Source organism: Perognathus longimembris, chromosome 28 (genome assembly GCF_023159225.1).
Source record: "Perognathus longimembris pacificus isolate PPM17 chromosome 28, ASM2315922v1, whole genome shotgun sequence".
Lineage (NCBI taxonomy): Eukaryota > Metazoa > Chordata > Mammalia > Rodentia > Heteromyidae > Perognathus > Perognathus longimembris.
The window spans coordinates 102755031-102899209 of record NC_063188.1 but is presented as its reverse complement, the minus strand read 5'-3'; the positions used below and the strand labels follow the sequence as shown (position 1 = coordinate 102899209).

The window sequence follows — 144179 nt, the reverse complement described above, 5'->3', positions numbered from 1 at the left end:
ACTGGCCAATTTTGGAATTATAAAACTAGAGAAGATTACACTATTATCTATCCATCACAAAAAGTAGGATAGTTGGTTCAAATGCTTGAGTTGGTTTGGCTTTCACTCCTCTGTAGAAGGGTGGGATACATCAGCCTTTACTTTAGGGTCCTTCAGCTCATGTCTAAAAGCTCGGGTGCTGCTGCATATGGCTGCTAGGCACACTTTCCAGTCATCGCTATCTTCCATTAGATCCCAGGAAGGGAAGCTTTCCTGGAGAAACTCTGGTGGTAAAACAGAACAGTTATTTAGAAATCACTTCAGAAAAATGAATTTACTTACTCTCAATTTTACTGCTACTTTTTTCAAAACTGGAGACCAAACCCAGGACAATATATATGCTCTACCATTTAGCTACATATCCAGCCCAGGGTATTTAAAATTAAGTGAGATGGAGGATTGTGAGGATCATGGTTCAAGGCCAATGTGAGCAACAAAGTAGCATAGCTTTATGTCAACAAGCAAGTCAGGTTTGGCAGAGCACCTCTCATCTGAGCTGTGAGAGAGGCATAGATAGGAGGATTGTGGTTTAATGGTCCAAGCAAAAATATCCTAAGACCTCATCTAAAAAGTAACTAAAGCAAAATAGACTGGAGGTATGGCTCAAGTGGCAATACATCTGCCTAACAAGCAGAAGACCCTGACTTTAAATGCTAGTACCACAAAAAAACCCTAATTGAAACATGCTTTCTCCTGGTGTCAGTGGCTCATGCCTATAATCCTACTTAAGAGGCTGAGATCTGAGGATGGAGATCCAAGGGCAGAAAAGTTGGTGAGACTCTTATCTCCAGTTAACCACAAAAAAGCCAGAAGTGGAGTTTATGGGTCAAGTGGAAAAGACTAACCTTGAGCAAAACAGCTCAGAGACAGTGCCCAGGCCTAGGAATAGCAAAAAGAAAAATTTCCCATGAACATTATTTTAAAAGCTGAGCAAATCTATTAATGTAAAAGAATAAGATGAAATAGCACCATTCTTAAAACACAATTAAACAGTAATTTCCCTGAGCTTGCAGTAGGACAGAAACTCTTAAGAACCCATGGTCAACATTCCTTATTTGTAAGTTTATCAACCATGTATCTAGGAGTATGCTAATAAGCCTTTGTAATTCACAAGAAGCAGCAGTGTCTTCATATTTGGAGATATAAGAAGCTATCATTGCTATTTTTTGAACCACTGAATTTATCTGTAACAAAAGTAAATGACTATGTAGATCTTACAGTTAGAGGAAGATGTGCATAAAGGAAGGTGACAGTGAAATAATCCAATGAGCACTCTTGGGGGGGGGGGGAATGGACAAAGGATAAGGGGTTGTGGTTGTTACAAGAGCACAGGTGCCTTTAATTTCCATATTTTTCTAATTATCTCTACATCTCTGAGCCCTTAGAAAAGAACATGGTGACTGCTACAGGTCAGCACTGACTGGTGACATTAGTAACATTTATTTTTCAATATGGTAACAGGTGACAAATCGACACGTCATTAGCACAGTGTATCTCCAGACTTTTTTAAGCAAGATATATGTCAAAGGCTGCATATTCACAGCACCAACAGATTATCAGCAGTAGTCACAGGAGCTTCTGTGGCAGGCCATGGGATTCAGTATGGGGCTCCACTATAATGAACATTTTTATTAGAATAAAAAAGATGTGAATTAAAGAAAGCTTGTGCCATGTGGCCCTGACAGCAAAACTGGGAGGATAAAGACCACATTAGGTGATAAATCTAGCACCTGAAAATCATACAACAGACAGTAAAGGGCCAAAAATTGGTTGGTATGTTCTCTTCAACACTATTCCTAAAAAGTTGATGTGTTTTCTCCATCACTAATCCTAAAAAGTTTCTGGGGAAAAGGGTGACTGTGCAAATGGGAAAAGCAATACTCTGGAGTTAGTGCCAACCTGGGGATTTACACTCCACATAAGCACTTTAAGTGCTCTGAAAATATTCAACAGCAGAAAGCTAACAACAGTAACTTGCACTAATTTAAAGGCAATAGGGGAGGCTAAGCTGGTGGGATGCAGAAATGAGAGGAGGCTGAGCACAAAGCAACAGGACTGAAAGGACATAGTGAAGCCAATGGATTTAAAGGCATTCAAAACATGTTTTAAAACTGAGAGATCACTGAAGTCCTTTTGTCTTAAGATCTCTTGTGATCATTTGTCTAAAAAGTATGTTATTCATGAAACACCTATTAATATCCAGCAATCTGTAAAAAAAAGATTGGATCTGGGTGCTAGTGGCTCCTGCCTATAATCCTAGCTACTCAGAAGGCTGAGATCTGAGGATTGGGGTTCGAAGCTAGCCCAGGTAAGCAAGTCCATAAGACTATTATCTCCAATTAACCACCACAGAAAACAGGAAGTGGATTTGTGGCTCAAAGTGGTAGAGTGCTAGCCTTGAGCAAAAGAGCTCAAGGACAGAATTCAGGTCCTGAGTTCAAGCCCCATGACCAAAAAGCAAAAAAAAAAAAAAAAAAAAAAAGTTTGTGGAATGCTGATCCTACACTAACAGGATAATATGTAGCAGAAGTAACTATGAAATCCTACACTAACCATTTAGAAATACCAATAGAAAGGACAAGAGCCTAATAACAGTATAAGATAAATGTTAGTACTCAGATGGGAAAAAAACAAGATGAGGGTTTTAGTTAACCATAACTTTAAAATTAAAAATAGTAAATGTCTTTTCTTGCCAGTCCTGGGGCTTGAACTCAGGGCCTGAGCACTGTACCTCACTTGCTCAAGGCTAGCCTCTACCACTTGAGCCACAACTCTTCTCTGTTTATGTGGTGCTGAGGAATCGAAGCCAAGGCTTCATGCATGCTAGGCAAGCACTCTACTGCTAAGCCACATCCCCAACCCAATAAATGTCTTTTTAAACTGCACTAACAACCTAGTGGGTAATAATGCTACTATATTCAGAGCTGATTTGGGCAAACATGTAACAAACCTTGGATAGCAGCAATTGTATTGTTGTCAAGGTTATATACATCACATCTCATGTTGTCAAAGATGGTAGTTTTAGACAACTCCTCTGTGACCAGGTACTGACTGAGGTATCTGGCTGACAGCTCTGGAGAACGCTTGGTTTTCGCTATAGTCATTACTGAACGCGGTACCTGTACATGTCTACTCGAATGTCCCAAATGACCTGGCAAAAGAAACAGATGCTAATTTTAGATAATAGGTTGCATTTTTTTTCAAGACTTAAGTAGAAAGGCTGATTTTTCTAAAATTGTAGGCCTAAGAATTTGAAACATTGAAGGAATTAAATCTTAAATTTTTAAATGTTAAATATTAAAGATTTGGTTGTTAGGAGACAGCATGATGGGACAGAATTTACTTGCTAATGTGATTGTACATGCTCCCATTGTTCAAGGTGAGGCCTAGTGGCATGTTACTTTTTAAGATGCAATAATTATATGAAAATTACTTTTGGTGCTACTTGGAATGATTATACACAGTTCAAGGTCAGTTGGGCAAAAAAAGGTAGAGAACTCATCTCAAAAAATAAACCAGTTGAGCAAGAGTTAGAGAGACCTTATCTCAAAAAATAACCAGTCCACATAGTTTTATTTGTATGGACTAATGAGGCCTGTGGAAGTTGTTTTAAAGGGGAAATAGGATAGGGACAGTAATAGAGGAGTAAAATTGATCAGGATACATTGTTTGCATGAGTGGAAAAGTCTTGAAAATAAAACTCCCCTTACACAACTAATGTATGCTAATGATTTTTTAATAAAAAAAAGGGATGGTGTGTATGCCTGCAATCCCAGATATGTGGAAGGCAGAAGTAGGGGAATGGTAGTCAAGGACAGATATAGAAGAAAAAAACTAAATAAAAAAAGAGTTGCAGAGCACTTGCCTACCAAGCCTAAGGTCTTAGTTCAAATACAAAGAAATTTTAAAATGAGAAATAAAGAAAGTGAGGTTTAGTAATAAATTCTAAGTAGTTTTAATGACAAAAAATAAGCACTATGATTCTTACTGCATTATTTTCATTTCTAAAATGTATGGGGGTTATTTAGTATTAAACTCATCACTTAAACATCAATAAACTTCTGATTGATTATTCTTAGATATATTTAGATACCATATTTGAGCTCAAAAATATATGTTAAAGTTTTCATTTCTCAACAGCATAGCTTAATTATTGTCATCTTTCTATAGTCCATAGTGATTCAAATGACCATATTTGAAAATTGTATTTTACATACAATAAAAATTATTTCTTAAGGAAGACTTATTTATTATTTCTTAGAGAAATAGAACAAATACCATTACAAGTAAATAAATGTTTATTTTCTCTTAGAACATCCATCATTTAATAAATAGTAATATAAATTGTTAAGTCACCCAGATTTAACATCAGATTAACTTACTTAAAAATGGGTATAAAGGCTTAACTCTGGGATATTAATCAAGTAATATTTATCAAAGATCATAAATAAGACTAATACTCTAGTCATTAATTCAATTTCTGAGAACCTAAGAAAGTTATCCAAAATATGGAGAAGCTATCCAAAGGAAGATACTTCTTTACAGTGTAACTGATAATCTTCTAAAGAACCCTCAAGCAAATAACTAAGTAAATAAACAAGGAGATAGCTAAATAAATTAGGATAAATTATACACTGTTATATATCTACCAAGAACAATAACAATAGAGTGTAGGTTCTTCAGAAAACATATACATATTATCTGAGAGAGGGAGAGTAGTTATATGGAGATATGTTTGATATGCTCCCAAGAAAAAAGAAACTGAGGAAAAAAATGAAAATGCTTTCAACATTTTAAGTGTATTGATGCTGAATACTTTTCCCCTTTTAAATATTTTTTGAAGTTTTAAAATAAACGAGCATTATAACTACCCACAAACTGTCAGCTTCCTTGCTCACAATGCACTTAATAGTCCTGCCTCCTGCTATAGTTAAATCGCAATTAGAGACCTGGGACTCAGTCTCCCCAGGAAGATTATTTTCCTTTCACAGGGTCTTGGGACTCCCACTGGCTCCTGCTTGATTGAGGCTCAGATTATTCAGCAATTCTTTTATGTAGCATGTTTATAGTTGTTTAATCTAGTAAGTCCAACTCTGCAGTTGCTTGACAAACATAGCTTTTAAATTATTTCTATAATGGTAATAAACAATTTATCACTTCACAATTCTGTTTGAGCAGGACCCTAGACAATACACTAAAGGGAAGGGCAGAAACAAGAAATTTTGCCACCTTGGAAAGCACTCACTGGTGATGTTAAATACCACCATCCTGGGAAGGATGACTTGGGGAATGTAAACAACTACTGGCACCTTTACCTAAGGAAGGAACTGCCCTCTGATGCAAATAAAAGCAGAGCCTTTGGTAGACAACTGGCAGTGAGATCACCACGTTCTGAAGAAAGGGATTCATTAAATTCATGCCAAAACCCCTTTGAACACCAGCAATCCACCAAGCTTGGAGACCAAAAACTTCAGGTTCACCCTAGCTTGGGCTGAGGATACTGACTTATCTGAGCTAATGAGCCAGCACGGGGCTGGGGGCGGGGGAGGGAGAGGCATACAGGTCTAAATTTTAAATAATCAACCTCAGAACTCAGCACCTTTATTTTCTCATTAATATAAGAAGTTTAAATTGCTCTGATTTCTTGCAAAATGTTTCCAACGTACATAAAAGTTAAGCATAGTACAATGGTGCCTACAAATGGATCACCAGAATCTAACATTTATCAGCAAAGTAAGTGATTTTTCAAAACTCACCCAGTTGTTCAACATAACAAGTGACTGGCTTCCCATTTCTTGTTCCGCAGAGTACTCTCCTTCCGTAGAGTACCTTCCCACAAGGCTGATTACTTGCCTCTCCACCATCATTCCTTCCCGAACATAAAAGAGCAACTTCATGCTGAAACAAAAAAAAAGGCATATCTTAAAACCAAGCCCCATGGTGAAAAAATATGTCCATGTTGCAAGCATTTCTAAAGAGATGGGCTGACACCGTAAGTACTGTGTGCCTCATAACTATGGGAAAAAAGCAGAAGTGTAGATTCTCCTTCAGGCTGCCATGACTCACTGCTCTCTGTGAGTGGTCTTGATAGCTCTAATGGACTGAATGATAATTGCTAGCACAAAAAAAAGTACATGGTAAAACATTCTAGGAACAAACAAGTGGATGAGTTTCTTGGGAGTAATAATTTTTTGCTTGTTTTTTAATGCTTTGTTTTTTGTTTCCTAAGTGGGTTTTCCGAGTCCAGCTGTATATTTGAATTACTTTAGGAATCCCCCCCTTTTCTTGTTTTTAAACACAAAAATTGTTTTGTCCTGCCCTGGAAAATTCAGCCAGAATCTCTGGAGGTAAAAGGAATGAAATGCAATAGAAGAAGGTTTTTCAGTAGTATTTCATATGGTGAGGCATAAGAGCACATCCCTGTAAGTCCCTGCCAACTCAGGAGGTTGAATGAGGAAGGATGATCATTTGAGCCCACAAGTTTGAGACCAGACTGAGCAACACAACGAGAGCCCATCTCAAACAAAAAGTTTCTCAGCCAGATGCCAGTGGTTCATACCTGTAATCCTAGATACTTGGTAGGCTGAGTAGAACTGTGGTTTGAGGCTAGCTAGCTAGCCTGGGCAAAAACGGTTGGTAAGACCACTTCTTGATCAATAGCTGGATATGATGAGATGTACCATTATTGTAGTCTTGTGGGAACCATAAATAATCAGACTGCAGATAATGTACATCAGGCAGAAACTGAGGCTTTATCTTAAAAATAACCAATGCAAGCTTGGTGTCAGTGGCTCACATCTGCTAATCCTTGCTACTCAGAAGGCTGAGATCTCAGGATATTGATTCAAGCCAACCCTGGTAGAAATGTCCTTGATTCTCTCCTGCAGTTAACCTGCAAAAAGCTAGACTGGAAGTGACTCAAATGGTAAAGTGATATAGCCTTGAGAAAATAAGACAAATGAAAGCACAAGGCCCTGAGTTCAAGCCCCTGTACCAACAATACATACATACATATATACATACATACATACATACATACATACATACATAAACAAAGTCCCCAATGGCTTAGAGATATAACTCAGCAATAGAGTGCCCACCTAGCAAGTATGTGGCTCAGTTGAAATCTCAGTACTGACGTGTCTCAGGTGATTCTTACCATGTACCCAGCCAGATGACAGCCACTACTCTAGGTTGGAGCCTTTCAAACAGTAGGGTGTTCACAAATCACCTGTGTAGAGGCAGTAGACTGCTAAAATGTAAATTCTGTCAGTGAATCTGATGTAGAATCCAAGATTACATTTCTCACAAACTTTTACTGCTGCTGTTACTGGACTGAGGACCCACTTTGAGTAACAAAATTTACCCAGTTTCATGTCAAGCATACACCATGCACCTGGCAAATGCTGCTTCTTCTGCTGCCTAAGCAAATAGGCAAAGTGAAGTTTTCCAGGCAGATTCTTGATTGTATGTGCAATTGTTTAGGGTGCCATTTTTGAAGGATATAAAAAGGAATGTTAAAAATGACTAGATTTGGATTCAGATAGGTGGTGCTTGAGCCATCACTCCAAATGTCTACCTGGAAAACATTGGCTCAGCTGTAAGTATTCTTGGCAAGTAGTTTGTATAAACAATCTAGAGAGGTAGGAATGACTACACATGACAAGAATAAAGTGTAGAGAGATTGGTGAAAATGAGGAATTGCCATCATCAGCCAAAGAGAATTGACATAATCCTCATCTCGAAGGATCCATTTAAGGTTAAAAGCCATGTAAATTGAAGATTACAACGCATAGAAAAGAAACCAGATACCTACTAACATGCAAATATACTGAATGTAAAATACCTGTAACAGCTTAACCCCAAAGCATGCATTATTTTCACCAGATCCAAACAACACAGGAAATGGACAAGTATTGAGTGCCTGCACTTTTCTCCTACGCTGTCCTCACACTCTGCTGCCACCACCACCACGACAGCCAAGCCAAGGGGCACACACAGATTCCTTCTTTTGGTGTTACTTAATGAGATACTGAAAACATTTGCTAAACTGCTTTGTAGCTGAAACTTGATTTGATATAGAGTTTGGCTTCAAATAAATTAACTCTAACATATTTTATTTACCTTTAGGTTATGTTATGTTTTAAAGAGTCTAAACTAAATACAAAATAATAATAATGTGCTTTTGATTGCATACTAACCCCCTAACTTAAGCAAACAGCACACAGCCTTAAGATCCTGTGCAGGATGATTATCTGTTCTGGAATTATATACAGTATGGACCTGCACAACAGTTACTTACATTTAAATAAAAAATAACTTACTAAATGTGTTTGAACTTCAATGCACAAATTTTCGACCAAACGTCTGATACTGGATATACAAATGCTCCAGTCATTTCCATTTTCTGTCAAATCATATTGAAGGAAAATACCTGCCAAATGTTCTGAAAAAGTGAAGGTATTCATGAAAATTGGAAAAGAAATCAACAAAGAAACAAATTAAAATTACTTAAATGGATTCAGCCTGGTGCCAGTAGATCCTGCCTGTAATACTTATCAGGAAGCTGAGATCTGAGAACCACAGTTTGAAGCCAGCCCAGAGAGCCTCAGACACTTAATTTCCAATTAACCACCAAAAAAGGTAGAAGTAGAACTGTAGCTCAAGTGGTAAATTACTATCCTTGAGCACAAAAGCTCAGGATGATACCCAGGCCCTGAGTTCAAGCTCCAGTATTGGCACAATAAACAGCCCTTTCTCTTCTAACTGCCATTCTTTTCTCTGTCTCTTTCTGAGAGTTTAGACATTCTATCCAATGAGGATTCTTTGTTGAATTATCTCCTCCTCTTGTAGATTTCCTAAAAAACACTGGCCTAGAAAGGTCTTCTTGCTTTAAGAAATATTTTTAAAACAATCCATTAACCAAAAGCCAGCTCATTCAGAATCCTGAGATAATTTAATATCCCAATGGATAAGTCAGAACTAAAAAAGGTAAACTGCAAATAGAAAATAGTGTCATTGCAAATATCATGACACAGTGCTTTGTTACTTCTGTAACAATGTCTATTTTCCTATAAACTCTTCCTTCTTCCTTAACTGTCTCTCTTATGTCCTTCATGTATCAAGAGTCTTTTGGAATCTGGTTCCAATGTTTGTCCTTAGCAAAGCATCCTGGAACTTCTTCAAAGTTGTTGCTCTGCTCTCTGAGCCCCTACAATACCACACCAAACAGGAATTTATCTATTGCCATCAATGTGTCATTTCTAGACTTTAGCTTGTTTGAAGGAAAAAAATCCTTCTTCTTGTGATATCCTCAGTGCCTAATAATTATAGGGCCTTACTACATGTTCCTGAAAGGCAGAAGACTAAGGTATATTCATCATGAGACCTTGTTTCTGTGTTATAAGTTGCTAACACTAAAACACTCTTATTCCTTTCTCCATACTCTATTTATTTGACTTTTCTTAGGAAGCTTCAGTGTGCTAAAAAATTGAGTACTTAAGTTCACCATAAGCAATTACATTTAATAAGGCTAGTCTTAGTCTACCAGTCTATTGACCGGTTTTATTTTTAAAAGTTGGTAGCCATTATTCATCATTAAATTGTAAAATCAGGACCACTCAGCTGAAAATAAAGAGCTCTAAGATTTACATATTTATCATTCTTTCCTTTAATTAATAATAACACTTGTTACATGACTATGTAATGACTTTTAAAATACATAATTACATAATAAATGTACATACCTCTGATTGCAGCCATTCTGTTTGGATCCAGATCTGGGCAACCTAAACCACTGATACTTGCTGAACTGTTAATCAGGGTTTCCTCAGAGAACAGCACATAAACCAAGTAGCAGGCTGCAAGGCTGGGCTTGGTCATCTTTTCTGTAGTCACCAAATGAATATTATGTATCTTGATATTTCTTCTTGGATCTCCAAGATATGCTTTAAAAATCCAAGAAAAAAATACTTGTTTTCAGACAATAATTTCATGAAAGTGCTTGAGGTAATTAGCTGATTTTAACACAAATTATTTTCCTCTATTTTTGCATGACATCACTCTTATGTGAAACAGTAAATGGTATAAAAGGTCTCCTTGTGTACCATTTTTTATGTACTGACATATTTCTTACTGGCATATGATTCTGAAGTATCTCAAAGTGAAATGCTTATTTTTTAAGGTGTAACTAAAAATTGTATTAAAAGTATGCTACTTGTACTATGATTCATTTCAAACATACCAAAACCTGTGATTAAGGGAATGTTATCCTGGCCTTCACGATTTTCCATGGCAACTGGGCAATTCACTCTCACAGGTATCGATTCTTGGTCATCTGTCAGAGTTGAAAGACAAAAACTCACCATTTGTTTTTTGTTATTGAAGATTTTATTGTTTGACAGTACTAGAGATTAAACTTGGACAGGTACTTTCAAGGCAGGTGCTCTACCACTTGAGTCAAGTCACCAATACCTCTTTGTGATGATTACTTTCAAGGGAAGGTCTTGCTTCATGCTCAGAGCCACTCTGAGCTGTGATACTCCTACTTGTGTTTCCCATCTTACTGGGGATGACAGACATATGCCATTATACCCAGCTAATATGTTTCCCCTGTAGATGGGATCATAGAGGCACACCACCATGCCTCATCGTTTGAGGTGGAGTCTCAAGGACTTTTCTGTGCAGGATAACCTCTAGTCACAATGCTCTGGATCTCTGTCTCCAAGTGGCTAGGATTACAAGCTTGAACTACTACGCTGTCACCAAACTGTCAACAATAAAGGAAAAATATAAGCACTCTCTAAGAAAAACTTAAAAGTTGTCACTTACCCAAAAAGAAGGGGTAAACAGATAAACCATAGTGCATCTAGACCATGGAATACACTTCACCAATAAAAGGAAGAATGGTTGATACATTCAACAATGTGATCAGGGAATTGCACTAGGGGAAAAAAGCCAACCTCTAAGTTATATACCAAATGATTCCATTTATATAATGCTGAAGTAACAAATCACAGATCAAAACAACAGATTAGTGGATTCCAGCAGTTACAAACAGGGCAGAACTTTGGAAAGGGATGTTAAAACTGGAAAGGGGCAAGTGTGGTTATAAAAAAATAAATGAATAAATGAGAGATCATGGTGGTAACAGAATTATTTGGGGGCTTGCCTGTAGTAGAGGATGTATGGACCTAAAATGTGAGAAAACTGAACTAAAACATGCACATATACATGCACCCAAATTAATAAAAGTAAAGCTGAGAATCTCTATTGAGATAAAGATTAATGATAATGATAAATAATTATCTCTGTGAGATAATGTCTATTAATGGTATCACATCAGTATCCTGGTTGTAAAATTTTTCTATTGCTTTGCATAATGTTACCATTTGGAAGTACTGGACAATGGAAACACAGAATCTCTGCATTATCACAACTGTATATTCAGCCAAATTTTTCCTAAAAACAAAGTTTAACTAGAAAAAGCCACCACTATCTTATACTAAGGACATTGATGAATTTAGATACAACAGTGCTCTACATAATAAGTATCATTTCAAACTCACCCAAAGTGTGACTTGAATGATGTGAAAATACTTTGGCTACTATCATCCTCAAATAAAAGTAAGGAATTTGTCACAGAGTTCCTTCCAGGATGGATTGTGCTTGTATCAAGGTTTCCATAAATAAAATATTTTAAAACATTGAAAGAAACCTCAATTGTGAAGCAAAATTAGCATTCAAAAATGAACATCTAGATTATCTAGTGCTGCTAGCACTATCACTTCAAACTCACCAAAATAGAGAGGAATAGAAAAAAATGGAGATTCATTATCTTCTTCTTCATCATCACTGTCACTATCATTTCCAAGTTCAAATGGGTTTTCCATTATCTCAGAGTCGTTTAGATCCATGGTTTCAGGATCAAATGGTATCTCATCAAGTATAACTTCTTCATATCCTGGAAGAAAATATTTCTTGATCAAGAATCATATACTCGATGAAATTATCAAGTTACCCTTCAAATAAAGGGGAAATAATGACATTCTCACAAAAAGCAAAATTAAAAGAATTCATTCTGCCAGGCACTGGAGGCTCACACCTGTAATCCTAGCTATACTCAGGAGATTTGAGGATCATGGGTCAAAAGCCAGTGTCTGCAATTAACTGCAAAAAATTGAAAATGGATCTGTGGCTGAAAGTGGTAGAGCACTAGCCTTGAGCACAAAATCTCAGGGACAGCACAATAGACCCTGAATTCAAGCCCCAGGACTGGCATCAAAACGAAAAGAATTTGTTTCTTGCAGTTCCAGACCAATATTGGCAAAAAGTTCCCAAGACCCTGTCTTAACCATAGCTGCATGCAGTGGCATGTTTTAGAACTCCAAAATATTCCAGAGACTGAGACGGGAAAGATCCCATTTATATATCAACCAATCCTGGAAGGAAAGTCCATGAGGCTCCTATCTCCAATTAACTACCAAAAAAGCTGAAAGTTAAGTGGTGGTTCAAGTAGGAGAACACTAATCTTAAGCACAAAAGCTCAAGGAAAGCACACCTAGGCCTGAGTTTAAGCCCCAGTATCTGCACACACACACACACACACACACACACACACACACACACACACACAAAAGTAACGTATATTATATATAGATATATAAACAAGTATATGCACAAATATATATACATATATATTACAAAAAAGAAATATTAGTGCATCAAGAACAGAGACAAAACAGTAAGTTCAGAACTATAAACATGGTTGTAAGAAATTGGAAAGCCTTTCTGGAAAACTCTTTGGAAGATAAATATACTATAAGAATAAGACATAACAGTTACATTCTTGGCACTCATGACAGAGAAATAAGTTATTGAAAAAATGGGAAAAAGGAGTAATTTTCAAAACCTGTCCATGGCTATATTATGGAAAGTTATTTCTCTATATAACAGGAGGAACTATTGAGAAATTAAAATAATAATTATGTTAAAATGGCTAGGCATCTTCATAAAGCTTTATTCCTGGTAGCAAAATTTCAAAAAAAGGCATTGAAATAGGGTTAAAAAGCAAGGAGTATTTTCAAACCATAGATTAATCAGTAATATGACAAATAATTATCAGTACACACAACAGGGATGACACTCTGGAAGAAAATAAACAGTGAAAATCAAAGCCAGTTTGGTGCAGCAATTCAAAGACTTACAAAGCTCTAGAGCCACATGTTAAGAGATAGGTCATGGGCCAGGGGTAGCCAGAGTTGACTGTGGTTTACCAAAGGACAAGAGGAGGAAAGCTTATGAAGAAGGAAGTGGAGTCTCCACTGAATGTGTTGATGGACACAAATCTACTCATGTCATAAAATTTCATACACTTAGATACATATATGCATACATATGTGGATACAAGAAAAACTGGGGGCATCCCAATAAGATCTGTGGTCAACAGGGAGAGGGAACAAACAGTGCTCCAAATCAGAAAACAGCCACCAACCCACCTACCAGGAACAGGCACCCAACTCAGCTGCTAGTGCTGAGTGCAGGGTCAGCCTTTACCCAAACTTCTCACAAACAGGGACAGGGCCTAAAAGGCTCCAATTTCAGAGTTCTGCCCCTGACCTAAGCCCCTAGAGCTAAGTTAAGCACAGACTATTAAGACCTCAGCCCTGAGTCAGTCACACACATACAGGAACAAGGGACAAAGGGCAGTGCCCAAATTCAAAGACCTGTCCAGGTCACAGCAGAGAACCAGAAACCTACTCCTAGCTAGGTGTCATGCAAGCAGGGCAAACCGTGAGTGTCTTCCTGCTACCTGGTGGGTGACTGACCCTCTCCCAACACTAATTAATAGGAGAACTCCAATCCTATAAACATATAGCAAGAGTAGATGAATAGAGGCTGGGAATGTGTCCTAGTAGTATATTGCTTGCCTAGCATACATGAAGCCCTGAGTTTGATTGCTCAGCTCCACATATAAAGAAAAAGCCAGAAGTGGCACTATGGCTCAAGTGTAGAGTGCTAGCCTTGGGCAAAAAGCAGCCAGGGACAGTGCTCAGGCCCTGAGTTTAAGCCCCAGGACTGGCAAAATAGTGGAGGAATAGAAAAAGTGAATAACTTTGCCCTACTAAATGTTAGATTTCAACATTCTAGACTGGGATAAGACACAAAATCTGAGCCACCCCATACCAGTAGAGACACACACCTCATCAAGACATCAACTACCTAGTGAACTGGTAACATATATACTGATAACATGTACAGGAACTAGGGAAGGGAAGAGAACATCAAAATGGAGAGACAAAGAATAAAAGACGAACCAATGCAACAGCAATTTTTACAAAACTGTATGGTGTAAACCAACTGTACAACTCATGGGAAGGGGGAAGGGAAATGGTGAGGGAGGAAAGTGGGAGAAAAATGAGAGAGGAGGTAACAAGTTGGATAAGAAATGTACTCACTGCTTTACGTATGAAACTGTAACTCCTCTGTACATCACTTTCACAATAAATTTTTTAAATGCTGAACTTTGAAAAAAATGTCAACACCAAAAAGGTCTTCAAGTGAGTAAAGCACCTCACAGAATATGAGAAATAAAGGTAGATATTACATAGAGAGAGGAGGTAATCATATTTTTTAAATCAACCAACAGGAAAGGAGTTTGCAAACACTTCAGGACTCAATCAGAAGACCTAATTTGTAACTGATAAGTATTGATGAATGAAAAGAGCCAAACTTAAGGGTATAGAAGTATATGTAATAGGATTATAGAAGGAAAAAAAGTTCTCAAACATTCAAAAGAAAAATCCCATTCAGGTACAAGAGGCCTTTAGAATATCCAACAGACCAGACCAGGAAAAAACCTCCCACTGCCACATTGTGATCCAAACTGGCTCAGTAGAAAAAACAAGAGGATACTTAAAGCTGTCAGAGAGAAAAGACTGAGTATCTACAAAGGAAAATTGGTCAGAATAACTAGATTCTTCAGCTGAAACCTTAAAAGCCAGGAAGGCTTGGCATGATGAATGAAAGCATTGAACATGAACAACTACCAACTGAAAATACTGTATCCAGCCCATTTTCAAGTTAAGGGTAAATAAAACTTTCTATGATAAGCAAAACTGAAACAACTTATTACCACCAAACCCGCACTACAATACTCAGAGATGTCCCTACCTACAAAACACAACATAAATATGAAGTACACAGAGAAAACACCCTATCAGATTAACAGATAGATATAGTAAGAACAGAAGAAACACAAATCCTATAACGAAGTTGGGAACATGACAGGAGCTATCACGTACTTCTCAGTTCTAACACTAATAATACCAAAGGGCTTGATTCTCCGGTCAAAAGATAACACACATCCATCCCTACTCAAGGTGAAAGGTTGAAACAAACTCTTTCAAGCAAATGGCCTTCATAAAACTAGTTGGAATGGCAATACTAATATCAGATTAGAAAGATTTCAAATTAAAATGAGTAAGATGAGACAAAGAAGGACATTACATAAAATGAACCATCAGGAGGACCAATAATTCTTAACATCTATGTGCCGAATGCTTGAACTCCAAGCTTCATCAAACATACTAATTGACCTAGAAATACAAACAGATCCAAACCCATTAATCACTGCTTACTTCAACATACCACTGTCATCTTTGGAATGATCATCAACACAAAATTTAACAAAGAAACCTCAGAGCTAAATAACTGCCTTGACGAGTTAGACTTAACAGATATCTTCAGAATATTCTACCCAGCAGCATTACAAAATACATTTTTGGCAGCCCATGAAACATTCTTAAGAATAAATTATATTTTAGGTCCCAAACAAAACCTCTGCAAATTCAAGAAAAATGAAATTACTCCCTGTATCCTGTCAGACCATAATGGAATAAAATTAGGGCTCAAAAGCAAAGCCATCACAGAAAATAATCAACCTCATGGGAAATGAACGATTAGTGGGTCATCAAAGAGATAAGAAAGGGCATTCAAACATTTCTGAAATTCAATATAAATGAGAACACAATGAGGACACGCAAAAAGCAGTAAAGTTTATAGCTATGAATGCCTACACACCAACAAATTAAAGAAATCTTGAATCAATACTCTAATAATGAACCCCAAAGCTCCTAGAAACCGAAACAAGCCAAACCCAAAACCAATAGAAAGAAATAATAGAAATTAGATCAGAAATAAATGAACTAGAGAGGGCTGGGGATATGGCCTAGTGGCAAGAGTGCTTGCCTTGTATACATTAAGCCCTGGGTTCAATTCCCCAGCACCACATATATAGAAAGCGGCCAGAAGGGGCACTGTGGCTCAAGTGGCAGAGTGCTAGCCTTGAGCAAAAAGAAGCCAGGGACAGTGCTCAGGCCCTGAGTCCAAGGCCCAGCCCAGGACTGGCCAACCCCCCCCCCAAACAAAAAAAACCCATAAATGAACTGGAGACTTAAGAAACCATTAAAAAATGAACAAAACAAAAGGGAGTTCTTTGAAAAGATTAGTAAAATTGACAGTCCTTTAGCAAACCTAAGAGAAATCCACCAAATAAAATCAGAGATTAAAAAGGAAATATCACTCACACACACACAAAAAAAAAACAAGCAAAATTCAGAATATTTTAAGAGAATACTTTGAGAACCTTTATGCCAATAAATTGGAGAATTGGCAGAAATGGATGCATTCCTAGTGGAATATATACACAATGTGTATATATGTGCACAATTCCTAGTGGTATATATAAAAATATACAATTTTAGTCATCTATTAGAAAGAATGATACTGTACCATATGTAAAGAAATGGAAAGACCTGGAGAAATTATGTTAAGTGAAGTCAGTGAGGCCCAGAGAGACAAAGGATATCTGTTTGCCCTTTTATGTGGAAGCTAGAATTAGCTTATAAATTTAAAAGTGAATATGTTGGGTAGTGTGTAAGTGTATATACACATATTAACTGAAATATAGTAGAACCAAAGAACACAAATAGTGTAATTCTTAGAAAGGTGAAGTCAAATTTCAACAAAATAAACACCAGAAAGTGGTTATCTGAAAGAGGTATGGTGGGGAAAAGGTGTAGACACATGAAGAGGAAAAGAGGAGAAAGAACATAGTAAAGAATTCAATGTACGTTCTGTACATCATCTTTATAATAATACAAAATTAGTTTAAAATGGTAAATACTAACAGAAAAGAATTCAATGTATGATGAGTATATTGAAAGGGGTGACACTGATCAAGATATATTGCATTCATAAACTGCTTGTTAAATGGTAAGTCCTTTGTACAGGTACCTAAAAAATTTACAAAGGAAGATTAAATGAAAAAAAGAACAATAAAAAACTACTAGTTCTATGTATCATTACCAACTCACCAACATATGAAGATCCAGACACAGATGCAGCTTCAGAATTTGAGGTAATGATCCGTCCTAACAAGCCTGGGTAAATGACAATCTGACCATTGACTTTTACTTTTTGTGGCATTTCTATCAGTATAACCTTTACAACATCTGAAAAAAAGTCCAGTCATGAATGCTATTGTTAAATGGAAGTATCCTTCTGGAAAATCTAAAATGAAAAGTTCTCTAACAGTTGAGCACTGCTGGCTCATAACAGTAATCCTAGCTACTCTTGAGGCTGAGCTCTGAGGATTGTAGTTCAAAGCCAGCCCAGGTAGTAAAGTCTAAGTGACTTTTATCTCTAATTAACCACCAAAGAGCCATCAGTGGAGCTGTAGCTCCAGTGGTAGGGTGCCAGCCTTGAGCAAAAAAGGTAAGTGACAATACCTAGGCCCTGAGTTCAAGTCCTAGTACCAATAATTAAACAGAAAAAGGAAAGATTTCAAATTCCAGGTCAGCCTTGGAGATAAGTCAGGGAAATACTATAAACTTGGGGGGGGGGTGGTACTGAGGTTTGAACTCAGGGTTTTGTACTCACTTGGTTTTCTTGCTTGGCTATCAGGCTAGCTGTTGAGCCACTATAAGATAGTGTCTCCCTAGCCTTGCTTTTTGCTGTTTCTTTTTCGTTCTTTTTTGGAATCTCATACTTTTCCTGACCATGCTTCCTTCAAACTACATTTTTGAAGAGCTCAATATATTGAGTAGACTGGATTATATTTGTGAGCAAATAGAGACTAGATAGGGAGACGCTATCTTGAAAATAAAGTAGGCAACCTGGCTCAAGTAATAAAACCCTTCTTAAGAGTGGAAGATCCTAGGTTCAATCCTCAGTATGCAAAACGATGCAAAACAGAACAAGCAAAATTTGTACAAGTCTTCTGAGAAATATAATGACTGACACAAATCCTCATAATTATAACCCCCATTATAAAACATTTTTGTATAGGTACTGGGACTTGAACTCAGAGCTTTAGCATTCATCTTTAGCTGTTTTGCCCCACCACTTGAGCCACAGTCCCACTTTCAGCTTTATGGTGGTTAATTGAACATAAAAGTCTCATGGTTTTTCCTAACAAGAATGGCTTCAAATCAAGATCCTGTGATCTCAGACTCCTGAATAGCTAGGATTACAAATATGAACCACCAGCACCTGGCACAAAACACTCAAGCTGGAAAAATTATAGAGAGCAATATTTCCAGATAGAAAGGAAGGAAAAGGTACAGTGATGTGAAATAGGGGTTATGATGAAAAAGGCAGGGTAAGGCAGCTGGTGATAGGGATTAGGCTCACTAGTCTGACTGGTGATGGAAATCAAAACTATTCACTTAATCTATCTGCATAGAAACAAAGATAAATACACACAAACTACTATAGGCTAAATTTGAGACTTCTCAATAATATCTGTATTTATGAAATGTCAATGTCCTGACTGTGTTATTTTATCTTAGTTTTCAAATATATTATTGTTGGAAGAAAAAGAGTAGAATCTATAATGGGGCTCATGTCAGATTATATCTTATACATCCACGTGAATCTAAAATTATTATTAGAATTGTTTCCGTTGTTAGAAATATGGAGTTCAATTCTTTAAATGAACTAGATCTAGCTTGCCACTGAACATCTGTGATGCTCAGAGATCATTTGCAATGTGTACCATCTAAAACTCACCAGAATCAGGTGGAAGATTGGCACGTGAAAACGAAGAGGATGAATGATCACTGTAATTTTCCACTGCAGGGTTGCTTTCCAGGTTGTCTTCTTCTATAATCAGTAGTGGAAATTCTGTAAAAAAATTTTTTTGAAAACTATTCCTCTACTAATTTATTCATAGCAAAATCATCCTGAAATAATGTAGAGGAAAAAAACTACTTCTCACTTGAGAAAAAATTTCATTCATAGACTTATGCTTAAAGAAAGGGCAATGGAAGATTTTTCACACCGAAGTTTTTTAGAAAGAATTCAATTTCAAGCAGCAGGGAGAAAGAAGGAACAATGAAAGAGTACACATGTAGAAGAATAGCGTCACTCACATATTACTAAGGAAACAATAATCACAACAGGGAAAAAGTTATCATACATAGACTACATGGAATTCAATCCAAAAGTCTAAAAGGGAAGAACCACATATATATAGTGTTCATATATATAGTGTTCAGCACACTATGGTAACAAAATGCAATCACTACAGATTACATATCTAAGACTTAACATTTTTGTTATTGCTGCTTCAGTTTTTCTTGTTATTTTGAGTCACAGTTTCACTATATAATGCAAGCTAACTTAAACTCGTCCTCACCCTCTCCAGTGCTGAGATTACAGGAATTTAGCACCATACTAAGATTCTCTTAAAATCCTTGAAATGACATAAAGACTAGTAATTTCTTTTTTTTTTTTTTGGGGGGGGGGCCAGTCCTGGGCCTTGGACTCAGGGCCTGAGCACTGTCCCTGGCTTCTTCCCGCTCAAGGCTAGCACCCCGCCACTTGAGCCACAGCGCCGCTTCTGGCCGTTTTCTGTATATGTGGTGCTGGGGAATCGAACCTAGGGCCTCATGTATCCGAGGCAGGCACTCTTGCCACTAGGCTATATCCCCAGCCCAGTAATTTCTAACTATCAGGATATGGGAGGATGGAAGGGAGGTGTGACACCAGACACCAGAGAAATGATGGTGGAAATTACCTGTATCTTGACTGTGATGGGAAACATCAAACCTATGTGTGTAGCCACTTGTGATGGCACTAGCCAATAGTATCAGCACTAAGGAGGCAGAGGCCAGACAATCACAAGTTTAATTGTGTAGCCTGCACTACATAGCAAGTTTCAAGCCAACTTCAGCTACTACATAATGAGGCTCTGTCTCAAAAAATCAAGGGCTAGAAATGTAACTCAGTGATAAAGCACTTGTCTAGCCTATCATACAAAAAGCCCCAAGTTACATCCTCAATTTTGAACATGTTTTTTTGCCAGTCCTGGGGCTTGAACTGAGGGCCTGAGCACTGTCCCTGGCTTCTTTTTGCTCAAGGCTAACACTCTACCACTTGAGCCACAGTGCCACTTCCAGCTTTTTCTACATATGTGGTGCTAAGGGATTGAACTCAGGGCTTCATGTATACAGGCGAGCACTTTTACCACTAGGCCATATTCCCAGCACCTACATCGTCAATTTTGAAAGAGGAAAGCTGTTCATGTCATAAAACTACACAGAACTAAACATAATCATCAATACAGGTAGAAGTAGTGGTATGTCAATAACATTTGATATTGAACTGGACACTTATAACTCATACTTGCAATCATAGATACATGGGCGATTAAGATTGGGAGGGTGATAGTTGTAGGCCAACCTGAGAAGAGGTCAAAAGATCCCCCCTTGCTCAATCTATGGCAAGGCATAGTTGATAATATGTCATTTTAGCCATGATGTGAAGCCTAAAAAATGTGCAGACCCATTAAGGCCTTTGTCTCAGCAGCAAGCCAAAGCAGAAGCAGAAGCACAAGCACAAGCAGAAGCACAAGCAGAAGAAGAAGAGGACAAAAAGGGTTGGAGGTGAGGCTCAGCATTGAAGCATCAGCCTAGAAAGAAAGAAACTGAGTTCAAACCCCAGTATATAAAAGTATGACTACAGAAAGTTTCAAACAGTAAATTTTATAGAACAGGAAATCTTGATGCTTCAATAAGAATAATAAAACAATTATGAATATAAATATAGCAACTCTGGAACATCACTATAATGCTATGGAAAACACAAAATGTTATATCCTCTCTGGGAAACTATTTAGAAGCTCCTTAAAAAGTTGAACATGCTAGTCTGTGCAGTGGAGAGTGGGGCACTCTGGCTCAGGCTTCTTCTGCTGGATTGGCTGCCAGAGAAGCTTTAGTCACATCATCTCAGATCTGAAAAGTGATCAACTCCGTGAAAGGCCTCAGGCCCGTTGGTCCCTACAGTCACATTGTGTTAGTCGACCAAACCATGCACATTTCAGGACAGGTAGGCATGGACCCTTCTAGTGGAAAGCTTGTATCAGGAGGAGTTGTGGAAGAAACTAAACAAGCTCTTACAAACATGGGTGAAATTCTGAAAGATGCAGGCTGTGACCTCACCAATGTGATAAATCAACTGTCTTGTTGGCTAAAGTAAATGACTTCGGGACTGTCAATGAAATCTACAATTTCTCAAGAGTGAAATCTCCAGCTCAAGCTGGTTACCAGGTTGCTGCCTCACCCGTAGGAGCCCATGTTGAAATTGAAGCTATAGCTGTCCAAGGGCCTCTCACTACAGCTTCGCTGTAAGGGGCTTCAGTGTGCTTTACTCAGGGGTTTTCATATCTTTAACATAGTAATTTTCACAAATGGATGTCAGGAAGTGTAATTAAAATATCTGGGGGCTGGGGATATAGCCTAGTGGCAAGAGTGCCTGCCTCGGATACACGAGGCCCTAGGTTCGATTCCCCAGCACCACATATACAGAAAACGGCCAGAAGCGGCGCTGTGGCTCAAGTGGCAGAGTGCTAGCCTTGAGCGGGAAGAAGCCAGGGACAGTGCTCAGGCCCTGAGTCCAAGGCCCAGGACTGGCCAAAAAAAAAAAAAAAATCTGGTTATTGTGGAAATGCCTTATCATAGGAAAGATTAGATGATGTGGATGTCAGGAAGTGTAACTAAAACATCTGGTTATTGTGGAAATGCCATGTCATAGGAAAGATTAGATGATGAAGTTACTGATGCTATAAATTACACTTTTGTGTGCTCGTATGGCTAATTACACATATACAGAGATACACTAATTGCATAGTTATTCAAATAACTAAAAATAAAGGAAAATATGTTATTCACTTAATAATAAGAAATATGCATGTTGGGGGCTGGGAATGTGGCCTAGTGGGAAGAGTGCTTGCCTCGTATGTATGAAGCGCTAGGTTCGATTCCTCAGCACCACATACATAGAAAGCGGCCAGAAGTAGCGCTGTGGCTCAAGTGGCAGAGTGCTAACCTTGAGCAAAAAGCCAGAGACAGTGCTCAGGCCCTGAGTCCAAGGCCCAGGACTGGCAAAAAAAAAATGCACGTTAGATATGTGGTGAGTAAAATTAAAGTACTCAAATCTGAATGGTACAGGTAAAGGAGAAGGAAGGGGACCAAAATTTTATATGAGTAATATTCTTCTAATGGAAAGAAATAAGCATGTCATCTCCAAAAAAAAATTTGAACATGCTATTATATATAGCTAGGCAATTGTATTCTTGGTACTTATGAAAGAAAACAACACACTTCTATTTACACAAAAGCCAGTGTGAATTCTTGTAACAGACTTAATTATAATACATGAAAAAGAAAAAGGAAAAAAATGAGTGAAATCGTTTTTAAAAATCTGCTTATATCTATACTGTAGAAAGATATTCTTCAATTGAAAAAGATGAACTACTGCAAAATTAAAGAACTATTTAGATAAAAATTGGTACAAGAATGTGCATAGCCTGGAATATCCTGGAAGCAAAATCTAGAAAAAATTAACGAAATGTCCTTCAATAAAGTGAAGACGCAAGTATATTCAAATGATGAGATAGTATTAACTACAATCTAAATGACTCTCCAGAAAATTAAAATGAGTGAAAATAATGCCAGACTATAATGTCAATCTACTTACATAATAGTCTTAAGAAACAAAACATAGGGGGAGGAGGCTGGGAATATGGCCTAGTGGCAAGAGTGCTTGCCTTGTATACATGAAGCCCTGGGTTCAATTCCTCAGCACCACATATATAGAAAATGACTGGAGAGTTGGCTATGGTTATCAAAGAACAATGAGAGAAGTGGCAGAAGTAATCTCACCCGACTGTGGTGGTAGACACATCAATCAACTCATCTCATAAAATTCCGTACTGTGAAATGTACATATAACTAAACAAAAGCAAAACTTGGAACATCCCAATAATATCTATGGACAGTCTTCATGTCAAATTTCTTTACTGTTTTTGAAAAATGATACTTTTGAGGGAAACAAGTTAAAGGATACTCAAGGGTTCTCTGTACCATTTCTTTTTTTTTTTTTTGCCAGTCCTGGGCCTTGGACTCAGGGCCTGAGCACTGTCCCTGGCTTCTTCCCGCTCAAGGCTAGCACTCTGCCACTTGAGCCACAGCGCCGCTTCTGGCCGTTTTCTGTATATGTGGTGCTGGGGAATCGAACCTAGGGCCTCGTGTATCCGAGGCAGGCACTCTTTGCCGCTAGGCTATATCCCCAGCCCCTCTGTACCATTTCTTACATCAGAATATGATTCCAAAATATCTCAAGATGAAAAGTTTAATTTTAAAAATATTGTCACTAACAACTAATATTAAGGCTGTTAGCCAGGCAGGATAGCTCAAAACTGTAATCCCAGCTACTTGATTGGTACAGATAGAATGATTATTATTTGATGTTTTTTTGTTTTGTTTTGTTTTGTTTGTTTGTTTGTTTTTTTGGCCAGTGCTGGGGCTTGGACTCAGGGCCTGAGCACTGTCCCTGGCTTCTTTTTGCTCAAGACTAGCACTCTGCCACTTGGGCCACAGCGCCACTTCTGGCCGTTTTCTGTATATGTGGTGCTGGGGAATTGAACCCAGGGTCTCATGTATACGAGGCAATCACTCTTGCCACTAGTAGGCCATATCCCCAGCCCCAATGATTATTATTTGAAGCCAGCCTAACCAACATAGTAATAAGAAGTAAGACCAACCTCAAAGAAGAATATGAGTATGGTGATGACATTTGAAATGCCAGCTAAGTAAGTCAAGTAGATGAGAAGCGTTGTTTCGAGGTCAACCTGAACAAAGACCATGAGACTCTATTTGAAAATTTACTAAAGCATAAACAGCAGAAAGTGGCTAAGGACTTGCCTAGCAAACATGAGGCCCTGAGTTAAAGCCTCATTATAACAACAACCAAACCAAACCAAACAAACAATGAGTGTTGAGGAATCTGTATTTTCAAAATCCTACTACTTGTACAACTCACCAACATTTGAAGAGGCAGATGCAGTTTTATGTCCTAATAAATCTCAGTAATAGACTGTTTGACCACTAACTTGTACTTCCCCTGGCATTCCTAACAATACAACTTCTTCAAAGCCTAAAAGGAAGTGAAGCTCTGTTATGATACAACTTTAAATTTTTAGGTATGTTTAATCAACCATATGAAGAGTTTATTCAAGCAGAAAAGATACAAAGAAAGGATATTTGAAGAATAAGACATACACAGCCTCAGTATCTCATGCATGAAATCCTAGCTACTCAATAGGTGAAAATCTGATGATTGCAGTTTAAGACAGTCTGATCTCCAATTACACACACACACACACACACACAGAGAGAGAGAGAGAGAGAGAGAGAGAGAGAAACAAAATCCAGAAGTGGAAATGTGGCTCAAGTAGTAGAGCACCAGCCTTGAGTGAAAAAGCCATGTGAGTGTGAGGCTCTGAGTTTAAGCCCCAGTACCAGCACAAAAAAATAAAAGCATAGACAAATGGTTGGAGGAAAAGTTTTAAACAATAGGGATATTACAAATGAACAATTCTTAGTGTGTCAAGAAGAGAAAAATACAGTAGAAATATAAAGGTGTAGAAACTAGATCATACCGACATTGCTACTGACAGTACTAAAAGTTACAACCTCTCTGAAAAAATGGTTTGGAAGGGGTTTTTTGCCAGTCCTGAGGCTTGGCTTCTTTTTGCTCAAGGCTAGCACTCTGCCACTTGAGCCACAGCGCCACTTCTGGCCATTTTCTATATATGTGGTGCTGAGGAATCAAACCCAGGGCTTCATGTATACAAGGCAAGCACTCTTGCCACTAGGCTAAATTCCCAGCCTCTGGAAGTTTCTTATAAAACAGAACATACTATTGTATAAGGCTCAGTAATTGCATTATTTGTACTTAGGACAGAGAAATGACTTTTACCTACACAGTAGCGAGTGTGTGAATATTCATAACAAACTTACCTATAATATACAAAAAATGGGAAGAAAAAAATGAATGAGTGCTTTTGTGTATTTGTGTGTATGAGTATGCATGCGCAGGTCCTGAGGCTTGAACTCACAGCCTGGGTGGATAAAGGGCCTGAGATTTTTGACTGTAGGCTGCAACTCTACCACTTGAGCCCATAGCTTCACTTCCATCTTTTGGTAATTAATTGGATATAAGACTCTCACAGACTTTCCTGCACAGGCTGGCCCCAAACTGCAATTCTCAAACTTCAACCTCCTGAGTAGTTAAGATTACAGGCATGAGCCACCAGCACCAGATGAGTGAATGGGGTTTTGTTTTAAACTAATTCATATGTACTGAATATACAACTATTCTTCAATAAAGGAGAAATGAAAACTGTATTTAGACAAATAAGGGTACATGAATATTTATCAGGGTCCTGGTAACAAAATCTAGAAGAGAAAAAGCTGTCCTTCAAAGGGTAACAGTTAAAAATATGAAATATATTCAAACCATGGGACAATATTCAGCAAGAACAAACCTAAGTATGCTGCTCAAGAGGTAAGAGACTTGCCTAGCAAGTATGACGCCCTGAATTTAAACCCCAATATCAACAAAACCAAAAACGAATGTTACTGAATCTTTGTTTAAAAACAGCTATTCATACTATATATCATTTCAAATTCAACAAAATTTGAAGATGCAAAGGAAGGTGAAGGTTCAGAATTTGGTGCACTGAAATGTCAAATAAATCTGGGTAATAAATTATATGACTTCTTTTTGTCCTGGTATTCCTAATGGTTTAAGATCTTTAAAGCCTAAAGACACGGATGTTCTGTTATGATGCATCTTTAAACTTCTGGCTGTATCTAATGAACCATGTAAAGAATATCTTCAAACAGAATATATAGCAAAAAGAAATCTAAAGCATCAAGAAGGAAGAAAAAAATGAAAAGACGAGAAATATGGATGTGAAAACTAGACGGTCCAGATATTGCCAATGGTAATATAAAATGCTACAATTTCTCTGGAAAATTGTTTCAGTTTCTTAGAAAAGTAGACTTATCACCATAGTACCAGCAACTGCACTATTGGCATTCACTATAATAAAAAATTAGTTTCAAAAATATAGTAAAAATTTGTAGTTACAGAAAAATCAGTATTATGAATATGATAATGCTTTACTTGTAATTTGTGGGAGTCTGAAATCTATATGTTAATCAACATATGAGTAGATAAAACAGCATCCAATCCAAGGATAATGATTCAGCAATGAAAAATAAACAATTGAGACTAGTAGAGCACACACCTGTAACCATAGCTACTTGGGAAGTTAAGACTGAGAGGAGAATGGCAATAGGCCAGCCCAGAAACTGAGAGTGACCTAAGAGTTGGCTATTGTAATCAAGGGACAATGGAAAGTAGAAGTGTGGTGCAAATGGTAGAGTGCTAGCTTTGAGCAACATAGACCAGGGACAGCACCCAGGCCCTGCAAACCCTAGTACCAGCACAAAAATAAGTAGCAGCAGTAAAAACAGTAGTAGTAATACTCAGCAAAGACAAAATAGTGAGCAAGACACAAACAAAAAAATACAAGCTGGGGCTGGGGATATAGCCTAGTGGCAAGAGTGCCTGCCTCGGATACACGAGGCCCTAGGTTCGATTCCCCAGCACCACATATACAGAAAACGGCCAGAAGCGGCGCTGTGGCTCAAGTGGCAGAGTGCTAGCCTTGAGCGGGAAGAAGCCAGGGACAGTGCTCAGGCCCTGAGTCCAAGGCCCAGGACTGGCCAAAAAAAAAAAAAAAAATACAAGCTGGGTATTTAATGACATGTACAATCCCAGTCCGATGGGAGAAGTAGGTAAGAAATGTAGTTTTTAGGTTAATTCAAGCAAAAATGCATGAGACCTTATCTGAAAAATAAAGTAAAAGGGCTGAAGGTGTAACGTAAGGTGCAAAGGACTTACTTACACAGAGGCCCTGTGTTGAAAAAAACCCACCCATTTAAACAAAAGTATTTTAATTTTAAAATCCAGATTTGAAAATGTATACTATAATACGTATCATTTCAAACTCACGCAAATTTGTAGATTCAGAGTCAGATACATTTTCAGAATCTGAGTCATGAAAATGACCAACAACACCTGGGTTATTCAATGCTTGGGAAATAATTTCTGCATCCTCTGATATTTCTATCACTATAGTATCTTCAGTATCTGAAAGGAAGCAATGATAAATTATGATGCATATTTAAACTTTTAAGTGTCTTTAATTAGCCATGAAAAGACTTATCCTCATATAAAACTACCCTATGATCCAGTCATACTACTCATAGGCATCTACCTAGAATATTACAAGTCAAGACACTATATAGACACTTTCACATCCATGTTCATTGCTGCACTATTCATAATAGCCAAGTTATGGAAATAGCGTAGATCCCTACAATAGATGAGTGGACGAAGAAAATGCAGTACATATACACAATGGAATTTCACTCACCCATCAGAAAGAATATTACATTTTCAGGGAAATGGATGAACCTAGAACAAATTATGGTGAGTTGAGCCAAGCTCAGAAAGACAAACAGCGCACGTTCCCTCTCACATGTGGAAGCTGGGTCTAAAATACAACTATTCCTGATAACTTATTCAGACTTCTATGTATTTACATAAAAATAAGCTGACTAAAGAAGAGTATACATAGGGGATGAAACCAAAGTTGTAACTTCTCCAATCATGTAAAGAACTATTTATTTTTTTAAAATTCTAAGAAATGGAAACATTGTTTTGTTTTTGTATTATTTTTCTTTTTGGAGCAGTAGGAACCAGGACAGGAATGAAGGAAAGAAAGGTAAACAAATTTATTCATTGTATTCAATAAACACCATGTAAAAAATGAACTATATAACTTGTGGTATCGTTATAGGAGACGGGAAATGGGGGAGAATGAAGGAAGGAGTAGCAATGACCAAAAATCATGGTACCCATAACATGTCTTACAAACCTGTAAAACCGTTGTATAACTCCTTAAAAATAAAAATAGGGCCGGGCACCACTGACTCATGCCTGTATTCCTAGCTACTCAGGAGGCTGAGCTCTGAGAATCATGGTTCAAAGCCAGCCCCAGTAGGAAACACCGTGAGACTATTATCTCCAATAAACTACTCAAAAAAGCTGGACGTGGCACTGTGGCTCAAGTGGTAGAGTGCTCACCCTGAGCAAAAGAAGCTCAGGGTCAGTGCCCAGGGCCCAGAGTTCAAGCCCCAGGTCTGGCAAAAAAAACCCCACAATAATAGTAATAATAACACTAACAATAGAGGTTGGGGATTTAGCTCAGTGGAAGAACACTTGCCTGGCAGCCTGAGTTTGGTCCTCAGCTCTGCCAAAACAAAACAAAACAAAAACAACAAATGAACTCAAAAAAGTATCTTTATTAACTAATGGTATGCATTCCAGCAACAAAAAAGTATATCTTCAAAGAGAAACAAAAAAGATATAGTGAAAAAAAAATGGAGAATTGTGAAGAAAATACAATAGAAATACCAGAAATACAGATGTGATAGATCTTCTATACATTGCTAATGACAATATAGAATGCCGCAGCCACCCTGTACAATGTTACAGATTTTTCAAAAGGTAACCATGCTATCACCATAAAACCCAGAAATTGAAATTGCACTATTTGAATTCAAGATAGAAAATTGGCAACTTATATTTACACAGTCAGTACATAAATGTGATAGAACTTTACTCCTAATTATATAACTATGGATAGGGATATCAAAATCTTTATGTTGAATCAGTTGATGAATGGAACAAAACAACTAATCAGCTTCCAAACCATGGGATAGGAAAAGCAAGCAGATGAGTTGTACAGCACACCTGGAATGTCAGCTACTCAGGAAGCAAGATCAGAAGGATTTTGAGTTTGAGGATAACCTAACCTAGGGACATGACACAAGTGATGGTATCCTTGCTAGAAGGAGACCCTGGACTCAATCCCCAATATTTTTTTTAAATCTGAAACTTTTATTGATACATTCAAAATCTGTACTAGTCTCTGGTAAATTATGGTGACAAACACAAACAAGCCCTATAACATATGACTTCCATTATAGAACACTCTTAACCTAGAAAAAATCATAAAGAACAGTATTTCTCAGGCATTAGTAAACTGGAGTAAGGAAAGAAAGGGTGAAGGGAAAGTGGTAAATATAGCTTAAAAAGACAAGACAGACAGTGGACAATGGTAGGGACTAGGATCTGTATCTTGGCTGGTAGTGGAAATCAAAACCATTCGTGTAATAAACCTACACAAAAACAAATATAAAACATACAAATTACAAAATACAACTAGGGGCTGGGAATGTGGCTTAGTGGTAGAGTGCTTGCCTAGCTTGTATGGGGAGCTGTGGGTTTGATTCCTCAGCACCACAAAAAACAAACAAACAAACAGAAAAGCTGGAAGTGGCACTATGGCTCAAGTGGTAAAGTTCTAGCCCTGAGCAACAAAGAAGCCAGGGACAGTACTCAGGACTGGAAAAAATGCTAGGCATAATAGTAATTATAACCCCAGGTGGTTGAGAAAAGTACATGAGGAATGTGGTTTTGAGGTTTGCCTAAACAAAAACTGCAAGACTTCATCTGAAAATAACTAAAATAAATTTGGTTAATTAAGGGTGTGTCCCAAGTGGTAAAGGGCTTGTCTAAAAGCTTGAGGCCCTGAGTTCAAGCCCCCATACTGCCAAAACAGAAGAAAAAAAAATGTATAGAATGTAGATTAAAACCTGCTAATGATACTATGCATCGTTTCAAACTCACCGGAATTTGAGGCTGCAAAAGCAGATGCCATTTCAGAATCTGGGTCATTGAAATATCCTAGTAAAGCTGGATAATAGAGTGTCTGGCCATTGACTCCAGTTTGTCCTGGCACTTCTATTAATATAACCTTTTCAAAACCTGAAAGAAAAGTATCTTCTGTTATGAATCTTACATGAGGAAAAATTATCCTTGTAGAAAAAGTAAAGCATTCTTTTATAAAGTAAAAATAATCTTCCTACTTAGCATAGTTATGCTCAATTTTCAACCAATTTACTAAATAAAAGTATACAGACAGAAAAGATGAGATTTTTTTAAATGGCTTCCAATATCATTTTATGTCTAGCCAATGGAAAAGTCTAATTTTTTGGGGGGGGTCAGTCATGGGGTTTGGGCACTGTCCCTGAGCTCTTCTAAGAGCTCAAGGCTACTGCTCTACCACTTGAGCTACAGCGCCACTTCCCAAGTTTAATTTTTGACATTTTAATTTTATGTAAAAGATATTCTGAGTTACCTGATTATTTTTAGTTATTCAAAGTGATACAAATATATCTTAGCCTAGAAACTTCTTTGGCTTTCCAAAATGAAAATTATAAGCTTTCAAATAATATTTTTCCATTATGACTTTAAAAATACACATATAGCTGGGCACTATTGGCTCATGACTAATCCTAGCTACTCAGGAGGCTAAACCCTGGAGGATTAGTTTAAAACTAACTTGGGCAGAAAAAAATATATACACATGTATTTTATGTTTACATGAAAACCCTAAAGAGTGAACAATTTCATAAAATTGAGTTTTATATTTTGTTAATTTATAGGACTTCCAAGACATATTTAAAAGCAAAAATCATGCTTTTATTAAACAGCTGCTTACAAGAAGTTTGCCTTTCTATAATTTTATGAATATAATTTAGATATGAATTTGGCTGTTTATATTTACCCATGGGATTACTTCAGAGATTTTTCATTTGTTTAGGAAAATTCTTATTCCTAATATCTTCTAATGTTTTTTTCCTTTCTTATTCTTGCTCTCCTCTCCTGAGATTCCAACTAACCAGAATGGACTCTCTATATTCCCTGTATTCTTGTATCCTCTGTGACTTTTATCTATCTACACTCCTAGTTTTTGCCTTCACATTGGCTAGAATGTGATGGATATCAAGGAAGATTCATTGTATTCCTGAAGGGAAACATCAGGTTGAAAACCACAGAATAACAAGATAGAAGGAATGTGGGTCCTCACTTTTTCCCCCTCACATGTTTTCTGCTTGATCAATTCTCTCTTCAGCTATTAGCCTAGTTATTGAATTCTATGTTTTTATTGTACTTTGTAGTTCTTGAGTTTCTATTTTGCTTTATTTCAGCTTCTCTAGGTCACTTCTAATAGCTCCATTTTTTACATCAATTTCAAGGTTTTCTTTATTGCCTTGAATATTAGCTCACAGTCTGTATTTGATTATTCCAGTATCTGGCAAAGTTATAGGTCTCTTTGTATTGTCTGTTATTTTGGCTGGTTCTTAACCATGGAGTCTCACATATTCTCTATTATATATTGAATACTATATTTGAAAATTTATTTATAGGAATAACTTGATAACAAAGATGATACCACTCATACCGAAAGAATGACCCTTATTGCATCTTAAGATACATAGTTAACAATCATACATAGATCATCTCTATCCAAATTCAGGAACTGAGATTATTTTAACAGTCAACAGATATAAAATACGTCTGAAGTTTCTTATTATTAGAATCCGACTAAAACCAAGAAGCAATTTTCCATGTTCCCACTTTTCACACCTTCCATTTGGTCCTGAAGTCTTTTTATCTCACAAAGGTCATTTCAGCTCTCACCTATAAATGACACCAGGGCAAAAACAGCTCCTGAAAAAGGCTATGTCTCTGGGTTATTATGATTATGGTTATTACCATGTTTATTATCATAATTTTTTCTATTATTTATATTGTTGATTTTTTATATTTTTATTAGTAGAATTTACTATTTTCACACTTGATTTCAATTGGATGTTTTGTTTAAATTTTTAAACTGACATTATCAAAGCAATAGTCATTGTGTACTGAAGGCTAATTAAAATAGATTTTATAGAAGAAAATATATTTCCTTGTATTAAAAAAAATTGTCTTCCTTTAGTATACTCATCTATTTAAATGCCTATTTTCAAAAGAAAAGATATGCCAAAAGGAAATTTGGGACTTCAGAAAGGAAGAAAGAACTATGGAAAGACCAGAAATATACTATACATTGCTACTGGGAATACAGAATTATACAGGCTCTCTAAAAATGTGTTTCTACATGTTTGGGAGGTGGGTAAGGGGGGCACAAAATGAAGGAAGGATGAAAAAATGTAATCATTGCATCCAATGTACATTATGTAAAATAATGAACTATATAAACTTGAGAATGGGGACAGAAGGAGGAAAATAGTTTTGAGAAATGAAGGGGTAACATCGGCTAAGAGGTGCTGTAGTTATAACGTGACTTATGGAACTGTAAACCCTTTGTACAACTACTTAACAATAATTTAAAAAGTGCTTCCACCTCCTTTATATTAAATATGCTTTCACTGTAACATTAATTAACATTAAACATTCTTTCACCGAGCAATTAATACTCCTGGTCTTCATAAGAATAAATTGAAATTTTGAGGTACACAAAATTTAGTACATGAATGTTGATGGTGCTTTATTTTTTCCCTTTAACAATTTTTTTTATAATACGATGGTGCTTTATTCTTAATTTCAACAGACTAGTGAATAGAAGTCCTTATAGCTGGGGCTGGGAATATGGCTTAGCGGTAGAGTGCTTGCCTAACACACATGAAGCCCTGGGTTTGATTACTTAGCACCACATAAACAGAAAAGGCCAGAAGTGGCGCTGTGGCTCAAGTGGTAGAGTGCTAGCTTTGAGCAGAACGAAGCCAGGGATAGTGCTCAGATCCTGAGTCCAAGCCCCAGGACTGGCAAAAAAAAAAAATCCTTATAGTCATAAACTGATGGATTAAAAAAAAACCTACTGTGTATTCCCACCATGGGAATGGGAGTGGCAGTAAACACCTGTTTCCCACCTTCTCAGGAAGCAATCAGGAGGTACTCCAGCTTTATAGCAGATAGAACTAAATGATAGAACCCTTCATATGTGTAGGAGACCCTAGCTTCAACCCTGAGTACTTCACAAAAAGAAAAAAGTCAAAATCACTATTAAGATATACAAAAATCTAAATAACTCTTCAGCAAATACGTAAATTATAACTATACCACTACACTATATGATTCCATTAGTGAGTACTAAACTCACAAATTTATTGGGACCAGTATTTGTTGGGTATTATAGAACTGACATTGGAGAAATAAAGGTTAGAGTGACCTAACAGAAAGTAATATGGTCAAAAAAGCAAGATGAAACAGCTGGTAGTGAGGGATTATGCTCTAAATCTTGGCTAGTGATCGAAATCTAACCTACTCACGTAATATATCTGCACAGAAATAAATATACATAAACTAAAATGAGTAAAAATTGAGATATCTCAATAACATCTGTATAAGTATCATATATGTATCAATATAAATATGCTGATTCTGTTATTTACCTTAATTCTGAACGATGTTAACAGAAAAAAATAAAATGTAAAACAAATCTTCTTTCTTTTTTTGGTGCCAGTCCTGGGACATGAACTCAGGGTCTGTTCATTGTTCCTGAGCTTTCTTTTATCCCCTCAAAGCTAGAGTTCTACCACAGATCTAAGCCGCCTGAGTAGCTAGAATTACAAATATGAGCTGCCATTGCCAAAGCTATGTTATTTCTTAAAAGTACATGTGAATCTAAAAAGAAACTGTTGGGGCTGGGAATATGGCCTAGTGGCAAGAGTGCTTGCCTCATATACATGAAGCCCTGGGTTCGATTCCCTGGCACCACATGTATAGAAAATGGCCAGAAGTGGCACTGTGGCTCAAGTGGCAGAGTGCTAGCCTTGAGCAAAAAGAAGCCAGGGACGGTGCTCGGGCCCTGAGTCTAAGGCCCAGGACTGGCAAAAAAAAAAAAAAAAGAAAGAAAGAAAAAGAAACTGTTAATAAAGTCCGGTATAGCATCAGTTGCTCATGTTTGTAATCCTAGCCACTTTGGAGGCTAAAGCTTCAAAGATAGAATTTCAATTCCAGCTTGTACATAAAAATCTGTGAGATTCTGTCTTAAGAAATAGTATATCAGCTCAGCAAGCAAGTCAAGCAATTGTCAATCTCCAAGCTCAAGTCCCAGTAACACCAAGATAGGCAGATACACAGGCAGATACATATGTACATGAGAGTTTGAATGAAAAAATAAACTACACATGGCTTGTATTAATGATATCATGTGGACAAATTCAAATTCCATACTTCTATGCTGTTGTTGATTTTGTGTGTTTGTGTACGCCTAATATTGGGACTTTTAACTTGGGCTCTAGGGGATGTTGCTTAGCTTTTTTGCTCAAGGCTAGCTCTATATCACTTGTGCCATACATTCTCCTTGAGCTTTTTGGTGGTTAATTGTAGATAATAATCTCAGGGACTATCATGCCCAGGCTGGCTTTGAACTGCTATACTCAGATCTCACCCTTCTGAGTAGCTAGGATTACAGGCATAAGTCACCAACACCTGGTTTCCATCAGACTCTATACAATATACCATCTGAAACTCACCAGAACCAGATGGGAGAGTATGAGCTGAAGAAGTGTTTGGGGCATTTTCATTTACAAGTGGGAAATCCATCCGTTCCATATTATTTTCCAGACTCTCTTCTGTTACTGCTGGCATACCTAGAAAAAAACAAAAAAGAGTTGGCTGTGGTTATCAAAGGACAATGGTAAGGAATCTTGTGAAAAGGAAGTGGTATCACTCCGAATGTGGTGGTAGACACACAAATCTATTCATGCAATAAAATTCCACACAATTAGATACAAGTGAATACATACCTGGATTCAAGAAAAATTAGGGACATCACAATAAAAATATGTGGATTATCTCCATGCCAAAAATCTTAATTGTGGGGGCTGGGAATATGGCCTAGTGGCAAGAGTGCTTGCCTCAAATACATGAAGCCCTTGGTTCGATTCCTCAGTACCACATATATAGAAAAGGCCAGAAGTGGCACTGTTGCTCAAGTGACAGAGTGCTAGCACTTGAGCAAAACAAAGCCAAGGACAGTGCTCAGGCCCTGAGTTTAAGCCCCAGGACTGGCAAGAAATAAAATTTAATAAAAAGAATTGAAGTGTGGTGAAAAAAATATTTTTAATCTTAATTGTGGGGCTGGGAATATGGCCTAGTGGCAAGAGTGCTTGCCTTGTATGTATGAAGCCCTAGTTTCGATTCCTCATCACCATATACATAGAAAAGGCCAGAAGTGGCGCTGTGGCTCAAGTGGCAGAGTGCTAGCCTTGAGCAAAACAAAGCCAGGGACAGGGCTCAGGCCCTGAGTTCAAGCCCCAGGACTAGCAAAAAAAAAAAAAAACCTTAATGGTGATAATTGTGTTTTTGAAAAATAGTATTTTTGAATTAGACTCATTAAAAGGTACTCAAGAACTGTCCACAGCCAGGCATTGGTGGCTCATGCCTGTAATACTAGGCACTCAGGAGAGTGTGGTACAAGGAATGAGGTTTGAAGCCAGTCCAGACAGGAAAATTTGTGAAACTCATGTCTCTAATTAACTAACAAAATCTGGAAGTGAAACAGCTCAAATGGGAGAGTGTTAGTGCCTTGAGCAAAAAAGCCCAGTCCCAGATTTCAAGCGCCCAAGACTTGCACATACACAAAAAAAGAGCTATCTACATCATTTCTCACAACTTCTAGTGGTTCTAATATACAATATCTCAAAATGAAAAGTTTAAATTTCAAAAGCTCTCACAAGGGGCTGGGAATGTGACTTAGTGGTAGGCTTGCCTAGCATGCATGAAGCCCTGAGTTCGATTCTGCAGTACCACATAAACATAAAAAGCCCTAAGTGGTGCTGTGGCTCAAGTGGTAGAGTGCTAGCGTTGAGCAAAAGAAGCTCAGGGACAGTGCCCAGGCTCTGAGTTCCATCCCCAGGACTGGCCAAAAAAAAAAAAGCTCTCACTAAGAGTCAATATTAAGAAAGTTGATCAGGCTCATATCAGTCATTGCAGCCATTTGAGAGGTGTAGCTAAAAAGACCAGTTTGATACCAGCCTAGACCAAAAATAAGTTGAGTTAGGACCCCAGTTAAAAGGACAGGCTAGGAAGAGCAAAGACACCTGCAATCCCAGATGGATTTGAAAAGAAGACAAGAAACATGGTTTTGTTTTGTTTTTAATGTTCTATCATTGTAAGGGTGATGTCACAGCGGTTACAGTTACATAGGAACATGGTTTTGAAATGTGCTCAGACAAAAAGCCTAAGACTTTACCTGGAAGAAAACTGAAGAAAAACTGGCAAAAGGGGGCTGGGGATATGGCCTAGTGGCAAGAGTGCCTGCCTCATATACATGAGGCCCTGGGTTCGATTCCCCAGCACCACATATACAGAAAGTGGCCAGAAGTGGCGCTGTGGCTCAAGTGGCAGAGTACTAGCCTTGAGCAAAAAGAAGCCAGGGACAGTGCTCAGGCCCTGAGTCCAAGCCCAGGACTGGCCAAAAAAAAAAAAAAAAACTGGCAAAAGGTATGGTCCAAGGGGTAAAGGGCCTATCTAGCAAGCCTGAGGCCTTGAGTTCAAGCCCCAATATTGCCAAAACAGAAAAATTCTTGTTAATAAATCTACATTAGGAACTATTAATGGTACCATGAGTCATTTCAAACTCACCAGAATGTGAGGCTTCAGAAGCAGGTGTCATTTCAGAATCTGGAAGGTTGAAATGTCCTAGTAAAGCTGGGTAATACAGTGTCTGACCATTGAGTTCAGTTTGTTCTGGCATTTCTATTAGTATAACCCTTTCAAACCCTGAAAAAAAAATCCTCTATCATGAATCCTACAAGAGTTAAAACTATTCTTGTGGGGAAAAGTAAAACAAAAGCATTCTCTAACAAAGGAAAAAATCAAAACAAAATATGCCCTTAGTATGCTCATCCATTTAAATGAATATTTTCAAATAGAAAAAACATGACTAAAGGAAATTTGGAGCATCAAAAAGGAAGAAAGAACTATGGAAAGACCAGAAATATACAGGTGGAGACATTGGATTCTTTACACACTGCTCCTGGGAATATAGAATTGTATGGCCTCTCTAAATAAGTGTTTCCAGCTTCTTTAAATTAAATGTGCTTTCACCATATGACCCAGCAATTACACTCTTGGCCTACACAAGAACAAAGTGAAAATTTGCATGTATATAAAAATCAGTACTGATAGTGCTTTACTCTTAATTTAAAAAAACAGGCAATCATATTGGGTGGCAGTAACTTAAACCTGTAATCTTAGCCACTCAGGAGGCTGAGATCTGAGGATTACAGTTTGAAGCTAGCCCTGGCAGCAATGTCCCTTAGACTTATCTCCAATTGACCATACACACAAAAAATTCTTGCTATAAGCTGGGTCCCTGTACTCAACCATAAGCATTTCAAAAAAGGAAGATATTAGACTCATCTTTTAATGATTAATGATACACAAACCTCTCTATGAGTTTTCAGAAAAATATACAAATTGAAACAATACCCCATACTATATGATCCCATTACAGAATACTCTAAAACTCTCAAAAGTATAAAGACCAGTCAGTGTTTGTTGGGTATTACAGAACCAGCATTGGGAAAAGACAGGATGAGGTGGCCTGAGATAAGTAATATGGTCAAAAAAGCTAAGTGAAACAACTGGTAGTGAAAGATTATGTGCTAAATTTTAACCAATGATAGAAATCTAATCTACTCATATAATATATCTAGAATGAAATAAATATAAATACATACAAACTACTACAAGCAAAAATTAGAACAAGGGCTGGGATTATGGCCTAGTGGTGGAATGTGCTTGCCTCATATGCATGAAGCCCTAGGTTCGATTCCCCAGCACCACATATATAGAAAAAGCTGGAGGCTGCACTGTGGCTCAAGTGGGAGAGTGCTAGCCTTGAGCAAAAAGAAGCCAGGGACAGTGCTCAGGCCCTGATTTCAAGCCCCAGGACTGGCAAAAAACAAACAACAAAAATTAAGATAAGCTGGGCACCAATGGCTCACTCCTGTAAGCCTAGCTACTCAGGAGTTTGAGAAGTGAGGATCACTGTTCAAAGCTAGCCTAGGCAGGAAAGCCCATAAGACTCTTCTCTCCAGTTAGCCACCAGAAAACTGGAAGTGGCACCGTGGCTCAAGTGGTAGAGTGCTAGCCTTGAGCTGAAGTGCTCAGGGACAGTGCCCAGAGCCAGAGTTCAAGCCCCACAATCGACAAAATAAGAAAAAAAAATTGGGACATCTCAATAAGATATGTACGTGTATCAATATCAATATACTGCTTGTGCTATTTACCTTAGCTTTGAAGGATGTTATTGTTGGCAGAAAAGAGTAAAATGTAAAGGGAATCATTTTACATTATTTCTTAAAAGTATATGTGAATTCAGGCACCCATGGCTCATACCTGTAATCCCAGTTGCTCAGGAGGCTGAGATCTGAGGATTGTGGATAAAAGCTAGCCCAGAGAATAAAGTCTGTGACACTCTATTCTCCAATTAACCACCAAAAAGCCAGAAGTGGAGCTGTGAGAAAGCTATCCTTGAGCAAACAAGTTCAGGGAACACTGCCTAGGCTGAGTTCAAGCCACAAGACTGGCACAAAGAAGTAGATATGACTCTAAAGTTATTAATATATTGTTTTTGTTAAAAATGGTTGAAGCTTTGAAGATCAAGGTTTGAATCCAGTTTGGGCAGAAAATTCTGGAAAATTTCTTCTCTCATTAATAGATAAATGTTGCTAAAGGAGTGGCTCCAACAGTAGAGCGCCAGACCAGCAATCAAGATAAGCAAGCATGATTCCCTGAGTTCAAGTCACAGTAAAAGCAGCCAAGCAAGCAAGCAACAAGATAGTTAAATAGATGATAAATAGGTAGATAGATAGAATTTTATTTCAAAAATAAAGTACACATTAAGGATGCTATAATATAGATAGATTTAAATTCCATAGTGCTCTTTGTACTACTGTTTATCATCTGAAACTCACCAGAATCAGGTGGGAGACAGTCAGCTGAAGAGTCGTGGTCATTGTCATTTCCCATCACAAGTGGGGAACTCACGGACTCAGAGTTATTTTCCAGTCTGGCTTCTGATACTCCTGGCAGATATAAAGAAATATTTTCTATTTTGGTTTGCAATCCCTTATTCAATATTTATATTGTTATCATATATTAGCTATACAAGGGAAAATTTCATTGTGACACTTCCACTCATGTACAGAGTACATTCCTATCAATCTCACCAACTTCTATCACTTACCCCTTTTCCCTTCCTAATGCAATTTCAATCAATGGAAAGAACAATTTACATCAGTCTCAACCTCTATGGATTTATACATAGCAAAATTTTTCTGAAATAATGTATAGGAAATAAGGACATGTTCACATGAGGGGAAAAGTAGAAATGCTTGTCTCTTAAAGAAGGTACAAATGAACACCTTCATAAAACTGCAAGTAAAAAGGAGAATCAAGTCAAAGTATACATTACCCAACTGGCATCACTCATATGTTACTACTGAGGAGATATAATTATATAACCCCCTGAAAAAAAATTTAGCCATTTCTCACAAAAGTAAAACACATAACAAACCTGAGCACAAATGGCTCAATGCTAGCTACTCAGGAGGCTGAGATTTGAGTACCACATAATAACTATATGTCCCAGAGTTTTATATAAGTTTACGTTTACATAAAAGCCAGTATTATTAGTGTTTCTAATCAAAAGCTGGAAACAACCCAGATGTTTTTAGTGGATGAATAGATAAAACATATGTATATCCGTTATAGAACAGTAATGGTATGAATCTCATGGTAATAGTGACCAAAGGCTACATGCTACATGTCATCTAATTCAATTTAAATAAGAATATTCAAGTGATAAAATTATAGAAAGTAAAAATGAGTTGTGGATTTTCAGAGTTTAGGAGAAGCAGAATGAGAGGAAAGAGAGTAGTGGCAAGTGGTTGTTAACACAGCAGGATAGTATGAAGGATCCTTATGGTGAAAGTAGAGTTCAAGATGCAATACAGGCAAAAAAAAGAATGTTAATGAATCTGTGGCTTGGCATATAGTTCAATGATAAGAGTGCTTGCCTAGCATGCTGTGCCCTGGGTTTGACTTCAAGAATAAAACAAGAAATTCAGCTAGTATATACTGTTTGTAATATGTATTGATTCAAACTCACCATCATCGTTTGTGAAGACATATGGAAGGTTAGTAGATTGTTCTCCATCATTTTCCAAATTTGGGACATTCAATATCACAGTGTCGTCTAGAATGCCGATTTCTTCATTTTCTGGCATTTCTATACATTAAAAAATTCAAGTGTTATTATATGAGAATCTCCAGTAATCCTACATACAACTCAGGAACTGAGATCTGAGGATCATAGTTCAAAGTCAGCCCAGGCAGGAAAACCCTTTATCTCCGATTAACTACCAAAAAAAGAAAAAGAAAAGAAAATAGAGCTGTGGTGGGTCAAGTGGTAGAATGCTGGCCTTGATCACAAAACCTCAGGGACAGCACCCAGGCTTTGAGTTCAAGCCCTAAGCAGGACCAGTACAAAAAAAAGTTCATTCATAAATTCTAAACCAGAAAAAAACTTACCTCCAAGTAAGGGAAAGAAATAAAGACATTCACTAAAAAAGGAAAATTAAAAGAATTGTCCCAAGCAGACTTACGTTTTAAAAGGTTGTGTGTGTGCGCATATGTATGTATGTATGTGTGTATGCACACCACTCATACCAGTAATGGGGCTTGAACTGAAAAGCCTCAAGCCAAACTCTCACATAGCTTTTTTGATGGCAGCTGATACTCTACCCCTTAAACAACACCTCCACTTCTGGCTTTTTGCTAGTTAATTGGAGTCTCCAACTGGCTTGGAACCTTGATTCTCAGATCTCATCTTTCTGAGTAGCTAGAATTATTGGCATGAGGTGGCCATGCCTTTTTTATTTCAATATTTTCTTGCTGGTGAGACAAATCTGAGAGACTCTTATCTCCAATTAACCAGCCAAAAGGCAGAAGTAGGGCTCAAGCCATAGAGATTATCACCTACTAGCAAAAAGGACAAGTAAGAACGTGAAGCTCTCAGTTCGACACAATACAAGCACACAAAAAAAGCACAAGAAGATATTCTCTAATTTTTAAATCTCAGTACTGACAGAGAAAAAAGGCTATAGGGCTGACTACATGCCAGCAATCTTAGCTACTGAGGAGGGAAAGGTAGGGGAATAGCAGTTTGAGGCCAGCCCCAAGCAAAAGTAAAACCATATCTGAAAAACAAACTAAAAACAAAAGAATGGAGGTGTGGTTCAGGAGACAAAGTACTTTGCCAGGGAATCCAAGGAACCAAATTTAATCCCCAGTCTTAGCCCCCAAAATAATGGATATAATGAAGAAGGAATCCTGCAGCACTAGGAAGAAAAAGCAGAAATAATCATGGAGAAAAACAGTGCAACTAGTATAAATATAAAATGGTCAGGCTGGAGGGAATGTGGCTTATCAGTAGAGTGCTTGCCTAGTATGCATGAAGCCCTGGATTCGATTCCTCAGAACCACATAAACAGAAAAAGCCCAAAGTGGTGCTGTGCCTCAAGTGGTATAGCAAAAAGAAGTCAAGGATAGTGCTCAGGCCTTGAGTCCAAGCCCCAGGACTGGCAAAAAAATAAAATAAAATGATCAGACTACACTGGAAAGTAGACAGGCAGTTTCTCCTAACTGCACATAAATGTGTCCAAAAACTTGTCAAACTGTGGACATTAAATATGTGTAATACATCACTTGCTATGGTCTGAATGTGTCCCCTCTAGAAATTCAGTCATGAATTCAGTATTAAAAAAAAAAGGAGTATCTGAGCAGCGATTATGACATAAAGTCTCCTCCCTCGTGAATGGTATTTGGGCCTTGTAAAAGAGGGTTTTTTTCTGAAATGGTTGGTGAGACTGCCTTTCTTCCTTTCAACATGTGAAGATCCCACATTCATCCTCTCTGGAAGATGTAGTACTCATCAAATCACCAGACCTGCCAGTTCCCAGCTCTTGAATTTTTTTCCAGCCTCCAGAACTGTGACAAAACAAATTTTTGTTCTTTATAATACCTAGTATGTAGCATTTTCTTATAAAAGCCCAAATTGGCTAAATAATTTTTTTCTGCATGTGAGGGTGATGGGCTCTGGTTCTCCCCTCCCACCAAAGGCTGCTGAACCATATCACCTCCAAACCTGAGAACTCCCCTGGCTGTAACCCCAGCTTGTCTCAGTTCTAAGCTGTGTACCCTGTGTTAACTATTGAATTGAAGCTAATTACAGTCAATGGCTGATTCTGCCTTAACTGAGGATGCCCTCAAGTCCTATTTTTCCTTCTCTGCATCTCTTATGTCCCTAACCTATCTTTTGGCTTCCTAGGCAATGATACAGACAATTACTGTATTACATTCCCTCTCCCTGAAAATTCCTTTTTATGAACTGAGATCAAGGGGATTGTATATGATTTTTTCATGCACTAGAAACTGAGCCACATGGAGGGTCTTACTTAAAATAGGTAGTGAAACTCATGTGCTCACTCTGTTATATATAAAAGATTCCCAAAAGTCTTTGGAATCCTCAGGAAACACATGAAATCCTCACTGATAAAAATGTTGAATAGCAATCATACATTATATATAGAAATAGTAATACAACCACATGGAAGTTCTGGACTCATGGAATAGTTAAGCTTATTTTACTCAAGACAAATTGAATTGGGGCTGGGAATATGGCCTAGTGGCAAGAGTGCTTGCCTCCCATACATGAAGCCCTAGGTTCGATTCCTCAGCACCACATATATAGAAAATGGCCAGAGGTGGCGCTGTGGCTCAAGTGGTAGAGTGCTAGCCTTGAGCAAAAAGAAGCCAGGGACAGTGCTCAGGCCCTGAGTCCAAGCCCCAGGATTGGCAAAAAAAAAAAAAAAAAGACAAATTGAATTTTGATCATGCTGCTAGATATATATGCCAATGTTGTTTTTCTTCTGTGACTGATCCAGACAGATAGTAGTGAGGAGAATGGAGCCTATGGGGTACAGGAAAATGTCACACTAGGTATATGTAGACTGAGTAGGACAGCTTTATAATTATGGGAAAACAAAAATTTTCCCCTACTTCTTGACCAAAGATCGAGTCTATGGAAGGACGATAAAGTCTAGAAATAAAGGCAATAGTTATTTTGTCTTTCACTGCATCAATAAAACCATTCATTGAGAAAAATCTAAATACTTATTTTTAAAAATATTAAACATGCAATTAAAACTACCAATCACTCTTCAGAATTAACATTTAGAAAAATGCAAACTAAATTTATACAAAAATTTCTATATAAGCCAGGCACAGGTGGCTCATGCTTATAATCCTAGCTAATCTGAAGGCTGAGATCTGAGGATCATGGTTCAAACCAGCCCAGGCAGAAAAGTCTGTGAGACTCTCATTTCCAATAAACTATTTAGAAAAATCCACAAGTGGTGCTGTGGCTCAAGTGGTAGAGTACCAGCCTTGAGTGAAAGAAGCTCAGAGACAGCACCCAGAATCTGGGGAAAAAAATGTCTTCAACAGATGAATAGAGAACCTAAAAATATACAAAGCAACAGACTAATAGTACAATTTAGCTCAATCTCTAAGGGGGGAAAAGCCAATAACAAAAAGTTACGTATTATATACACCCAAATATATAGGGAAATCTGGAAGTGACAAAATTAAGAGATAGAGAATACAACAGTGGTTAGCAAGAGTCAATAATAATATATGAGAGTAGAAAGGAAGGGCAGCCACAGAGAATGGGTTTAAAGGTTACACATAAAAGGTCGATATATCCTGGTGGGATCCATATCAACCTGATCCTTATCATGTGGTAAAATTGCAGACATACAAAAATTCACAGGCACACAAATGAAAACCATAGTTTCACAAGATGTTACCATTGAGGGGAATTGAATAAGAGGTATCACTTTGCATTTTTCTTACTGCTACCAGTGAATCTACATTAGTCTCAGTATAAAATTTTCGTTTAAAAAATAGCTGAAACTGGTCTACATGATATATTTTTCAAACCTGCATCAAAGGATGCTAAAATAATATATAACACTGTAAACTCACCAAAATTATGAGGCACCAAGAGACATGGGAAGTTAGTACTAATTATAGTTGTGCCCTCTTCTCCCACAACAGTTGAGTAATTTACAAAGTTATGGTTATTGGCAGGACTTGGCTCTTGTGGTAGCAAAACTGCTGCAGGTGCTTCCATTGTAGGCTGGGCATCTGAGATTACAATATCGCTGCTCTCAGCATTTTCATTCAAAGTATCAGGCACTGTATGAACATCAGCAACTGAGCCCTCTTGTGTTAATGAATTTGTAGAGATAATTCTAGGAAGGAATGAATCCTGACTAAGGGCAGATTGCTGCTGATGCTCCTGTTGCTGTTGCTGCTCATGGTATGAAACTGACTCCTGACTAAGGGCAGATTGCTGCTGATGCTCCTGTTGCTGTTGCTGCTCATGGTATGAAACTGACTCCTGACTAAGGGCAGATTGCTGCTGATGCTCCTGTTGCTGTTGCTGCTCATGGTATGAAACTGACTCCTGACTAAGGGCAGATTGCTGCTGATGCTCCTGTTGCTGTTGCTGCTCATGGTATGAAACTGACTCCTGACTAAGGGCAGATTGCTGCTGATGCTCCTGTTGCTGTTGCTGCTCATGGTATGAAACTGACTCCTGACTAAGGGCAGGTTGCTGCTGATGCTCCTGTTGCTGTTGCTGCTCATGGTATGAAACTGACTCAAGAGATGTTCCTATAGTTCTGTCTTGTTCATGGGTTGCCATCGTTTCATCTTCAAATAAACTGCAGCAATGTCCCTGTCCAAGATAAGAGAAAAAGAGTTAACCTTTCCTCTTCAGTTCAGTTCCTAGATATCAATTTGCCTGAACAGTAACCATCACATCATTCTCTTTTAAAAAATAACAAAACTTGTCAGGCACCAGTAGTTCAAGCCTGCAATCCTAGCTACTCAGGAGGTTGAAATCTGTAGATCTCAGTCCAAAGCCAACCAGGGCAGAAAAGTCCATGAGAATTTTTATCTCCAATTTACCAGCCAAAAGCCAGAAGCGGAACTGTGGCTCAAACAGTCTTGAGGGGAAAAAGCCAAATAAGAGCACAAAGCTCCACTACCAGCACCAAAAAAAGGGAAAATTTACATAATATTTTAAAACTTTCTTTTTTTCCCTTGGTTTCTTTATGCAGGATCTCACTAGGCAGCCAAAGCTAGCCTCAAACTTGTGACCCTTTCTGTCTTCACTTGCTACCATCATCTTTTAAATGACATAAACCATGTTAAGTAAACTATGAGTAAAAATGGAGGTAACATGTTGGATAAAAAATGTACTCACTGCCTTACGTACGAAGCTGTAACCCATCTGTACTTCTTTGACAATAAAGAATAAATAAATGAGGATTAAGAAATTGGTTAAAACATGTGTACCCCCTCCTATATATACTACATCATTTTCCATTGTTAAAATACTACATTTAGATATACTTTTTATTTTCCTTTCTTTTTTAGACCCAAGACCAGGATTCTTTCTTTTCATCTGGAAAAAAGTGTATTTCAGTTGCATTTTATCCATGATTTACTAATATAAAATATTCAATGATATAAAGTATTAAACCTAAACTGTGGCATTCTTCCAACAAAGTTTTAGTTCACATCCACTAATACAACAAGGACAGAATAGCCTTGCTGATACTAACTGATTGACATATTTAGGAGACAGCAGTTTAGCAAAGTTGTAAAAATGTTTTAATAATACTTACACATTTGTGGATCTGTGACTTCTCCCAAAAGTGATGCATTTTCGAAACCATTCCATAAAGTTGGTTAACTTGCCCATTCAATTTTTCAATAAGTTGGCATAAAATCTATCATAATTTTAAAAATTATTAGTTACTATTTCAAAAGAGAAATGATACATGTGAAGATCACATTAAATCATGTTTTAACTGGTAGGTACAATGAAAATACTGTCAGAAACACTGTCGGAAGTTGCTTAAAAATATAAGACAGTCTTGATATACATTTAAACGCATAGTAAATTTCATCCAAAATTAGTCAATTTTCATGTTATTATCTTGTAGAAATTAAATATCAAAACTATCTAGATGTGGGATTTAATTACAATTCATCAACTGTGTGCCCTCATTAAGTTACAAGCGTAACCTCTCCTATATTTCAGAGAAGACAATTATTCAAGACTATTACTGCTTTAGAAGCAAATATTTCTAGTCATGAACAAAGAACCAACTATAACATGGCTTTCAATTTTCAAATAATCCAACAGTGACACTCAGTGGACAAGGTAAGTATAACTTGGCATTTATTTTTTCTTGATAAATCAATCTCAGAATTATTTTAAATCCTTTTTATGTATTGAGACAGGGCAGAAATAAGTAAATTGGGAGGAAATTGGGAGAAAAGTTAATAGTTACATTTAACTGTTCTAAGGACAAATGCGGACTATAAGGCCAATTTTAATACAGAAACAGCAGTAACACAACCAACACAACATGGAATAATAATACACTAATAATTGTAAACACAATCTTAACAACTTACATAGTGCTTTATGCTTTCCATGTTATTTTCAGATAATTATGCCCAAAACTGTTACCTGGTAGATAATTTTACCAATGAAGATGTAAATATTCACTGTGAGAAATTGATAATTTCCCATAGTACTATATAGTACCAATACTCGTGTTTTTATGAAACCAAGAGTTTTCTTTATGCCAAACTATAAATACTTTAATACATTTTATACAACTTCAGATAGAAACACAGCAAAATATGATAGAAGTCTAAAACAGTACAACTACCTCAGGAAACTAGCATATTCTTAAAGAGTTATGCTTTAATCTATCCCATAGTCATTTCCACTCATAATTAATCAAACTAGATGTAAAGATATGTTTGCCGAGCTGGGTGCTGGTGGCTCACACCTGTAATCCTAGTTACTCAAGAGGCTGAGGTCTGAGGTTCATGATTCAAAACCAGCTCCAGCAGGAAAGCCCATGAGACTCTCATCTACAATTAACCATCAGAAAGCCAGAAGTGGCACTGTAGCTCCAAGTAGTAGACTTGAACTAAAAAGTTCAAGTCTTGAGTTCAAGCTCCACAACCACAAGAAAAAAAATGTATGTTTGCAAAGAAATTTCCATAAGCATGTAATGCCACTTAACTCATAATACTCATAATAGCCAAAGACTGGAAATAACTCAAATGTCCACACAGAGAGAACAACAAATTGTAAATATTCATAGTAATACCACTGAACAATAAATGAGAATCAATTGTTAATACCACAAAAGAAAGTACCAAAACATTCTTGTAAGGTTTTTGAAAAAAAGACTATTCTATTTATACATGTTCTACTTGTACAATTCTATTTATATGAAGTTGTAGAACAGGCAACACTAACATAGGATGGAAAAACTACCCCTAAGGTTAGGGAGAATGGAGACTTACCATGAAGAGGCAAGAAAATTTATGAGCTGATTGGAAATGTTCCTTATTTTCAAAGGAGTATGATATACATATTTATCAAAACTCATTTAAGACCTGCACATTTCATTTTAAGAAATTAAACTCATTTTTTAAATTAAGCATAATAAGAAAGAAAGCTTTTCACTGTTATACAAACCATTTTATCCTCTAATTCAGTAGACTGCCGTCCTCTTTTGGTTGGTGTAGTAAAATCCCCTGAGTTAGAGTTACGTCTTTTTAATGTTGACAAGTTCACTTGGGGAACTGCTTGGTCACCTTGGGATGTACCTTCGCCTGAAAAAAACAATGCATTTCTTAAAAGTTACTCTACATACCGGTTGAAGTTTAGAAACTGACAAAACAGGAAGGAACTCTCCCAGGAACAATTTAGAAGTTGTTGTTATTGTTGTTTTGCAGAGATGGTAAGAGAACCCAGTGACACCCAAGCCCAAGCCAGTCAGGCACTCTCCCCCTGGGCTCCACCATCAGAACTAGAGTTCCAAAGCACCTGACTAGAAATAACATCACAGCTCAGTGAAATTCCAAATTGTGAAGCAAGTGGTTTACAGTTCAAGTCTACAAAGTAAATGCTGAAAACATAAGGCTTTTTTATGAAGGAGCTCAAAGGGGTACATTCCCAGGAGTCCAGCCCTGGTAGCCCCTCCCCCACCCCACAGCTGCAAGGAGCCCAGACACCTGGGATATACTGCACCTCCTTATCTCCCGGAATTTCTTTAAGTCACCTGCCAGGAACATTGTTTAGAAATACCTTTAAATTCACTTCTGCCTTAAGGTATGGATGCTTTATTAGTTAGCTTTTATAATGAGCCTAAATAAGTGGACGTGAAATAAGTACATGTGGGGAAAAACAACTCAAATTTTGAAAGTTAAACTATGAGTCTAACTATGGTATGAGATAGAACAAGACATTGACTCTATCACAATGATACCACATGGTCCTCTGCCTTGTACTAGAGGTGTGATCTGAACACTTGCCCCCCCATTACTGTGAGAGATGTACTAGTGAAGAACCTAATTCACCCAACCTTCCTATGCAGAGCAAGATGAAGAGACCGGGTTTCACCTCCTCCCTACTTTCCATCCCTGCTATAGTGGAGATACTAATGAATGTACAAGCCACAGGAGCGAAACCAAAAGATTAAAAAGATGGGAGAGTTACTGCCCAACATAGGTAAATACAAACTAATACATAAAATTTTCAAATTATGAAACACTTCCAATGTAAGAAATTTCCATCACTTTTTTTGGCTCTCTGGATTTTTCTGTTGAAACTAATAAGAGCTATGAGTAAATAAACCACATTAGATCCATACAAAGAAATAACTCAAAAAATGATAATAAACCACCAACCTGTGTTCTGAGCAATGATGACTCTCACAACTTTGACTTTGAGTAATTCAGACACAAAAGAAAAAGCAGCAAGTGGTTTGGTTTAGATAAAGCTTTAACACCGCCCAAAGTAATCAATGGGACAATGGGATTAGTGACTAGAAGAGAACAAGAACCAAATTTGTAACGCTCATAGGCTTCTATTTGCACTGATCATACAGATCATATGCATGTATTAATTTGAAATTTTTTAAGATATGTATCTGTGATATGTACAAAGTTTTTATAATATATTCTTTACAAAAAGTTAATCTAAAAATTCAGCTCCTAGCCAAGCACTGGTGGCTCACACCTGTAATACTATTCAAGATTTGAGAATCTCAGATCTAGTCTGAAAATGAGAGACTAAACTCATAATAACCAGCAAAAAGCCAGGCTGGGCTGGGTACCAGTGGCTCACACCTGTGACCCTACCTACTCAGGAGGATGAATTCTGAGAATCACAGCCAAGGCAGGAAAGTTCATTAGACTCTCATCTCCAATTAACCAGCAAAAAGCCAGAACTGGAACAATAGCTCAATTAGTAAAACAGTAGCCTTGAGCACAAAAACACAGGGTCAGCACCCAGGCCTCAGTTTAAGCCCCAGGACCAGCACCATAAAAACAGCCTAATTAGGCTGAAGGTCTGGTCCAAGAGGTAAGAGCACCAGCTTTGAGCTAGAAAAGCTGATATCGAGTATACTAGACCCAAAATTCAAGCCCTAGTATACTGAAGAAAACAATTCAGCTACTTATTCTGAAAAATTCAGAAACTTAATCAGGCACCAGTAGCTCATGCCCAAATCCTGGCTATTAAGAAGGCTGAGATCAGGGGCTGGGGATATAGCCTAGTGGCAAGAGTGCCTGCCTCGGATACACGAGGCCCTAGGTTCGATTCCCCAGCACCACATATACAGAAAACAGCCAGAAGCGGCGCTGTGGCTCAAGTGGCAGAGTGCTAGCCTTGAGCGGGAAGAAGCCAGGGACAGTGCTCAGGCCCTGAGTCCAAGGCCCAGGACTGGCCAAAAAAAAAAAAAAAAAAAAAAAAAAAAAAAAAAAAAAAGAAGGCTGAGATCAAAGGATCATGGTTTAAAGCTACCAAAAGCAGGAAAGTCCATGAGAGTCTTATCTCTGATTAAAAAGCAAAAGGCTGGAAGTGGTAAAGCATTAACCTTGAGCAAAAAAAAAAATTAAGGGCCGTGCCCAGGCCAAGTTTAAGTTCCAGAACTGGCATAAAAAATTAAAAATCTAAGTTGAGAAAGTAGTCTACCACTTACAGATATAAATTTTTAGATATTTCTCCTTTTTTGTGCCAATCCTGGGGCTTGAACTCAGACCCTCAGCACTACCTCTCAGCTTTTGTGCTCAAGGCTGGCACTGTTTCCACTTGAGCCACAGCTCAACTTCTGCCTTTTTGGTAGTTAACTGGAGACAAGAGTCTCACAAACTTTTCTAGGGCTAGGGATCTGGCTCAGCAGAAGAGCCGCCTGCCTGGCGAGCTCAAGGCCCCGAGTTCAGTCCCCAGCTCCAGGGGTAAAAAAAAAAAAAAAAAACTTTTCTGACTGGACTGGCTTTGAGCCACCATCCTCAGATTTCAGGCTCCTGAGTAGCTAGGATTACAGGGATAAGCCACTAGTATCTAGCATCCTTTTCCTTTTCTTGTATAGTATAAATCATAATACATATTTTCTAATCTAAGCAATTTTGCATGTCACTTATAATTTTTAAATATTTTAATGCCTGCACAGTATTTCATTTTATAGATATCCACAGGTCATATTATTATGGGCATTTATATGGCTTCTAATTTTTCACTGTTTTTTTCATGATGAAACATTCCTGTTTAACTCTGAATAGTTTCTTACATCATTAGGTCAAAGGCTAGAAATCTTTTAGGTGCTTCGGACAGATGCTCCAAAATGTCAAAAAAGTTGTACTAGCTTCATTCCATTACCATGAAAGTGAATTAACTTTATATGCATATATGGAAGTTCTTGAAACCTGCTGAAATTGTTTTAAGAAGGAAGAAAAGTGAGAGTGTGATAGAGGGGTGAGGCAGGTGCACGTGTAAAAATGTCACAATAAAATCTCCCTTGTGTAACTACTATATTGTAATGAAAATCTTACTTGAAAAATAAGAACAGGGCTGGGAATATGGCCTAGTGGCAAAAAGTGCTTGCCTCGTATACATGAAGTCCTGGGTTCGATTCCTCAGCACCACATATACAGAAAAAGCCAGAAGTGGTGCTGTGGCTCAAGTGGCAGAGTGCTAGCCTTGAGCAAAAAGAAACCAGGTGGGGCTGGGGATATAGCCTAGTGGCAAGAGTGCCTGCCTCGGATACACGAGGCCCTAGGTTCGATTCCCCAGCACCACATATACAGAAAACGGCCAGAAGCGGCGCTGTGGCTCAAGTGGCAGAGTGCTAGCCTTGAGCGGGAAGAAGCCAGGGACAGTGCTCAGACCCTGAGTCCAAGGCCCAGGACTGGCCAAAAAAAAAAAAAAAAAAAAAAAAAAAAAGAAACCAGGGACAGTGCTTAGGCCCTGAGTCCAAGCCCCAGGACTGGCAAAAAAGGGAGGGAGGGAGGGAGGGAGGGAGGGAGGGAGGGAGGGAGGGAGGGAGGGAGGGAGGGAGGGAGGGAGGGAGGGAGGGAGGGAGGGAGGGAGGGAGGGAGGGAGGGAGGGAGGGAGGGAGGGAGGGAGGGAGGGAGGGAAGGAAGGAAGGAAGGAAGGAAGGAAGGAAGGAAGGAAGGAAGGAAGGAAGGAAGGAAAAATAATAACCCAATAAAGGTTTAAAGTTTGGTGCCCCTATTTAATTTGCATATCTCATTATATTCAGCTGAATATTTTTCATGTGTTTCTGAAGTTTGATGATTTTGATAGGGAAGGATTCTCCCCCACGTCTTTCCCACTGAAGAGGGCTGCTAGAGTCAGTCCAATGTTCTACAACACAGAAAAGGAATGTCCTACTGATCCTGCACAGAGTTTTTTGTTGTTTTTTTTTTTAACTTTTTTTTTTTTTGCCAGTCCTGTGCATTGAACTCAAGGCCTGAGCACTGTCCCTGGGCTTCTTTTTGCTCAAGGCTAGCACTCTACCACTTGAGTCACAGCGCCTCTTCTGGCCTTTTCTATATGTGGTGCTGAGGAATCGAACCCAGGGCTTCACGTATTCGAGGCAAGCACTCTACCACTAGGCCATATTTCCAGCCCCTCCTGCACAAAGTTTTAAGACCAAAATAGATAAGTGGTATCAAATGCTTCTGGGCATTCGTTAGATCAAGCTATCAGTAAACCATAGCCTGGACATCAAATTCATCTTGCTGCTTTATGTAATCTATAAGCTAAACATATTGGGATTTTTCCTTCATATGTTAATTTTTTTAAGAATGTTTCAGGGGCTGGGGATATAGCCTAGTGGCAAGAGTGCCTGCCTCGGTATACCCGAGGCCCTAGGTTCGATTAACCAGCACCACATATACAGAAAACGGCCAGAAGCGGCGCTGTGGCTCAAGTGGCAGAGTGCTAGCCTTGAGCGGGAAGAAGCCAGGGACAGTGCTCAGGCCCTGAGTCCAAGGCCCAAGACTGGCCAAAAAAAAAAAAAAAAAAGAATGTTTCATAGCCAGGCACTAGTGGTTCACTCCTTTCATCCTAGCTACTCAGAAGACTTAGACCTCGAGGATTGCAGTTCAAAGCTAGTCCAAGCAGACATGAATCAAGATGCACTGTTCTCGCAAACTGACATGTTGAACTGAAAATCCTTTGTACAATGACTTAAAAATTAATAAAAAGAAAAGTCTATGAGATTCTATCTCCAATTAATTAGTTGAAGCCAGGCAAGAGGCATGGTTCATGTAGTAAGAGAAACAAAGAAACCCAGAGAGAGCATGAGACACTGATTTCAAGCAGGGAGAAGAGAGAGCACTGATTTCAAGCAGGGAGAAGAGAGAGAAGCGAGGCGGTGAGAAAAGAGAGGGGTAAGGGGAAAGGGGAGGGAAGGGGAGAAGAGAGAATAGAGGTTTCACAAAATGGGGAAAACAGGAAATTCAAAGTTCACTGTCCATAGTTTTACTGAAACAGAGTCAGACCCATGCATTTACATGTCAGCAGCTTCTAGTGCGCTGTAATTGAAGAGTTAAAAGTTTATGACAAAAATTTTTACTACCTGGTCCTTTGCAGGAAAAGTTTGCAAATCTCCACCTAAGCAATGATTTAAGGATAAGAAACCTATTTTTGGCAGTACTAGATTTTGAACTCCAAGTGTCTGGCTCGTTAGGCATTGTACTACTTGAGACACACCTCCAACCCTGCTTTTTGCTGGTTATTATGGAGATGGAGTTTACAGCAAACTTCTCTGGCAGAGCTAGCCTCCAACTGCTATCCTCCAAATCTTATCCTCCTGAGTATCTGAGTATGTCACAGGCATGAGCCATGAATGCCCAACTGAAAACCCAATTATCAATTGAAAAAAATGCAAGATGTCTTGGCTTTCTGAATAAGAAAGGACACAAATGGTCACACATTTCCTTTATTACTGTGGGTGAGAAGCAACAACTAGGTCAAATAGCTACAGAGGTTCAGATTGTTGGACTTCACATCCTGTGGACACTTTTTGTTGCTAGTATAAATGTTGTTGTTTTTTATTTCAAATCCCAGTTGTTCATTGCTGCTTTGTAGTGAAGTAACTTTATGTATTACAAATAATTAGTTCTTAGATACAGAATATTTTTGTTGATTCTTTGAGCTTTTCTACATAGATAATCATATCACCTTCTTCAATGGACCCCACCCAAGCTGTTTTTCCTTTAAGTTCAACTTTAGCTTTTCACTTTCATTTTTCCCCTAAATCTTTAAAAACTATTCCTACCAAATATAAACATGATTTCTCAGAGAGAGTCTACGTTCTCCCCACTGCTTTCTGAGGCTATCCCCCATATAGTAAAGTACAAAGTGATATATGGAAAAGTTTAAATAAAGGAAAACACAAGCACAAGTAAATGTTACGATACTGACAAAACTCAACCCTCTTGCAACAACTAATGTAAAGGTTATACAAAGATTTAACTGATTACTAGAAATAAGGATCTGATACAAAAATTTTACCCAGGAGGAAATTTAAGAAAATTACCAGATGCCAGTTGGAACTGTTGCTCATAGTTATAGTCTTGGAAATCTGGTTGTATGACTGGTGATTCGTCACTGGATGTGTCCATAGTGGGTACGTCTGACGAAATCTCAGATGTAGACTCTTCCAGCAGCATGACTTCATTATGGCTATGATTGCTATTATCATCACTGTCACTCTCAATAGTTACAATAATATAATCTAAGTATAAGACAAAAGAATGTTTAGATTAGGTACTACATTAAACAGTTTCTGTAAAGTTCTGAATCATTTTTAAAACATATTTTAGAAGAAAAACTGTGCAAAGCAATTTTATATCTGTAAGCATTCCAATTCAGCTAACAAATTAATCATTTAGTATGATGCTTTGTTATAAACTTATGTATAAGCACAGCCTATTCTTTTCTAATATTTCTAATAGAGCAATAAATTTCTTCATTAAAGCAATAAATACCTTCCAATTTATAATCATGAACCAAAAAAAGTAAGCCCAGGCACTGGTGGCTCATGCCTGTAATCCTAGCTACTCAGAAGGCTGAGAATGGAGGACTGCAGTTCAAACCCAGGCTGGGCAAGAACGTGTATGAAACTTATGTCCAATTAGCCACCAAAAAGCCTGCAGTGAAACTGTGGCTCATGTGGCAGAATATCAGCCTTAAGCGAGAAAGCTAAGAGACAGTACTCAGGTAGAGTTCAAACACCAGTACTGGCACACACACATGCACACACACACACAAAAGAAGTGAGCTGGGGGGGAAGAATGGTAAATATTATCAAAGATTATTTTGTGTTTATAAAAATACCATGGTGAAATGTCCACATCTTCTATGTGCTAATTAATCAAAAAATTAAAGATATATATACTAAACATATAACACATATATATACATACACATATGCATAAGGGTGAAACCTCAGTACCACAAAAACAATTGTAAGAAAAATGTAAAAAGAGAGAGGAAAATAACAAAGAGTAATAGAGAGGTGAATAATCAAATAATATTGTATGCATGTATGATAATGTCATAATGAAACTTCACATTACATAATTAACATGCACTATGGTCCCTAGTACCACCAAAAAATTGCAAAAAAATATTAACAAGGGACATGAGGAATATAAAAAAGCAGTAGAGTATATAAGATTCTAAGAATATTAAATGGACATACAGAAATGGAAATATAATGAAATCCCCACATGTAATTGAAGCAATAAACATATGTGTGTGTAACATATATACACGTACACATGCATATGAACTCCAAGTTCAATCCCCACTACTGCCTTAAAAAAAACTCAGAGCTAGGTACTAGTAGCTCAGGCCTGGAATCTTGGCTACTCAGGAGACTGAGATCTAAGGATCCCAGTCTGAAGCCAGCCCAGACAGAAAAAGTTCCTAAGATTGATCTCCAATTGACCAGCAAAATGCCAGAAGTGGAGCTGTGGCTCAGTGTTAGAGCACTATCCTTAAAAAAAGCTCAAGGACAGTACCTGAGCTGGGTTCAAGCCCCAGGATGAGCACAAATTTGTGCAAACCTACGTGCATGCACACACATGGATAGACATGCACACACATACACACACAAGAATGTACAAAAAACACGCAGTAATAAATTAACTTATGATAAATCATGTATATATGAGGGCAGAAGGCTCACAACTGAATCTCCATTACCATGAAAGAAAATTACAAGATTTTAAAAGAATGGGGAGGGAAATGTAGAGGATAAACATGATCAAGAAATAGTACGAATAGAAATTTAAGAATGAAATTCCACAGTGTACAATATACATAACATACATAAAGGTGTAAGAGCATGACTTCATTTACTAGTGCCTCAAAAAATAAAATTGAGAAGGAAATAAGAGTATTAGAAATGATATCCAAGAACAGAGATTTAAAGAAATTTTACAATTACCACTACATACTGTACAACTAATAGACACTAATAATTAAATTTAATATTTTCAAGTATAACACATCTATGGAAATTCCACAATTAGCTCTCCACAATATGAAATATGCACTAGTAAATTTAATATTTACATAAAGGCCAGAGGCTCCAAGTTCAAATTCCAATACCACACAAAATATTTCTAGACAGATAAAAGATGATGAAATAGGAGTAACTGAGGATGAATATGATCAAAGAACAGTATAGGCACATACTAAATAACAAAGAGACATCCACATCACAAAATATGCACTCAAATAAATTTAAACATATATCTATGTACGAATGTGTGTGTATATGTATATGCAAGAAACTTGAGTTCAACCTCCAGCCTGTCCCCCAAAAAAGTGAGGAAGGGATGGATACAATGAAAATATATTGTACATATGGAAATGGCACAATAAAAATCTCACATTGCACAACTAATAAGTTTAGCAAATATACATGTTTGTACATATGTGTGGACATACATACACACAGAGGCTCTGATTTTAAACCCAAGTCACACACACACACAAAAAATAATTGAAGTCCTTATGGTGGTATAAGCCTATAATCTCAACTATTCAGCAGTAGAAACAGGAGGACTGGGGATTCTAAGACACCTGGGCTACATGGCAAGCCTTTGTCTGAAAAATGATAGGAGTTCAAAGCCAGACTCTTATCTCCAATTAAACAGAAAAAGCCGTAAGTGGAGCTGTGGATCAAGTGGTAGCATGCTACCTTGAGCAAAAGGAGCTCGGGAGCAGCGCCCAGGCCCAGAGTTCAAGCCGCATGGACCAGCAAAAAAAAAATTCAAAGTTGCCTTGGCTTAAAGCTGAGGCAAGAGAATAAAAAGATGGCGGTCCCCGGTGTCTAAGTCAGACTCAATCATCAAAAAAGAAAAAAAGAAAAAAAAAGGCGGACAGACCGCTCTGCCACTAGCGCGCTGGCAGAAGAAGTGCTAGGGACGAGAGCCGCAGAGCAATAGAGTCAATAGCCCCGCTTTTCAGTCTTCCTGCTTCCGGTCTTCTAGCTTTCCCGCCTTCCCGCCCTCAGGAGAGCGCGAAGAAACCGGGCTTGGGAGGCTTCTGGGTAATCCATTAATGAAGCATCTCCATATCCGGTTCCTGCGATCCCTAGTCACCTCCCACCTCACGACACCGACTTCGCCAGCTCTAAGTTTGTCTCAGAATGTATTCGCCTCATGCCCTACGGCAATGTCGTAAACCCTAGGTTCTTCAACTACTCACCTCACGCCGTGAGGCGCTACAACCCCCAATTTTCCTCCAAGTCTCAAGACGCCATAAGCCCCACCTACACCTCATGCTGCGAGTCGCCATGAGGTGCTGCAACCCTCTCCAAGTCCTCAGATGCCAGAAGCCCTAGCTCCACCTCACAGGAACTGCGAGCCGCCATGAGACACCATGGCTCCCAAGTTTTCCCCAAGTCCCGAGATCCCATAAGCCCTAGCTCCACCTCACGAGCCGACAAGCTGCCATGAGGCACTACAACCCCCATGTTTTCCCCAAGTTCTTAGACGCCATAAGCCCTAGCTCCACCTCATGCGCTGCAAGCCGCCATGCGGCACCACGACCCCCAAGTCCTGAGACGCCATAAGCCGTAGCTCCACCTCATGCACTACATGCCGCCATGCGGCACCACGACCCCAAGTCCCGAGCCCCATAAGCTCTAGCTCCACCTCACGCGCTGCAAGCCGCCATGCGGCACCACGACCCCCAAGTGCCCCCCCAAGTCCCCGGGACGCCATAAGCCCTAGCTCCACCTCACGCGCTGCAAGCCGCCATGCGGCACCACAACCCCCTAAGTGCCCCCCCCCAAGTCCACAGGACGCCATAAGCCCTAGCTCCACCTCACGCTGCAAGCAGCCATGAGGCACTATGGCTCCCAAGTGCCCCCCCCCCCAAGTCCCGAGACGCCATAAGCCCTAGCTCCACTTCAGGAGCTACAAGACGCCATGAGGCGCCCAGACCCCCAAGTGCCCCCCCCCCTCAAGTCCCGAGACGCCATGCGCCCTAGCTCCACCTCAGGAGCAGCAAGCCGCCATGAGGCGGCACAACCCCCAAGTTTCCTCCCAGTCCCGAGACGCCATGCGCCCTAGCTCCAGGCCATGCCGCGAGGCGCGGCAAGCTGCCGGAAGGCGCCACACCCTCATTTCCTCTAGGTCGCCAGACGCCATGACCCTCGCTACACCTGGCGCCGCGAGGTGCGGCCAGGCGCCACAAACCCCGCGCTCACCGCAGCCACGAGGCGCCGCAACCATGTCCACTTAAGCCCCTAACCACCACACCACCAAACCGAAAACACCACCAACTTTCATGAACTTCAAGTACCGTCGTCCCCCACCCCCACCCCCACCCCGGGATGCTAAGAACCCCGGACTTTACCTCAAACTTTTGGGGGTGCCAAGAGCCCGCAAGGAGCTCAACCCTCAAGCCAAACAGACATTTTAAGCACCCGGACTCCCCGAAACTAATACCCGAAGATAGCCACGCCCAGGGGCACCCCCAATTTTGGGGTGCCTACATTCCCAGGCCTGCATTAACTAGTTGCCCAGTGGGTCTGCACACAAAGCAAAGCACCCCACATGCCGCGGCCAAAGACCCGCCTCCGGGGCAATTGCCGGTGTGGCCATTAAAAGTGGGGTGCAGTCGGAACCCCCTCACCACTGAGGAAAAATGCTAAGGAGACGGCAAGGAGGGTCTCTTACCCGGCTCATCAGCCATTGTCAAGTTAGGGTGCAGGGGCCTGGGGAGGCCCAGGTCTCGATGCCGGAGGCTGGGAAAGGCGCGCAGTGCCGCGTGTGCACCTCCGATGCCGCGCACTCGAGACTGAGGCGCCGACCCCAAGGGGCTCGAAACTCCGACTTCTAAGATGGCTTCTAAGGCTGCGCAGTAGCGCTCGGCGCACATGCGGAACTGTGCGTGCACGAGGGGGGGCAGGGGCGATGCCAAATTTGGTGCCAACCTCCGCTACTTACCATATTCTTAAAGGTATACACCCGCATTGTTAAAAAGTGATCCCCATCAATGCATAGGGATAGGCACCATAGCAATTGTGCAATTCTGCCCGTCCGGACGGCCGTAAATATAACATAGCATGGAACATGTATATAACGGAAGACTTTATAATATGTATGGTTTGCTTTCTTATTATGTCTGATAATTAGCTTTGGGAACAAATTCGGTGTCCGCTTTAGCAATAATAAACGACAATCTTCAAAATACATACGTAATAATAACCACTGATAATTTCGAATCGCCGCGTTCGATTTGTCATAGTCCGAATAACCTTGCACTTCATTCTTCCATGAAGTAATAATTATAAGATTTTACTGAGTGCCTTACCACAAGCTGCTCACTGTTTGACCTTCGCTGGTCCGTGTGTGTGTGTATGTGTGTGTGTGTGTGTGTGTGTGTGTGTGTAGAAAGAGAAAGTGGGGGGGGGAGTTCTCACTATATTGCTCATGCTGATAGGGAACTCCTGAGTTTGAGGTCATCCTCCTGCCAACTCCCCAGTAGCTGGGACTTCAGAGGCGCCACCACATTTTATGCAGAATTCTAACACTCTTTATCAGCGGCCATATCTTGTGACTTTACCTCCAGGCCAAATGCATGTGAAAGTTCTTCATATCCTTCAAAGTCTGTTACAAGTCCTTTCTCTTTTCTAATACCTCTGCCAAAATACTTTCCTGCAGCCCTGTAGGAATAAATGATTTCTAAATCAGGCGATAGTGACTCAGGCCTGTAATCCTAGCTACTCAGGAGGCTAAGATCTAAGGATCTTGGTTCAAAGCCAGGCCCAGTATGAAAGTCTGTGAGACTCTTATCTCCAATTAAAAAAAAAAAAAAAACAAATGTGAATTTATGGCTCAAGTGGCAGAACACCAGTCTTGAGTGAGAAAACCAAGGGACAGTACCTAGGCCCTAAGTTCAAACCCCAGTATTGACACGTGTGCGCACATGTACGCACACAAATACACACATCATTCCTATATAATCTCACAGCAGTTTACCTTTTCCATCCTTACTTAAATTACTTTGATACTAGAAATCCTTGCCAACATGCCTCTTTCTGAAGCTCTTAGAGAGCAGCATTACATCTTTTTTTTTTTTTTTTTTTTTTTTTTTTGCTAGAACTGAGGCTTAAACTCAGGGTCTGAACACTGTTCCTGGCTTCTTTTTGCTCAAAGCTAGGCCTCTACCACTTGAGCCACAGTACCACTTCCGGCTTCTTCTGGTTATGTGGTGCTGAGGAGTCAAACTAAGGGCTTCATGCATACTAGGCAAGCACTCTACTACTAGGCCACATTCCCAGCCCCCATCTTATTTATATTTACTAAAAAATATAAAATAGGGGCTGGGAATATGGCCTAGTGGCAAGAGTGCTTGCCTCGTATACATGAGGCCCTGGGTTCGATTCCTCAGCACCACAGATACAGAAAATGGCCAGAAGTGGCGATGTGGCTCAAGTGGCAGAGTGCTAGCCTTGAGCAAAAAGAAGCCAGGGACAGTGCTCAGGCCCTGAGTCCAAGCCCCAGGATTGGCAAAAAAAAAAAAAAAAAAAAAAAATATATATATATATATATATATATATATATATATATATATATATAAAACACCCAGCACCACAGTGCCTGGGATGTTGCTTTTATTTCCTCATTGTGTCAGTTATACAATGACTCTTGGGACTGTGTGTTTCCTCATTTGTGAGAGGAGTAAAAAAATCCTGGATATAAAAGAATGGTATATCTTGTTAGAAATATGGAGTTGTGGTGGGTGTGGTAGCACATGCCTGCAATTCCAGTGGGTTGCAGGAGACTGAGGAGGAGAATCACCAGCCCCAAGGCTGATGATGAGATGAGGTGAGGGAAGAAAATAGTTCAGTGGTAGAGTGCATAGGCAAGGTCTTAAATATGGTCCTGAGCACAAAAAAAAAGCCAAGTTGTTTTGCTTTTGTATTCACATTTGTAGGAAGTTGCATACATAAACAAGTACTGGGATAGACTGGCACACTAGCTGATGGTTGCAACTCAGTTCCAGCTTCATCTTTTTACACATTTTGTGAGAGTAAGTATAATTTGTTAAATACTTTTCCCTTTGCCAGTAACACAATTCAAACTTTTTTTTTTTGCCAGTCCTGGGGCTTCGACTCACAGCCTGAGCACTGTCCCTGGCTTCTTTTTGCTCAAGGTTAGCACTCTGCCACTTGAGCCACAGAGCCATTTCTGGCCTTTTCTTTCTATATATGTGGTGCTGAGGAACTGAACCCAGGGCTTCATGTATACGAGGCAAGCATTGTTGCCACTAGGCCATATTCCCAGACCCCAAACTTTTGTTAAAAGCAGGTTCTGGAGAGAAAGAAATTGTAGGAGAAAAGTTTGGGTCCCTTGGTGCTCGTGTGCTTTCTTTGGGCAGGCAGGCTGTTGCAGAATGCACAATAAAAGGCAGATTCTACAGAACATGTTCCTAGAAAATTCAAGAGAATGGATTTACAGCAAATGCCACCACAGCAGCACCACAGTGACAACCATTCAGTGTTATAGTTGTGTCCTTTTTGGAACTCTACCTTAACCTGAAGAGTAATGCCTTTTTCTTACAATTATAATTCACGTAATAATCATTTGTGTGCACACGTGGGCATGTGCCAGTGCTCAGACTTGAACTGTATGATCTGGGCACTGTCCCTGAGCTTTTTTGCTCAAGGCTAGTGCTCTACCACTTGAGCCACAGCTCCACTTTGTTTTTGGCGGTTAATTGGGGAAAAGAGTTTCATAGACTTTCCTGCCTGTACTGCCTTCAAGCTACGATTCACAGATCTCAGCCTCCACAGTAGCTAGGATTACAGGCATGAGCTACCAGCACTATGCTAATCTCTCTTTTCTTTTTTCTTTTTCTTTTTTCTTGCTGGTCCTGGGGCTTCAACTGTGGGCCTTGGTACTGTCCCCGAGCTCCTTTTTGCTCAAGACTACTGCTCTACTACTTGAGCCACAGTGCTACCTCTGTATTTTTCTGTGATTAATTAGAGATAAGAGTTTCACAGGCTTTCCTGCCTAGGCTGGCTTCAAACTACAACCTTCAGATCTCAGCTTTCTGAGTAGCTAAAATTACAGGCATGAGCTACCCAGTGCCTGGTTTAAGTTTTATTTCTTTGCTTTTTGTTTTTGTTTTTGTGGGGTTTTTTTGCCAGTCCTGGGGCTTGAACTCAGGGCCTGAGCACTGTCTCTGGCTTCTTTTTGCTCAAGGCTAGCATTCTACTACTTGAGCCACAGCGCCACTTCTGGCTTTTTCTATATATGTGGTACTGAAGAATGGAACCCAGGGCTTCATGTATACGAGGCGAGCACTTTACCACTAGGGCATATTCCCAGCCCCTAATTTTTATTTCTTAATAGCCAATTTCTCCCACTCCAGTCTTCTGTTCAACTTAACACTCTTAATATTGAACATTTATCTCAGGTGCTAGTAGCTCATTGCCTGTAATCCTAGCTACTCAGGAGGCCGAGATCTGAGGACTGCAGTTTGAAGTCAGCCTGGGGAAGGAAAATTCTGTGAGACTTTTATCTTCAATAAACTACTCAGAAAAATCCAGAAGTGGCATTGTCACTCAAGGCACTAGCTTTGAGCAAAAGAAACTTAGGAACAGTGACCAAGCCCAGAGTTCAAGCCCCAGGACCAGCAAAAAATAAATTAAACTTTCCCCTTTAGCTTAATGTATTCCTCCTTTCCACAGAGCTCAAACTAATCTATTTGCTCCTTGATTCTTTCTAACACCTAGCACTCAGTACATACACACAGTTTGTATATGGAATACAACTGAAAAATCCAATACATAGCAGTACCTTTCAGTTCCATTTCTGTCCTCTTCATTTACTTGCTTGACCCATCATCTGAAGGAAACAATTTTCTTAATTGCTCTTAAGGCTAGCTTTACATTTATAAGCTTCTTCAAACTGAATAGGGCAGAATAATAGTAACCAATATAGGAACCAAGAGTGATGGCCCAGAAGTAAGAAAAATGGGAGGATATGATAATAATTCCCTCTCCCTACTTTCAGGTACAAGGTAGTCAACCTGAGGGATAGAGCAGACATTTCATCAATAGCTAGGATTGTATGGCACCCAGACATTCTGCAGCCTGTAATAATGGACTAGGCCAAGAAGAACAGCTATTCCCCAGACACATACTAAGAAAGCTGAATAACAAGTCTAGCATGGTAGTACACATCCGTAATCAATCTTAGCATGCCAAAGGCTGAAGCAGGAGGATTACAAGTACAAGCCAGCTTGGGATATATATTAAGACTCAACCTGAAAAAAATCCCAAGTGGAGTATTTTGTAAATATTATAACATTAAATAACAATACACTAAGCTAGGTACTAGTGGCTCACTCTACGATCCTAGCTACTCAAAAGGCTGAAATCTGAGGATTGCACCTCAAAGCCAGTTGGGGCAGGAAAGCCCATGGGACTCTTATCTCTAAATAACCACCAAAAAGCTGAACGTGGAGCTGTGGCTCAAAGTGGTAGAGTGCTAGCCTTGAGCAAAAAGAGCTCAGAGACAGTGCCCAGGCCCTGAGTTCAAGGCCTACAACTGACAAAAAAAGAATAAAAGAAAACAATATACTGTTACCAAAAGCACAATCATGTAGCATTTAAGTGCTGGGGAAAAAAAGACCAGATGCGGTGGCTTGGGCCTGAAGTTCCAGCCCCTGGCAAGACTGAGAAGAAACTTAGTCTTAGGTTGGCAAAGACAAAAAATTAGCCAGACCATATCTCAGTCAATAAGCTAGGCATGGCCATGGCTGTATGCCTGTGATCCTAGTTTCAAGGTAATAATTGTCTGAGACTGGCCTCAGGCAAAAACTTGAGAGCATCCCTTAAAAATAAGGCAAAAAAGGGCAGAGAATGTGGTTCGAATGGTAAAGCATTGCCCTTGCAAGTTCTAGGCCCCAAATCCAAACCCCAGTAACACACACACACATACACACACACAAAAAAAATAAAAATAAAAATAAAAAATAAAACCAGCTAGGTCAGACTAGGAATCTTAAAGAAATGCTAATGAAATGTTAAAGGATAGCTGGTGGCTGTGGCTCACATCTAGAACTCTAGCTACTCAGGAGGCTGAGGTCTGAGTATCAGGGTTTGAAGCCAGTCCAGAGAGGAAAGTCTGTGAGACTTTCTTAACTCCAATTAATTAGCAAAAAGCCAGAAATGAAGGTATGGCTCAAATGGTAGAGTGCCAAACTAGAGCAAAAAAGCTAAGGGACAGTGCTCAGGGCTTGAGTTCGTGTCTCAGTACTAGCACAAAGAGAGAGAGAGAGAGAGAGAGAGAGAGAGAGGAGGAGGAAAGGAGGAAGAAAAAAGAAAGAAGTGCTAAAGGGGCTGCATTTGTTCTTGGACATTTATTAATAATGAAAAGCAGAAAGAGTTGGGCCATAGAATGTCATACCTGTAATCCTAGCTACTTTGGTATGCAGAGATAGAAAGATGGTTCAAGGCCAATTCCGGTGGAAGTGTTACAAAGACCCTATCTTACAGAACAAGCCTGATGTGGTCATGGATTTCTGTAAACCCAGATAAGGGAAGCATAGACAGGAGGACTATGGTCTGTGGCTGATCCCAGGCAAAAAGCAAGACCCTACCAAAACTAAATCAAGAGTTGGGGGCATGGCCTAAGTAGTATAGCACCATGGCAAGCCTGAGGGGCTAAATTCAAATTCCACAAAGAAAGAAAGGAAGGCAAGAGAGAGGAAGAGGGAGAGGGAGAGAAAGAAGAAGAGGAAAAGGAGAGAAGAGATAGGAGGGGAAAGTGTTTAGTGTTTTTGTAGGACTGAAGGATGAAAGTGAGAATATAAGAATCAGCAAAGGAAAAATGTTGGTTAAACCACTCATGCCTTAAACTGGACCCATGAAGACAGGCGCCTTTAGAGTAAAAATGATCCAGGTAGTCACGTGGTTTGTAGTTCCACTTTCAATAAACGGAAGAGTCACCAATTCTAGGTGTCTGGCAAAAAGCAAACAGAAACTCCCTCCTGTGAAGAGAGTTATTTCTACAAACAACTTTAAATAGAATATCCAGCATAAAGTAAAATATAATCAGAGATAAAAGACAGTAGAAGAAAGAAACAATAAATATATCTAAGCTGGGGAAACAGCGTTGTGTATGGCTCGCCCCTGCCAACTTCCCCCAAACCAACCACAGAGGACTTCCTCCCATTCAGACACAGGCACCTGGTGGTGACCCTAAATCTCTGAAGAAAGCCAGTCTGTGTTTGAGGATAATGATCCCGATGGCGAATCCCTGAGGGCTCAGAAGGGGGCGCCTCACTCTTGGTTCACAGGAAGTCTTGCGGTTGCAGCCTAGCCCAGGCGAGAGGAGCCCCGCGGCTCGCGTCTGCGCCGCCTCCCAGGCTGAGGAATGTGGTTCAAAGCCGGCCCCCACACACACACAAAAAAAATTCTTGACTCTTATCTCCAATTAGCCACCAGAAAACCAGAAGTGGCACTGTGGCTCAAAGTCATAGAACACTAGCCTTGAACACAAAGAGCTCAGGGACAGAGAACAAACCCTGAGTGCAAGCCCAATGACAGACCAAAAGAAAATTTAAGCCTTTTTTGCCATTTACTAAGGCACATTCTTGTAAATACCAACAGGAAGATTGCAAGTTCAAGGCCAGGCAGGGATACATAAGATTCTGGCTTAAAACACACAAACTGATCTGTTTCTACTTAATGCACTTGCTTTGTATTTTTACCAAATCTTTCAAGATAAAAGTTAGTTTTGATTGTTATCAATAATACTATACTGAACAGTGGTGTACAGTACAAATAACTAGTGAGTCTGATTCTTTGGAAACAGATACCCAATGAAACTGATGTATCATAGGGCAAATCATTCTTTTCCATAGCATCTACATCATTTTTTTCCTACCAGCAAAGTACAGGGTTCTAACTTCTTATCCTCACCAATGTTTACTTTTATTTAAAAATATAGCCATACTAATGCATAGAGTTGTTCGTTTTTAAAAACATATCAGGATGAACAGGTGTTTCTTCATACTAAATACTTCAAATGCTAATATTAAGAAATCTCTAAGCTAGGCATTACTGTGCCTGAATCACTGCCCTTGGGAGACTTAAGTTAGGAAAATTTCAAGTTAGGTCATCTTGGGCTACATAGTTAGTTCCAGGCTAGCCTGGATCACCTATCTAGCTCCAGGCCACTTTGAACTACACAGTACAACTTTGAATAAAACAAAAACCAAAACAAAATAAATGCTGAGAATATTGCTTAGTAATAATAGGCCCTGGATATGATCCAGCCTCACAAAGAAAACAAAAACCCGCTAGAAAATTATCTAAAGGTTTATTGCTGCTGTACACTGAAATACCATGCACTTCAAGAAGAAAACTGCCATGCATTTCAAAGCTGGATTCCTGTGTGTACAACCTATCCACTCTAAAGGATACCTCATTGCCTGAATCAGTACCAGGGGACTTTGTCATAATATCCCTCAGAATGAGCCTGTAGAAAGGACTCCAAAATTTAAACTTACTTCATGTATTCAGCCACTGCAAGTACAATTTCTTCCACAGCATGAAAAACCAGTGCTTTGCCTTCTGTGTACATTGATCATAGTTGTTCAAGTATAACACGTTCACACAATGCAGGGAAGAAAAACCAAGTCTGATGGGAGCCAGATATGGTGGAATCATGGTTCAAGGCATAAAAGTTTGAACCATGAAGTGTCGGGCTCGGGTCGCCTCTCCCGGCGTGGGGATCAAGGCTCAGCTAGGTTTTTCGCCACCCCCTTTTCTCACCCTCTCTCCTGGTCACCCGTCCAGCAGGTAGGCAGGATGGGGCGGGGGAGTCAGTACTGACCTCACGTGCGCGCGGCCTAACGAGAACGCATGCCCACCTCCTTACCGGTAAAGAAAGCCAGGCATACGCGGGTCTCGGAGAAGCTTCAAGAGCTATCTGATTTATTAAGGCGGGGACAAGGACTAATGATAGCAAGAGAAGGGAGAAAGCTGACCGGCCAGGATGCTGATAGGCTGTGAACCTGTCACATGATCCCCTCATGAGCCAACGTCACTCGAAAGTGCCGCGCCAGGGCGAGACTGGGAGGCGCCTGGGCTGGCGAGAGAGTTGGGGGCTGGGGGCAAAGCTGGTTCTTCTGGTTCCAGACCCAGAGAACCGTAGCCTGCTTCCGCATTCCCCTAGGGCTTGGGGGAAGGGCGTCAAGTCCCCCATCAATTCCAAAGGCTGGATCCCAACATCTGCCCCTTTTACATTTATTTTTTTATTTTTTTTTCTTTGATCAGCAGGAGGCGCCCTACTTGAGAGCGCGCTGTGTCTTAGTTTGCCCCCCCCATGAGGGGTCGTACCCGTCTTGGGCTAACGCCCTAGCTCTTCAGGCTGACCTTCCTGCCGGGCTTGCGGGCCCGATGAGGGGACTCGGGGAGAGTGGGATTGGCACTTGAAAGAAAGCCCTGATAATTTTCTCTCATGCCAGAGGACCTCAGTCAGCAGCAGGTCCCGGGGTCGAGTGACGAGCCTCATGGGGTTCCTATATGGCTAAAAGGCCAAAGGCCACTTGTTATCTAGACAGCTCTGGCCTATCGCTTACAGTATAAGAGACCCATGTGTCTAGTGAAGTGCCAGACACGTGAACCCCATTTTCGAATTAAACCCTGAGCTAATCAGATTTGCACCTGTGTCCTAATCTTGCTTGCACAGCTGATTGTTGTAACCTTGTTCTTTGCCTTTATAAGCCCTGTGTAATCACAGCTTGGGGCTCCCTCCTAACCTCCGCTGTGTCGGTGGGTAGGACGAGGCCCGAGTTGGCAGCTCGTTAAATAAAGCCTTGCCTTGCTTTTGCATTTCGGAGTGTCTGAATCTCGGTGGTCTTCTTGGGGGTGGTCTTGCGACTTGGCACAACACTAGCACAGGGCAATGTAAACATAATGTAAATGGGAGCATAAAGCAGACATGAGCATAAGCAATCGTAATACAAGGCAAATGCAAACATGAGCAACTGTAACACATGAGCAATTATAACACAGGCACAAAGAAATGGAGGGTCTCTTATCTGGCTCACTCCCTAGGAAATAGAGGAGTCCTGGTCCATTCTGGTGTCACTCAAGGTAGCGCAGATGGCTCTTCCTTCCCTCGATGGTGAGGTAGAGGCAGGTTCAGGTCCTGGCGATGTGGCAGCCAGGGTGCTGGTAACTTAACAACTGAGGTTAGTAAACACTTTATAGTAAACATTGCAGCAAGGTGCCAATCCCTTGCTTATTGTAAACATTTATCATAAAACATTAAGGTGTCCAAGTCCTTTAGCTCCTATTTCCCTCCAATGGGGACCCCTAAGATAAGCAGCAAAGGGGGGAGCGAAGGAACAACAGCGTGCAAAATTTCCCTTTGGTCCTTGTGCAAGGCTGTGGGCCATGCTGCCACAGCAAACATTACTCCAAAGGGCGCCAGGCAAGGTCCAGGGAAGAAACAGGGCCGACACTGGGTCCATCGCTGGTACAGGCAGGCTTTCCCATTTCTCCATAGAAAATTCCACCACGGTCTTTGCTTTCCTGAGAGGAAACAAGGGGAGACATCCCTCAAGGGCAGGTGCCCTTGGGTGGCTATTCTGATGAAAAATATTTTAAGTCTCTAGCTGGTATCCAGATTGGATTCGGTTCCCCAGTTGGGAAAACACAGGCGAAGCCCCTTCCCGCACTGACAAGTGGGTCTGGACCTCGCCATGCCCGTAAGGGGATCCTTCCAACGGACTTCCACCTTTAAGTAGGGTGTTTGGCTTGACCAGTGTCTCTGGAAAGCCAACAGAGGTTGGTCCTTTGAGAAATTTAAAATATTTAATGTAAACATCGCTGTCCTCAGCTGGTCATGGGGGCTTCCCCCCCCCTTTTTGTTTTAATAATTGATCCTTCAGGGTCTTATTATGCCTCTCAATTATGGCTTGACCCTTTGGGTTGTATGGTATTCCAGTGGTATGTTTAATATTCCACATTTGGAAAAACGCCTGTAAAGGCTTACTGGTGAAGCAAGGCCCATTATCTGTTTTAACCTGTAAAGGCAGCCCTAGGATAGCAAAACATTGTAAGAAATGGCTTTCAGCATGCCGTGCTTTTTCCCCAGTATGCAGAGAGGCCCAACACGCGCCAGAGCATGTGTCAATAGACATAAATATATATTTTAGCCTTCCAAAAGGAGCGTAGTGCGTCACATCAGTCTGCCAAATTATGTTAGGTTTGAGACCTCTTGGGTTCACCCCTGGAGATTGCAGAGGAGGGACTTGCACGAAGGGCGTACACGATTTGCAAGTCCTTATAATCTTTTTTAAGTCTTTTATAGGAATTGAAGGAAATCTCTGATGTAACCCTCTCCAATTTAAGTGAGTACGCTCATGGAGTCCTTTGGCCATTTGAAGGTTTTGAGGTTGTACAATGGCCAGAGCTATGATGGTTCCATTAGTGGCCAGCTGGTCAGCCATACGATTACCTTGTGCCAGGTCCCCAGGCAGTCCTTGGTGTCCACGAAGGTGCTGTAAAAATATAGGCTCACCCCGCTCTTTTAACAGAGACCTGACTTGGATCATCAGAGGAGTGATTGGGTTTTCATCTAATTTAATGTATGAACATACCAGGTTGGGTAGCAAATTAACCACATACAGACTATCAGAAAACAAGTTCATTGGCTGTTTGACATGGGTCAGTGCCAGGGCGACTGCGTACAATTGTTTAAATTGTGCAGAGCTAGTGACGGCTTCAAAGTAATGGGTGTTTTCTTTCCCACCGGCAGGGGGTGAGGCGGAGCGCACCACTATGGCAGAGCCGGCTCATCCCCCATCTGTAAACACATTGGCAGCCTTGACAAGAGGCTTGGTAGAGAAAAGCATGGGAGGTGTCCATTGTAGCCTGGAAAATGAGGTCACCCACCTCGAGGTGCCATAGTGGCAATCTACCTTGCCCATAAAGCCCTCCAGGGCACTGGACACACGTGCATTATTCCTTCTGACCCATTCAAAATCTGACAATCGGTAGGGAATAGTTAGCACATCGGGATTTCGCCCATAATGTCTCAGGGAAGTATCCCTGCCCTTAATTACCAAGTCAGCTAGCTGGTCTAGCTGGGAATAAACTCTGGGAACTCCTCCCACTGATGCGTGCACCCATTGAAGGGGCTCGCCTGATTGGGTAATTGCAGCTGAGGAAAGTTCAGACCCGGGGAGGATCCAAAGGCAAAGTGGGCATTCAGGCTTGTAGAGTGCCAGCTGTGCCCTATTTAGGGCCAATTGGATTTTCTGGAAGGCTGTTTGAAGTGATGGAGTTATTGTAATAACATCAGTGGGCGCTTTGCCCTTCAAAGAGTCATGGAGCGGAAGCAGCTCCTCTGTAGGCAGGTGAAGCCAGGGTCTTAGCCAATTAATCTCACCTAACAGTCTTTGCATCTCCACCAGAGTATAAGATGACTGGACAGTTGTTCTGATACCATTTCCTTTAACTTTTTTTTTTTAATTTGTTTGAGTGAATAGGCCACTGTTTCACCCACATCGGGGCGTGAATGGCAGTGACAGTAGGAACGGTGGCCCTTAGGATTAGGTGTGAGGCCCTGTAGAAGAATTGGGAGCCTCCAGCCCTGAGGCCTCAGAGGGAGGCGCTTTCTAGCAGCCACTAGGGCCAACTGGCAGGTCCTGGCCTGTGATGACCGCAGCCTTAATCTTTCCCAAGATATCTCGTCCCAGCAGGTTATCTGGTGATTTTGTTATTAAGGGACACACTACTCCCTTGCCACCATTCATATCATCCCAAGGGAGCCAGTCTCTGGTTGTTTCACTTTCAGCTGTGCCTCCCACCCCTGAGATCTGGGGGCCGGGGATTAGGTCCCACCATGGAGGCACTAGCTCCTTCTTTAATATGATCCGATCTGCTCCCGTATCAATTAAGAATCAGAACTTCTTTCCAAATATCATGATTACTGTCTCTGGCCTCATCTCGGGGACAATGGGGATTGCCCAGCGGCTGTAGCTGGGGGCTGCCAAAACCTGCATATGTATAGAGCCGAGCCGAGCCTCCCGTGGGGGAGGGGTAGCGAGCCGGCGGCTGCGGAGCATCTCCAGGCTGCCGCGGGAGTTGCGTCTGGATTGGGGTCCCTGGGCCTCTCGGAGCGGGGCGTCGGGGCCCCCTCTGGATCAAAATTCCCTCCAGCTGCCCTCTCCTGAATCCAGGGATTCCCCCGTGTCCGATGAGAAGCAAGTCTTGAGGGTCTTAATGGCTCGCAGTGGGAGTTCTCCTCCCCATTCTGCCTCTTGTAATTCCCGCTCTAGTCAGTCCCAAGTTTCACACGAGAGTGGGTTGGCTCCAGTTAGCCACGGGACCCTGAGATTTAGCTCCTGCCAAGTAAGCATGGCACATGGTTCTGAGATATTCATCCCCGCGTTTTGGAGGGTGAACTTCAGGATTTCAAGGGGCAAATTACTTCGCCTACTTTGAACTTGTCCCATCCTCTTTCTAACCTGGATGGGAGGACCGCATGTCCCAGGGTTTCCAACCTAATTCCGTGAGGGTCGGTCGGGAGCCAGACTTCCTCGCGTGGGTTGGGAACCCACGTGGGCGCCAAAATGTCGGGCTCGGGTCGCCTCTCCCGGCGTGGGGATCAAGGCTCAGCTAGGTTTTTCGCCACCCCCTTTTCTCACCCTCTCTCCTGGTCACCCGTCCAGCAGGTAGGCAGGATGGGGCGGGGGAGTCAGCACTGACCTCACGTGCGCGCGGCCTAACGAGAACGCCTACCCACCTCCTTACCGGTAAAGAAAGCCAGGCATACGCGAGTCTCGGAGAAGCTTCAAGAGCTATCTGATTTATTAAGGCGGGGACAAGGACTAATGATAGCAAGAGAAGGGAGAAAGCTGACCCGCCAGGATGCTGATAGGCTGTGAACCTGTCACATGATCCCCTCATGAGCCAACGTCACTCGAAAGCGCCCTGCCAGGGAGAGACTGGGAGGCGCCTGGGCTGGCGAGAGAGTTGGGGGCTGGGGGAAAAGCCGGTTCTTCTGGTTCCGGACCCAGAGAACCGTAGCCTGCTTCCGCATTCCCCAGGGCTGGGGGAAGGGCGTCAAGTCCCCCGTCAAGTCCAAAGGCTGGATCCCAACAATGAAGGTTCATGAGACTCCAATTAATCAATGGCCATGAAAAGCATACCTGTCATCCCCAGACACTCAGGGGAACACAAGTAGGAGGATTACAGCCCAGGCCAGCCAGGGAATAAAGCCAGACCCACACCTGGAAAATAACCAAGGCAAAAAGGGGCTCAGGGTGTGACTGAAATAATAAGAGTATTTGCTTTGCAAGCTCAAGGCCTTTATTTCAATCCCAAGTACCACTACACACACACACACACACACACACAAATAACAACAAACAAAAAACCACTGAAGCTTTAGCATTAATTGCTGCAGATATTTAACTTTATTATAATATTTTAAAATACAGAAATTTCGAAACATAGTATTTATACAAATACCTGAGGATTGTTCAACTGGGCACAGCATCTTCATACAAACAATTTGAAAGAAGATCGAATTTAAATAAGAATCTACTCTTACAGAGAATGACATAGATGAAGTGATGCTTTAAACAATTGCATTCTTGACTAAAATTCACTTGGTTTTCTAAAAAGACATTGTACATTCTTGCCCTGATGAACATTTTATTGGTATTTAGAAAAATGGCTAATACTTTTATAATTGATTCTCATAGCTTATAAACATTACACTGAGACTATATAAAATAACAACAATAAACATAGAGCACCATTTCCTCTTAAAAGTTCTAACTCATAAGATAAAACCTGGAGCCATAAGTCAGAACTAATTTTTTAAAATGTGGAAGAATAAATGGCTCAGAAATAAGCAAATCAACTAAAACTATTGCATAGGAAAGAGAATGTCCCTGTATGGAAGCCAGTTAGATTGTTTCTTATCACCTGAAGAGTAAACTGAGGTATAGGTAATACATACAATTTTTTACAGAATAAAAGCATCTAATTACATCATAGTTCATCATGTAGCAGTGCAAAGTGCCATATTAAATACACTTGTATGTATCCGTACAAGAATAGTATGATATGGTAAAGTATCCAAACAAGAATAAACACAATAAAACATAAATCTTTCAAATATTTGGACAACATTAGCAAACATATAGGAAACTTTAAATAGGAATTTTACTAAAAAAGATTTAATCCAGCTCAATTCAAAACCATTCTTGTAGTGTAAACTTCAAAGTGACCGTTCTATTGTATAATCTTTAAAACTTATCAAAAATTGATTAAGATCATTCTATGAAAACTTACAAGCTTGCTTTTTTCCTTTAAATGTGAGCAAATAAAATCTCAAGGGCAGTAATAACAGAAAGAAAACTAATTTATATGGCTACTCCTTTTCTGGAAACTATCAGAACACTGTAAAACCAAAATATTTTAGAAAGAGAAAATAAGTGCATCTTTACATTCTCTTCTGATAAAAATTCTCATGGACTTTTTTTTTTACAGAAGCTGTTCTCCCCTTTGGGATTTAGCTGTTTTGGCTTCAAAGAATAACTAGAATCAAAGACTTTTACTCTGTTTATTACATGTAAGTATATTTGTAAACTATACTATAAACATAGTAAAAAGACAAAGAATGAATTGCCAATTTAAGTATTGTGGTACTAACATGTTAAATGGTTTTCAATGTATTTATTTTTTGAAAAGTATTTGCGTTTCAACTCAGGGCCTTGTAATTCCTAGGAAGTCACTGGTTGAGTAACTTCCCAAAGCCCTTAAATGTTTTATAAAGCTATAAAATGTAGTTCTACAAATCTGATAATACATTTTATAGTAATCTATGAAATAAAAACTTCTAAGATAAGACAAATGTTTCTAAATCAAAACTTTTTCAGAACACCTGAGGATTATGTTTAATCTAAACTTGTGCATTTTTTTTCAGTTGTATTTTCCTTCTTTAAGCTTTTCAATGTAGTAACATAGTTTTAACGCTGGCCCCAGCTTCAGCCCCATATATTTCATCATCATATCACTCTTCAGTAGAAGCAGAGCATCTCCATCAATTTCCTACAGAGAGAAGAAAACCATCATAATTAATGTTCCCATATTAATTATGCTTCAAAAGCTACATATATAAGAATGTATAAGAGAGAGAGCAGTTGTACATTTCAGATATATATTCTCTGAATATGCACTTCTTCATGAAACTATAACTTGTATAGTGGAGCATCAATTGGTAATTTAGAAATTTCAAATTTTAAGAAAAAGAAACTTTAACCCACTATCATCAATATGTATCCTAAGCATCAAATTATCTGATTTTAAACACCGTGAGTTAAATAAAATATTACCTTATCTATGACAATGGTTCAAATGCTATGAATTGTAGAAGCAAATTTCAGATGTTATTAACTTTCTAATAATGACCAAAAATGTGTCAACATTAATGCAAACTCTAAACATGCTCTACAAGGTTATCTTTATGCTGAAGCCTAATTAGTTGTCTGAAGCTAGTTACTAATTTTCTTACAATATTAAAAAGGGCACACTATATATTAGATCACGAATGTCAGAAAACATTAGGAAGATAGTACTTATTTGTCATATGACATTCTCCTCAAGTTCTTTTACCTTTATAAACCAATTTATGATACTGGAAGCCTGTTATTTCATATTCATGAATCCCTGTTTTAAAATGAAGTTGCAATTAACCTTACATAGTAGCTAGATTCACTGGGTAGCCCAACAAGAAGGTCTTCCCCTCCAAGTACTGGTCCTAGGGCCAAGCAGGAAACAGGTTGGGGTGATGTTGGAGGGGTAAACACATCTGTCATTACTACAAGGGCTGGCAGCCTAACAGTGGTGAGGATGAAACACCATTTCTTGAGAACTTGGCACTGTTTAGTATTGTAGGCACTTGGATACATTTAAAGAGTATACCATTAACCTACCATTTAAGGACCTTTGGCAAAACAACCATTTTTGAAAATGGAAAAACCAGTTGATAAGGTTCCCCCACTATACACACAAGTCAGTATCCAATGGAAAGGCTCGAAGAGAGGTCATTCAAAGGCATTAAGGCAGCAGGAAACCCGGATCAAAAGATACATTACATGTTGCCTGAAGAGGTCGGCGAGGGGGCCTGATATCTGAGGATCTGTACGTTTCATAAACCGTATCACTTCATCCACAGACCAGGTTGAAGGGTCCTTAGAGAAGCCTTGTTTCAGGACACTGGGGTCAGGTACAGCTATATAACTTGGATCTTCAATGAGGGGGGAAAAAAAACAAATCATACTTAACCTGATCATTATTCTGAAAGAAGAGATGTTAAGGTAGGGAGTGAGTAGTGGTCTCATTCCTGGAACCTCTTAAGACTCCAACTGTAAAATCTAGTAAAAGCTTAAAGATGATCAGAGATCTAAGAACACCATCCTGTGACTTTCCCTAAACAGCAGAACATCTTCAGAAGACACCTGAAAGCTTTAAAGATCACAAAAACACATGCAGCAACCCAAGGCTTCTTGGGCCACAGACAAAAACCGAAAAAGATTTGTTACTTGGATTAAGTTAGGTTTATCTAACCTAAACCATTAATCTCCTACTTCAAACGCTGCAATGAATTTCTCCTACTCGCTCTTAATTTTTACTTAAATTAGGTTAATTTTACTAAATACATGGTATTTCCCCAAAGTGATGTGTTTCTAATTGCCTAATCTGGATAAATTTTTGTTTTGTTTTTTGGCCAGTCCTGGGGCTTGGACTCATGGCCTGAGCACTGTCCCTGGCTTCTTTTTGCTCAAGGCTAGCACTCTGCCACTTGAGCCACAGCGCCACTTCTGGCCATTTTCTGTATATGTGGTGCTGGGGAATCGAACCCAGGGCCTCATGTATATGAGGCAGGCACTCTGCCACTAGGCCATATCCCCAGCCCCCTCTGGATAAATTTTTATGAAGCTTGCTGGGAATAGAACCCAGGGCCTTGAGCATGTTGGGCAAACAAGGCACTGAATTACTTCTTTTACCAAATCTCTCCAATGCATTCAATATCGATATTCAATATGCTAATTCTTAGCATTACATTTACTCCTTAGATTACCATCTCTCATGGCTTATGTATTAATTGGAACTTCTAAAATTTTGATTTTTTAAACTAAATTTTGAAATTATATTTTGATTAGCCAGATCAGAAGTCACTTTAACATTTTAATTTTTATTAGCTCAAATTGCTTTTACAGAGGGAGATTTCATTATGTTTATTTCTTTTACATTGAATTCCAACAGATGTTATGATTGAAAGTTTATTAATCAATAAATATCTGAGACATGAAACAATTTAGGTTTTTACCTCACAAGGCTATGCTCTTCACTAAATTGTTTTTTTTTGGCCAGTCCTGGGCCTTGGACTCAGGGCCTGAGCACTGTCCCTGGCTTCTTCCCGCTCAAGGCTAGCACTCTGCCACTTGAGCCACAGCGCCGCTTCTGGCCGTTTTCTGTATATGTGGTGCTGGGGAATCGAACCTAGGGCCTCGTGTATCCGAGGCAGGCACTCTTGCCACTAGGCTATATCCCCAGCCCCACTAAATTGTTTTAAAATCTGTTTCTTCTAACAAACTCAGAGTGCTCAATTCCCTAAAGTTAATATGTGATGACAATTTAAGAAATTTTTATAGTTTGCTAGGAAGATTTGTTTATCTAACCAAGGACAGTTAAAACAAGTTTGTTCTATTTGTGTGATTTAGCTTTTCTTTACCATAATTTGGGATATGATTATTTAGGAGGATTTTGAATATTTACTTGTGGGATAGGTAAAGAACAAAGAAGATAAAAGAAATATTTCTATTATGTTTAACTCTAGATTTCATGTATTTTCTTTACACAGCACAACTTATTGGGAAATAAAATCTCTATACTAAAATATGTCCTACCCTCTTACTTATCAGAGAAAAAATGGCAGACAAATTTTGCTGGACTGTATCAACGCAGGTAAAAAAGGATGATCACATACCATTTGATCTACCCCAAACATCAGAAAGCACCTTAAAAAAGCTTTTAAGATCATAAAATAGATGCACAAACCTAAGATCTCTTGGGCCACCATCAAGTATAGCAAAAGATCTGTTAGTTGGATTAAATCAGACTCATCTAACCTAACCCATTACTCTCCTACTTTATTTCAATGAATGTTCTACCACTTTGGGCAGTTGAGATAGAACAGTTTTCTCCAATTCAACATCCAAGTGGAGCTATGCTCAAGTGGTAGAGTACTACTAGCCTGGAAAAAAAGAAGTTCAGGGACAGCACCCAGGCTCCTGAGGTCAAGCCCTAGGACTGGCACACACAAAAAAAGAAAGTTAAATTACCTTCTAAACTACTTGTGTTGTTCCCCTTAGCTTTTGTACCTGAGGCAAGTGTTCTACCACTTGAGCCACAGTTCCACTTGTGGATTTTTGGTACTTAATGGGAGATAAGAGCCTCACAGACATTCCTACCTATATGAACTTTAAATCCCAGTCCTCAGATCTCAGCCTCCTAAAGTAGCTAGGATTTCAGGCATGAACCACTGGTTCCTGACTAGATCACCTTATATTTCTGTGGTGTTTGTAGTTTCCATCATCAGAATCTGGTATGTTTATGTTTTGGCTAACATGCTAGTCGTTTCTAGATTACTACAGATAAAATATGTGAAAAGGGATAATTTCTTGTATAAGACTAATTTTATATTAAAAATAAAACAAGCATTAGAATTTCCTAGCTTAGTCTATTCTGGAAAAATAATTTAGTTGGATCTGTATCTTCAAAAGAATCAGAAGGCTGCAAAAAAGGTTAGCAATTTTTGTCATTCAAATAATGGGGCAAAGAACAACAGGAAGTTGTATGAACATCACTAGTTACGACAGGTAAACTCAGTTTTAAATAAGAGCTATAGTACCTTAAAGAAAATAATAAGTGACATCACTAGGCAATTTCAAAATGAAATGTTCCCTTGTTCTCTAGAAATGTAGTAGCATAGTAGTAAGGAGCATGGCCTTGGAGCCAGAGTGGATTCAAGAATTGGCCCAGTCTATTTCTAGTTTGAGGACGACCTTAGACAAATGACTTCTGGGATTTTTTTTTTTTTACTTAAAAATATTTACCAGTAACTTTCATCTCATGGAATTCTTAGGATGTTATGTAAATGAAGCTATATAAAATATAATGTAATTAGCATATGTGTCATATAGTAATAAAGATGATGGTAAATTCTATTATCACTAAATTACTAATAATGTTATTACTATTAAGTTTCCATTCCTAGAAAGATCAGAAGCAAAATTTTTAAAACAAACATGCAATACTGTAGCATGGTAAATCTCAGACTTTTAAAAACATATTAACACTAAGAATTATACTCATTACCTGATTCATCTAACTATAACCCCTCTGTATATCAACTCTACAATAACAATTTTTTAAAAGAGTACTGGTCCACCACATATAGAATAAAAGTTGATGCTTAGACTCTAATATCAGAGACAATCTTTAAAGGAGTAGGATAGATGTAAGTGACACCAATAAATGTGTCACCATATGCTAACAGTGACGTTGTCCATAGATAGCATCAACGATGGGAAGAGTTACTTGGTTCCTAATTCATTCATTACGCAATCTAGCCTAGATGCTAAAAAGAAAAAATGCCCACTTATTTCTACCCTCTCTTTTCTATACTCTTAACCTTTAAAAGGGCAAGAAGTAATATCCATCTTTACACATGATGGCTGTTTCAAATTTTTCCAAATGGCAACAAGGTGCTGCTCTGTTTACTCATGCCACTCCTTTCCTAGGGATCTAACAGAGAATGTGGAGAATGGGGAAATGATTCAGCTACAGAAACAGGATGCCAGAGCTCTGTTCTGACACAAGAGCTATACAGGCTATGGATAGGAAAGGTCTCAAGACAACAAAAAGAAGAAAAGAGAATATGTCTTTATAGGATTTGTAGTCATGAGTGGTTTCAGAGATCTGATAGTACCCCAAAAAAGGCAAATTACAATTGCTAGAAAATCAATACTCTGAGAAATCTCTATCAGAAACACAGTTGATGATTCAGATCTCCAGAGGTAACTATGATGCTATGAGGATTTCGGTATCCATAGTGGCTTGGCTCTTGGCAGTGTTGTGAATGGGAGAACTTGGCCTCCCTAATTTTGGCACTTTCTCCAATATAATACATTCTCAGGGGATGTTGTTGAGTGTAGAAAACTCAAAGGAAAAAAATAAACATATTGCCTGATGATCCATCACTATATTTGAATATACCTTCACTTTCGCTCTGCATTTGAAATGGAGAATCAAAGTAACTGCTCTTGGAAGGTGATTTCTTCTCCTCTGGAGGTACATTTGTAGCTGGTACAACTTCACAGAGAGAACTCAAACAATCTCCTAAACTTAGTGGTGGAGTCTTACAATCTTCATGAAGTTTTTCCTCTAGGGGAATATCAGCTCCTTCAAGCAACAATTTTTCTATAGAGAAATAGATAAAAGGAGGCTATTTTCAACACAATTAGTGCTCAAGTACAATTAAATGGGCAAAAATCTCCTTTCTAGAAACCATTTACTTAATTCATTCTATATGGAACCAACCACGAACTACTATTTTTTTTTGTTGGACTGGTGTTTGACCTTGTGCTTGCTAGACAAGACACTCTACAACATAAGCCATGCCACAAACTTCTAACATAGAGTACATGCTCTTGCCAGTCTTGCCACCAAGGCTGTTAATATCTCACAAAAGCCTTTTTTCTGGGCTGGGGGCATGGCTCAAGTGGTAGAGCACTTGCCTAGTACACACAAGACTCTAAGTTCAATCCCCAGTACTAAGTGGGGTGGAGAAGCACTGGTTCTTGGGACTTCAGTTCTTCACAACTACTTATTATAACACGATCATAAAGTTGGTTCCTAACACTTGCTTACTACTGGAGCAGTGAACAGTTTCACTGAAGAAAGGTAATGATAAAACTCCAATATCAGATTTTAGCAAAATAAAGCTGAATGGAAAGTTTACTACATTTCTTTTTGCCTGGGGATAAATGACAGGTATGTACTTCTGAAAAGAGTGTAGTACTTGAACTGCAAAAGTAACAGCCTAACTGCCAAACTTAGTTGGGAAAATATACTTCCTAACCCCCAAGAATATCATCTCAAAGCATTCCTAAGTGGCAGCAAAGGAACTTTTTGTCCCAATCCTGGGGCATGTAGATGCTATTTACCTTTAGAGGGATCTATCATTAATTTGGGCATCTTAAGAGGGACAGTATCCAAACACACTGGATCCTGAGGTCGTTTCATGCTCTGAGTTTCACTTGGTTCCTCAGCCACTGTTTGTTTTAAAAAAATGTGTTATAATTCTTGTACTCAAACATTTTTGTATCAGTATGAAATGTTTCTCAACCATTTGCATATTATAACTTTATCAGCAATGTCAATGATTCAATTATTCATAAGTATGTGTTTACAGCATCCTATTAAATATTTCTACTGAAATAATTCCAAGTATTTCCAAAAGGAATATGCCTATACTTTATTATGTGATCATCTGATCTCTCTAAATACTCAAGAGAGATGATAGTGATGTATCACATTATAAAAAGAGGTGACAAGCTGTGTGCTGGTGGCTCACACCTGTAATCCTAGCTACTCAAGAGGCTAAGATCTGAGGATCATGGCGCAAAGCCAGCCCAGGCATAAAAGTCCCTGTGAGACTATCATCTTTAATTAGGCACTCAAAAACCGGAAGTGGTGCTGTGGCTCAAGTGGTAGAGCACTAGCCTTGAGCACAAAGATGCTCAGAGACAGTGCCCAGATACTAAGTTCAAGCCCCACAACCAACCAAAAACAAAAAAGACCTGACAAAACTGCTTCCAAGAGCAAGAGCTAGGAGTTAAGATGACATACGACACAATAGATATCCTATTTTATGGGTGACTCCGTCTAAGGCTACCCTTATAACAAGTCTACTGCTTACTCAATCAAATGTACTTCTAACTAAATTAATAAAATCAAATTCCAGAAAGGGATGAACTATTCTAGGCTAAACTTAAGTATTTCCATCACCGCCCCCCCACCAAGAATCATATTCCTGATCCATGTTATTGAACTAAAAATAGTATTTGATCCAAACAGAGGGTTCCACTAAGGCAAAAACAAATCAAGAAAAGGTTTAGTTGTACCACACAGGTAGAGTGACAAATCGAAAATAAAAATCTTGAGGGGTTTTCCCCTATGGGACATGTGCTGGTACTGGTACTATATGCAAAAATGAGAATAAGGCTGAAAGCTCTTTAAAAAGTACTGACATCTCCAATACTCTCCTGTAGCTCAAAGGAAAGGAACTAAAACACTCAAGTTTTTATTTCAACATGATAATTATTTTTGGTAGTAATGTTTTTTTTTTTGTTTGTTTTTTTTGGCCAGTCCTGGGCCTTGGACTCAGGGCCTGAGCACTGTCCCTGACTTCTTCCCGCTCAAGGCTAGCACTCTGCCACTTGAGCCACAGCGCCGCTTCTGGACGTTTTCTGTATATGTGGTGCTGGGGAATCGAACCTAGGGCCTCGTGTATCCGAGGCAGGCACTCTTGCCACTAGGCTATATCCCCAGCCCTGGTAGTAATGTTTTAATTTCAGAACTTGGTGCTTGCTGGGCAAAACTGGAATCATATTCTCACCCCTACTTTATTTGTTCTTCTGGGGTTTGAACTCAGGGCTTTGTACTTGCTAGGAAGGTGATCTACTGTACAGCCACACATTTATCCCTTTTTTGTTGTTTTGAGACAGTCTCACTATCCCAATATGTGGCTTGACTTTGTCTGGAACACATTATGTAGCTCAGATTGTCCTTGACCTCATGATCCTCCTATCAGCCTCCTGAGTCAGTCTGAGATCATAGGTACACATCATCATGCCTGTCCCAATTTTGTGAATGAAGGTTAAAAATCTGAGCTGCAAATCTCTAAAAAATAGATGCACAATTTCCTGTAGTCTTTCAGGGCTTAAGAACTACAGAATTGCTGAGTTTTCCTGGAGAAGAACTAAATAGATTGATTTTATTTCCTTTTACGTATTTTTCTTTCTTTTTGACACTGCTGTGAATCAAATTTGGGCCTTTTATATGCTACTCAAGCACTCTACCATTACACTACTACCTCAGCCCCTAGATGGAGTCTCAATAAAATTATTCAGTTCCAAACAAGCTGAGTCTCTGATTGGAATTAGCCCCTTTGTCTTTCTATCTAAAAGAGAAAAGAAACAGGTAGAATGTGGAACATCTGAAGATCTTTTTACATATGTCCAATATACTAAAAATGAACCAGTTATGTAAAGAAGAAAGACAATAAACCAATAAAGAAATACTACTGGTGTCAGTAGACAAGACAAGGACTATAACATGATTTTGCACAATAAAAAATGTCACCAGAGAACCTATTCTTAGTAGCAAACCAGTTGGTTGGACAGTATACTGATGCAACCACTGTGAAATCTGTTTTAATGTTATCTACTAATGCTGAGCCTATGCATTTCCTAGCAATTCTACTCCTAGAATCATGATACAAGGACATACATGTTTCACAAAAAAACTTGTACTAGAAAGTTCACCATAATGCTTTCCATAATTGCACCAAATGGAAAGTACCTAAATGTATAAAACAATAATGGAATATTTACATAAAAGAACATTATACAAAAGTGAAAATGAACTACATGTTCAAATACATAACAAATCTTAAAATAATGAGTGAAGAGGGCTAGCCACAAAAAAATACTGTGGTTATTCCATTTGCATTAAGCTCATAAAGAGACAAAACTAATATGATGCTAGAAGTCAGGACAAGAGTTACCCTCAAAGGATCCAAGGGGAGGAGCAGATAGAAAGTGGCACTGACACATTAGGGGTGTTTCTATAATAGTAATAATGGTTATTTTTTTCAACCAAGATCTTGTTGTACAGCTGTGCTTACTTTGTGAGCAACAACTATGTATTTTCTCTATGTATTTTCTACTTCACTGAAATGTCCTAAAATTGACAACTGCTAAAATATGCAAACAATACATTTGACAAAACCTCCTGAGGTAGTTTTGTTGGTCACAGGGCTTGAAGTGAGGGTTTGGGAGCTGTGCCTGACCATTTTCCCTCAAGGTATGTGCTCTACCACTTTCAGTCACAGTACCAATTCCAGTTTTCTGGTGGTTAATTGGAGATAAGAGTCTCACAGACTTTCCTGCCTGGGCTAGCTTTGAACCGTGATCCTCAGTTCTCAGCTTCCTGAGCAGCTAGGATTACAGGTATGACCTACCTAAGTAGAGTATTTTGTCCTAAAAATATGTTACTCTCATTTTTAAATTACTTTATTGTTGTTTTATAGGTGATATACAGGGGGATTACCTTTACATATGTCAGGTAGTAAGTACATTTTCTTTCTTTTACATAGTATCATCTGTTCTTTTCTTCTCTCCAATTCCCTCCCTCCCATCTCTGCCCACAAGTTGTGTGGTTCCCTTTCATCAATATCCAGTAAAGCCAGTCGGCTCCACTGCTGCACTTTTTTTTTTTTTACCTATTTTCCATGAATTTTGTGCCCTCCTCCCACCTTCCCTCAGATGTGCATGTGTATACACTGTATATGTGTACTTCATTTTTTACACATGTACATTGAATATAATGACTGCATTAGCTCACCCTTCCTCCCTTCATTCATGTACTCTCCCCATGTGTCTCTCTCACAACTGATAAACAGTACATTAGGTGTTCAGAGGAGTTACACCTTTGGATTTCTCCCCTAAGTATACCATCCTTAATCTGTTTGTGTGTATACGCATAGAGCCATGTATATGTTATCATGCATGTTTGTATTTTATACCTACCTACCACATGTGAAAGAAAAACATGTTATAAGGCTAATAACTGTAAACCACATTTCAATATAATAGAAAATGTGTAACTCGTGAGCTAATCATTTTTTAAAAGCCAAATATAAGCCTAGACTTTGAGTCTCAAGTTCATTATGAACACATCAAGAAACTGCTTTCTTATACATTTGGCAAAAATGCTTATTTTAAAAGAAGATAGAGAAATTCTGCTATATAAGATCCTCAAGTATAAAATATAAAATAGAAGCATAGAATAAAAATCTTCGGTTTTCTCTCACCTGGTTTATTCTGTTCTGTAAGGCTATGAATATTACCCTTAGAAGAGCTAAAAGGCTGGCTACTCAAAAGGTTATCACACTCCAGGCTGTGACACAAGGTCTCAAGAAAGCGAAGAGCAAATGATGCACTATTCACTGGGGGAAGCTGGATGGCATGGTTTTCTCCATCAAAGGAGGCTGTTGGGGCAAAGTAAATGTCAATATTTCACAGAGAGAGAAATAAAACATACTAACAAAAATCAACTCAAATTAGGAAAGGTATAATTTTAATTCATGCTTTTTTATAACAAAGGAATAATCTTACACTAAATGCTTCTCTCATTCAAACAAAATACCCTGCTCTGGTAAAAAAAAAAAAAAAAAAAAAGTCTTACTTTAAAATATTCAGAAAGAAAACAGAATAGAAATCCCTTGATTAATAACATTTTCTTCTATTCCAAACACTCCAATGATACAAATGCCTAATCACAGAATCACAGAAATCACAAGTTGCATCTTATCTTTCATTGAGCTCTTGAGTTATATTTATATTTAAACTTCTTATAGGACAATGTGTTTGCTATATAAATTAAAATGTATTACTACTGAGGTACAAATACATAAAAAAAAAATTCTATACCTCTTTTTTTGCCAGTCCTGGGGCTTGAACTCAGGGCCTGAGCACTGTCCCTGACTTCTTTTTGCTCAAGGCTAGCACTCTACCACTTGAGCCACAGCACCACATCTGGCTTTTAATATATATGTGGTGCTGAGGAACTGAACCCAGGGCTTCATGTATACAAGGCAAGAACTCTACCACTCAGCCATATTCCCAGCCCAAATTCCATACCTCTTTACTCTTTGGAGTGACATTGGTATCACTTTAACACCATTTGTCGATTTGGCAAGTAAACTTCCCAAAACAGCATTAAGTCTAAAAACATTTGGTAACTATTGTACATACTCCATTACAAAAGTATAATAAAAGATTATAGCTCATCAAAAGAATATAAATATTATAGTCTACATGTCATGAAATCCTATCTTGCCTAATTTGAAATTAAATTTGGAAACAAAATTGAATAAAGGATTAAATTAGTATACCAGTTATCACTTCTCCTCCACGATTATCTGGCTTAAGAAATCCAAAAACAGTCTTTGCTTCAAAGGCACAATCCACAAAGGACTGAACAGTCCGACGAAGTATCACATTCACAGGGCCTGGGCCAAAGTGATCAGGAAGATTCTGGATTTTTTTTGGATCCAGGTGAGGGCCAGTGTTTCCATGTTTGTTTATATAGACACAGACTTGAGGAAAAATTTATATATAGACAACAGTAAATGAGATTATTAAAAGAAGCTTTGGGAAAATATAACACAATTACTATATCCCATTTGTCATTGCATTTACATACAGTTAATATTAATGATCCTTTCCGCTACTTAAAAATACATAGGGGTGTCTATTATCATATTTGAATACATATACTAAATATACAAAGAAACAGTCAAGATGTTTATTCAACATTTTAGAATTTTACTCAAATTATATAAAAACTTCAGTTCATAAATTTTCGGAATATTCTTCATATATTATATTATGTAACATGGTGCAAAGATAGATGAGTGTATTTCCTCTTTTAGTTGTAAACAGCATAAATTTCCTTGTGAAACTGGTCATCTTGTTATGTTACTTTTCCAGACCAAATTTCTTTTAAATCACCACATTGCACCTCAATTGTGTTTTCAAAAGTAACCAAATATTTAAAGTATATGTCATAGTACATTCTAATCACACAATTTATTTTATTAAGAATATAAAAATAAAGCCTGGTGCCAGTGGCACACACCTATAATCCTAGCTACTCAGAAAGCTGAGATCTGAGGATTGAGGTTCAAAGCCAGCCCAGGCAGGAAAGTCCATTAGATTCTTTATCTCCAATTAACAACTAGAAACCAGAAGTGGAGCTGTGGCTCAAAGTGGATGAGCTCTAACCTGGAACAAAAAAGGTCAAGGACAGTGTCTGTACCCTGAGTTCAAGCCCCACAACCAACAACAATAACAATAAAAGATATCCATTCTATATATGGCAAAGTTCATGAAAAACTAATAGAAGCCTGATAGAGAATTCAATTATAATCTCAATTATCAACTTTTAATCATTTTTCTTTATCAAAATCAATAAATATACATCAATATGCACTGTAAAAACATGCAGATAAGCTATGCACTAATGGCTCACTTTTGTAATCATAGCTACTCAGGAGGCTGAGATCTGAGAATTACAGTTCAAAGCCAGCTCTGGCAGAAAGTTCCTAAGACTCTTATCTCCAATTAACCTAGAAGTGAAGTAGTGCCTGCAGCTCAAAGTGGTAGAGTGCTAGCTAGCCTGGAGCTAGCCTAGAGCGAAAAAAGCTCAGGGACAGTGTCTATACATTGAGTGTCCATACCCCATAACTTTCATATATAGTCTATATTTATTATTGAAAAAACTCATTAGTCTGTTTTACTATGTTGAACTTTTATAGTAATGCCCTAGATACATTCTCTCAAATACAAGTGAAGCTGAACAAGAATTTCAGTGTTTTGTATGGGTCCTAGGGCTTAAACTCATTGCCAAGGCACTACCATTAGGCTTTTTAACTCAAAGCTAGCACTATACTTCTTTATGCTGTTTTGGTGCTCAATTGGAGGTAAGAGTCTCTTGGACTTTCCTGTCTGGGCTGGATTCAAATTGTGATCCTCACACCTCAGCCTCCAGAATAGTTAGGGGGTACCAGGTACAAGCTACCCACTGCCTGCTAAGAATTTTAATATTTTATCTCTTATCTGTTACATTAGTTGATTATGTCTTATCTGAAATGCCTGGGACTAGAAGTATTTCAGAATGCAGAATATCAGTGTATATTTCATGAGAATATCTTGGAGATAAGATTTAAGTCTAAACACAAAACTTTTATATCTCATATATGAGAAATAAATTACACACATGGCCTTTAGGTGATTATAATACTTTTACAATATTTTTAGACACCTGTCTTTTGACTGCAACCCACCATATGAAGTCAGGGGTTTGTCACTTGTGGTATCACATTAAGGGCTCAAGAATATTTAAACTTTAAAGCATTTCAGATTTCACATTTTTAGTTTACATATGGTCAAGCTTGTATTTTCTTTTTAGCTAATCTCTCCTGATAATGGACTGGAAGTCAGAAATAACAAACTGTAAAATAAAGTATGTTATATTAATACTTGGTAAAATGATCTCTTTTTAAAAAATAATGTAATTTCTTTTAGTCAAGAAAGAAAAATGTTGAAGGAAAAGTCCAAGGAATAGAAGAGTGTAGGAAAAATAAGTAAGGACCTAGGAGAGCAAGCACTAGAATGTGTTCTTTAAAACCAGGAAAGGAATAAGAAAATGTGTGATAATAAGGAATGTGATAAGAGGAATTGACTTGACTGGATCTGTCTGCTTTCACATTCTTTACATAGCAAAGAACATTCAAAGCCAGGACACTAGATAGGCAAGGATCAAGAGAAAGTATTTTCAAATGAAAATGTAAAAGCTATAAAGTAGTTATAAAAATACATACAACAGGTGGGCACCTGTGGCCCATAATCCCAGCTACTCAGGAGGCTGAGATCTAAGGGCCATGGTTCAAAGCCAAGCCAAGGCAGGAAGTCTGTGAGACTCTTTTTTTTGCTTAAGGCTAGCACTCTGCCACTTGAGCCACAGCGCCACTTCTGGCCATTTTCTATGTATGTGGTGCTGGGAATCGAACTGAGGCCTTCATGTATACGAGGCAAGTGCTCTTGTCACTAGGCCATATTCCCAGCCCTCTGTGAGACTCTTATCTCCAATTAACCACCAGAAAAATGGAAGTGGCACTTTGGCTCAAGTGGCAGATCAATAGCCTTGAGCAGAAGTGCTCAGGGACAGTGCCCAAGCCCAGAGTTCAAGCCCCACCACCAACAAAAATAAAAATAAATGAATAAATAAGATCTGCCTAAAAGAAAGTACAATTTAAAAAATAAAATGTAAAAAAATACATACAATAGCCGAGCATCTCTGGCTCACGCCTGTAATCCTAGCTATATAGGAAGCTGATAGCTGAGGATCGTGATTCAAAACCAGCCCAGCAGGAGTGTTCGTGAGACTCTTATTTCCAATTAAGCAGCAAAAAGAGAGAAGTGAAATTGTAGCTCAAGTGGCAGAGCCTTGAGCCAAAATGTTCAAGGACAAAGCCTAAGCCCCGAGTTCAAGCCTCAGGACTAGCAAAACAATTAACAAAAAAATACACACTATACAATCACAAAAGAAAATGGGACTCGATTCACTAACAAAATGTTATAAATCTTATAAAAAAAAAAAGACACTGAATTTTCACGTGACCTTACAAATTTAAATAGATTTTTCCTTAATATCAAGCTGAATGATCATGATGACTTATAAAGTACTTTAGTGTGAAAATGCTTAAAGAAATATTGACTATTATCACCTTTTTACCTCTTATTTCCAATAATTACTCCCAGATACTGAAAACAATACAGAATATAAGGGAATTTTACAACCAGTTAAAATACTAAATTACCTGTAGACATCACTATTTTAGATGGTCCAGGAATAGCATCCTTAGAACTACCACGGCCTCTGGTCAGAGAACGCAGAGAAGCTGAAGATGTGGAACATAACACAGGAATAAATTTTTCCTGTTAAAAAGAAAACAAAGAACATAAGTTTACAGCATGCTCAAAATTAAAGCCATCAATGGTTCACAAAACTAAGTTACCAGAAGTCCTCAGGTTGGAATCCTCTGTGTATCATGAACTGCAGTACTTTCCAAAGTATTCTTGAAATGTCCATGAGCTTGTCCAAGTGCGAAAGGAAGTGACCAAGATACCAACATTCTTTGATCTATTTCTACTCATCACACCTTAGTCAAAATAATTCACTGTGTAAAACTTATTTTATTTTGAGGGTCCTTCCTTGAAGCAAATTTTTCAAACTGCTACATAAAAGTCTATAAATTTCTAATAGGAAAAAAAAACTCTCAGCAAGGTAAGGACACTTAGAAATCAGTTGCTTATCTCAGCTGTGTCTACCTTGCATTTCTCCAGACTGCATACATCAATAATGTTGACAAAATTACAAATGGCTTGTGAAAGTCCATACAAAATTATGACCATTGCATGTAAGAACCAAACATCTCCTAAGCACTGTTAAACTTCATGAGTAGTTTATGTAATATGAATTCATGGGATTTTTGAGGAACTACTTTCAAACAATACTCTCCAATATTAGAACATTAATTCACTCAAGAAGGGGTACTAATAATATCAGGGACAAAGGAGTAAAAAATAGAACAGCATTCAAGATTGTTGTATTTTAAAAATCTGAATCTTTTGACTTGAGATATACCAAGTCACTGTTTACATTCCCATTGCAAATTGAATACAGGTACATTTACATAGAAAATGTACTTTTATAATTTTGAAATCCTTAAGACAGAAAATAATAACATCTTGCAAAGTAGAGTTTATTGTAAGAGGATTTTTACTCACGTTCCAGATTTAATGATTATCTAAACTGAAAACGGCAATAACTGAGGCATGAATATAGGTATCTACATGAGAATCCTCATATTTTCATGATGGAATAATGAAGCTAAAGATGGAGTTGAACTGAAATGTTTCAATGAAACAAAAAATAGTTCATTATAAAAGAAAAACTGTAGTACTTTTCCCTCCCACTTATCTATCACTAAATAATGTTGTCTAGACAAAATCTCTTCAAAATTATCAAATCAGCATTGGAATTGGAAAATATGGGAGTTAAAGAAGTGATTTGGAGTTATATCTTCACCATTATTCCACTTAATTGACTTTTTCAGCAGCTGGGAAATATATGTGTGTGTTAATTTTTTTTTTCAGTCTGGGGCTTGAACTCAGAGCCTGAGCACTGTCCCTAGCTTCTTTTTGCTCAAGGCTAGCACTCTACCACTTGAGCCACAGCGTCACTTCTGGCTTTTTCTACACATGTGATGCTGATGGGCTGGGAATGTGACTTAGTGGTTAGAGTACTTGCCTAGCATACATGAAGCCCTGGGTTTGATTCCTCAGTAGCACATACAAAGAAAAACACAGAAGTAGTACTGTGGCTCAAGTGGTAGAATGCTAGCCGTAAGCACAGAGAGGCTCACAGATAATGCCCAAACCTCAAGTTCAAGCCCCAGGACTGGCAGGGGAAAAAAAAGCTACATATGTGGTGCTGAGGAATTGAACCCAGGGTTTCGTGTATGCAAGGCAAGCACTCTACCACTAGGCCATATTCCCAGCCCTGTCTATATGTTTTGAACCTAACCAAGAATAGTTTCAATCTTTATAGGTGTCAATAGTTGTTAAAATCTATTGCGTCAGTTAAAAAAAAATCTTTATAGGTCTCAATAGTTGTTAAAATCTATTGTGTCAGTTAAAAAAATCTTTATAGGTGTCAATAGTTGTTAAAATCTATTGTGTCAGTTAAAAAAATAATAGTTTCAATAATCACTTTAATTTTTTTTCTGGTGCTGGTACTGGGGCTTATACTCGGCCAAGGAATTATCCCTTAGCTTATTCATTCAAGGCTGGCCCCCTAGCATTTGAACTACACTTCCATTTCTGGCTTTTTGGTGGCTAATTGGAGATAAAGGGTCTCCCAGACTTTCCTGCAGGACTGGCTTACGATCAAGATCCTCAGATCTCAGCTTCCTGAGTAGCTAGGATTACAAGCATGAGCCACTGGCATCTGGCTCGCTTTTAAATTTTGTGGTGCTAGTTTTAACATCTGCAGCCTATTAGGGTCATTCTTAGTTGATTTTACTTCCTTCTTGAGAATGTATCTCATTGTATTTGGGAATTTTGGATTGTATAAAATATATTATGTTAGTTTGTACAATCTCTGGGAGGTTATATTTTCTCTAACAAGTGTTATTTCATCTGTTTAAGCTAGTGATCATCCTGGTTGGACTTTGACGTTTAAACTCTGGTCTTGAGACCTAACTCCAGCCTCGGTGCAAATTTTTTACTTTAGCTAAAATGGCTAGCATCTGTGTGATCAGGGATCTGTCAGAGGTACTGGTACACTGAGTTTGAGACTCCCTCTGTTCCTCAGAACAGAAAGTAGTTTTTCTACTCATTTTATTGATATCTAACATGTTCCATAAAGTACAACACTAAAGCCCACAAAAATGGAAACTTGTTTTTGTAAAATACTCTTTTCTCCTAGTGTGCACTCCTCTTGCCACAAAAACCTATCTGCTTCCACTCATTCTTCAGTATCTTTAATTACTTGCTCTTTTTCTATTATTTCCAGATTTTAGGACTGCTTTCCTCAGAGGAGTCGGTAAGCTGGATGTTAACTCCAGTATTACTGAATTTATCACATTAATGCCCACCTCCCCCCTACCAGTATACTAAGGAATAATTTATATACATAAAATATACTTCATACACATGAAGTTTACTGGGTTTTAAATTAACTAGCCTGAACATAAACATACCTACACTATATGTCCAAAATGGCTGTAAGAAGTACAATGTTTGCCTAAAAAGTTGAAATTTACCCCCCCATACCAATCACGCTGTCCTATGTTAGGCCTTTAAGAGATTTATATAGTCTTAGTACATTCGTTAAGACCTCTGCCAGGTGAGTGGTTAACAATGTTTGACAAGAATTTACTCATTTCCTTACTTATGTAACTGTAACCGCTCTATCACCTTTACAATTAAAAAAATTGTATTGCAAAAAAAACACTTCAGCATATTCTTAGTAAATTTCTTAACTGTATGTAATAAATAATAAACACAGCAGAGACCTATAATACAAATTAACAAGGTATAAAACTAACCTTGGTTTTCTTTGAGGTGGTAGTTTTAACAGAGCCCTTCTTAGGAACTGGAGTAGGTTTAGGTTTTTTAATTCTACTAGATTTCCTTGTCGGCTGTGTTGTTGTTCCCTTGGTTTTCTGTGGCTTCTGGGTCTCTTCAGAAGCAGAAGATTGTGCTTCAGCTACAACCTTTGGATCAGGAACTGAGAGAACATCGCAAAAAAATAAAACAAAATAACATAATTAAAGCATTATCTTCTTATGAATACACAAGTGTTTAACTTAATCTTCATTCCCAAAGGTTAGTCATCAAAATAAAACAAAGATACCATTTTAAATGTTTAATGTATATTAAGATTTTATATTATCTGAAAATATAGAGGGTTGTTTTTTTTTTTTATGTGAGCCAGTACTAGGGCTTGAACTCAGGGCCTGTGTGCTGTCCCTGAGCTTTTTAGCTCAAGGCTAGCACTCTACCACTTGAGCCACAGCTCTGCTTCTGGCTTTTTTTGGTAGTTAATTGTAGATAAGGGTCTCTAATTGTAGATAAGGGTCTCACAGACTTTCCTGCTTGGGCTTAGCTTCGAACTGCGATCCTCAAATCTCAGCCTCCTGAGTAGCTAGGATTGCAGGGAGAGGCTTTGATAAAAAATAGTTAACTTTGAAACATTGAAAATTTCTAGCAGTTTTGACTTACTACTTTCAATTTTTCTTAACTCAGAAGTCTATTCAGATACTACTCAATTTTACCATATACAGTAATAATCTTGCAAATCAATATAGAAAAACAAAGCAAAGCAACTACCTATGGCTTCTTCTTCATCTTTCAGAGGTCTGGTCACTCCTCTGCGCTTGGGTTTTTTTTTTTTAGCTTTATTGAGGTATAATTGAAAAATAAAAATTATACACATTTAAAGCTATAATACATTATATTCCTATGTGTTTATCAAATAATGCTGCATATACTACAGTAAATAATCTACACAATGTTATCAGGGAAAGGCTACTAATGCCCAAATGATCTGTAGCTACTATTTATCTGGTAGCCTAATCTAGACAATTTTATTATCTTGAATGAAGATTACCTGCCAGGATTACATTTGTCCATGTTTGAAGGCAAATACACACACACACACACACACACACACACACACACACACACACACACACACACACTTCAACAATTTCATTATCAGTTAAAATTAAATTTTACATACTTGTGCCAAATAAAAATTCTTCATAGAAAGAGCTATGAAATTATTTACTTACCTGTTCAAAAGCCAACTACTTTTTTTTTTTGGTCATTCATGGAGCTTCAACTCGGGACCTTGGAATGGTTCCTGAGCTTTCTTTGTACAAGGCTAGGGCTCTACCACTTTGAGCCACAAATCTACTTCTGATTTTTGGGTGGTTAATTGGAGATAAGAGTCTCATAGACTTTCTTACCTGGACTGGCTTCAAACCGCAATTCTCAGATCTCAATCTGAGTAGCCAGGATTAGAGGCGTGAACCATCAGCACCTGGCCTCCAACTACTTTTTTTTGAGATCTTCATTTTACAATTTGAAACCGTCTACTGTTTTGCTGCTGACATACTCAAAGACTAGTATGTAGTAAATCTCCCCTGTGACAGAAAGCATTACATGTCTGCAACCTTTTTATCCACATTCTATCACTTATTAATCCAAGAGGAAGGAGTAACATACCCTCACTTGCTAGGGCAAAGGAACACGAAATTGCCACCATCCTTTACAAATAGTTTAAAGCCAGGCCAGCCCTGACAGAAAAATCTTTGAGATTTTTATCTCCAATTAATCACCAAAATGCCAAAAGTGGAGCTGGGGCTCAAGTGGTACAGTTAACTATGAGCAAAAGAAAAGCTCAGGGCACAAAAATCTTTAAGGAAGGAATATCCTACTCATCTTTAATTTTTTTAAAAAAGTATATTAACACCTAGCCAGGTGCCAGTGGCTCATACCTGTCGATTTACCTACTTAGGAGGCTGAAAAAGAAAGGTTCATGGTTGAGGCCAGTCCAGGCCTCCAGGTGATTCAAATGCAAGAAATACTATTCTAAATTTTAGCTCACGAGTTTCTGTCTTAAGTCTTTCCTATCTCTTCCTGTTCCATATACACAATTAAAAACATATTCAAAACTTTTACTTGTCACTATTAACATACTGTGTAAGCTGTACCCACTAACCTCCCAGCATCTACATTCCCACCTGTCGCAACTTATCTGCTTAACTAGCCGATGTCTTTTATGTAGGGTTCACATCTGTATGTGCCGCTCTCCAACGAAGATAGGTATTTGTATGTCCTAAACTTACCCAGATCAGTTAGAAAAAAGAAAAAGCTAAAATAGTTGTAGCTAAGTACTTAGAAATTGATCTGTTTATTTCTCTCAAAGAATGTTCTGTAAATGAACTATATAAACTAATATGAAGTTCTACCCTACAAAGTTCTTAGGAACTACAACTACTTCCTGTTTTCTACTCTGTAGTACATAGGAGTCCCTATCACATGGTCTAGGATAGAAACTCACAGTAAAAACTACACTTCTAATATCAGGATAGAAGCAAGAAAAAGGAAGAAAGGGGATCGTTCATCTTTCTATACTTCCTTGAAGTAGAACACACTATCTGTACTTACACTCGTAGCTGTACTGTACTTCTAGGGGCAGGAAATGAAGTCATTATGCTAGGAAGATAAATGGTATCATGAAGAAAAAAAGGGTAGGAACTTTTATTGGAAGACAACAGCATTCTCAGCCACACATTCTAAACTCAACATGTCCCAAAAAAGAACTCACCAGCTTTTATGGTAAAGTGAAAATTTACACCTCTGTTATATGTGCACCTTACCTGTGTTTCCATTCTGTCCACAGCACTAACATCTGTCTTTTTTTGCCAGTCCTGGGGCTTGGACTCAAGGCCTGGGCACTGTCCCTGGCTTCTTTTTGCTCCAAGCTAGCACTCTACCACTTGAGCCACAGCACCACTTCTGGCTTTTTCTGTTTATGTGGTGCTGAGGAATCAAACCCAGGGTTTCATGAATGCTAGGCAAGCACTCTACTCCTAAGCCACATTCCCAGCCCCAGCACTAACATCTTTCTTAGTAGTCATATCACCTGTCATTTTGTGAAGTTTCCTTCACCCAGTTACCTTTCCCTCCAGCTCAGATTAGAAGTTTTGGATGGCCTCTGTATCAAAGCACATCTTTATTTTTATGTTATTAATTCTGTTTTATATTTTACATGTCTATCCTTCCATTTCTCTTCAACTAGAATGCAAACTTCTTGAGAACAGAGACTATGCTTTTCTTATCTTAGCATCATACACACATAGATCTGTATCATATGAGCTTTTACAAATCAGCAGCTGATAACTTCTTCCTAGAGTTATGGCAGCAAGAAACTAGTAAAAAAAAAAGTTCCTAATAAAAAAGAAAGTAGAGGTGTGGTTCAAGTGGTAGAGCTCTTGCCTTGAGTAGAAATGCCAAGCAAGAACATGTACTCCTGAGTCCAAGCTCCGGTACTGAAACAAAAAAGTTTCTGGTGTAAATCAATACAAGAACATCAGGGGCTGGGAATGTGGCTTAGCAGCAGACTGCTTGCCTAGACTGCATGAAGCCTAGGGTTCAATTCCTTAGTACCTTATAAACAAAAAAGGCCACAAGTGGATCAAGTGATAGAATGCTAGCCTGAGCAAAAGAAGCTCAAGGACAATGCCCAGGCCCTGAGTTCAAGCCCAAGGACTGGCAAAAAAGTCATGATATATAGTACTGTAGTATTAGCATATAATAAAGTCCACCCTCTTCTAATACCTCCCCTACTCATTTTCTACATCTATCCTTTTTTTCTGGTTTGAATATATTTATCAAGGTAAATTTTATGTAAAATTCATTTCTATAAAGTTGATTTCACTACTAAGTTTATATTAAAGTTAGGCCAATGACTTGGTTCTATGCTTAGACCTGACTTAAAGCTCAGCAGTTATTCTATCACAGAAGACCATGTTAGACATGTCTAGGCCCTTGGAGGAATCACCAAGGAGCTTCAATATTTTGATGACTTTTCTCTGAAAGAAAATATAGATAATCACAATATTCAACTTAGGAAACCTAGCATTACAGATGACAAACATTACCAAAATAGCATAGAAATCTAAAATGGCTTCCAGAGAATTACATTTTTTTACTCACATGTACATTTTTACTTAAGATTAAAAAAGTATTAATGTAACTTGAAAGTAAGACAAAAATCTTATAAACACTGTTTTCAATAGTTGTTTTTCTCAACATTTTAAAATTAACATCCAAGCTCCATGGTTCATACCTGCAATCTTAGCCACTGAGAAGGCTAAGATCAGGAGAATCATGGATCAAGGTTAGCTTTGCAAAGTTTTTTCTCAAGCAATTGCTTGGTGTGGGGGCATATGCTTAACAACCTAGTTCTTTAGGGGGCTGAGATCAGTAGCATCATAAAAATTATAGGTCAACTCAAGCAAAAAGTTCATGAGACTCCATCTTAACAGAAAAAGCAGAGTGTGGTGCACCTGTCATCTAAGCTATAGCGGGAACATAAAATAGGAGGATCTTGACAGGTGTCAGTGGCTCACACTTGTAATCCTGGCTATTCAGGAGGCTGAGATCTGAGGATCACGGTTCAAAGTGAGCCAAAGCACCAGCCTTAAGCAAAAGAGTTCAGGGACAGTGCTCAGGCCCCGAGTTCAAATCTAACACCTAACCAAAAAACAAAAAGCCAGAAGTAAAGCTGTGGCTCAAGAGGTAGAGGGCAAGCCTTGAGTAAAAGCTCATGGACAGTGCATAGGCCCTGAGTTCAAGCCCCAAGACTGGCATAACATTTTATAATTTAAAAAAAAATAAGGGCTGGGGATATAGCCTAGTGGCAAGAGTGCCTGCCTCGGATACACGAGGCCCTAGGTTCGATTCCCCAGCACCACATATACAGAAAACGGCCAGAAGCGGCGCTGTGGCTCAAGTGGCAGAGTGCTAGCCTTGAGCGGGAAGAAGCCAGGGACAGTGCTCAGGCCCTGAGTCCAAGGCCCAGGACTGGCCAAAAAAAAAAATAAATAAAAAAATAAATAAATAAAAAGATCAAACTTTAGGTACAAGCCTGAACAAACACAAAAAAACCTATTTCCAAATAACCAGTGCAAAAGTAAGTCCAGAGGCATATCCTAGTCCTAGGGCACTTGCCCAGAAGCATGAAGCCCTGAGTTTAATCCAAGTAGTGCCAAAAATTATGTTTAAGATACGAACAATGGGCCAGGTGCTGGTGGCTCATGCCTGTAATCCTAGCTATTCAGAAGGCTGAGATCTGAGGGTCACAGTTCAAAGCCAGCCTAGGCAGAAAAGTCCATGCGACTCCTATGTCCAGTTAACCATTAGTAAACTGGAAATACAGCCATGGCTCAAGAGCTCAGGGGCAGTGTCTAGGCCTTGAATTCAACCCCCACAACCAACCAAAAAAAGAGATATGAACAATAGAATAACGGATGTAAAAATATTTTTTTTGTTTTTTGGTGCTTAGGAAACAACTCAGGGCCTGTGTATACTATACATACATACAAGTTTTAATTGAATAATTACAAAAGTAGCTTATCTCCTCTCCCTCCATTCAATTACTATAGCAAGAAGACTTCTAAAATTCAAATGTGATTATTAGAGACACAGGGTAAAAAGACAAACGACTACAAAAGCAATACTTGCAAAACTGTTTAGTGTAAATCAACTGAACAACTCATGGGGGGAAGGGAAAGGGGGAGGGGGGAATGAGGGAGGAGGTAACAAACAGTACAATGCCTAACGTATGAAACTGTAACTTCTCTGTACATCAGTTTGACAATAAAATTTTTTTTAAATGTGATTATTAGCTCTGCTCATATTCTCCAGTAGGGACTGAAAGTTAAGAAGATGATGAGATCAAGAATTCTAAACATGCCCTCACTTTATCTCTAGTTCTCTAAACTAGAGAGTGATCTTGCTGAACTGCCTACAAAACAGTTGGCAATGAAGGACTAACACCACTAATGCTAACCATAATGTCACCAAAAGCAGTTCGACTTAATTTCAGTAAAAATTTTAAAACCCATATCATTAGTTATTAGCTTACCCTTAGTTCCAATTGGCTGTAATACATCTCCTGTCAGGCAACACCATCCAACTGGGAAGAGATCTCTGGAGTAATACTTGCACCAATAATCAAATGTTCCACTCCAACCATCAAACTGAACATAGACTTTATCTCCTTTAACATCTCCAATGGTTGCCGGGCAGATAAAGTAAGGATTCTTTATGTCAATCGCTTCCAGTTTCATCCCCACTTTAAAATTATTTATGGGTGGCTTTGGTGGTTCCTACCAAGACATTTTTAGGGAAAAATGTTTTTTACTGTTTAATTATATTAAGAGCCATTATCTCAATTGTAGTCTTATAATCCTAGGCAACCAAAAAATAAGTTCCATATTTATCAATTAATGCAGGAAGAATGAAGTCCTCAGAGATCAGAAACTCTGCTTGCCAACATCTCACTTTTTTCTGCAGACTTAAGACCCTGGAAAGAAACAAAATCAGACTAATCCATCCATTTACATTCAAGAAATACATTCTTTTTGGTATGTAACAGGAATTTAATATTCATTGGTGAATAACAAATACCTGTGCTCTGGTAAAGGGAACATGTTTCTAGTAGTACTAGTAGCACTGATTGGGGACATAGGAAAGTAATCAACAAGAAACTTGAATAGAGGAAGTCAGACAAACCTAGTGTAAATTACACAGGTGTGTTGAAATGTGATTAAGCCCAAATAAAACCAGCAGCAGACAGTATACTAAAAGAAATGGAAGGAATAAAATGTAGCCAACAAGAACATGATCTGAGTGATATCCAACATTTAGAAACAAATAAAAATATTCCATACTTCCAAAAACTTAAAGCTAGCTGATTATGATGGCTCACACCTGTAAATCCTAACTCCTTAAAAGGCTGAGATCACTAGGATCACAGTCCAAGACCATCCTGAGCAAAAAAAATTTATGAGACAAACATCTCAACACATACGGTGAGTGTGATAGTGTATGCTTGTCATCTTGGCTATCATGGGAAACATAAATAAGAAGACTGCAGGCCAGGCCAGCCCATGCAAAAAGCAAGACCCTTTATCAATAACCAAAGCAAAATGAGGTGAGGGTAAGGTTCAAATGGTAAAGTATCTGCCTAGCAAGTATGAAGCCCCAAATTGAAACCACAGTACTTCAGGAAAAAAAGTTAAAGCAAGTGAATGCTAGTAAGATTCTTAGACAACTCAAGCGTTACGTCAAAGTATCATCTTTTCTTTCAATCCATTTTTCAACCTAGTAAATGGAAACATCACAGCAACTAAGCCTGAATTCTGAAAATAGTCATGAATCAGGATTATCTGCTCTAATGAACCCTATAATCACTTGGGGTCACACAACACCAGAGACACTGATTACATTGGTCAAAGATGAGGCCCAGGTGTTCACATATTTTAATTACCCAAGTGATATACACTGAAGACTGAAAACCACTGTTCTATATTCATCACTTTCACTTACCCCAAAATCACAAAAACAACTACCTGCCAATTATACACCCCATTACTAAAATAAGATTAAGCTTACCTTCCATTTTTTAGTATATGCCAGATCACTTTAAATGTTTTACACATATTTCTTCTGATAACTCTTAAAGGTCAGTGTAATTACTATCCCCATTTTACAGATGAGAAAACTAATACACAGTTGCCTAAGAATAATATATAAGTATAAGAGCTGAATTCTGTATCGCAGCAGTCTAGTTCACAGCAACTCCTCAAAATATCTGCCTGGCCAATCTTAACTTATCCATTTCAAAGCCCAATCCTCTTGGTCTCTTTAAATGCTTCATTGGCTAAACAATGAACGCTCCTAGGCTCATCTCAGAGCTGCTCTTAATTCTTATTGCAAAAACACCTGACACTTCACTCCCCTATGAGACTAAAAAGCGGGTACTATAACTTGTTTGTGTAATTTCCAGTGCAAAAATCAACACCAAGTAATCTTTTATTATTGTTCTAAACAAAACTATGGAATTACCCAAGAACAAAAAACAGATTCTCAACTAACACATTAACTAACTCATCAATAGCAAACAAGTTCTCAACTAAAACATCATGTATCTGGTATGCTGGCTCCTTTTTCACATGCACCACTGAAGACTCATCATCCTGTCAGTTTTCCACTATTGCTCTCCAGCTTCTTGCAATCAGAAAGTTTAATTATTAGCTTTCAAAATTCTTTTAATTACACATTCTTAATTTGATTTTTTTTTTTTTTTTGGCCAGTCCTGGGCCTTGGACTCAGGGCCTGAGCACTGTCCCTGGCTTCTTCCCGCTCAAGGCTAGCACTCTGCCACTTGAGCCACAGCGCCGCTTCTGGCCGTTTTCTGTATATGTGGTGCTGGGGAATCGAACCTAGGGCCTCGTGTATCCGAGGCAGGCACTCTTGCCACTAGGCTATATCCCCAGCCCTCTTAATTTGATTTTTATAAAGCATTCTGGAAGTTAGCAGGTCAAAAGTATGATCAGGAAGGGAGAAAGATGTCAGAAAGAAAACAGGGAACAACCTAAGCTCTCTCCAAAGAAGTAGAGTTTTAGGGTTCCATCAGGTTCATGTCTAAAGAGTCATACCAAGTAAGCTATAACTATACGGATATATGTCAAAGAAGAAGATTATAAACTACTTACATAAAAAGAATTCAGTGCATACCAAAAATGGCAGCAGAGGTTGAGCCCGGAGTGTTATGCCTACCTTCACCATGGAATTTAAAGAGCTCACATGGGAGAAAGGAGGAAGAGGAGCCCACAGCCAATTTGGCCACAATCTGATGCACAGACCACACATCACAACATGCATGTACACTAAGAAGCTATATTCTTGATTGATCATTTTTTTGACAGTTGTGGGGCTTGAATTCTGGGCCTGGGCACTGTCCCTGAGCTCTTCAGCTCAAGGCTAGCACTCTACCACTTTGAGCCACAGCACCACTTCCAGTTTTCTGGTGGATAGGTGGAGATAAGAGCCCCACTTTCCTGAAGTGAGCCAGACCCAAAGAAACATGGACTCTATGGTCTCCCTTATTGGGAATAATTAGCACAGGTTTAGGCAAGTCACAGCAGAGGATCACAAGAGCCCAATAGCTATACCCTTATGATGACATAAGATGATGCTAAGTGAAATGAACTCCATGTTATGGAAATGATTGTTATATCACAGTTGTAACTACTTTCAACGTCCCATGTGTATCTGTAGCTTCTACTATTGATGATGTTCTTGTACCACCTTCCTGTGATTGTATCTACACTATCTCTGTAATCTTATCTGAGTATATTGGAAACCATGTACACTGGTATTAGAACTAGGAAATTGAAAGGGAATACCAAAATTGAGAGACACAGGGTAAAAAAAGAGAAACAACTACAAAAGCAATACTTGCAAAACTGTTTGGTGTAAGTGAACTGAACACCTCAGGGGGGGAAAGGGTAAGGGGGAGGGGGGAGGGGGGTATGAGGGACAAGGTAACAAACAGTACAAGAAATGTATCCAATGCCTAACGTATGAAACTGTAACCTCTCTGTACATCTTTGATAATAAAAACTTTAAAAAAAAAAAAAAAGAGTCCCACTTTACTGCCTGGGCTGGCTTTGAACCACAATCCTCTCAGATCTCAACCTCTTGAGTAGCTAGGATTATAGGCGTGAGCCACCAGCACCCAGCTTCAATTGTCTGTTATATATTTTAGGTTTTTCTCCCTTCTTTTTCTTTCCCTTTCTTTATTCTATTCTTTTTTCTCCCTACTTTATTTTTCTATTTCTTTTAATTTCACTTTAACTTGTTTTCCTTTATTTCTGGTCCTACTCTCTTTGTTTTCCTTATTCCTCTGATCCCTAATTGTTAGTTGGACTGTATCTGTTTCCATTTTGACTCTGTCCAATTGGCTCATCCTGTTATCTTTTTGGTTTGTTTTTATTTATCCTGACCCCTAACAACAGATTTTATCACTAGCTACAACTATATATAATCTCCTTTTCTGCACCATAATATCCCTCTCCCATCAAAAATGAAGGAGTATTTAGATAGGGGAATACCTATCTATGATTTAAAACCTGTGATTTAAAGTCTATGCAAATGCAGGGAACTAGGTTGTTTTTTTTCCCCTTTAAATTATGTTCTGTTGTGATTTTAGATTTGTGTTTGTTCCCAAATGGGCAGAACAATCTGTAGAAAATCAAGAAAAATGGCAAGTCAAGGAACCTCAACTCCCATAGAAAATATCCAGGCAATAGAGCAGACAATGAAGGATCTAGAAGATAGCTCTCAAAATGCTTTAAAACACACTGCTGATAAATATGTTTAATGAAAGATAGAAAGCTTACACAGGTTATGTGATGACACTAACCAAAGATTATTAGAGGAATTCATGGAATCCACAAACAAAAAGCTAAATGAATTCCAAGAGAAAGAAATATAGTGCAATGAATAGTCACTCACCTAAAGGAGAAGAGAAGACACAGAAAAATAAGGAAGTAAAGCAGTCCATACAAGACCTAAAAGAAAGTTTCAATAGTGGCTGGGAATGTGGCCCAGTTGTAAAGTGCTCGACTCGTATACATGAAGCCCTGGGTTTGGTGCCTCAGCACCACATATATAGAAAATTCTGGGAGTGGTGCTGTGGCTCAAGTGGTAGAGTGCTAGCCTTGAGCAAAAAGAAGCCAGGGACAGTGCTCAGGCCCTGAGTTCAAGCCCCAGAACTGGCAAAAAAAAAGTTTCAATAAAGATATAAGCCATCAAAAGTGACAGGCAGGAAAATAAAAAAACAAAGTACAATGTCTTTAAGCAAAAGGTCTGGATTCAAAATATAAATATGAGGGGCTTGGGATATGGCCTAGTGGCAAGAGAGCTTGCCTGGTATACATGAGGCCCTGGGTTCGATTCCCCAGCACCACATATACAGAAAATGGCCAGAAGTGGCGCTGTGGCTCAAGTGGCAGAGTGCTAGCCTTGAGAAAAAAGGAACCCAGGGACAGTGCTCAGGCCCTGAGTCCAAGGCCCAGGACTGGCCCAAATAAATAAATAAATAAATAAATAAATAAATATGAAAGTAATCGACACATTATCTGTATTTAAATCTAGGAAATACAATGAGATTACCAAGGAATTAATACAGATTAGAGGTTTCTCATCATTGGCACTACTGACATTCAGGGCCACAACACCCTTTGTTTTGGGAGCCTTTCTATGTGTTATAGGAGTTCAGCAGCATTCCTGGTCTCTTCACTAGAAGTCAGTAATAATACCAACCCTCTCACAGTGTAATACTAGAAGATATTCCTGATGGGAATTGGGCCACATCCTCTTCTCAACTGAGAACTACTTGATACAGAAGAGGCCCAAAGACTCAAACAGTCCATCATGTCCTCTCACAACAAGATTACAGAACATCATGTCACTACTCTCTTCTCAATACCCTAAACAAGGTGTTTCCTTGTTCTTGCCCATTATTTCAAAACCTTAGTTCGTTACCAATTGTCTCACCCAATTATTTATATTTAGCTGCTAAGAACTGCTGGAGAAAAGTCTCACATGTTTATTACCTGTAGTGCCATACATTTTTGTGCTTCTTCAGCTGAGCCATCCAAAATAATGGCATGTGTCCCTAGACTGTTTCCTCTTCAATTCCATATAGTAACTACTCCAACCCTCTACTATTCTTCTTAAGGTTAACTGTATATCCTCATTACGTTTATTATTTAATCTGGCTGACTTTCTTCCTAACCAGAGAGTAAGCTTGCTGCACAGTAGACATTCAACTTATGTATGAATGCTCCTCCAGCTTTTGTTACTTTCCTATCACACAGAAATATGAATGTGAAGTATATTTAGATAAATAGTAAATTGAAGCTATTAGAATTAACTCTGAATATTATGCCCCCGCAATTAAAAATATAGCTTTCTACAGATGCTTTTCACCCAGACTTTAGCACATTCTCATGTACTTTCTCATCTCCCAGCTAGTCATATGACATAGACCAGGTACTGTGAAATTGTGAGTTGTGCTTGAGACTGATTGCATGTCTTAATTCTTGTAACCCTTGGCTCTTCTAAGTTCAGTGATAGAAGGTCATTCTTGTTTTCCACCTCTTTCTACTTCTAAGATTGCTCCTATTCCTTTATCCACCTATAAAGATAGGTGGGTTTTTCTAAATGTTCTTAACCAGATGTGTCTATTTCTTCTTACATATTATATTCTCTGGATTTACTCCTTCATGGTCAAACATTTCTATCACTGTTATTTATGCTAAAAACCTCTAAACTCATATCCCTGAAAAAAATTTTGTTTTTAAATTCTACACCCTTTACTTCAAACAACCTGGTAGTCATACCTCAGATTTCCCAAAGATACCTCAAAATATCTAAACCAAAACCCATTTGCGAAGGGAAGATGGCGCCATCATGATAGGGAGGCACCCCAACTTGCTCCAACTGAATAGTGAGCTGGGAACTACAGCACCCAAAACCTCATCAAGAATCCAGCAAACCCAACAACCAGAAGCAACAGAGAAACACAGGAAATGAAAAAGAACAAAAAAGGAACAGCCTATAACCTGCACGGAGCCGGAAAATCTCCGGGGTACCCACCGACCCTGGCCCAAACAGGGCCAGGCTGGGAAAGGGGACCCGGCGCCAGCAAACCAACAGCCAAAAAGTCACGACAGGAGTGCAGAGTCCAGACAGCAGGAGCTCCACAGACCCCAGAAGGAGTGCAGACCGGCCGAGACAGACGGCGGTGAGGGACCGGAGCTGCGGGACCAAACGGCAGGGATCAGAAGTAAGCAGCAGGGGAGCCAGGTGGTGCAGATGGGGAGAGCTGGGACCGCCACCACCAAATGACCGATGGCTGCACCCCAGCACCACAGCCTTGAAAAGCCCACAGCAGCGCGGGACACACACACAATCCAGGACCAGTAAGTTCCCCATTACCACCCCCCCCCAAAACGGGAGACCAGCTCTAGCAGAGACCCAAACCCTACAAAGAAGCTAGAGCTCCCTCCCTCCCCCTCCCTACCCCAAGGGAACAAAGCAGCTGCATAGCTGGTGGCGCTAGGACCCTACAGCCTCTGGGAGGACACGGGAACTAACAGAGGTGGAGCAACGCCAAAACATCCCCCCCAAAGCCCCAGCAGAGGAGCCAGAACCTGGCTGCACCGGCCCTGCCCCCTCCCCAGCAGGGGCCCGGGGACTGGTAGGCATTGGAAGCCCCACCTGAGGCGCCTGGGCCTCGTGGACTTTTTGAACAACAGTCACAGGCTCACTGGTGAGCAACACCAGCACAGCAGGGTCACCTGGGCCTGAACACATGCCCCCCTCACAGCAGAGGCACAGAGAGTCTGTGGGCACCAACCTGCACCTGGATACTTGATCCTGCTGGGGCGCATGCATACCACCCCCACAGCAAACTCCCTCGAGAAGAGGACACAAGCACCCTCCAACAACTCGGGGCAGCATGTCCCCAAAGGAAGCACTAGAGTGCACATGCACGCACCCCCCGGAGGGCCAGCGTGCTAGCCCTCCAGCAGGAGGATCTCCTGCCCAACCTCCCCGTGGGAGCGCACAAGTGGGCAAGCTGCCCCCTCAGCAGCAACACCTGCTCTGATAGGAGCACTCTGCACAGGTGGGCAGGGCCCCCCCCCCCAGCAGCAGCGCCCACTCGGATAGGCGCACTCTGCACAGGTGGGCAGGGCCCCCCAGTGGCAGCACCTACTCTGATAGGCGCACTCTGCACAGGTGGGCGGGCCGCCCCTCAACAGCAACACCTGCTCCAACAGGAGCCATCCACACAGGGGGCCGAGCCGCCTCTCAGCGGCAAATCTCAATCTGAGAGCTGAGCTCCTCTGACCAAGGTACCGAGTGGAAAAAAGAACCAAAGAAGAGATAAGCCTCCACGTGATGCTGAATTAGCGACCAGCAAACCCCCACCAGGGGCACGCTAGGGTCAGCACAACATAGTGGCAGGACACTATCCTGCAGAGAAAGACACAGAACCTACCCACCCCCAAGTGCAGGGAGGGTGACCACCCCGGCAACAACTGAGACGGTCATGCTCACCCATTGGGCAGTAAGGTTCAACAGCCAAACTCAAACCCACAGCCAGGACACAAACAAGTCTCCCACTGACGGACCAACGGGAACCAACACAGAGCCAAACCAGGGAAGCCACCTACAGATTTCCAGATGTGCAAATCACAAAGAAATATAACAAATTTCATGAAAGGGCAAGCCAACTCGCCAGCTCCAAAAAGCAGTATGACCGAAGAGGACATGGAGAATAAAAAAACAACTGAGGCTATGATAGCAGAAATGATGGAAAGCCTCAGGAACGAAATCAGAAAACAATTCCACGAGTTTAGAGTGGAAGTCTCGAAGGACCTTCAGAAAACCAAGAAAGAAATGGAAGCAAAAATGGATACAGTGCAAACCTCCGTTAAAGAAGACCTTAACATCCTGAGAAGTGAAATGCATGAAAAAATAGATTTAAAATACAACTCTTTAAAGGAAGAAATTTCCACGATCAGAGCTGATCTGGCAACCATAAATAGCTCCCTGACATCCATAAACTCCACACTTGAATGCACAGCACAAAGAATTGACCATATTGAATCCCGAATCTCTCTCTTGGATGATGATGCAGCCGATAAGGACCAGAAAATTACCACACTTCAAGAAATGGTAAAGCTCCAGGGCAGACTAATCCAGGAGCTAGTGGACAAAGACAAAAGATATAATCTGCGCATAACTGGAATAGAAGAAGGAGCCAAACACCAGAGCAGAGGGCTTCAACATATTTTCAATAAAGTGATTGCAGAAAACTTCCCCAATCTCACAAGGGACCTCACCCAGGTAACCGAAGCCTATAGGACGCCTGGCAGACCAGACCCTAGAAAATCCTCGCCCAGGCACCTAATAATCAAGACTTCATATCTCAAGAATAAAGAGCAAATATTGAATGCAGCCAACGCGAAGAAAGAAATTTATTACAATGGGAAAAGGATCCGAATAACAGCAGACCTCTCCACACATACCTACAACTAGGAAGAGAGGGGAAGAACACCATGCAAGTCCTACAAGCCAACAATTGCCAACCCAGAATCAGATATCCAGCGAAACTAGAATTCATATTTGAGGGAAAAACCAGATCTTTCCATAGCAAAGAGAATCTAAAGGAGTATGTGAATAAAAAACCAGCCCTATGGGGATATGGCCTAGTGACAAGAGTGCCTGCTTCATATACATGAGGCCCTGGGTTTGATTCCCCAGCACCACATATACAGAAAATGGCCAGAAGGGGCGCTGTGGCTCAGGTGGCAGAGTGCTAGCCTTGAGCGGGAAGAAGCCAGGGACAGTGCTCAGGCCCTGAGTCCAAGGCCCAGGACTGGCAAAAAAAAAAAAAAAAAAAAAAAAAAACCAGCCCTACAGAAACAGAAACAGAAACAGAAACCCCACCCAACGGAAATCATACAGGACACACAGACAGAAACAGAAAGAAACTACAATAGCCAGAACCCAACAGAAAGAGCAGCTCACTAAAGACAAGGAAAAAAAAGAGAGGAAAAACAGCCTAACAGGAAAATGGAAGGTGAAAAAACATTCTTATCCTTAATCTCTTTGAATATAAACGGTATAAACTCTCCGATAAAGAGGAGCAGACTGACAGAGTGGATCCGCAAACAAAAAGTGGCCATCTATTGTCTAAAAGAGACCCATCTTACAGCAAGGGACAAAAACAGGCTACGAATGAAAGGATGGAGCAAGATCTTCCAAGCAAACGCCCCTACCAAAACGGCAGGAGTAGCCATCCTGATCTCAGACAAGCTGGATTTCTCATTAAAATCAACTCAAAAAGACAAAGAAGGATACTACATTCTAATACAAGGAAAAATCCAGAATCAAGACATCACGGTGATAAATGTATACTCACCAAACAAAAGAGGCCCGACATATGTCAAGCAAATTCTCAAAGAACTACAGAACAAGATAGACCCAAACACAATCATAGTGGGTGACTTTAATACCCCACTCTCTCCAAGAGACAGATCCAACACCCAGAGGATTAGCAAGGGAGCTGAGGACCTAAGTAACACCATATCCCAAATGGATCTGACAGATCTATACAGAATCTTCCACCCTACAGAGACCCAATACACCTTCTTCTCAGCAGTCCATGGATCATACTCCAAAATAGACCATGTCATAGCCCACACAAAGAACCTCAGCAAATACAAAAGTATTGACGTCATCCCATGTATTATATCTGACCACAGTGGAATAAAGGTAACCCTCAATAACAACGGTTACCACAGAGGCTATACACATTCTTGGAGGCTAAACCCCTCACTGTTATCTAACACTTGGGCCACAGACCAAATTAAGGATGAAATTAACGAATTCATAAGCCACAATGACAATGAAAATACATCACAAAGAAACCTATGGGATACAGCTAAGGCAGTACTGAGGGGCAAGATCATCGCCCTCAGCACCCACATTACAAGATTGGAAGCAGAGCAGGTGAATAACCTCATGATGAAACTAAAACAACTGGAGAAACAAGAAATTATCAAATCTAAATGACTAGGAGGAGAGAGATCACAAAGATTAAAAAAGAGATAAATCTGATTGAAAATAGAAAGACCATTCAACAAATAAATAAGACTAAAAGCTGGTTCTTTGAGAAAATAAATAAAATCAACAGACCCCTCGCAAGACTTACAAAAAAAAAGAAGAGAAGAGATTCATATACATAAAATCAGGGACTCCACCGGAAAAATTACAACAAATACACACGACATTCAAACAATCATAAGGACCTATCTCCAGAACCTCTACTCTCTAAAAAAACAATAATTTTACAGAAATGGATCAATTCTTAGAGAAGTATAAACTGCCCAAACTGAACCAAGAAGAAATAAATCAACTAAATAAACCAATAACTTACAGCGAGATACAGGGGGTAATCAAGAGCTTCCCAACAAAGAAAAGCCCAGGCCCAGATGGATTCACCAACGAATTCTATAAAACTTTTAGTGAGGAGCTAATACCAATACTCCTCAAATCCTTCCGCAAAATAGAAACAGAAGGAGAAATCCAAAACTCATTCTATGAAGCTAATATTATACTCATCCCCAAACCAGGCAAAGACCCAACAAAAAAAGAGAACTACAGACCAATATCACTAATGAACACAGACGCAAAGCTCCTCAATAAAATATTAGCTAACAGGATCCAGAAACTGATCAAGAAAATTATACATCATGACCAAGTAGACTTCATCCCACAGTCACAAGGATGGCTCAACATCCATAAATCAATCAATGTAATGCTCCACATCAACAGAACTAAAATCAAGAATCACATTGTTATCTCAGTCGATGCCCAAAAAGCCTTTTACAAAATACAACATCCATACTTATTAAAAGCTCTGGAGAGAACAGGAATAGATGGAACATTCCTGAAAACAATAAAAGCCATATACAACAGACCAACTGACATCATATTAAATGGGGAGAAACTAAAATCATTCCCCCTAAACTCAGGAACAAGACAAGGATGCCCACTCTCCCCACTTCTTTTCAATATAGTGCTGGAATCCCTAGCTATAGCAATAAGACAAGAGGAGGACATCAAAGGGATACACATCGGCAAGGAAGAAATCAAGCTACCACTATTCGCAGATGACATGATCTTATATCTGAAGGACCCAAAAAACTCAGTCCCCAAACTCCTACACCTAATAAACCATTTTGGCAAAGTAGCAGGCTACAAAATCAATCCACAAAAGTCAGCAGCTTTTCTGTACACCAGCAATATATAAGCAGAAAAGGAAATTATGGAAATAATTCCTTTTACAGAAGCCAAAAAAAGAATAAAGTACCTAGGGATCAACCTAACCAAAGAAGTGACGGACCTATTTAATGAGAACTATAAAAATCTAATAAGGGAAATCAAAGAAGACACAAGGAGATGGAAAGACCTCCCATGCTCATGGGTAGGCAGAATCAATATAGTGAAAATGGCCATATTGCCCAAATTGTTATACAAATTCAATGCAATCCCCATCAAAATCCCAGCTACATTCTTCACTGAAATAGAGAAAGCAACCCATAAATTCATATGGAACAGCAAATGACCTAGAATAGCCAAAGCAATTCTAGGCAAAAAAAGCAGTGCAGGAGGTATCACAATACCAGACTTCAAGCTCTACTATAGAACCATCATAACAAAAACAGCCTGGTATTGGTATAAAAACAGACCTGAAGACCAATGGATTAGAATTGAAGATGCAGAAATAAAACCGCACTCTTACAGTCAGCTGATATTCGACAAAGGAGCTAAAGACATACAATGGAATAAACAGAGCCTCTTCAACTACTGGTGCTGGGAAAACTGAGCAGCCATATGCAGAAAACTCAAGGTGGACCCTAGCCTATCACCATGCACCAAGATCAACTCAAAATGGATCAAGGACCTCAACATCAGACCTGAATCCTTGAAACTACTGAAGGACAGAGTAGGAAAGATGCTAGAACTTATAGGCACAGGAAGGAACTTCCTGAATAGAGTCCCAGGGGCACAACAGTTAGGGGAGAAAATCAACAAATGGGACTACTACAAAATAAAAAGTTTCTGCACAGCTAAGGACATAGCCACCAAAATAGAAAGACAGCCAACCATATGGGAAAGGATCTTTACCAGCACAGCAACAGACAAAGGCCTAATATCTGTCATCTACAGAGAACTCAAAAAACTAAGCCCCTCCAAGCCCAGTAAACCAATTAGGAAATGGGCAAAGGAACTAAAGAGAGACTTCACAAGAGAAGAGATAAAAATGGCAAAGAAACATATGAGGAAATGTTCAACATCCCTGGAAGTAAAGGAAATGCAAATAAAAACAACCCTGAGATACCACCTCACTCCAGTGAGAATGGCCTATACTCCAAACTCAGGCAACAACAAATGCTGGAGTGGGTGCGGGGAAAGAGGAACCCTCCTCCATTGTTGGTGGGAGTGCAAATTAGTACAACCACTTGGGAGAACAGTATGGAGGTTTCTCAAAAAGCTCAATATAGACCTACCCTATGACCCAGCCATACCACTCCTAGGCATCTATCCTAAACAGCAAACTCCAAGATATCAAAAAGACATCTGTACTTCCATGTTTATTGCAGCACAATTCACAATAGCCAAAATATGGAAACAACCCAGATGCCCCTCCACAGACGAATGGATCCAAAAAATATGGTACTTATACACAATGGAATACTACATAGTGATTAGGAATGGTGAAATATTGTTATTCGCAGGGAAATGGTCAGAACTCGAACAAATAATGTTGAGCGAGACAAGCCTAGAACACAGAAAACAAAGGGGCATGATCTCCCTCATATATAACTGTTAAGAAAGGGTGACGTAGAGACAGTAGAGACTAAGTCTGTGAAACCAAAAACTGCTTGTCAAATAGTATTCCCCACATGATTGGGGCAGCAACCCAACAGTATGTAACTAAAACCAAACAATTACTCAACATATAAAGGTCAAAAATTGACCTCTCGGGAATACAATAGCTCAAAAGCTATGTATGTATGTTCATATAAGACTACTGTCGACATATTGTCTAATATTGACATTGCATTTAAAGCCCTAGGTGAACTTCCTTGGGCGTGGCCATGTGGCTACTGTATATGTTCTTGATACATTGTATATTGTATATATGTCTACCTGACCTAGAGAAGGGATAGAAAAATAGGGCGTAAGATATCACAAGAAATGTACACACTGCCCTACTATGTAACTGTGCCCTTTTTGCACAACACCTTGTCAAAAAAATTGTGTTCAATTAATAAATAAATTAAAATTTAAAAAAATCAAACATTATAGCAGGAGTTGGAATGTACTTTACTCTTTTTCTCACCCCAAAGTAAGAAAAAGATAGATAAAACAAATGGAGAAATTGTCCATGGTTGCTACAAGCTGGAAAAATGGTATATTTATGTTTCTTATATTATTAACCTTTATGTATATTTACAAATACCCATAATAAAAAGTAAAATAAAGCAGAAAAAAAAAGCTCAACATAGACCTACCCTATGACCCAGCCATACCACTCCTAGGCATCTATCCTGAACAACAGGTCCCAAGATATCAAAAAGACATTTGCACTTCCATATTTATCGCTGCACAATTCACAATAGCCAAAATATGGAAACAACCCAGATGCCCCTCCACAGATGAATGTATCCAAAAAATATGGTACCTATACACAATGGAATACTACATAGCGATTAGAAATGTTGAAATATTGGTATTCGCAGGGAAATGGTCAGAACTTGAACAAATAATGTTGAGCGAGACAAGCCTAGAACACAGAAAACAAAGGGGCATGATCTCCTTGATATATGACTGCTAAGGAGGGGGGAAGGGGAGACAGTAGAGACCAGATCTGCGAAACCAAAAACTTCTTGTCAAATGGTATTTCCCACAGGTTTGGGTCAGTGACCTTACATTATGTAACTAAAACCAAGCAACTACTCAACATATAAAGGTCAAAAATAGACCTCTCAGTGGATCACAATAGCTCAAAAGCTATGTATGTACGTTCATATAAGACTATTGTTGACATATTGTCTACTGTCAACATTACATTTAAAGCCCTAGGCGAATTTTCTTTGGCATAGGTCACGTGGCTACTGTATATGTTCTTGGTACACTGTGTATTGTATATATGTCTACCTGACCTAGGGAAGGGAAAGAAAAACAGGGTGTAAGATATCACAAGAAATGTACACACTGCCCTACTATGTAACTGTACCCGTTGTGCACAACACCTTGTCAAAAATTTTTGTTTAATTAATAAATAAATTATTTTTAAAAAACCATTTGCTTTCTCCATATGTATTTACCTTCTTATATAAGCATATGCTCAGGACCTAAGGTAGGCACTAAGAATATGAAGACAACTTCATTGCTTAAAAGGAGCTCATATGCTTCTGAGTGCAGTGGTTCAAGCTTGTAATCCTACCTACTTGGGAAGTAGAAATAGGAGGACTGAAGTTTGAGGTCAGATTGGGCAAAAAAGTTTGCAAGACTCTACCTCAGACAATGTCACAGTGGCATGTAACTTTCACTCCAGATTCAAGGGGAAACACAAATAAGATCAAGACACAGGCTGACCTACATATAAATCAAACTTCTATTTCAAAACAATAACCAAAAGGCTGGTGAAATGGCCCAAGTGGTAGAGTACTCGTATGTTAACTTTGAAGCCCTGAGTTCAAACCCTAATAACATCAAAAAATACAAAATATATTTTTAAAAGCCAGGTAGAATGGCTCATGCCTATAACCCTAGCTACTCAAGAGGCTAAGATCTTAGAATTGGCATTCAAAACCAATCTAGACAGACAAATTGAAGAAACTTTCATCCCCAAATAACCAGGAAGAAGCCAGAGTGTAGGTAAGGCTCAAATGATAAAGCTGTAGCTATAAACAGAAAGGGCCAAACGGGAGCATACAGTTGGAGTTCCAGGTCCATTGTAAGCACAAAATTAACTAATAAAATTAAATGTACACAAAAAATAAAGAAGCACACATTCTAAGAAATAAGAGAACTAATAAAAACAATATAGTTTAATACATACAATGGCTGAGATATACATAAAATTCTACAGAAGTATAAGAATGAGAAAGGAAATAATCTAGGGAATAGATTTAATGCCTGACTTAAGGAGTCAGTCAGGAAAAGTCATCATGAGGCAAAACACAGCTCTTAAAAAGGAACCCTGGCATCTACAGATTACAAGCAATTTGGAATATAAAATCCAAAATAGGGTGTGGCAACTGCAAACCAGATAAAACAGGACATAAAATGTTAAACCAAGAAATTTACTTTTCATCCTGGTTGTCACTGGGTTTTAAAGCACTGGAATGAATGTCATAGGAAGATTTTGTGTCAGAAACATTTCCAGCAGTTGTGTAGAAGAGTTAACGATTAGGAACAATTAAAAGGTTCGTTTAACAGATGCAAGAGGAAAGTCTGCATGAGAGGTACTTTTAGAAAGAAAGAATAAAGAAATAATTAGGGGGCTATGTGGTAGAGCTCCCTGATTAACTGACTATCCAGATGCCAGTAGCAAGTTTCCTGCTTGGCTGAAAAGGGTACCCACAAACCAATAAGAAAAGAAATTCAACAGAGAACCAGGCAAAGGCTATCAATTAATTAGGTAATTTACAGGAAAACAAAAGGCAATTAAAGGGTTTGTTTTTTGTGTTTGGGGGTATTTTTTTGCCAGGCCTGGGGCTTGTACTCAAGGCCTGAGCACTGCCCCTGGCTTCTTTTTGCTTTAGGCTAGCACTCTGCCACTTGAGCTACAGCGCCACTTCCTCTGGGTATGTGGTGCTGAGGAATCAAACCCAGGGCTTCCTGCATGCTAGCCAAGAACTCTACCACTAAGCCACATGCCCAGCAATTAAGTTTTAAAAACTCACTTTCACCTCTCATCAATGCAATACAAACTAAAATAGAATACCATTCCTATTCCCATCATCTCCTGAAATGGCATAAAAAGGTAAAAGATGGGTAATATACAGTATTAGAAAAAGAGTACAAACACAAATACATCTTTGTGCTAATGGTGGAACAAAATTGGAATACCTCTTTGGAATACAATTCAATAGTATTTATCAATACTTAAAACATGTTCTAGCTGACACCAGTGGCTCTCAAAGCTATAATCCTTGATAGTCAGGAGGTTGAGATCTGAGGCTCAAGGTTCAAAGCAAGACCTGGCAGAAAAGTCTGTGAGACTCATTCATTTCCAGTTAATCACACACACAAAAAACTCAAGTGGCAGAGCACTAGCCTTCAGCACAAAACCTCAGGGGCAGCAACCAAGACCAGAGTTCAAAGCCCAGAACTGGAAAAAAAAGTGGAAAGAACATCTGCTTCCAATAGAGAAAGCATCCTTTTCTTTTCTAAGATCAAAGAAAAGAGTGCTAACTTTCTTTGACTAATGAGTGGTTATAATTGAGTTTCTTTATGATTTACAGTCATAAAATGAAACACGTCATGATCCAAATCCATAGATTGAAATTCTAATCCCGAGTACCTTAGAATGGGACTACAGTACACTCTTGATTTCCACGGGTACACAGTTTCAAGGAGGCCAACATTGAGGAAAAAGTGTGAATGCTTAGAAGACAGTTTAATACTGTACTGATGACACTTGATTCGTTTCCCCCATAATGCTATCCAACTTCAGCTAAAAACTAGCTATCTCTCAACAAACCTAAAATTTTTACATCATCACTTACACACATTATGTGTATTTTTGGCTTACGACATTTAGCCAAAAGCAGTACCTCGCTTTCTGGATGCTATCTTCTTTTTCTTTTCTTTTTTTTTCTTTCTGCCAGTTCTGGGATTGAAATCTGGGCCTAGGTGCTTCCCTGAGCTTTCGAGCTCAAGGATGGCTAGTGCTGTACTTCTTGAGCCACAGATCCACTTCAGCTTTATTTTTGTAGTTTATTGAGTAAGAGTCTCATAAACTTTCCTGCCTGGGCTGGCTTCAAACAGCAATCCTCAGATTTCAGTCTACTGAATAGCCAGGATTACAGGCAAGAGCCACCAACACTTGGGCACTATTTTCTTTAGGAAGCATATTTTCACAAAATTAAGGGCAGGGGTTAGGGAACCACTCAGCAGATTATGTAACAATTTAAACACAACTGACAATAATTCAGGATTGAGAGTTTATCCACATCAAATGAACCACACAAAGAACATGCAAGAATTAATTTTTTTGTTTTTAAATGTTTTAAGTTGTTTTCTTTTTGGCCAGTTCTGAGGCTTAAACTCTGGGCCTAGGTGCTATCCCTGAGCCTCTTTGCACTCAAGGCTAGTGCTCCACAGAGCCACTTCTGGCTTTTTCTGAGTAGTCTGTTGGAGATAAGAATCTCATGGACTTTCCTGCCTGGGCTGGCTTTGAGCCGTGATTCTAAGAGTTCAGGCTCTTGAGTAGCTAGGATTAAAGGTATGAGCCGCCAAGACCTGGGGAAATTTTTAATTTTTCACTCATTATTTTTGACTGTGCTTGATCAAAACCATTTATAATAAATCTACAAATAAAGTTCTTCTGTAATCCCAGCGACTCAGGAAGCAGAGATTGGGAAGATCACCTTTCAAGATTTGTCTAGAAAAGAAGTTAGCAAGACTCCTATCTCAATAATATAGGTGTGATGCTGAATGCCTGTGGTTCCAGCTACATGTGAGGGGTTACAGATAGAATTGACACCTGAGGCTGGCCCAGGACAAAAAACATGAGACCTTACCAAAATAACTAAAGCCAAAACAGATTGGAACCTTGGCTCAAATGGCAGGACATACAGACTCACAAAGAAAAACAAAGTCCTCAAATAGAGTTGGCTGTTTATTTTGGAATAGGGTCTTTAAAGAAATATGTTAAGATGAGGTCTAATTGGGGAGGGGAGATTCTAATCCAGTATGCAAGGAAAGTAAAATATAGATATATAGCCCATGTACAAATACGCAGAACATAGCATCTACAAAAAGGCTGCAAAGAAACCAAGCTGGCATACACATTGATCTCAGACTCCTAGCCTCCAGAACTGTGAAAAAATAAGTTCAATTATCTAAGCTATTACTAGGAGCTGAATTTTGACACATGTACCCTACCACCAAATTCCCATGTTAAAGAACTAAGCACCAAAGTAATAATATTCAGAGATAGGGCTTTAGCCTAGCATGACAGATAAAACAGAACAAGGATAAAACTTATGGGATGCACACACAAAGAGGCCATTTGAAGACACAAGAAGGCAGCTATCAGTAAGCCAAGGATTGGCCTCACTAGAAACAAACCTTGAAGGCACTTTAATCTTAGACTTTCACAATTGTGATAAAATAAATGTTAAGCCATCTGTAGTACTTTGTTATGGTGGCCCTAAAAACTAACAATATTACTTATCTAGTGACTTAAGAAGTATTATAACACCTTTATTACCATCTTGAATAATGTAGGAGATGCCATCTCAGCTTCATTTAATGTCTTCAGGAGAAACATAGGCCAAGATGACACGCTCATCTGGTATCCTATTTCAAAAAATAAATTAGATATCATGAAGAACCTTCCCAGTAATACTAGCAGGTTAATATAAGAAAATAGGTTTCATTCACCATTCATTCCCCTTAAGAGAATGGTTTTCTTTTTAATTTATTTTTATTTTTATTGTTATTGAAGGTTGTTATACAGAGGAGTTATAGTTACATGAATCAGGTAATGAGTACAATTCTTTCTTCTTTTTTTGCCAATCCTAGGCCTTAAACTCAGGGCCTGAGTACTGTCCCTGGCTTCTTTTTTGCTCAAGGCTAGCACTCTTACCACTTCCAGCCATTTTCTATATATGTGGTGCTGAGGAATCGAACACAGGGCTTCATGTATACGAGGCAAGCACTCTTGCCACTAGGCCATATTCTCTCTTAACCCTGTCTCCTCTTCCCTGTCTCTCTCCCAGTTTCCCTACTGTTTCTTTTTTTAGGGACTTAGGACATGTACAAAAAAGAACAAATGCATTCTCTTTTTGTTACTTTTAGAAACTTACATTTCAGAGAAGGTACTGGCTAAAGTTAATCAACAAACATGTATATGTTTGGAGATAGGTCGTAATATTAAAGAAGATGAAAAGTCAGAGCTCAGAAAGAGAGATTTCATTCTATCACTAACAACCAAAAACTCACGGACAAAGGTTACAAAAGACTCCTTAGAGCCCCTGGCTTAAATGTATACAAATAACAATGCATTTAATTGCATGTGTTATTGCAAAAAAAATTAAAACCCTATAGCCAGACGGGGTGGCTCATGTTTGTAAATCCTAGCCACCCAGGAGATTGAAAATGGGAGGATCATAGTTCAAGTCCAACCTGGGCAAAAAAGTCTAGAAAACACCATCTCTACCACTAAAACGCTGGGCACAGTGGTGTGCACCTATTATGTCAGCTTCATGAGAGACATAAATAGGAAGACTGTAGCCAGGGAAGCCCAGGAAAAAAAGGCAAGGCCTTATTTTTAAAATAATGAAAAAGTAAAAGGGGGAGTAGGGGCATGGCTGAAATGCCAAAGTGCTTGCCTGTGGTTCAAACCCTGGGATGACCAATTTTTTAAAAACTATATTTATTCTGGTTACTGACACACATGAAGTATTTAAGAGAAGTATACTAATGTCAATAACTAAAGATGAATTGATTAATCAATAGAAAGGTGATTTTAAAAAACAATGCAGGGCTGGGAATGTGGCCTAGTGGTAAAGTGCTCGCCTCATATACATGAAGCCCTGAGTTCGATTCCCCAGCACCACATATATAGAAAACGGCCAGAAGTGGCACTGTGGCTCAAGTGGCAGAGTGCTAGCCTTGAGCAAAAAGAAGCCAGGGACAGTGCTCAGGCCCTGAGTTCAAGGCCCAGGACTGGCCAAAAAAAGAAAAAAAAAATACTACCAAACCAGATCAACCCCAATGGAGAGCTGAAGTGGGATGCCATTGTGACTCAAGGAGAGCATGCATGAGGGCTGGGAATGTGGCTTAGCAATAGAGCGCTTGCCTAGCATGCATTAAACCCTGGGTTCAATTACTCAGCACCACCTATATAGAAAAAAGCCAGAAGTGATGCTTTGGCTCAAGTGGTAGAGTGCTAGCCTTGAGCAAAAAGAAGCCAGGGACAGTGCTCAGGCCCTGAGTCCAAGCCCCAGGACTGGCAACAAAAAACAAAACAAATAAACAAACAATTAAAAAAACAACAATGCAATAAGCACAGGAAAATAATAGAAACCCAGAGTCTACTTGACATGCCTTCTCTTAACTCCCATCTTATCCTAAGCTATTATTTAAGATTTTTCTAAGTATAACATTTTTCTTAATTCTATAATTGCCTAAAGTCAAACACAAATTAGAATAACAAAATGATAAAATATGTATAAAAATTGAAAAGCAAATAATATTATTTTATAATGTTAGAAAAGTCTTCCTCATAGTTACCTTTGGGAAGGTTGAGGTTTATAACTGATAATCAGCAGAAGTGGCATTTCTGAAATGCTGATCATTTTCTAGTTCCTTTCTTGGGTGTTGGTTATAACAGGTTGTTCATTTATAAGGTACACACACATGATTTGGATGCTTTTCACTTGTATGTTAAAACTTAAAAAGAAAAGCATTGCCAGGTGCTGATAGTGGCAGTATGGTGACACATGCTTGTGATCTTAGCATTCAAGAGGCTGAAGCATGATATAAGCTTTTATTGAGACACTGTCTCAAAAAAATCCAAACCCGGAAACACTAAGTCCCAGGTCTGTACTTATTTTTTTTTAATTTGATGTACCAATTGGTAACTAATTTATTAATCTTTTCAAGGGATGGCCCAGTTGAACAACAGTGTGATAATGAGAAACTGGTTGATGGGTTAAAACAATACATAAAGGAAAAAGTAATTTTCAATACTCAAACACTTCCCAATATATCTCAAAGATGCTAAGAATCCAGAAGAAACATTTGCATATTTGATTTAGAAGGAAACAGACTTTTCAGACATGATTCTTTTTAATTCCACTATAACACTCCTCGAATTGATCCAATGCCTGGTGTAAACTGAAAATGCGTTTTTGTTTTTTTTGCAGGAGAACTTTCTTTAGGGTTTAAGAAGCCTAATGTATAGTGACATACAAAAGTCATCACAAAATTTGTATGTGTAAAGGGCCAACAAATGCAATAGTGATACTCACAAGAAAATAGGTTGAAAATTAAGTGTACAACTCATTACCTTAGATATGTAACTGTAACTCCTCTGTACATCACATAGATAATAAAATTATATTTTAAACATTTGTATGTCATTATACAGTATTACTTTGTATGTTGCAAAGTGTCTGTGTCATCTTAAAAGTATTGAAAATGACTTATTCAATGTTACAGAAGGAAAAGGTCAAACCATATTTTAAAATAAGACTTGATGGTTTTTACTTTAAAGTATTGAGAGGAATGTGTTTGATACAAAAGTTGAAAGAACATGCATGGGTCGTGAAGATACCACAAATCAATGCAAAGACCTCTGAAGTCAGGGTTATGCAAGGTTAAACTTCAACTTTGCTTACCTGCCTACAGAGACCATGGGAACTGATCTCCTACCTAGACTGACAGGGAATAAGACAGAGGGTTCTAGCTACTAGTTTAGAAATCCATTACTTTGTTGGGATTGAGGCCGTGCCTTCCAGGGTCATCTGCCAGGTCTGTACTTATTTCTCATACGGAATTCTATAAAACGCCAGTGGCTTACACATATAATCCTAGCTTCTCAGGAGGCTAAGGACTGAGGGTCAAAGCCACCTCCAGAAGAAAAGTGCATGAGACGCTTATCTCCAACTAAGCAGCAGAAAGGTAGAAGTGAAGTTTTGGCTCAAATGATAGGAAGCCAAATGAGAGGAGGCTCCAAGTTCAAGTCCCAGTATTGGTGTGCGTGGGCATGCACACTCACGCACGCATGTGCGCACACACACACACACAATCACATGCTTTGTATCTTAAACTCTGCTAAAAGTTCCATCCTCCACTACCTTTCAAAGTGCTAGAGGTATGTTCTTTGATAGACTAGTGGTGTCTCATAGACTGTAAACATAGTGAGATTCTTATGTTTGAAACTAGATCCCAAATGTGAAATCATCTTTCTCCTACATTCATCCCTATACCAAAAATGCAGAACAACTCGATGGACAATATAAAGAGGATGTAATGCATACCAAATACTACAAACTTCTTCTTCAGAAAGGTTTCTGCGTCTATGTGTTATCTATAAGTTGCTTTTGGCATTTTAAGTTTGAAAATTAGCACAAGTCTTATGTTACGTATGCCATATGTGCACTTATAAGGGAAATTCTACAATATAAGGTACTGATATCAAGCACCTATCTATTTGCAAGAATGCTTAAGAATCACTTAAAACTAATTCTACCAAACCTTGCATTAAAAAGAATGTTATTTTAAAACTTTTATCTTACTCTTAGGAGAGAAACACAAAGGCACAATGCCTAAGTGCCTCTTCCTATTGATATAAAATAATATAAATACTGAAACACACTCCAAGACATGGAAACCAAAGACTTTTTGTTAGTTTTTAGTTTGTGATGATTCTGTCTTCTTTACCTTATTATGGTTTATTCATGTGTATGTCTTCGTGAGGGTAGGGGGAAGGCACAGAACTTGAGGGGGAAAAAGGTGAAGTACAGCAGTGGAGCTCGCTGAACATTGATGAAAGTGAGAGACAGGAGGGAGGGACAGGGAGAGAAAGAAAGAACAGAAGACACTGTATGAAAGGAAATGTACTCGTTACCTGACCCATGTAATTATAATTCCTCTATACATCATCTCTATAATAACAATAAAGTAAATTCATTTTAATGCAATTTATTTACCTAGTGGAGGTTGAAGAAGCTGTCCTTTCTTTTCACATGTTCCAATAGGTTGAATGTCTGAGGAATCAACAAGTCTCCAAAAATCATTCTTATCATCACTACCATCCAGCCGTAAATGTACTCTGGCCCCAATACAGCCAATGACTGTGGCGACACATATTGAAGTCATATTCCGAGGGTCACGAGCTTCCAATTTCATACCAATTTTGAAGTCATTAGTTGGTGGAATCTCAGACTATATATAAACATAATTATGTTAAAAATGCATCAATTCTAAGAAAAACAGGGAACAGTAAATAACAAAAGATGAATGAGGTTACACTCTCAGGGTTACAGAAAAGAATTTCTCCCAACTTTCTTCTTGGCTTGACATGAAGAGTAAAAACATTGCCACATACTAGTCTCACTCACCTGACCACATTCAAGTAACTCAAATATGACCTCTAAAATGCACCTTGAGTGGCATTCCAAAACAAGAATCTGAATAGGCTCTTCCCTCTAAAATTAGCCAACTAGCAGTTCATCACTGCTTTGATAAAGTCAAAAATCTCTGCAGTTTAACACCTTCACACTTTTAACCTCAATCCCACACTATTACTTCTATCCTCTCTGTGCTCTAACCTATGGAATGCTTTAATACTGAAGAGTCCTTCACACCTCTATGCCTTAGCTTTGAATGTTTCCTCTTCATGAAGTACCTTTCTCCTCCCTCCAATTATCCTGAATAACATCTCTTCTATGACGTCTCCCATATAAAGTTATCACATTTCTTATAATTATTTAGATATGTGTATATCCCTCCAGATAGGCAAGCATATATACCTAACAGAGTAAATTCATGAGTGAATGCAGAGACCATCTGGCTTCTATGTAGTACTACCACAATCCATTTTCTCCTCAAACTGCAGAACCTAACAAAGACATAGCACCCTTCAACAAGTTAATGGTTTACATTAACATATATATACAACATCTACAGAATTTTGGCATACCTGTCTGAAGCATTCTGAAGGAGCACTTATGGATCCAGTTTCTTTCAAATATTCATCCCAATTAAAATAATCTGAAAAAAATATATATATAATAGGGCTTGAGATTATATGTATATATATATATGTATATGTATATATAATTTATACAAACTTTCAGAATCGAATGGGTTTTCACTCCATGATTTTTTCAAAAATACTTCCTAAAGCAAAAATTCAATTCTTGGTCTACATCTGACTATCATCATGAGATTAAAAAAAACTTTCTGATAATAATGGCTCTGATATAAATTTCAATCCAGATCCTCTGAATAAATTGAGCATTAAAGTACAATGATTCTACGGGGCTGGGGATATGGCCTAGTGGCAAGAGTGCTTGCCTCGTATACATGAGGCCCTGGGTTCAATTCCCCAGCACCACATATACAGAAAATGGCCAGAAGTGGCGCTGTGGCTCAAGTGGCAGAGTGGTAGCCTTGAGCAAAAAGAAGCCAGGGACAGTGCTCTTGCCCGTGAGTCCAAGCCCGACTGGCAAAAAAAAAAAAAAAAAAAAAAAAATCCGGGACTGGGGATATAGCCTAGTGGCAAGAGTGCTTGCCTCGTATACATGAAGCCCTGGGTTCGATTCCCCAGCACCACATATATACAGAAAATGGCCAGAAGTGGCGCTGTGACTCAAGTGGCAGAGTGCTAGCCTTGAGCAAAAAGAAGCCAGGGACAGTGCTCAGGCCCTGAGTCCAAGGCCCAGGACTGGCAAAAAAAAAAAATAATAATAATAATAATTAAAAATAAAAAAATAAAGTACAATGATTCTAAATGATTCTCAAAGTATGAGCTCAGAATGTGGCTCAGTAGAAGAGAGCTTGCTTATCATTCATGAGCTTCAGGATTTGATCACCAACATTGCAAAAGAGATGTGAACACTAGAAACAAATAAAGGAATTTTTATATAGAGTAATAGAAGTTTATTTACCTGATTCTAATACACATTTATCCAGCAAATGAGTTTGCACTGTTCTTATTTCATTTAATCCATATCAATTTATCTCTAAGTAAAACAAAATATTTTTTTTACCAGTCCTGAAACTTGAATTTAGGGCCTCTTTGTGCTCAAGACTAGCACTCTACTGCTTGGGCCACAACACACCACTTCTGGCTTTTTCTGAGTAGTTTATTGGAGATACAAGTCTCATGGACTTTCCTGCCACGGCTGGTTTCAAGCCGTGACCCTCCAATCTCAACCTCTTACATAGCTAGAATGACAGGTATGAACCACTAGCACCCAGCTAAAACACAAGTATTTTTAAAGTATAATATTTTGTCAAAATTGAGGTTTGAACTCAGAATCTTACATTTTCCCAGCTTGCGTGCTTGCTTGGCATGCTACCATTTGAGCCACACCACCAGTCCAGCTTTGTGCCATTTTATTTTAGAATTAAGAGTCTCTTCAACTTTCTTCACAAACTGACTTTTTTTTAAAACTTTGTTTCTCTGCTGAGCCTTGGTGTCTCATGGCTGTAATCCTACCTACTCAGGAGGCTGAGATCTGAAGACTGCAATTTGAAGTCACGTGGTAAGAATCTTATCTCCAATTAACTGCCAAAAGATCTATAAGTGGACCTATGACTAAAGTGGTAGAGTGCTAGCCTTGAGCAAAACTTAGGGACAGTGCCTAGACTATGAATTCAAGTCCCAAGACACAGATATAAGTACAACTTTGATTCTTTGGATCTCAGCCTCCCAATTAACTAGGATTACAAGCATGAGCCACTCAATACCTGGCTCAATAGTTTTTTCTTCTTCTATTGTTTAGATTTCCCACTTACAGGAGCTTACTATATACAGACTATACCAAAAGCAGTAATAGAAGAGTTCGTTTTTAATACTGAAGGAGAAAGAAATTGACATTGTATTTAACTACTTTAAACTTACCACTTTGTACAGAGGATGTGCCTGTATCAGAGGGTTTCTCTTCATCACCCTTCTTGACATCCATTGACTCTAACAAAAAAGAAAATAACAATACCACAAGGCTATACACAGTCTGAAGGAGCAACTACAAAATATGAACTATTAGGAACAAATTTTAATTTTATGACTAGTATTTTTTACTTTTCACATATATCAAACCACTTCTATAATATACCATGCATTTTATAACTTACTCTTAATTTCATTTACTACATGTCTCACTCTACTCAAATGAAAGCTCCATGTCAGGAATTGATTTTTTTCCATCTTGCTCACTGCTGTAGTCTCAGTGTCCAGAATAGGACCTAACACAAAAACTCAAGTGTTTGTTAAATTAATTCATCAATAAACCAAAACGAGTTAGTATTTAAAATACTTAAAATAACATATTCAAGAAGTGAACTCAAAAGGTTTTTGGGTGTATAAAGTATAATGCAAAAACTAGAATATGAAACAATTCAACTAAGTAGGCTAATTCAACTAAGTTTTTCTTTTGTGCTAAGCTAAATAATTCAAATAGCATTGGGCTCTTTTTTTTTTTTTTTTTTTGCCAGTCCTGGGGCTTGGACTCAGGATCTGAGCACTGTCCCTGGCTTCTTTTTGCTCAAGGCTAGCACTCTGCCACTTGAGCCACAGCGCCACTTCTGGCCATTTTCTGTATATGTGGTGCTGGGGAATTGAACCCAGGGCTTCAGGTATACGAGGCAAGCACTCTTTGCCACTAGGCCATATCCCCAACCCCAGCATTGGACTCTTGATACCTCACCTCTACATTTAATCCACATACATACTACAGTATGTATCTCTGAAGGAGACTTGTTTTTAAAAATTAAGCATAATACTAAAAAATTAATCATAATAACCAGTCAGTATTTTTATTTCTCATTCTTTTTTTTTTTTTTTTTTTGCCAGTCCTGGGCCTTGGACTCAGGGCCTGAGCACTGTCCCTGGCTTCTTCCCGCTCAAGGCTAGCACTCTGCCACTTGAGCCACAGCACCGCTTCTGGCCGTTTTTCTGTATATGTGGTGCTGGGGAATCGAACCTAGGGCCTCGTGTATCCGAGGCAGGCACTCTTGCCACTAGGCCATATCCCCAGCCCATTTCTCATTCTTTTTTAAACTCATTACCATCAATTAGTTACACAAGGGAGCTGCATGTTAATATGTCCATATATACATACAATGTACCATTATTTAAGAATGTATGCTCCAATTCAGATTCCAAGTTCTCATACAGCAGTGATTGATATCTCTTAGCTCTCTTTTACTCTATAGTTGCTTCGCCTTTTTTTCTTTTCTGTCCTTGTAAATTTTTCATTGACTATAAAGTGGAGTGGTCCTTTAGTTTTCCAGTCTGGATTTTACTACCTAGATCCACTAGTTTATTAATGGCAGCAAAATGGAAGGATTCTAATCCTATCATCCTTTCTAAATAATCCAGATAACTTCTATGAAAACTTATCTTCAATTATACATCATTAATACATTATCTCCAATTTTCAAAATCACGAGTGAGACCTCTTTTTTTTGGTGCTAGCCCTGGGGCTTGAACTCAGGGCCTGGGCACTATTCTTGAGCTTTTTTGATCAAGGTTAGCACTCCACTTGGGCCACAGCTCTACTTTGGGGGGAGGTGGGGTTAGCAGCAGTTGGAGGTAAGAGGCTCACAGACTTTCTTGCATGGGTTGAGTTTGAATTGTGACCCCCAGATCTCAGCCTCTTGAGTAGCTAGGATTACAGGTGTGAGCCACTGGTGCCCAGCCAGAAGGACCTCTTAACACTCCCCACAAATCACTAATATGTGTTGTTTTGTTAGAATCGTGAACTCATGGATTTAAACATCCTTGATTTGTTTCTGTCACTGTTTTAACCTTATAGATGCTCCATCAAGTAGAAATCTTTTTAAAGAAAGACTTTAACATGCTGCATTTCAAGGTAATATACATACTTACTGGTTTTTACTGAGGGACCAGACCCTTCAAGATAAATGAATACGTGAAAAAGATAAATGAGCTCTTTTCTGTTTCAATTATTTGACTGAAAAACATCCACACTTACATTTACTAAGTTGTTCTACAGTATGGCTTTCTAAGAGTAAAGTAAAAATGTAAAGGCATGGCTCCTGTTCTAGAGAAACTAAAAAAGTACTTGTTGAAACTACACTAAACTAATAGGCTTAACGAAGTAATTAAAAATTAGTTGCTCAGCATTTAACCAGAGAAAGTGTGTGTGTGTGTGTGTGTGTGTGTGTGTGTGTGTGTGTGTGTATTGTTTTGGTAATGCTGAGGGCCAAAGCCAGAGCCTTGCACATGCCAAGAAAATACCACTGACAATGTGGATTCTAACCTTAGATTTTTCATAGATTATTGTAGAACTGGTTCACTTATCTTCCCTGAGTTTCAGGCTTTTTTTTTCATTTATAAAAGCAGGAAAGATATTATTACTTCTAAGAGCTATTCTATTCAAAAACTTCCCATTCTAAACACTTACTACCATCTATTTTTTGTGCTAGTCCTAGGGCTTGAACTTGGGGCCTGGCACTGTCACAGAACTTTTTTTTTTTTGCCAGTCCTGGGGCTTGGACTCACGTCCTGAGCACTGTCCCTGGCTTCTTTCTGCTCAAGGGTAGCACTCTTGCCACTTGAGCCACAGCTCTATTTCTGGCCGTTTTTCTATATATGTGGTACTGTGGAATCGAACCTAGGGCTTCATGTATACAAGGCAAGCACTCTTGCCACTAGGCCATTTTCCCAGCCCCTGCCCCTGAAGTTTTTATTTTAATATTTTCTTCAAGGCTAGCTCTCTAACAACTTAAGTCACAGTGCCAATTCTGGCTATTTGGGTGCTTAAATGGAGATGCAAGCCTCACAGGAGGCCAGGTGCCAGTGACTCATGCCTGTATTCCTAGCTACTCAGGAGGTTGAGATCTGAGGATCATGGTTCAAAGCCAGCCTGGACAAGAAAGTCTGTGAGACTCTTATCACCAATTAGCCATCAGAAAACTGTAAGTGGAGCTGTGGCTCAAAGTGGTAGAATGTTAGCCTTCAGCATAAAACCTCAGGGACAGTGTTCATATCCTGAGCATAAGCCCCACAACTGACAAAAAAGGAGGCTTTCTTGCAAAGGCAGGCTTCAAATCATGATCTTCAGATCTCAGCCTCATGAATAGCTAGGATTATAGGTATGAGATACTAGTGCCCAGCTAATAGCTCCTATTTCATTTTTAAAGAGTGCATTTCAAAAGTTCATTAAATTACTAAAATTATTTAAAAGTTCATGTAAATTATTCATCCTAAATAAATACAAACATTATCATATTGTTTGCCAGTCCTGGGGCTTGAACTCAGGGCCTGAGCACTGCCCTTGGCTTCTTTTTGCTCAAGGCTAGCACTCTACCACTTAGGCCACAGTGCCACTATCATGTATTCAAGGCACGCACTTTACCACTAGGCCATATTCCCAGCCCAAACATTATCCTCTTTGGACGAGGAAATTTTACCTTCATTTGCCGTTTGTCCCATGGTATCCTTTTCTGGCGCTTCCTATAAGAAAAAAAGCCCCTTTTTAAGATGATAAATTTCTGAAAGGTACTAATACTTAGGAATCAGTTACAGAATCGGGTAATTTCAATCATCCTGTCTCAACTTCCCAAGGGCTTGGACTATAGGAGAGCTTTCCACCATACAAATGTGTCACAACTAGCAGTATCTGAATTTTATTACTATAGAAGAGATTATTAACTATATTACATACAGATATTCCTTTACTTACAATGGAGTCCTGTTCTAATAAACCCATTCTAAATTTTAAAAATCCTAAATCATAAATGCTGCCAACATAGGTGCTGGCAACAAAAGCTTCCTAACCTTTCCATAATATAGAGAAAAAACTTGATAAGCTACCCTACTACCTCATGAAATCTGTCTTTATCTTTCCAATTCTCTTTTACCTACTTTCCAAGATTCCTCAATTCTTTTAACTGCTTTCTAAGACCACTATCACCCCCTAGGCATCAAATCGTATTTCAGTACTTCAGTCTTCAATCTTTTTGACATTTCAGGAATCACTTATAAAAATTAGGGTCATTTCAGACATCTGAACTATCTTGGCATCGGGTATACAATTCCCTTGTTGCCATACCTTTGTTAACCATTTGTATCTACCTCCTCCTCCTCTCCTAGCCATTGATCTTTGTCTCTTTTCACTAAGTCTCTTCTTGGATATTCTAGGGACTACACTATTATTCTATGGCTGATGTAAGACCCCTATGCAGAGGACTCCTACATCAGCCTCTCTAGTTCCACCTTCTGGCCCAAATTTCTAATCTAGGCAAATGAATACCAGGCTGGATAACTCACAACTCCTCACATACTACATATTATTAAGATGGTGTCATATAACAAAGCAGTTTATGAATAAAATGCATCTTGATCAGTGTCACTTCCTTCAACATTCTCAGCCCCCTTTAACCTACTCCTTCTCTTTTCTTAATTTTGTAGTTATATACAATGAACTCTTTACTGCATTCTCCCCCACTTCCTCCCTTTACCTACTCCTGTCCCCTTGGCCCCACACACATACATATTATTTTTAAAACAACTCTTTTGCCATACAAATTTGAACTTCTCTTTTCTTCTCCTTCCTATTTTAATAGGCATTATAAATTCATAATCTTTATGAATTGAAAGTCATCCTTGACTCTCGTGCTCCATTCTCCCTGCCTTTTTTCTGATATCATAACAATTGCCAAGTTCTATTGATTTTTGAAGACCAGTGGTAAAGTAAAAATGATTTAAACCAAGGTTTGTCCCATGCCAAAGAACAAAGCTCCATACAGTGAATATGATTTGACAGAAGCTTAAGGAGATATAATGCACCTGGACCAGACAGATCAATGATGACAGGAGAAAATAAAACACAGAGATCTAATCTTATTGATAGTGGTGATAATACATACCAGGAGCTGTCACCTGACACTTAGCATTCTTGCTCAGTGTCTGGTACCTTACAAAAGCCTTTTATATACACAATCTTGCAAGATAGTTGCTATTAAAAAGAGTCATCAATGTCCATTTAGAAAATAAAAAATAGCTGGGCCCTGGTGGCTCATGACTGTAATCCTAGCTATTAAGGAGGCTGAGATCTGAAGATCAAGGTTCAAAGCCAGCCCAAGCAAGAATGTGCATGAGACTACTATCTGCAATAAGCCAAAAGTAGAGCTATTACTCAACCAGTAGAGCACTAGCCTTCAGGCAAAAAAATCTCAGGGACAGCACCAAGGAGCTGAGTTCAAGCCCAAAACAAGCACACACACACACATGCAAGCGCACACGCGCACACACACACACGCCTCAAATAAAATGGGGATAAAAGGGGGAAGGGAGAATGATATTAAAATACAGTTAGTTAAGAGGAATTGATTCTAGTATTCTATAGCACAGTGTTGCAACTCACAACAATTTAGAGGGTTTTGTTGTTGTTGTTATTGATCATGGGGCTTGAACTCTGGGCCTGGGCACTGTCATTGAGGTCTTCAGCTCAAGGCTAGAGCTCGACTGCTTTGAGCCACAGAGCCACTTCCAGTTTTCTGGTGGTTAATTGGAGATAAGAGTCTCACAGATTTTCCTGCCCCAGCTGGCTTTGAATCATAATCCTCAGATCTCAGGCTCCTGAGTAGCTAGGATTACAGGCGTGAGCCACTGGCACCCAGCTTAGAGTACTTTTCAAAATAATTAGAAATAAGTGTTGATAGAAAAGATCAGTTGAGATGAAAATGCCAATTATACATTGCATATATTCATCAAATTATACTGTACCAAAGCATTTGTACAAATGTGATTTATCAATTTAAAATATGTACCCTTTAATTTCTAAAAAAAAGTAATCAAAGGTTTCATTTCCTTATCTATATAAGTAATCAGAAAAAAACCTAAATGTTAATATGCAACTGTATTTTAAAATAAAATTCTACTGGGCACCGGTGGCTGATGCCTGTAATCATAGCTACTTGGGAGGCTAATATTTGAGGAGCACAATTTTTTGTGGGTTTTTTTTTTTTTTTGGCCAGTCCTGGGCCTTGAACTCAGGGCCTGAGCACTGTCCCTGGCTTCTTTTTGCTCAAGTGTAGCACTCTGCCACTTGAGCCACAGCGCCAATTCTGGCTGTTTTCTATATATGTGGTGCTGGAGAATCGAACCCAGGGCTTCATGTATATGAGGCAAGCACTCTTGCCACTAGGCCATATTCCCAGCCCCGTGAGGAACACAGTTTGAAGCCAGCATGGGCAAGAAAGTCCATAAAACTCTTATCGCCAATTAATCACCAAAAATCTGGAAGTGGAGTTTTGGTACAAGTGGTAGAGTGCTAACCTTGAGCAAAATAGTTCAGGTATACTTATCAATACTAAAGCACATTTTGGGGGCCAGGAATATGACCTAGCGGTAGAGTACTTGCTTTGCATGCATGAAGCCCTGGGTTTGATTCCTCAGCACCACATACACAGAAAAGGCCAGAAGTGGCACTGTGGCTAAAGTGGAAGAGTGCTAGCCTTGAGCAAAAAGAAGTCAGGGACAGTGCTCAGGCCCTGAGTCCAAGCTCCAGGACTGGCAAAAAAAAAACAAAAAACAGTTTGGGTGGGAAGGATTTATCAAATCTAGCATTCTGAAGGAAATTAAGGTTTCTAATGGAGCAATTTCAATGTTTTAGTAAAATATGTTCTAACAAATTAGAAATTAGTCATTTTCTATGCCAAGACTAATCCAAGCCAATTATTCTTAGAATTTTCCACAAGTCAAAACAATCACTCATAATTGAAAAATAATGTATTTAGTCAAGAGGTATGTTATATCAGAAGACAAATAAAAGACAAGTCAAGGGTTGCTAAAGTTGCAGTTCACAGTTGTAAATTCCTCAGGTTTTAAAACTAGCCACAAAGATGGGCTGCCCCTAACATTTGTGGAGGACAAGTTAATGGCAGGGCAGGTCAATTTACTTGAGTCAGCTCCTGGTGTGACATTTTGACAAAGAAATTGTATCAGGTTACAGTCTGTTCCTAATATCATCACAGCCTATATTTATGATTCCTAATACCCATCCTATGACATTAATAATGGTTCTGAACTTTTTAAGGGTGCTTATTTTCTCACTTCAAATCACAAAACATCTAGAAAGGTCAGACCAGTGTTCTCAACAAAACTCACAGTTCTAACTCTTGATAGCTGGCAGAGTTCATTTTGTTCTTATTTTATATATCCTAAAAGCTAGAAATATGACTATTAGAAGACAGTGAAATTCACAGAGGGGAGCTAATAGAGAGAATGAGCTCAGATTTCCATTTTTTATTTTAATGAGACATGAACTGGCAAAAAGGGGAAAGGGAAGTAATCTGGCCAAAATAATAATTATAACACATAAAAATAATAAATAATAACAAAGACTCCCTTGTACCCATCACCAGTATACTAAACCCAAAAATATTCTAATAAAAGTTTCCTCTCCCACCCCCTAAAAATTCAAACTAAAACTGAGATCTGAAATTGGGATTAGGATCTTCCTTAAATGGAACAAGGGAATACATCAATTTCATTTAAAATACTTGGTATATATTTAGCCTTTTCAAGGCACCATCTGATTATTTCTTAGTGAAACAGCACAGGGATTAGCCTGAACATTCCACTGATACCGAAACAGTCATGAACAGAAGAAAACAGAGGCAGGAAGAGGAGTGAAAAGGAAGCATCTGGGAGGAACAGGCAGGCAGCTAAAAAGGAACAAAATGCAAAAGAACATGAGAGCCTCATCTGCTTTGTGGCTACTATCAAGTCTTACTTTGGAAGACAGAAATTTCTGAAACACTTTTTAAAAAAGGAAAATGCTTTAAAATATTAGTAAGTTTAAGTCTAGTTATGGCCTCAACTACTTAGTCATAGAAGCATAATTAATACCCAACCTCTAGTACATATACTGATTTCAATTTATATGAGCAACTAATTTTTCCCTCAAGTCTAACCAATGTTATTTATCTAACTGAGAAAATCATCTCTCATAAAGATGCACAACTTCACTGCAGCAAAAATGCACAAAGATGGTACAAATCAAAAATAATTCATGGTTACAACCAGAGTTTTGCTTGGAAATTTATGCCTGTTAAATAAAAGTAATACTTGTTAGAGTTATTTTCTTAGCTAAAACTTTGAAATAGCAAAGAATAAACTACTGGTGAAAAGCCATAAACACCCAGAAAACACTACTCATAGTAGGATGCTCTAAATAAATGTACATTGAGCTGAATGAACTCCATGTGGAAGTCAGCACCAGGATTAAATAAAGATGCGTTAACTGAACCTAAAAGGCCTGACAAACTGCCTCATGAGAAATACTGATACCACTTTTTTAAGACCAATTCCAATATTCTTGTACATTTAGGACATCATCAGTTTTAAGGTACCCTTACACATGATGCAGTCCACATACACTGATCTTTTTTCCCAATCTATCAATTCCAAAACAAATCAACTTCTCTGGGGTTAAAAAGTATGCACCCTTTAAGAAGTGTATTAGGATATCTGAAATTTATGAAGCTTATTCAAAAACCTGAGCCATTTAAATGATGTCCAAAAAAGTTATTTTTTAATTAAGACTTTAAAAAAATTATAGAAGTACATGAAAATCTTATAATGAAACTAACTTCATATTATAAATGTATCCAAAAAAGAGGAAAAATGAAAAACAAAAAAGGTTATAAAGCTATAGAAAAATGAATACAAGACATCAAGTGAGTGTTCATAAGCATACCCCTTTCTGAAAATCCTGACTGGATTCATTCCCATAAGTTTATTTTCACATTCCTCTCATTAAAAATATGAACTCACAAACAGCCTGGAAGAATATCTACCATTGGAAACAGTTCTTCATCAAACACCATCCACAAGATTTTACTTAAAATAGGGCTGGGAAAGTGGCTTAGTGGTAGAGTGCTTGCCTAGCATGCATGAAGCCCTGGGTTCCATTTCTCAGTACCACATACACAGAAAAAGCCAGAAGTGGCATTGTGGCTCAAATGTTAGATTACTAGCCTTGAGCAAAAGAAACCAGGGACAGTGACCAGGTCCTGAGGTTCAAGCCCATGAACTGGCTTAATGAAGAAATTATAATAAAGAATTGATAAAGAAATTACTTAAAATATGGCTCTATGAAATATTGTTATAATAGCTAGTCACAGGATGTTGTACTCCACAAACTAATCTTCCCTCATAAATATTAATAGCTCTGGAGGTATTAATATGCAGTATAATCTAAGTTGATTTCAGGGGGAAAGCAGCTCCACCAACTTTGAAAACCATGTAAGTTATTTAGCCTGTTTCTCCCTATAAGACAATTTGCATCCTCTACATGCTCTAAAGTGGCCTTAGATAAATCTGCCCAATACAGGCACTTCAAATTGAAATAGCACTTTGAAATTTGTGACAAATGTTCTTAACAACCTTAAAAAAACAATACTCTTAAACGGAAACCTGTAAATAAATATCTGAGCTGCCTAAACATTGTTCAGCCCTTGAAGCTGAGTACAGCGCAAGGCACAAAAATTGCTCAGATTTCCCTATACTCCCGTTTCCAACTGACTCTTCACATTCAGACACAGCACAAACAGCACCCAAGTAACAGAAAAAAAAAAAATCAAGAAAACTAACAAACAACTGCGCACTGTTTTTAAGCCCCGCAACAAGACGACCGCTGCTGTCTTGCGGTCCCAGGAAAAGCCTGGAATCCTGTCCCTTGTCTTGCTGTCCAGCTTCACCACTAGGGCCAGTCACCATCGCCGTCGTCCTTGCCAGGAGCCCGAGGCTCACACCTGGAACTGAGACCCGCGTCCACTCTCGGCCACAGGCCGACTTTCCGTCTTAAGAAAAATGTAAAGTAACTTCACTTGTCCACCTGGAAGTCACTAGGCCCATCAACCCCGCCAACTACCTGCAAAGCCCCAAGGCCCCAGCCTGGCCCCTCCCATTCCGTGTAGGCTGAAGGGAAAGCGCTGTCCGAGCTGCCGGCCAGGGGACCGCTGAAGGGGGCGCAGCGCCCAAACGCCACGGACAAAATGTGCGCGCGTGCCTGGTGAAAGGGCTCAGTGGGTTGTGAGGGGGGAGGTCGAGCGCAGCTACGGTGATCTGCCGAGGGCGCAACGTGGGACAGAGGTAGCAGTAGCCGCAGGGTGAGGCGGCCGGGAGGGATGTACAGGAGTGCGGGCCGAGCGGAGGAGGAACGCCCGCGGAGTGAGGGGGGCGTTCCTCACATGGAACACGCTGCTTAAAAGTTCCCCGCCGCCCGCCAGGGCTCGTGCAGCAGTGCTCTGTCTCTCTGCAAATCACAGGGCCCAGGGGCACCACGCACCTTGGGTCTAGTCAGCAAGAGCAACGAAATTCTATCACTCTAGTCCCGCGAGCAGGCACCGGACTTCACACTGCCGCCGCCATTTTTGAGAAGCCGCGCGCGAGGAGCCGCGCATGCCCTGTTAAACCTCCCCCCCCTTACTTTCTCCTCCCACTCCTACCCCAACCCCAGCAGCCGGCCCCCAGCCCTGCGGTTACAGCTAGCACTTATTTCCCTAAGACCACGACTGCCTCTACGAGGCCCAAATCGGGGACGCTCACTTTCCTACAAAGCCTGAGCAATAGACGATATCGAGACACTCTCCTGGGAAAGCCCAATTTTCCTTCGTTCCTCCCCGCCAAAATGACCCCCAGACAGTCGCAGCCCCTGCACCCAAAGGCCCCGAGATCCACACTAAGTTCTGTCCCTGGAACTTAGTCCTCTTAACCATTCCCTTCAACTCATGACCAGCACTAACCCTGGCCAAGGATTCTCAAACCAGGTGCTTGCCTACAATCTAGAGTAAATTGGAGGATCAGGGGAAACGCTCTGTTCAGACAGCTTGAGCAAAAATCACCCCTCCAAGGATTACAGCATATTCCTTGAAACTCCCTGCAACCGGTAACTTGCTAGCAATCCTCTCACAGATCTTTATTCCTCTCAACTGTGGCTAGAGCTAACAGACACTAGATAAACCCAGACAGGGGCAATCATTTGCTCACTTACTTGAGGATGCACAACAGCCTTACCAAGTCTGTGCTTTGAGGTCCCTTTTATCTAATCTCTGGAAATAACTGTGAGGTAGGAGTTGGTCATACTAAGGCATCAAGAGGGAAGAGGCAGAAAAACTGCCTTTAAGTGACCCACAAATCTCTGCACGAAATGCAACGAACAACCAATGAAAGACATCTATTCCCCTTTCAGGTTTAAGTATAAGTCAAAATTTTGAGTTTTTGCACATTTAACATGTCTGAATATAAACCTCAGTACTGCCAAAAAAAATTCAAGAAAGATTTGTAAAGAAGATTAAGAAGAATGAGAAAGAATACTACAGGAGTGAACTGATCCAAGAATTCTATGTAAATATATGAAATGCTATAAGATGACCTCCAAATTGTATGATGAATGAACATTAATAAGTCAAAATATATATGTATATATAAGTTCAACCCAAATACCATCCATACTCTATATTTTCCATATATACATATATAGAGGGAGGGAGGAATAAGTGGAGAGGAATAAGAAAGTAACAGAGGGACAAATATGAGTGTTACTTTTACAGAAATGTGACAATGAAGCTCTCACACTGTACAATTAACATGTGCTAATGAATGTGTACATGTGTTACAATACCAGCCAGGAGCAAAAAAGACAAGCAAGCAAGCAAGTGCACACCCTGAGTTCAAACCCCAGTATAAAAGATTGTGAAAATGATTTAAAGAGAGGATGTAGGGGAATAAAGAAAATTAACAGAAAAATTTAACATGAGCAAGGAATAGAATATGTATGGAAATGCCATAATCAAAACCCTACATTATACAATAAGTATTACTAAATATGAGAATGTACATATATAAAAGGGTGAAGACCTAAGTTCAATCCCTAGTATGGACCAGAAGAAAATTGGAGCTAGGGGAAATATAAGAAAGAGTATTAGAGGGATAAATATGATTAAGAATAGTATATCCATAGATGAAAATTACAACATGGTACAATTAATATGCACTAATAAATAAGTTCCAATTCCCCAAAAATGCCCCAAAATACAAAAAGGATAGTTATGAAATAGGGAAGAGAGAAATAAAAGAATATGAGCAAAGAATATCATTCATATGCACATATGGAAATACTACAATGAAACCCCATACTATGCAATTAGTATGTACTAAAAAGTTTTATATATATATATATACATACATAAGAAAATATATGAGAATCTGAGTTCAATTCCCAGTAATGTAAAGAGAAAAAAAATGCAAGAACAGTTAAAAAGAAGGGAATTATAAAGAATAAAAAGGGTAAATATGATCAGAGAACATCATATATAAGTATTGTAATTCCACAATGAAAATCTCACACACAATAAATTTTAAGGAAATAGTTTTAAAATGTAAATATAGGGCTGGGAATATGGCCTAGTGGCAAGAGTGCTTGCCTCGTAGACATGAGGCCCTGGGTTCAATTCCTCAGCACCACATATACAGAAAATGGCCAGAAGTGGCGCTGTAGCTCAGTGGCAGAGTGCTAGCCTTAAGCAAAAAGAAGCCAGAGTCAGTGCTCAGGCCCTGAGTTCACGGCCCAGGACTGGCCAAAAAAAAAAAAATGTAAATATAGGCACTAGGTTCAACCCAGTACAACCCTCAGTTCCACAAGATTATGCAAGAGTAGAGGATAAGAATGAGAAATAAAGCCCTGGGTTCCATTCCTCAGCACCACTTAAAAAAATAAAAAATAAAAATAAATAAAAAATTAAAAAATAAAAATAAAAAGAATGAGAAATAGAACAGAATATGCGTGTATGGAATGACCTCAAAGAAACCCCAAATGTTAATGATTATAAAGGTTTTGTGAAGCGTGGAGCTCAATCCACAATACTACAGAAGGGGAAGGGGGGATTTTAACAAAGATAAGGAAAAAGAGTGGTGTGAAATTAAGAAAGAGTAATTGAAGTGATGAATATGAGCAAAAAATATTAACATGTACAAAAATGCTACACTAAAACCCACATTGCATAATAAGCTTAACTAAATAAACAAATAAAAACATATATTTCTAAAAATGCACAAGGCAGGAGTTCAATCGCCAATACCACCAAAATAAGTGGAAGGGAGGGAGTATAAGAATAATAGAATAAATGAATGTGACCTAAGAACAGTATTTGCATGTATTAAAATACCACAATTAAGCCCAAATATTATGTCATTAATATATGCTAAAATATATTTAAAACTATTACCACTACAAGCACAAGGCTCTAAATTCAAACCCTGTACTGAGGAAAAGGGGGAGAAGGAGGAAGAAGAGAAGGAAGAAGAGGATAGTGTAACCTGAGGGAGGGGAATAAAGAGTAATGGAAGTGAATACAATCAAGAAATATTACATGAATGAATGAAAATGAAATATTAAACCCACACACATTTCATAATTACTATATTCTAATAAGTTTAATCATATATATGTATTATACACACACACATATAATGGCAGGAGAACCAAGTTCAAACTTTAATACCACTAAGGGGCTAAACATAATCAAAGAATAGATATGCATGTATCTACAATGAAACAAAACTGCACACTATGCAATTATAGATGCAAAATTTATATATGCACACATTCATTTATACACATATATGTATACATGCACATGTATATGCATGTATGCACTCATGCACATATACGTATACATATGTGCATATGCACACAGGAGTCCTGAGGAAATTTGAATATTATTAAAAAGCATTACATGAATCTACGAAAATTATCACAGTGAAATAATGATATTGTTGTATATTATGTGCTAATCCATCGGTAAATGTATCCCATGTGTATATACATATATAGACATACATATATACACCTATACACACATATATATGTATACATACAAACGCACATACACATACAGGTTAGGCCCTGAGTCCAACATCATACCACACAAACAAAAATTGCAAGAAATTTTTAAAAAGAGCCAGATGCCAGTGGCTCATGCCTGTAATCCTATTTACTCAGAAGGCTGAGATATGAGGAACATGGTTCAAAGTCAGCCCAGGCAAGATAATCTGTGAGATACTTATCTCCAATTAGCCACTGAAAAAAGCCAGAACTAGAGCTATAGCTCAAGTTGTAAGGCACTAACCTTGAGCAAAAAGCTCAGGGAGAGCACCCAGGCGGAGGTTCAAGCTCCATAACTAGCATGTGTGTGTGTGTGTGTATGCACACACACGCACACACAAGATTAGACATGTAAGTAAAGTAAGTATAAAAAAGAGTAGATGAATATGGTCAAGGAACACTACATTCATATATTTGGAACTACCACAATAAAACTTTGAAGAAGGATTTTAAAATGTAGGTTATAAGAAGTAATAGAAGGCTGGGAATATGTCCTGGTGGTAGAGTGCTTGCCTCATATACATGAAGCCCTGGGTTCAATTCCTCAGTACCACATACATAAAAAAGGTCAGGAAAATGTGGTATATATACACAATGGAATTTTATGCCTCTATCAGAAAGAATGACATTGCCCCATTTGTATGGAAATGGAAGGACTTGGAAAAAATTATACTAAGTGAAGTGAGCCAGACCCAAAGAAACATGGACTCTATGGTCTCCCTTATTGGGAATAATTAGTACAGGTTTAGGCAAGTCATAGCAGAGCATCACAAGAGCCCAATAGCTATACCCTTATGAACACATAAGATGATGCTAAGTGAAATGAACTCCATGTTATGGAAATGATTGTTATATCACAGTTGTAACTACTTTCAACGTCCCATCTGTATCTGTAGCTTCTATTATTGATGATGTTCTTGTATCACCTTCCAGTGGTTGTACCTACACTATCTCTGTAATCTTATCTGAGTATTTTGGAAACCGTGTATACTGGTATTAGAAGTAGGAAATTGAAAGGGAATACCAAAATCGAGAGACACAGGGTAAAAAAAGACAAACAACTACAAAAGCAATACTTGCAAAACTGTTTGGTGAAAGTGAACTGAACACCTCAGGGGGGGAAAGGGAAAGGGGGAGGAGGGAGGGGGGTATGAGGGACAGGGTAACAAACAGTACAAGAAATGTATCCAATGCCTAACGTATGAAACTGTAACCTCTCTGTATATCAGTTTGATAATAAAAGTTTGAAAAAAAAAAAAAAGGTTAGAAGGGGCATTGTGGCTCAAGAGATAGAGTGCTAGCCTTAAGCAAAAAGAAGCCAGGGACAGTGCTCAGGCCCTGAGTTCAAGCCCCAGAACTGGCAAAAAAAAAAACAGAATAGAAGGGGTGAATATGATCAAACAATATTACATGCATATATGGAAATACCATAAAAATCACCAGTATGCAATTAAACAAGCATATATATATATATATGTTTACATATATATGCATGTATGCATGAGGCTCATGCTCAATACTAAATACAGTAAAAAAAAAACACTGACAAACATGATAAGTGTATGGAAATAAGAAAATGCTTTTCTACATATGTATATATACTCTTTGATCAAATTGACTATTACTATTTCACTGCCCCTTCTCTATAAGTATTTTTGCAACATTTCAGAAGTATTGAGATTTGACCTCAGTGCCTCAATTTTCTCTGTATATTTGATGCCCTGAGTTCAATCCTCAATACTGTTAAAAAATTTAATGCAAAGAAAAGTTTTAAAGGGGAATAAGAGCTTGGTGCTGTTGGCTCACATCTGTAATTCTAGCTACTCAGGAGGCTGAGACCTGAGGATCGCTCTTCCTCTTCAAAGCCAATTAAGCACCAGAAAACCTGAAGTGGTGCTGTGGTTCAAAGTGGTAGAGTGGTAGGCCTGAGTGAAAAAGCTCAGGAACAGCACCCAGGCCCTGAGTTCAAGCCCCATAACCATCAACAACAAAAAAGAGGGGGAGGGGAATACAAAGGGGGAGTAAGAGGTATAAGAAGGAGTGATGAAATGAAAAAAGGTTAGAGGATAATTAGAATAGAGGAAGTAAATATAAACAAAGAATGAAAATCTCCCATTGTACAAATAACATACATTAATAAATTTAAATTATGAATATAGGAAAGCAGGACCACAGTATCACCAAAAATAATTAAAGGAAATATTTTAAAAGAATGAGGAGAGAAATAGGGAAATAATAAAGTAGCACAGGGGAAAGTATGATCAGAAATAGCATCAGGGGCTGGGAATATGGCCTAGTGGTAAAGTGCTCGCCCAGTATACATGAAGCCCTGGGTTCGTTTCCTCAGCACCACATACATTGAAAAAGCCAGAAGTGAGGAGGAAAGATGGCGCCGATAGAATAGGGAGGCACCCCGACTCGCTCCAACGGCATAGTGAGCTGGGAACTCCAACACCCAACACCCCATCAAGAACCCAGCAAAACCAGCATCCAGAAGCAGTGGAGAAACGCAGGAAAACAAAAAGGAGCAAAAAAGAAGAACCGAAAACCTACACGGAGCCGGTGATTCACCGGGGCACCCTCCCCCCACCAGCCGACCCTGGCCCAAACAGGGTCAGGCTGGGAAAGGGGAACCCGGCGATCAGCAGACAGGCTGCCAGGAGCGCAGAATCCAAATAGCGGGAGACCCCACAGACACAAGGCAGGGTGCGGACCAAGACACACACCGGCAGCGACGAGAAGTCCGGGTCCACACCGGATTCGGACAAGGGAACCCAGCACGGCAGAAATCGGGAACCAGGGAAGCCACCACCACACTTAGCCAACCCCTGGAGGGCCAACGGCTGTGCGGGACACACACACAAAGCAGCAAAAGTGAGTGCCCTCCCTCCCCCTCCCCCACCCCTGAGGGAACAAAGAATCCCCAAATCAGGCGGGGAAGCTCCTATCAGGTGCTGGGAAGTCAGTTTAGCAGGGGAAGGGCCCAGCAGCACCAACACCCCACAGGTTCCTGAACTGGCAGAACCGGCCCCGCCCCCTTCCCAACAGGGGCTGGGAGACAGCCGGTTGTGCAAACCCCACCTGAGGCGCCTGGACCTCGAAGACTCTTACAACTAAAATCACAGGCGCTGGTGGGGAATACCAGCCCAGCAGGGTCACCTGAGCCTGATCACATCCCCCACTCACAGCAGAGGTGAGGTCTGAAGGTGCCAAGCCACACCCGGACAGTCGATCCCACTGGACCCCACACATACCGCCCCCCCCCCAACGGACTCGTGGGAGGGTGCAAGCACAACCCAAAACCCAGGACTTGCTCTGGGAGGCATATCCCGCCGAAGTGCCTGCTGCAGTGGACGCACAGCGCACAGGAGGGTGGGGCCCCCCGGCAACAGCGCCCGCTCTGGTAGGTGTACCCTGCACTGGTGTGCGGGGCCTGACACGTCTACACAGGAGGGAGGAGGAGCTACAAACCAAACCTGAGAAGCCATCCAGATCTCCAGATGCGCAAATCACAAAGAAACATAACTCAGTTCATCAAAGGGCAAGCCAACTCGCCAGCTCCAAAAAGCAGCACGACTGAAGAGGAGATGGAGACTTAAAAAGCAAATGAGGCCATGTTAACAGGAATGATCGAAAGCGTCAGAAATGAAATCAGAAAACAATTCCAGGAATTTAGAGCGGAAATCTGGAAGGACACCCAGGAAGCCAAGAAAGAAATGGAAGCAAAACTGGATACAATGCAAACCTGCTTTAAAGAAATGGAAGCAAAAATGGATACAATGCAAGCTGCCTTTAAAGAAAATCTCCACATCCTAAGAATTGAAATGCATGAAAAAATAGATTTAAAATACAACTCTTTAAAGGAAGAAATCTCCACGATCAGAGCTGATATGACAACCATAAATAGCTCTCTGACATCCATAAACTCCGCAATTGAAACCATAACACAAAGAGTAGACCATGTAGAATCCAGAATCTCTCGCCTGGACGATGAAGCAGCTGACAACAACCAGAAAATGACCACACTCCAAGAAAAGGTGAAGCTTCAGGGAAGACTAATCAAGGAACTAATGGACAAAGACAAGAGATATAATCTGTGCATAATTGGAATAGAAGAAGGAGCCGAATACCAGAGCAGAGGGCTTAATCATGTTCTCAATAAAGTTATTGCAGAAAACTTCCCCAATCTCACAGGGGACCCCATCCAGGTAACCGAAGCCTATAGGACACCTGGCAGGCCAGACCCCAGGAAAGCCACCCCAAGGCACATAATATTCAAGACTACAGACCTCAAGATTAAAGAGCAAATTCTGAATTCAGCCAAAGCGAAGAAGGAAACTTTTTTCAATGGGAAGAGGATTCGAATAACCTCCGACTTATCCACACAAACTTACCAAGCTCGAAGTGAGTGGAAGAACACCATCCAAGTACTCCAGAATAACAATTTACAACCTCGGATCAAATATCCAGCAAAATTGGAGTTCACATTCGAAGGGAGAACCAGATCTTTCCACACCAAAGAGGAGCTAAAGGAGTATGTGAATAAAAAACCAGCCCTACAGCGAATATTAAGAGGGGAACCCCAGCCAACAGAGATCGTAAAAGACACACAGACAGAATCAGAAAGAAACTTCAATAGCCAAAGTCCAGCAGAAATACAAGCTCACTAAAGACAAGAAAAAAAAAAAAGAAGAAAAAACAGCCCACCAAGAAAATGGAAGGAGAAAAAACACCCTTATCCTTGATCTCTTTAAATATAAATGGTTTAAACTCCCCGATAAAGAGAAGCAGACTGGCAGAATGGATTCGCAAACAAAAAGTTGACATCTGCTGTCTACAAGAGACCCACCTTACAGCAAGGGACAAAAACAGGCTTCGAGTGTAAGGATGGAGCAAGATCTACCAAGCAAATGCATCCACCAAAACGGCAGGTGTAGCCATCCTGATCTCAGACAAGCTGGACTTCTCTTTAAAGTCCACTCAAAAAGACAAAGAAGGACACTACATATTAATACAAGGAAAAATCCAGAATCAAGACATCACGGTGATAAATGTATACTCACCAAACAAAAGAGGCCCGACATATGTCAAGCAAATTCTCAAAGAACTACAGAGCAAGATAGACTCAAACACAATCATAGTGG

General features: G+C 39.3%; 1 protein-coding gene across 1 annotated transcript; it reads right to left on the bottom strand.

The window, feature by feature from the left end:
• Positions 1-74101: 74101 nt before the first annotated feature.
• Positions 74102-135514, bottom strand: Scml2 (Scm polycomb group protein like 2). Its single transcript, XM_048335494.1, has 15 exons — positions 135439-135514; positions 128552-128594; positions 125016-125084; positions 123087-123157; positions 122095-122329; positions 117645-117733; positions 98625-98868; positions 93296-93361; positions 92512-92672; positions 89218-89335; positions 85729-85932; positions 84646-84822; positions 79764-79967; positions 75578-75729; positions 74102-74531 (listed from the first exon to the last, which is right to left on the bottom strand). Exons 2-15 carry the CDS (start codon positions 128571-128573, stop codon positions 74403-74405), a joined length of 1941 nt encoding a protein of 646 aa, XP_048191451.1. The 5' UTR covers positions 128574-128594; positions 135439-135514; the 3' UTR covers positions 74102-74402.
• Positions 135515-144179: the final 8665 nt, after the last annotated feature.

Excerpts from the sequence above, each read along its gene's own strand:
- Scml2 (XM_048335494.1), bottom strand. The coding sequence starts at position 128,573 with ATGGGACAAACGGCAAATGAAG. Across the intron at positions 122,330-123,086 it reads CTTCAGAATGCTTCAGACAG|TCTGAGATTCCACCAACTAA; the intron begins GTATGCCAAAAT and ends GTTTATATATAG. Across the intron at positions 98,869-117,644 it reads CTCCTACATTATTCAAGATG|GAACCACCAAAGCCACCCAT; the intron begins GTAATAAAGGTG and ends ATGTCTTGGTAG.